Raw genomic sequence first — 144179 nt, forward strand, 5'->3', positions numbered from 1 at the left:
ACTCCATAATTCCTTCAGTTTCTGTATCACTAAGACTCCAAACCTTCTCAGGTGACAGTAGAGGTATTTTCAATTTCAGGTGCAAAGATTCCCCGTAAGCTCCTATAATTTAGAACCTAATTCGCTTCTGACCCTGAAACAGTTTGCTTCTGGGCATTAAAATGAAAGATTAAAATGACAGATTTAATATTGCTATTGTTGACATCCTCTCTAGTGCCATCAGAAAGGCTCCTTAAATCCCTGTTTATTTCCAAGTGACCACCCTCCACAGCATCTTGTGCCCCTTTCTGAAAGCGCTTTGCCAAGTATAATTTATGTCCATATATGTAATATTTATGCTGTGTTACGTCTTTAAAGAATTTTCCAAATGTGAACCTTCTTTACTACACAGCATTCCTTTAAGATCAGGTATTTCAGAACCAACTTTTAATCTCTCCCTAGCAGCACAAGCAGCTGTGTTCTTTATAGGGGGGAATTTATGCCCCTTGGAATACAAGTTCTCCAAGTTACCAGCCACCAGTATTCATGGAGTACTTGCTATGTGTCTACATATCTGCTTGTTGCTGCTGGGAACACCAAAATAAGTATTCCCCTTAAAAATCCCTAAAACATAGTTGAGGATACAAGTAAAGAGCACAGGACGGTATGTGGCAGAATGCTGAGTTAGCGTAAGTCCAAAGGAGTTCCGGGGGTGTACCCAAAAGGTTGTCAGAGCTTTAAGTTGTCAGAAAAAGCTTTCTGGAAGGTGTGGACCTTGATCTGAACTCTAAGCGGCAGTATATGGAGAGAGGAGGTAGGCAGAGCATCCCTCTGGAAAGGCAGTGCCATGGGAGAGACGTCTAGAACACAGAAGGAATATAGTAGGTAAGATGGAGAAAGGCGGAGGAGAGGTAACTACGCTGTAATACACAGGCACAGCTGAGAGGCAGGTCCCTCCCAGCCAACCCAGAGAATGGAGACCCCGGAGGGGGGCCGCCAGGACCGGCCCAGTGGCTGCTGGGGAAGGGGGTGGTATAGATAAGGAAGCCACAACACGGGCCAAGCGGCCCCAGGACAGAACACCCTGGGCAGAGTCTCTTCTTGCCCGCAGCTCTGTCCATTCTCCAGAATTGCTTCTTGCTGCTTTCATCTCCCTCCTCAGCCACTAACTTTTCTGTCCCCCATTAACCACTCACCGCTGTTCCAGTGAATGTGCTCACAGAATGACAACAGTTGTCCACGCCGTTTTCCTCACATCCTGCCAGATCCTGATCGGTTTTCTGACCACGCCCTTCCAAAGCAGTGGACAGTCTGCACCTGTTACAGAGCACAGTGGGGTCGTGCCACTGAGATGGTTGCACCTTTCCACGTGCCCCTGCGTGCTTGGACACAATCTGATACAGATTTATTAGCTATTTTGTAGGTCAGGACAACTTTGGGACCAGTTCCCGTAATCTGTTCCACTCAGTAAGAAGTGACTTCACAAAGCGTGGCTTGAAGAGGCTAGTAGTCCTTGACTTACCTCATCCCTTCCAGAGGACAAACACCCAACTACATGACTTAGCTGCCCTGCTTTCCACTTGGTCTTTTAGTTTAACCTCTGCACCCTCTGCTTCTGCCTGAAACTAGCCACGTCTACTTCTTCTGAGCTCCCTAGCTGCACCCAGGAGTGCGCTGAGTAGAGAAGGGCCAAGAGGAGAGCCAGCATCCGTGTAACTATGCTTGCCCAAGTCCTCAAGAGGACCTGGGAGACATTTGTCCCTGAAGTGGGATAGAGGAAGCAAGCCCTCTACCCTTGCCATAGATCGTGCTCAGACGTGCCTGGGCAGAAGAGGAGGATGTGATAACCCCCTATCTCTCCTCTACTCCAGCACCTGCCACATCTTCCCTCTAGCCTTGGCAGACACCACTCACCAGCCGTAGCCCCTTGCCATGAGCTGAGGGAGTAATTTCAGAATCAGTTGGCAGTTGTCAAAGTTGGCCACAAGATGAAGCCCGTATGTCCTCTCTGAGCTAGGACCTCATGCATGCAAGAACCTCCGTGGACCCGGGGCTGCAAGACCAGCCACAGCCCAGCCCAGGAATGCTGAGCACTCCATGACAGCGTGAGAGCGAGTTCTTGCTTCGCTCAGCTGGACTTGGCATTAAGTTGGTATTATATAACACTGCATTTGCAGACATTCCGCTGCAGGATGTGTTGGAATGGACAGATAATTGTTTAGAACAAATAAAATAAACCGTCTCCTGTGCGGACTACTTGAAGTAGCCTACCTACTTGCCCGGAGTCCTTCATTCCTGCTCTGCTCTCAGAGTCAAACCCTACTGACTGAGACAGCATCCCACAAACCACAGAGACTGTGGGAAAAAGGGCATGAAGGTTAGTGACTGAGGACGAGAGTAGGAAAACAATCCAATGTGATCTGAGAACACACCACATTAACAAAGATTCCCTCCTGGGAGATTTACTCCCAGCTGGAGCCCCCGAACCCTGCACAACTGGCCCCTGCACCTTGCCTCCAGGATCCTCCACCCCTAAACCACCCCTCAGCCTCTCCTGAGCTATTCTTCTAGCTGACATCTGCCCCCAGCAACAGGGCCAGGTCCCTCTGGGATTGCAACTGAGTGTCCCTGCTCAGACAGGCCAGCCACTGTAGCAAAGGGCATCTCCTGGGAGGAGATGGTCTCAGCAACAAAGCTGGGACTTCAGACGCATTTTCCTACCAAAATGTTATGATGTGTGGTGATACTACATAGTACTGTCAGCAGGGCTTTTGGTTTCCATGAAAGTCTTCTTTGGTACAGTTTGCTTCATCAACCTTTTTGCACAACAATATCATCATATGTCCTCTCAAATTTTCATCCTAACTGATACATGATAGGAAGAGCCTGTTTACTGTCCTTCATGTCCTTATCACGTATTTTATACACACTTCTTAGGAGACTTATAGAATTTAAGGACAAAACTGGAGATGGATGGATGGATGGATGGTTGGATGGATGGATGGATGGACTTATTGATGAATAGAATATGCCTGCCAATCAAAACAAGGAATTAGAGAAGGAATCCAGGAGGGGAAGGCCTAGAAGAGTTTTCCTAGACATTCATTTAAAGAGGGAGAGAAATATGCTATTTTCTAAATCACTTTTGAGTAGGTTAGATGACTTTTGTGTGCTAGCCAACCCCCCCCCCACCAAATAACTACCCTGTATTTCATTGTGTGAGAAAATATCAGTGTAAACCATGAGTTTAACTATGAGTTTTTTTAAAAAAATGAAAAATGTTGGTGTAGAGATGATGAGGGGTAAGGATAGTGAGAGAGACTAGTGGGTGGGTGGGGGGACTGGACACAACACTCTGAGTAAGAAATGGCCGTGGTTTCAATGTGTTAGTGGCAGAAGAGATGGAGAGAAATGGAAATCTTTGAGAAATATTTAGGAAATATAAAGAAAGTTCTTAATTACAGAGACTTGGATGTGAACAAGAGCAATGAGTATAAGATGAAAACAAGATTCTGAAATAGGAAACATGCAATGAGAAACAAGTTTGTAGGAAGGAGAGAAATAGTAAGTTGCACTTTTGTTCGTTGAGATTTCCCCATCTAAGGGACATCCAGATGGAGATATTCCCTAAATTATTGGACGTTTGGTTCTGCAACTCCATTAAAAAAATGTCTGGTAAGAAATAATAAATTTAAAAGTCATCTGATTGTAGAGGATCATTAATGGAGGAGATGGTCCGTGGAATGTGATGCAGAGCAAGGGACAAGTGAAGTCTAGACGGAAGTCCTGAGAAACACCTACATTTAAGGGACAGACAGCTGCCAAAGGAGACCAGGAAGATGCAGCCAAGGATGTAGAAGAGAAACCAGGAGAGTCTACTTCCATGGAAGCCAAAAGAAGAATGTGTTTAAAGAAAAGGGGCAGAGTGAAAGATTCCTTCTAGAGGCAAAATAAGACAGTCTTAAGACTGGAAAATGTCCATGGAACTGAGCAAGAATTCTTGCTCCTGGGGAGAGCAGTTTTCATAGAGAAGGAGAACAGAAGCAAGATTACGACGAGCAAAACAATACATGAGATGTGATGAAGGGAGCAAATGTAGATAACTCCTTCAAGAAACTCGATTGTGAAGGAGATAAAGGCCAAATTTTGGTAGTGTTTTGGGTATAGGAAGAGATGTGTTGTTTGTCTTAAAATGAAAAGACATAGCCATGTTAAAATGAAGATATAAGCTCCATGAAACTGAAGATACAAAAGAGAAAGGAAATAATCTATTGGATGAGGCTCCTGAAGAGGTGGGAAGACATGACTGGAAGGACACAATTGGAAGAATTTGCCTGAGATTAGAAGGAGCTCATCTCTTCCATCTTGGTAGGAGAGAAGAGGGCAGAATGGATGGTTCCAGCATGGTCTGAACATTTTAGAAGTATCACATTTCCTGCTGCTCTATAATATACCCAAGATGTGTAATATTTTTCCTTCCACAAATTATATATTCTACTGATAATCCTGAAGTATATGACTATATTCCACCTCCATTAATTAAACATGGTATAACCTTCTGGAGACAGAGGCTTAATTAAAATAATTTCCCAATTTCTCTGTTGTACATAGCTGCCCTCCATGAGGATAGTTTATAGTCATAAAACATCATTTGAGTAAATGGAGGTGGTTTTTGTGACTAGAAAATTTATGTCTCAAGAGTATGGTTCTCATTTCCATAGCATAAAATATCTGCTTCCAAATTCCTCAGATTGTCCTCCTTTGAGAATGGGTTTTCCTTGTTGCCATCCCGCATTGTTCATCCTCTATGTTAGTATACATAAGCCTGCAATGAAATAGCATTCTTAAAATACAATAACTTACTGGAGCCAAAGAGAAATTATTAGAATTACCACTTTCTCTTGTATATTTCTCTCTGGAAAATGTTCCCAGTTCCATGAAGTTTTAATGTCTATATTATAGAGACTTGTTCTTAATTTTTCAAAATTTCTTTATTTTCCAAAGGGATCTTTAAAGTGTTGAGTTTCCTTTTTAAAATTCTGCCCTTGGGAAGCCAATTTACAGTTTGGTATGGTGTTTTAATATTGTCAAGTATTGCTTAAAAGGGAGACTTTAGGAAAACCTACAAACTTTCTGCTTTCCCAAAGGTTACTTGCTATAGAACTGATCTCCACATGTATATCTACAAACATCTTTCTATAGTTTCTATAATTCTTCCTACATGAAGGCAATAATCACTGCAAGATACTTTAGAACCATGATGGGCTAAACCACACAGGGTACTCTACAAATGTTGGTTATTAATAATGTTAAAGTGAAACCACTGTCACCCTCCATTTGCCAAAGTACATCCATTTTTCTTCAAACCTAGTGAAGTTTTACCTCCTAGTGGGTTTCCTAAACAACACTGCCCTGCTCCATTCCTTCTAGCGCCATCTTGAACTCACCTTCTCCTTCCATGTACTCTTTCAGTTATCTGTAATTATGACTTATTTATGTATATTTATGCTTTTCTAGCTTTTTCCCCCTTTTAGAAATTAAACTTTGTGACAGAAGAAACTGAGTTGAATCTTTTTGATGTATTCCTAAGCATAAGTATACTTTGAGCACTCCATAAATATTTGCCTACTGACTAGTTGAAGATTTAGTCTTATATAGATGCAAATGAAAGTCATCTCATTTTCTAACTCAGATTGGTTGGTAGTATGGCTGGGCTACACAAGATTTTGAGCCTCTGTTTACTTCCAGGAGAATAAATGGACATGATTAATTAAAATTGTCTACTGTAGAGACTTTGGGAACAGTGAGAGGAGGTAGGCAATATGCAAACCCATGCCAAGTATTTGCCATCTCTCTTTTGGGGGTATTGAATGGTTGGTAGATTATAGTAAAAGGGTTTTAAGATAAAATAATATAGACATTTCCTTTAAATAGTTAGCATGATGAATTTAATCAGCCTTAAATATGTGATATGTGTTTGGTTAGTTGTTTGGTGGATTTGGGGGGTGGTGATTAGCTTCCATCTCTTTAGTCTGACTGTAATTTTTGGTCACATAACTGTTTCATAAAATTATATTGGGATTGTGTACATCCTGGTTTACAGTAGTTTTATTTTCTTGATGGATATAATCTTACATAAGTGGATTTGTGACTTGATGAATATTTTCTATATAAACATTTTCTCCCAATGTAGATAATTTGATGTTATTAAATAGGGAGAAATCTAGCTTTATTTTCTTTTTTCTTTTGCTTGAGCTAAACAAAAATGCTCAACTTTTGCTGAGAATGTATATAAGGCCAACAATAACATTATTTTTAAAATAATAATTTTTTTAAGACAAAGTAAGTTGGAGTGGTCTCTTTGTCATTGCAGTTACAATCTCTAAAGCCACATTTCTGTTCTCACAAGATAGTTCCTATGAAAAGAAATTGAAACGCCATAAATTACATTAGTGTAAGGTCACAAATGAATCACTTTATAGCCTATTATCTCTTGAAAACTCTTTCTTTGTAGAAATTCTGCCACAAAATGCCTCATACCATTCAATTTCATCAGTGATTACTGCATGTTTTGCTCAGTATTCTAAACCAAGTCATTAGGAAATGCTGTAGTTGCCAGCTATCATTGTCCTGTCTGACATCAATAGGAAGATGCTTTATTTATATTTTCTGGTGTAATTTATTCCTTCCACAAGATCTATGCATTTTGTATGCTGCTGAAATCCCTGGGGCCTTTCACTGATCACTTAAATGAAGGATATGCCTTAAGGAACAGCTGTGGAAGATAGTTTTACCAAACCTTTTATATAAGATTGCAGTTATATTTCCATTTGGGTTAATTGAAAAAGAAATGTTCGATGATGGTATGGACTAACATCAGAATTAATTTTACTCTACAATTAGATTAATGACCAAAATGTCCATATTCCTATTGTTTCAGAATGTATTATATTTTAAATGAAACAAAGACTGTCCATTGCTCCCTCTTTTGTTCCCTTATACTACACACAAACACATGTATTGATTTAGGAAACTATTTCAACAGGTGAGTCCTCTAAAACAGTAAACAATTATATGCAATCAATTCCAGAGCTCAAAGCTCACCTCTTCTGTACAAATATTGGTGCTAGTTGGGTTGAATCTGTCACTTACAACAGTATCACATTTGGGGAAAAGGATTTAAATACCAGGAAAGCACAGAATTTGGATCAAGTTTATATGAGAAGGAGTTTTCTGTAAAGTGCTGATATAATGAAAAAAAGAAGTGATGTGACATAGATTCTTTCTGCTTTCAGTCCGATCTGAAGGAACCCTTTCTTCCTAGTGTGCCACATGGGGCATTTGAGCCCGGTGACCGCTGGTGGTCTCAGAACAAAGAAGAAACACTTTTAACACCCATCATCAAGGACCTCCACAGTCTAAACTCCTTCACTTTGAATAACTCTTCTTTGAGTTCTATTGACTTTAATCTCAAATTTTCTCAGCATTATAGAATGGAATATTTAGACTGCCCAGAAAATTCCTCTTGTGTGAAAAAAGCTCTCCCCAAATGTTGTCTCTTCTGTATTTCTATGGATCCCTCTTTCTTCTTTGCCTTTCATGCTTCAATTAACTCATCTCATAATACTTCAACATCACTTTTGATCTGTAATCATTGAGATGATTTTTTGCTCTCTACAAATAGAAGTGAATTTCATGAATAAAAAGATAGTATTTGTCTGTGTCTGTATCTCCAACAACTGCCCTAATGGTCAGCACATAGTGTGTGGTAAATATGTTTATGAAATCAACTGAAAGAAAGCTTTTCAAATTTCACATCCAAATCTCATCCCCTAGATGATGACTTGAAACAAAGCAATTATTCTTTTGAGTATTTTCCTCATTTATAAAGTGAAGCTAATGAGATTCTCTCGGTTGTGATGACCAAATAAAATAATGGTTGAGATGCAAAATACTTTTCTAGCTTCATGTACAAGAAATTCTGTCAAGACGTTCTAAGTGTCTGACTAGAATACTCTTGTGCACTGTTGGCACTCAGCAGATACTTACTACCTGCTGGAATAAGTCTTCTTTTATTATAATTGTCTTAAGGCACTTGCCTGCTCTCTTGATTTCAAGGACTACCTTTATAAAAGGAAGACCCTTCAAGATCTACACTTTATAGTATTTGATCACTAACCTCTCCCCAAATTCATGTCTGTAAGAATTAGCTAAGTCAGAATTACAACCAGGAATCCCTAGTTGGACACCTTACTCCTTCTAGGCACTAAAATTAAATGTCTGTCACATCAACTCGTTATCCTTCTTGCTATTACAAGATGAAGCACACACAGCCCACGGGTCATCACCCTCTTCCCTTTTACACCCACACCCACACACACTTCCGCACTCTCCCACACTAGAAATGTGCTTGTGAATCATAGGTGGTTCCAACTGGGCTAAATCAAGGGCTTCTGCTAGGCTTTAGTTTGGGGAGTGGGACGCTGGTGGGGAGACTGGAGAGAGCTATCTAATGGGAGGAAGTGTTTGGGGAAGATTGAGGTGCGGGTGGAAGTGTGTTAAGGAAGAAACCTATGGGAAAAGGAAGGGGGGATGGGGAGAGGAAATTTAAGATGGGGCAGAAATATTTTTTTTAATGTTTAGGAAAAGTTTGGCTGTCCAAGTTATAAGCAGTCTACTACCCACCTTGTGAAGGCTTCCATAAATTCCATAATTAAATATTTAATGCTTGCTGTTGGTGTTGAATTCTGGACCTATAGTGAAGAAGGGTGAGGTTAGGGGTTATGGAGGAGGCCAGGTCAAACGTGTCCGGCTGCCTCTCAACATCTGTTGCTTCTCTGACCTGAGGTACTTACTAGAATCATCTGTGATTTCTCTCCCTCCTCTGACACCACCCTTATGGCCACCAGGGGCTGACTCTCTGCCACTGTAATATTGCTCATAACTTGCCTTCTTTGGGCTGTATCCTCAATTCAATTCAGATTAATAATTTTAAATACCTCTTTTTCTAATTTTTGCTCCTGCTTTGCTTGTAGGTGCTTACAAGGTCAGTCTTCTCTGGATACACAAACCATACAGCCTAGAACTCTTTGTTCATTTATCCAACAATTTATGTACACTCCTGATGGGTGGTGCCATATGGAAGGTACACAGTGCAGAGGAAAGGGCCAACCGACATTCCTGCAACCAAATCCCACCTCTGCCCCTAGTAGTTGGGTAACCTGAGCAAGTTATTTCCCCTAAATAAACTGCTAGAACAGGTTTTCTTCACAGCCAATAAGTCTGAGTCGTCTTCTTTCATTCCTTTCCCAGGTAAGTATTCATGTTCCAGAAAGATCTCTTGTGACATCTCCTTGAAATTTTACAAAAGAAAACATTGGATTACTTTTTTAATGTTTTCTAATTTCCTAGGAAAAGCAACCTAAGAATGTCTTTGATATATTTATATGCCAATCTTTCTTCAATTCTTAATGGAAATTACATAACAGATTGATGTTTGATATTTTTAAGCATGTTTTCTAGTCAAAAGATTTTATATACCATGTAAATTTCATTAATTTAGAAATTTAGAAAAAAGTGACAGCTAGCATTGAACTAACACGTTGCAAAAGTTTCATATAAATTTATATATTCTCATTTGGGGAAAATCAATAAAATATCCAACTGGACAGTTACATTTTGACATAATCTCACTTTATCTTCTGAAGCCTGTATTGGATTTTCACATGAAGGAAACCAGAAAAGATTATAGGTTAGAATATAAAACAAAACAAAGTCTTTATGATTATTCCAACTTTTAGCCAAAAAAAGTGTGTTTGTGTGTGTACAGTGTCGTACCCATCTGTGATTTGGCTGCTTCCTTATGGGGATGATGTAGCCAAGGCTACATCGGTGGCTCTCAGCCTGCCGTGACATGGGAGGGGGGACTGGTGGGCTGTCCAGTAAGGCACAAGGAGGGACGAGCCAGCAGCTAGAGAGCCCGGGCAGCCAGGAGCCCCGGCCCAGAAGTGGCCAGATGGGGGAAATAGCTAAGGGCCACCATAAAGTTGAGTCTAGGTGGCTGTGTGGTGAGTAACGTGAGTTAAGGTGCATGTTTATATCCTTTGAATGAGAGTAAGGTGAGGGGTTGCCTTCCACAGCCAGTCAGGAACCGGAAAGCAGGCTAAGTGGGTGGGTCCAAGCTTAGACACTGCACACAAGCCTAGAGATGGGGACAATGAGGATAGCATTGCAGAACTTGATTCTAAGGCAGAGCTCAGCCCCCATCAGGATTCTGACATTCATGTCCATCTATGAATAAATCCGGTGGGAGAAGGAGTAAAGGGCAGAGGTAAGCATGGATTCTGACTCAGAAACAACGTTATTGCTTAATTGGCTTATCCAAGGTTAAAAGATGGTTGTAAAAAACAATTATGTTACCCAAAGCTCTAAAAAAGATGCTAACTTATCTTTGAGCTGTAATTTGTGACTGTTTTTACCCATGCAACAAAAGATGTGGGATCAGAAGTCAGAAAATTAAATTAGGTTCATTCACAACCAAAGATCTCTCCTCCTGCCCTATGGGACCCGCAGAGTCGAAATTTCATCTTCCTTCTCCTTGCGGCATTTTTAGGTAAATGATAATCATCTGATGAATTGCACTAAAAGCTAATCACTAACAGATATATCAGCACCGCCACTTTCTATTAATTAATGCCATTGTGTGTTGTGCCTGTAACAAATGCAAATTACCTAATGGGGCAACACTGATTTTTTTTTTCCCATGCATTCCTCAGTGCAATTCAGATCCCATTTGGAAAGCGCCACTTGGTGACGAGTAGATTGTAATCATTGTAGCATTTTCCTCTTGATTTATAAGGCTCAATTACTTTTTTCAGTTATATGAAATGTCTTCTCTAATAAAAGACCAAAGAGACAGTATTTTTAGCATCAGACACAGAAGGGTGATAGGATAACATTAAATTTCCCTACAGTCCAGCAAACATTTTCAAATATAAATAAGGAAAATGAGGATTGCTCATCCAAAGTGTTTTGGCCTTGGTGGATTCAGTTAATAAGGCAACTAGAAAAATTAAATATGGATAAGCCACAGAACCTTTAGAATGCTTAACAGATTACTGAGTTGTGTCAGTTACAGCAACAAATGTTTCAGGCTGAAAGCAAAAAAAAAAAAAAGAAAAAAATTTCATTTTACTTGAGAAGATGATGTCTCCAAATGTTACAGGGAATTACTTCTTTTGTGTTCAAATTAATTCAAACCTAAACCAACATTTAAATGGGCTTCAATCATGAATTTCAAATTGCAGTTGAAATGAGCATTGTTTTGCTGATAGTGTAGTCTGAAAACAATTCTCTTTTTCCCTACCAGCATAGTGCATACTTGATTAAGTGGTTTTTGTTTTTGTTTTTGTTTTTAATTTGGGGGTTACTTTCTTTGTAACAGACCAACATTTGAATAAATGAATTAACCCAGGGAGCCAGCTGTGGTCCTGACCCAAGCCTGACTTTTCTCTGTACAGAGGTGTCATGCAGGAGCCTTCCTTCCTATGGTGGGAGAGTTTGGTGCCCTTGACTGCACTCCAAGTTTGGACACCATGGCCCTGTTACTAAACAAATGTCCCTAACACCAGAGTCTCACTCAGCCTCTGCAGCTGGCTGGAGCTGACACGGCCACACACAGTCACTGGGAAGACTTACGTTCCACAGGCACAAAGATACGCCTTTGGCAAAATTCTGTTAAGGACACTCTGCATTTGTCTTACACACACACACCCAAGGGTGTGCTTGCCCCCACAATGAGCTTCTTAGGTATATATATTTTTTTAATTTATTTATTTTTAATTTAATTTTATTATTTTATGTTAATCACCATACATTACATCATTAGCTTTTGATGTAGTGATCCACGATTCATTGTTTGTGTATAACACCCAGTGCTCCATGCAGTACGTGCCCTCCTTAATACCCATCACCGGGCTGACCAATCCCCCCTCCCCCCTCCCCTCTAGAACCCTCAATTTGTTTCTCAGAGTCCATAGTCTCTCATGGTTCGTCTCCCCCTCCGATTCCCCCCCTTCATTTTTCCCTTCCTACTCTCTCTTTTTTCTTTTTAACATATAATGTATTAGTTTCAGAGGTACAGGTCTGTGATTCAACATTCTTACACAATTCACAGCGCTCACCATAGCACATACCCTCCCCCATGTCTATCACCCAGGCCCCATCCCTCCCACCCCCTCCACCACTCCAGCACCCCTGTTTGTTTCCTGAGATTAAGAATGCCTCATATCAGTGAGATCATATGATACATGTCTTTCTCTGATTGACTTATTTCGCTCAGCATAATACCCTCTAATTCCATGTCATTGCAAATGGCAATATTTTGTGGTTTTTTGATGGCTGCGTAATATTCCATTGTATATATATATACCACATCTTCTTTATCCATTCACCTGTTGATGGACATTTTGGCTCTTTCCATAGTTTGGCTATTGTGGACATTGCTGCTATAAACACTGGGGTGCATGTACCCCTTCAGATCACTACATTTGTATCTTTGGGGTAAATACCCAGTAGTGCAATTTCTGGATCGTATGGTCACTCTATTTTCAACTTTTTGAGAAACCTCCATACTGTTTTCCAGAGTGGCTGCACCAGCTTGCATTCCCACCAACAGTGTAGGAGGGTTCCCCTTTCTCTGCATCCTCGCCAACATCTGTCGTTTCCTGACTTGTTAACTTCAGCCATTCTGACTGGTGTGAGGTGGTATCTCATTGAGGTTTTGATTTGCATTTCCCTGATGCCGAGCGATGTTGAGCACTTTTCCATGTGTCTGTTGGCCATTTGGATGTCTTCTTTGGAAAAATGTCTGTTCAAGTCTTCTGCCCATTTCTTGATTGGATTCTTTGTTCTTTGGGTGTTGGGTTTGATAAGTTCTTTATAGATTTTGGATACTAGCCCTTTATCTGATATGTTATTTGCAAATATCTTCTCCCATTCTGTCGGTTGTCTTTTGGTTTTGTTGACTGTTTCCTTTGCTGTGCAAAAGCTTTTTATCTTGATGAGGTTGCAATACTTCATTTTTGCCCTTACTTCCCTTGCCTTTGGCGATGTTTCTAGGAAGAAGTTGCTGCGGCTGAGGTCGAAGAGGTTGCTGCCTGTGTTCTTCTCTAGGATTTTGATGGACTCCTGTCTCACATTGAGGTCTTTCAACCATTTGGAGTCTATTTTTGTGTGTGGTGTAAGGAAATGGTCCAGTTTCATTCTTCTGCATGTGGCTGTCCAATTTTGCCAACACCATTCGTTGAAGAGACTGTCTTTCCTTCTTTGTCGACGATTAGTTGACCATAGAGTTGAGGGTCCATATCTGGGCTCTCTATTCTGTTCCATTGATCTATGTGTCTTGTTTTTGTGCCAGTACCATACTGTCTTGATGATGACAGCTTTGTAATAGAGTTTGAAGTCTGGAATTGTGATGCCACCAGCTTTGCTTTTCTTTTTCAACATTCCTCTGGCTATTCAAGGTCTCTTCTGGTTCTATACAAATTTTAGGATTATTTGTTCCATTTTTTTAAAAAAGTTGATGGTATTTTGATACTTAGGTATATTTTTAAATTAGACTTAAGGCTCTTGAGTCTCTTTTTGTGTTTGTCAGGAGAAATCGGTCTTTCCATCTGTAAGATGGTATAAATAGTTGAAATCCATGTGCACACACACACACACAAGGGCATGAGCATATGCCTTGGGTCCGGGTCCCAAGCACTGTCCAATCTACTCCCATGGCTTCCTGTGAGTCCTGGACATGGTCCTGTCTGCTCATCCTCTGAAATGGATCAAGATGCTTAGAGACCAAGAAGACTTGCGTCGAACCCTGAAATGCTGGCTTGATTGAAATCTTATTCTATCTAATTTAGAAGATAAATAATTGCCTTAATTGTCGGTGACTTAAAAAGAGAGAGAGATTTATTATGGGAGTCCAAGGCCCAGCTGCTGAGACTTTAGTGAGGGAAGCCAGGGGACCCATCTCATCCTGGTTCAATAAACAGGGCCTGTGATTAATGTTGAAAACTAAATATGGTCAAACAGAGTAAGCAGAGATGAAGCAAACATTTACTAATCTAAAAGTATCTAACAAAGCATTCTTACATTTGTAGTCTTTAGTTTGACTACAGGTTGTTTTCAGCGCTACTTTTGTGCGTTCATTCAGTGATTTACAAAGATGAATGCTTTTAGTACCATGTATGATTGTATTTCAGACAAGGCTGAAGTGTCCCAATCTATAATCTATTCTGTATTTCATTTTATAGACCAAGATAGGGCAGTTCATTTAATATCATTCATTCAAATTATTCTCAGTAGGTCTTTGGTTTTGGGTTTTGGTTTTTGGTTTTGTTTTTTTTTTTTTTTTCCTAAAAGACTCCTTTCTTAGTTCTCTTCCTTAATTTTTTCAGTTACATTTAGTTTTGGTGGGGCTGATTTATGGCACTTTTCTATATGAGCTTCACCAAGGATCTATCCTTGAATCATCCAGTGTTTTCTGTAATATTCTGTAATATTGGACCAAGGGGACTTAAAATGTGCACTTTATGTGCACATGTTAGACACTGAAAACATAGTGCAGCGCCTTACTCTTGAACAAATAATTTAAGAGCCCCTCTGTCATAAGAATGACCGGCCTTCCTTTGTCATGTGCTTCCATTTACGAAAGGAATTTCTTGTTGTTTGTGCTATGTATTTTAGAAAAGAATGCTCGGTACTATCTATACTCCATCCCACAAGGCCCCATCTGATCAGTTCAAGAGCTGTGAGGCTGAATCCAGCCCCGGAAATTACAGGTCCAACCGACGACTGTGACTTTAAGTATCTAATTTAGGGCTATGGGAAATATTGCTTTGTTTCTCCAAACAGCTATCCTCTAAAGTGCCAACTCCTTCAGTTGCCAAACTAATTCTTCATTTTGATGTAATCTTTTGGGAGAGTAAAAGTGAACAGTGCAAAAATGAAAGTTTTTCAAACAGTAATGGAGCCAGAACTTGAGATTTTAACGTTGGCAAACATGATAGCCACTAAGAAATCACAGAGTGTAAAAAATTGCAGAGGTTTTAATGGCAGAAAATACATTCTGTTACATTTCTGTTTTTAGTAACCCAGTGACAAAAAAGCTAACTGCCCTCTGCGTGAGTGAGGGAGGCGGGCAAGATGCCCTCCCTTTCTTTCTGCCACTTGCTACCATCGCCATTTTGGAAAGTCTGATCTTTCGGTCAGTTTCTATTTCCCAGACTAAACTCTCCAACAAATAATATTAATTTCAAGCATTTCATATTTTTAAAATGATTTCAAAATGAAGTAAAACGAAATTACAGTAATTTGTTTTTATCTGAAGATGCCCCACATACATTCAGTACGAGATTATTATGGCCTTATCTTTTTTTTAAAGAGTTTATTTATTTATTTGTGAGAGAGTGAGAGAGAGAGAGAGAGAGATCATAGGGGGCAAGGGTAGAGGGAGAAGCAGACTCCCCACCAAGCAGGGAGCCCAACACGAAGCTCGATCCCAGGACTCCATGATCATGACCTGAGCTGAAGGCAGACGCTTAATGACTGAGCCACCCAGGCACCCCTGGCCTTATGTTTTAAAGTCCACTTTGAGAACACTTTTTCACTTAATTCTATACTGTGAACTATCACTTTTTTTTTTTTTTAAAGATTTTATTTATTTATTTGACAGAGAGAGACACAGCGAGAGAGGGAACACAAGCAGGGGGGAGTGGGAGAGGGGGGAGTGGGAGAGGGAGAAGCAGGCTCCCCTCTGAGCAGGGAGCACGATGCGGGACTCGATCCAGGGACTCCAGGATCATGACCTGAGCCGAAGGCAGTCGCTTAACCAACTGAGCCACCCAGGCGCCCCTGAACTATCACTTTTTTAGAAACATACAATTCTATCAGAATTCTAATGATAGCCTAAAGCTAAATTTAATTTAGCAGATGATCAGACTGGGTGGTTTTAATATTCATCAAGGAGGACTATAGTTAAGTACAACTGTGTTCATTCAGAAACAATTGGCTCAGTCCAGGCTTCTTGAGACAGGTTTGGACAGCCACATGTTAGCATAGGTGTAGAGGCCATTATCAAGGAGAGCCATGAATCAGGGGGTTAGTAGAGTTCTGCCCTCTGTCTGCTTCTATTCTTTCTTTGTATCCGTTCCCTGGGGACCTCATTCCATCTCCCACCTTTCCAAACTGGGGTCCATGCACTGATGCCCTGTACTTGACCCTGCTCCATGCTTCTAACACCTGAGTCTGGCTTCCTGATAAGCAGCTGCTCTTGGGTGACCAGTGGGACCTCACTGAATGTATTCAAGGCAACTCTTGACTTGCCCCTGGACACTTTCCGCCCCACCCACCCACCTACCAAGAATTCTAGAGTTACCTTGAAGCCTTCGCTGCCTACATCCAATTTGACAGTAACAACTCAGTGTTATACTCTATCATCTGGGTGAATCCGGATACTCCTGAGACCTTCCACCAAAGCCTCTCACCTGGATTGCTGCCACAGCTCTGAGAAGTCCCTCTGTTTCCACTACTGTCCACTCTCACTTCAGTAGCCAGAATGGTCTTTCTCAAAATTAAATGAAATTTTGTTACTCCTTTGCTTAAAACCCTCCAATGACATCCATTACATTTAGAATAAATTCTAATGTCCTTATATAAGGACTGTATATAAGAAAATATATAACATCATCTGGCCCTTACCTAATTCTTTGGCTCCATCTCCTCTCTTTCTTACTCAATATTCACTATTCAACATTCTCCCATCCCACCAGACATTGTATTGTTCCTCCAGCACTCCAAGCTTGCTCCTTCCTCTGCATGGAACACTCTTACCTTGATTCTACACATGGCTCCTTTCTCCTCTCTATTCAGATTGCTGTTCAAATGCCACCTTCTAATAGAGGCGTTCTTTGACCACTCTGTCTCTCTCTCTCTCTTTTTTTTTTAAGATTTATTTATTTACTTATGTTAGAGAGGAGGGTAGGGGCAGAGGCAGAGGAGAATTTTAAGCGGACTCCACGCTGAGCTCCACGCTGAGCTCCACACTGAGCGCGGAGACCGATGTGGGGCTCACCTGAGATCATGACCTGAGCCAAAACCAAGAGTCGAAAGCTCAACTGACTGCGCCACCTGGGTGCCCCTGACCATTCTGTCATAAGTAGGGATCCAGACCTAGAGGCCTTGACACACTTCATCAAGGAGGACTGTAGTTAAGTACAACTTTACTTAGTACAGCTAAGTATAGGAGATCCCCATACCCTGCTATTTTCTTCATCATATTCACAACCATCTGAAATTTATAATATTTATAATACATACATCCAGGATATTTATACAGCTATTTATTAGTAGTTGTAACATTCAGCCAACTAGGATGGTGGCAGCTAGAGAACAGGGAGTCCATCTTGTTCAGAGTTGAAGCTCTCATTCCCAGAAGGTGCTCAAAAAATATTTTTGAATGACAAAAAGTTAGAAGACCTCTTTTACATAAAAATACTTCCCTCAGCATTTACACATATTTCTTCTCCACTCCTTTTCACAAAGGATATGAAACAGCGTTAAGCAAAAACATACACAGGAAAGGTCAAAAATAAAAATCTAGCACCAAAGAAAAAAAAATAGGCAAAAAAAAAAAAAAGATGCTCAATTACAACATTATCATGAGAAAGTAGCAAAGTAGAAAGTGTACTGTGCTTTAAGGGAACAAAACTTTTCCTAAGATTAACTTCTTACTGAAAGCTCTCTAGGGAACTTTCACACAGTAAAGGACAATGTCCACAGCAATATTTGTAAAGCAAATGCAACGGTCCTTTTCAAATGGCTGTTTCTTTGATGATGGCCAAGGGCCCAAATTAAAATGCAATACAATGAAGGGGAATCGTTAAGGGGCTGAGCTAATATGCTCCAAGAATATAGTATTCTGGTGTCCTTACTTGAACCAAGAAATGACTTTCATCTAGAAAACCTACCTAATAACATAGTCAGCATTGTTTATTGCTAAGAATTAAGGTGATTTCAGTAATTCGATGAAAACCTTGCATTAAAGAAATGCCAGTGTAAACATGCTTTTATTTATACTGCTCCAGCTAGAAAGCCCTCCATCTGGTGGGTGGGGTGTTAGCCTACATTTGCCATGTCCCTGGAAGGATGCTTATTATTTTCTCTTATAAATATCCTTCCATATATTTTCTATTCCTTATTAAAGCTTAACTCCTAGGATACTTTGTTCTGTTAACTCCTTTTATCCCATTTGTGCTCTTTGTTTATGGTCTATCTCTACTCTGAGTTTACTTACCTATAAATATTTTTTAAAAAACAACTATTATTACTAAAAATGTTAAGAAATATCAAGAGTTGCAACATACGTTATCCTCTAAAAACCAAAATACGAAATTATTATCACTATGGTTACTCTGTCACCTACTGTGAAATTCAGGACTTGACTTAGAGCAGAACCAGAATTTAATCCGAGCAACATTGAGTGTTCCTTGGACAATATTTTAATCGGCTCTAACTTTAAAGGCATATTTTTACTTGTGGAAAGTCTGCTATGAGCCTCAGGTTAAAGCTGTTGTCATTTCGACCGGGATCCCCTCCATAATGGACGACGTGTAAAAGAGAGACATCAACAGCCGCTGTACCTCCCTGGAGACTTGCCATAGCCCCAGCTCATCCATAAAAACAAGATTTTGTCACCTTTCTCACAGAGGCCCCTGCCCCCAACTCCAATGAGATTCAAGACCAAGTCTTTCTCACTTTTCCCCCGTGGAATGGTGTATCATTTTACGTGTCAAAACCAGAATCCTTTGAAAGATAGGCTTCTGTCATATTGGCACAGGGAGAAACACACTTCTGTGTTTACAGAGCACATCATCTCTCCTTCCAGCAACAGACTTCCTGGTAAAACCAAGACCCTGTTAACTTTGCCTCCGAATCATCCCCAAGATACGTGACATGTCCACCCCCAAACAGAATGGTGGCCAGTGTCTTCGACACTCCTCCCGACTTTGCAAAGGGCAGCGAGACAATGACAAGAAGGACATACTTGGTACCAGGCAGAGAGATTTTTGAACGTTGCAGGGATAGGGCGAGGAGGCTGTCACAGTCATGTGCCCCCAAGAAAAATATCCCCTTTTATTTTTCATTCAGCTGTCACTGAGAATCAAAGAATGCATTGGTAATTGCTATTGTCTGTAGGATTTTTTGTGGTTCACAGCCAGATGACCACCCTTTACTGAAAAGCTGATTGTATCGGGTTTACTCAGCCCCCTTCCAGGGTATCTAGTGTTTTGTGTTGTTATTGCAGACAATTTGTGGGAAAAAAAATTTTTTTTGCTGGTACCATATTGCTTGATTATTCCAAAATATGCCATCAACAGAAATATTTACTCATAATGTAAACACACTATTCCAAGAAGCAAAGTACCTTCCTTAATGTAAGTTGTCTAATGGCTTATCTGAAGGATGCATTGCTGCAGTAACCACTGATTCCCCTGTCCTATTAAGCCACAGAATTCCCAATTTCCGACCAAAGTCCAAATCTAATCCAAAAATCTATTTGACATCTTACAGCTATTAGATTTTCTAATAATCCTGAATAAGTAATGACCACACTCACTTCTAGAGAAAGCACATGCCCATCCGCCCGTTTAAAACAAAACCAAGTACCTGGCTTGGTCTGAAAGAGACCGGAACCTCGGAAGTCAAGTGAATTTCTCACTTACAGTGTTTTCTTAAACTAGAAAGAGAAGCAGGGATACAACAGAGCACAGTTTTCCCCGGACATGTCCTTTCTGAGCACTGAGCCTGGCTTGTGGCCTGGACACCGAATCAAGGCTTCACCCCAAGTCTCTGCAAACTCAAGTTTCTCTTGACACTCCAACGTTATGTAAATGACATGACTGATCGTTTCAAAACATCTGAAGACACTTTCAAATACAGATTGTCCGCTTGGAAAAACTACGTGTCCACCTTCCACTAAGTAGTGCCATATTCACTTGCCATACTCATTCAGGTTTGGGGCCAGAGAAGTAGCTGACTAGCTCAGATTACCAGTGGTGATCTTAAATTGTGGTTATGATTGAAAAGGTCGCAGATTCATTTTGGTTAACGAGCGTAAGCCTTGGAGAGGCAGGATCCTGAGCCGCGGGAAAGGGGAGCGGCCCTGCCGACCCTCGGCAGGCAATGGCACGCTCACATTCCAGGCTGTGCGCGAATCATTACATTCCGGGGGGCAGGGTGGTCTCCGTGCGCTGCGGGGAGGGCGCTGAATGCCAGGCCTCGCAGACTCAGCGACCCAGCAGGAGTCCCTGGGGTTCCTGCGGCGGGGTGCCCTGCACGGCGAGCTGGCACGGACCAGCGGGGCGCGGGCGCCAGGGCGCTCGCCTCTGGGGTGGCTCCTCGTGCAAACTGAAGTTCAAGGCAGAGAAGGCTGTTTAAAGTGCAGAGTCCTTTGGTGCCAAACCACCATCCATCATCCTCTCTTGTCCCTCCCACAAGGGAAGCGACGCTCGCCGGCCGGTCTGAGGCGAGGCGTCGGCACTGGGCTGGTCGGATGACACTTTTCCTTCCCCCTGCGCACTTTCGGCCGCAAGGGGTGGCCGCGGCAAACCTCCTACAAGGAAACATGGGCGACCACCCCTTCTCTGAATAACCGGGGGCGTCCTTGCAAGTGGCCACAAGGTGACAAACACATTTTTTAATCATTGTATTGTCCGCCGCAGGAAACTACAGTTACCCTGTTTTTGTCCACTTATGATAAATCCATCCATCACGGACGATTAAAGGACAGCTCACGAAGCAACACCAGATTCTGACAAATACGGACAGAGAGACAGCAAGACAGACTGCCCACTCAGCAGCTTCACCAAAATGTGCCCTAAGACTGAATTTGCATCGTAACCATTGAAAAACAAGAAGTAAAAGACAGGAGTTTGGGGGTTTTTTTGGTCCACTGGTTGCCTGGTAAAGAGACTGCTTGCTCGCTCCGTGGCTGTAAGTTACTTCCCAGTGGAAATGCTCGGGGGCCTGGTGCCAGCCCCAGTGGTTCCTCTACGTCCTGCTTTCTGGGGCCTCTCCATTTAGTGGGAGGAAAGCACTGCATTTTGCTACTTTTAGAAAGTCACACATATTAGAAAAGAACTAGAATAATAAATTTTTTACTGAAACTTCTGAAACTTCAGCTCTTCACTCTTTGGGTTCTTGCATATTCCATATTCTACTGAGAAACTGTCCATGACCTTGTGAATCACTGTGATTGGGTATTTTAGTGGATCCTAAACTGGTTTACCAATATTCAATCAAAATCTTTAGTAGCTTAAGTAGAAGAAACATCTGTTTCCCACAGGTCCTCAGATATGTTCCATAAATATCTTGGATACGTTCTTGGATACATTCTTAGATTATATTCATTTCCCTCCTTGGCCTTCTCCTTCTTTGGCTAAATACTACATGAGGTCATCAGTAGAAGGCTTAAATGTGAATAATCCCCATTATCAGTCCATTCTATATTGTCATCCTGGGGACCTCCATAGAAAAAGTACAGGGACCAAATACAAGTGACAGTTCATTGTCGGCATGTCATATAAAAGCAGAAATATAAATACCACAGTACTCTGACGTCCAGGGCATCTGAGACATAATCATTAATAAATAGGTTTGTAATCATAGATATGGGAGATAGTGAGACCTGAGTTGCAGTTTTCATCATTCACTACCTGAGTGACTTTGTAAATTATTTAACTTCTGGGTTCTTCTTAAAATGGAAGCATAATAATCCTGGCTTCTAGGTATTTATCTGAACGAAATGAAAACACCAATTCAAAGAAGTATATTCACCACCATGTTCCTTCAGCCAAGACATGGAGGCAACTATGTCCATGGATTGATGAGTGGATATAGAAGCTGTGGTGTGTGTGTGTGTGTGTGTGTGTGTGTGTGTGTGTAGGTATATATACAATGGAATATTATCAGCCATAAAAAAGAATGAAATCTTGCCATTTGTGACCACATGGATGTATGTAGAGGGCATTACGCTAAGTGAAATGAGTCAGACAAAGACAAATAATGTATGATCCCACTTATATGTGGAATCAAAAAACACACAAATAAAACAAAGCAGAAACAGACTCACAGGTACAGGAAACAAAATGTTGGTTACCAGAGGAGGGAGGGGTTGGGGTAGGTGAAATAGGTAAAGGGGATTAAGAGGTACAGACATCCAGTCATAAAATAAGTCATGTGGATGTAAGGAACAACATAGGGAATATAATTTTGTGTCGTTACAGATGGTAACTGGGCTTAGCATGGGGATCATTTTATAATGTATAGAAATATCAAATCACTCTAATGTGCACCTGAAACTAATAGGATAATGCATGTCAATTATACTTAAATAAAAACAGTTTTTTAAGCCTGCGTCACATAGGAAATAGTAGAGAAGTTTTGAAACTTTGCATGAGTAGATTGTGATAGAATTAGGTCCAGTGATGTTGTGTGTGTGGGTAGGTGTGTGTGCTTCTCCTTCATTAATTGTCTGACCTATTCAGATTTAAACAGCTACAAAGAAAATTCTAGAGAAATCAGAAAATGTGAAAACTTGATGAACTTTTGTGATATTTCTAAGAAATGGAACTCTATTAATAAAATCAAATTGGTTGGACTCCAAAAGCATTTTAAATTTCCAGAACAAGTGTCTAAATATCTATCTAAAAATGAGAGGATTTCAGGAATAGTGGGGAAATCAAATGTAGTCTATCCATACCCTCTTCCTTTACAGGAGAGGAAACTGAGGCCCAAAGAGTTGATATAGTTTGTCTAGGCGCACAGAAGCAGTCGTGAAATCAGACCCAGAACTCATTTTCTCTATCTCCTGGCCCATTACCCTGAACTGCGTTCTCTATTTATAAATATAATGTGTGTTATCGGGGCCAGAGTAATATTAGAAGAGATAAAGTAGCATAAAACTATCTTCCCTCGCCAGGTGCCTTCCTAAGCCTGAAATTCCACTGTTAGATAAGCATTCTCTGGGAAAACATACTTCCCAGTTGGTCTGCTGCAGGGTCGGCAGTGGACTTGGAAATGCCATGGCAGCCCAGCGCCAGGCCACTTTGCAGCGGGGGCGGAGGAGAGGACCCAAGGAGTTCCTGGAGCTGAGCCCCCACAACAGTAGCCCAGGGTGGGTGCAGTGGGTCAAGGAGGGATGCGAGAAAGGGAAGGGGGGGATGACACCAGATTTCTCCTGCCGCCCGGTGGGCTTGGTTCTGCCTCTGCCTGAGGCCTGCCCTAATAGGCAGCAATTTCAATGTCGCCATTAGCAAACTGAAAATGCAAATTAAAAAAAAAGATCTCATCCATCATGTAATATTTCTAATCTGAAAACTGACATCTGATTTTTGAGGAGGCTGCTTTGGGAAGAATTTCCTGTTGGTCTCAAAAGACCCTGAACTCTCATTAATGACCAGAAGTAGGTGCCTGAAAGAAAGCCCAGGAAGGGGGCAGGGGTAGGAAAAGATTCCCCCCACCCCAAAGTGCTGTAGGAAAAGGCGCAGCAGTAAAAACAAGTAGCCCCATTGAAATAGAACTTCACAATCCACCCTAAAAAATCCCAACAAACTGCCCCATTGTTATTTGTTGTTTTGCTACAATTAATAGACAAAGAAATTGTTAGGCAAGACCAGAGCTGCCCTGTGGGCACATAGTCCAGGTTCTTTGTTTTAGGAGTGGGCTCAGAGGGGCTGAAGAAGTGTGGGTGGCTCACCCCAAGGTCATTCTCCAGGAACAGGTAAATAAGGGTTCCCAGTAAGTCTCAGGTTAATTAAGCGGCGACTATAATTGAATTGATCCAAGGAGGACAATGAGAGCAAGGCTGTTCTAGAATCCTCCACGGGGCAGTGGTACAACACTGCTCCCACCTCTGCTGGGGTGACAGCCCCCACCCTGCCCTCCTGTGCCCACCCCTGCAGGCCAGCCGTGTGTTTCGGAAGGAAGACGATCACACTGGGCTAGGTGGGCCTGCAGTCCGCTGAGGACACAGAACAGCGGAGATCCTCAGCCTCATTCTGTTCCCAACGTCTATTGTTATCTTAAAGCCTTCTTTTTCTAATCGACTCTAATTATGCAAACCACAGGCTTTCTAAGGCAGGTTCTCCATTACAAGTCAGAACAGAACTTACGCAACACAAAAGAAAGAGCCTATCACACTGAGAAGTTAATGGTTAACCTGGACTTAAACCCATCATCAACCAGGGAATGTGAAGGACCTCACGCCCATGGCAACATCCCACTGAAATAGCGTCTCTCCCGGAGACGGGATTATGCCCCACTGCACTTTCCAATGCGATACATGTGGAATTGTTACCACAGCTTGGGATCTCTCAGGAAAAGACAGCCTCGAGGAGGCAGAGGGGGCTGGGATCTAGGTTCAAGGAGGACACGTCCGGCCTGGGGGAAACCAGCCTGGCCCTGGGCTTAGTGTCGAGGGATACTGCAGGGGTCTCCCAGCAGGGCAGCCAGGCACCTGACATGGCTTTCCAGGCCAAGAGGAGGTGTGGGTCCTGGGCAGGGAGAAGGGAGACAGCTTCCAACCCATGAGCAAACACAAAGCAGAAGGTCAGGCCAGAGGTCATGCAGAGATTTGGGAGCAAGCTGACCACCAATCATCTCTAGTACCAGCAGGTCCTGGCTCTTACTGGAACTGAGAAGGCACTGATGGTACAAAAGTTTTAATTCTTAAATAGTTGAATCTATCACTATTAGCTTTGTAGCTTCCTCAATTGCTTCAATTCTTTAAAAGTGATTATCCTTCCAGAGACTCCTGTACTATTCTACTTTCTGCTAATTTTTCTATGAATTTTTAAACACATTTGACTTTAATTTTCTTTTAGTACACAGGATAAGATGTGTATCTAAATTAATTTTTCTCTAATGTACTATATCTCAAAATCATATATCAATTAATTCTCCCCCCACCGTTTTGTAATGGCTGCTTCACTATACATTAAATTCCTACTCATAACTTGGTCTATTTGCATTGATTCCACAAACACACACTGAGGCCTCACCACGTGGCAGGCACTGTTCTGGGTGCTGGAGATACAACAGTGAGCAGCCACGCTGAAATATCTGAGCCATTTTGGTTGGGGGAGACAACAAACTATGTAGTCTATCTGATAGTTGTACATTCAATGAGGAAAAATAACACAGAGAGGGGGCATGAAGACGTCCAGCCAACATGGGCCAGGTGCAATTTAAAATCAGGTCAGGGAAGACTTCACCAAGATGGAGACATGTGACAAAGACCAACGGGTAATGGGCCCATGAGGGAACCATGTTCCCAGCTGACAGAAAGCAAGTGCAAAGTCCCTGAAGGCATGGCACGTTCAGATTACTCACAGAGGCCATGGTGGCTGGACCAGATGAAGAAGAGAAGTGGTAGGAGATGAGATCAGCAGTGAGGTGGACCACCTATATGGACATTGACAGTTACCCTGAGCGAGTTGGTGGATTTGTTTCCTAGGGAAGTTGTATCAAATTACCACAGCTTGCTGGCTTGAAACAACAGAAATTTGTCCTCTCACAGTGGTGGAGGTCCAAAGTCTGAAATCAAAGCATTGGTCACATTGGTTTCTTCTGGAGGCTCTGGAGGGAGGGAGGCTCTGGAGGGAGAATCTGTCCCATGCCTCTCTCTCAGCTCCTGGTGGTTAAAGGTAATCCTTGGCATTCCTTGGCTTGTAGATTCATCACCCCATTTTCATGTGGCTTCCTCCCCTGTGTGTCTCTCAGTGTCTTTTCCTTGTCTGTATCTTCTAAGGACGCTGGTCATTGGATTTAAATCCACTCCAAATTTAAATCCGGGATGGATTTAAATTCTCAATTTGATCACATCTGCAAAGATCTTATTTCCACATGCATAGGTTCTGGGGGGTTAGGACTTAGACATCTATTTTGGGAAGACACAGTTCAACCCAGGACAGATGGGCAGCCATTGGCGTTTTTTGAACATAAGAGTGAAAAGATCTGATACGATTTACAAGGATCCCTCTGGCTGCCGTGTGGGTATGCATAAGAGGGTCAGGGCTGAAACAGAGACCAGTTAGGAGACTACACTGGTCATCCAGGTGACAGATGATTAGAAGTAGTAGACATAACAGTTACATAAGAGGTAGAAGTCCTCATTATAGAAGAGGTAGATTCTGATCCCTTAGTCAGTCCCACTGATTTAAATTGCTTTTTTTTTTTTACCACTACGAAACCATTTTGATTGCTCTTTCACTGTGTTTTTAAATCTCTGATAGAGCTAATCCTCCCTTCTTCCTTTTCCTAGTAAGAACCTATTAATTTGCATGAGAATATTTTGTCTTCTCATTCAGGAAGATAGATAGATAGATAGATAGATAGATAGATAGATAGATAGATAGATAGATAGATAGTCTGTTAAAGTATTCATCTTTTGTTATCGTTTTTTAAGATTTCTTAAAAATGTTCTTTACAGCAACTACATAACACCTCAATAGGTTCATCCCCGAGGGTATCTTAACAGAGAAGGCGTTGATATTGTGATCAGGATCTATATTTTCATTACATTTGCTGGTGGCTGCTGGTAATTAGCAAAGCTATTAATTTGGGTATGTTTATTTCAGATCAAGCATTTTATTGAATCATTTTATTAAACCTAATTATTTTTGCGGACTTCTCTGCATATTCTGGCTTTCCATTATGTTAAGTGCAAATAATGATCTTCTCTCTCTTCCCATTATCATACCTCTTTATTTTTTCATGTCTCATTGCATTAACCAGAGTTTTCAGAACACTATTAAGGAGCCATCCTTGTTCCAATTTTTAAACAGAATTTAATTTGTCTATCCATTAAGCACAATATGGGCTCCTATTTTCCACAACTTTATCATGGTAAAGAAGTAGCCTCTATTCCTAATATTTTAATATTGTGAGGAACATTATTAAATGTTATGAGTTGTCTCTTAGATGTTGATTCAGTTAAATTCAACCTATTGATGTTGTTTATTGTACTAGTAAATGCTCTCATGTTCAGTCTTTCTCGCCTTATGTCACATATCTTCCAGAAGACTCCTTTAGATTGGCTTAGAGAAAGATTTCAGGGTGTTCGTTTCTGTGTTTCTTTGTATCTTTTTAAAATTAGGTGTCTGCTTTATTTTGGTGAGATCATCATTAAAATCAATATTCTCACATCATACTGCAATATTTATGATGACTGTGACACCCCAGGAGGGGGTCTGGGAGAACTGCCTACCGATAATTTTTACTAACACTTCTGGAGAAAGCATTAGGTTTCTATATCAACATTATTATAAAAACGTATCTATGAAATGCCTCTAATAAATCCTGATGCTCTAGTATAATACAGAATAGTCCTTGTCTCCTAGGAACTAATGACAACTTGAAGATTGCATAGCTTCTTACAGTTTATAAGCCTTCTCCACACAGATTATCACAGGGCGGATTTACTTGCCCATTTTTACAAATGAGGAGTCTGACAGTGGCATTAGGAACTTGCATAAGGTCACCTAATCAAGCGAGACAGGTGAAGACACGAGGCAAGCCGACGAGTCCTGATGGAAACCCGGGGCTCTTTCAATGCACCGCACCGAGTCACCACCTGGCCACTAACTGAGCATTTATAGCTTTGCATGGAAGCACAACAGGACATCATATTCTACAGGAAGGTGGAGCAATCACTTCTCTGGGGAGAGCCTGGAAAAGGTTCTTCTGAAAGTTCCATGCTCCCCAGGGCCACTTCCCAGGCACCATCTGCACACCCCCTCCCCCAACCTTGTGTAAGCCCATTGCTCCTTCGACGTTCAGGCCTGAGCCCTCCTGATCTCTGTCGTCTGCAGACCCTCACCCACGGTGCTATGCTGATCTCAGCATCTGGCTTACAAGCTTCCTCTCTACCCCAGGTCCTCATCCATCCTGGTGATCCCCATATCCTTACGGAGGCCCACCTAAGAGGACTCCTTTTACTTCCTGGATCCATTCAGTTCTATTGATGGTTTGACATCACTTCAGCCACCTGCACCCATGGCCTCACTTGGAGCCTTGTGAGGACCTCTCCTCTGCAACACTCCCTCTCACCTGTTGTCCCTTGTCCAAACTTTCCCCCATTGTCCCATCTGTCCTGGCCATTCCTCCCCAGGCCGGGCCACATGGTTGGTCATACACACCATATGAGACCTTTCACTGGGCTCCCATTCATTTTGACAGCAGTTCTTAGGGGTTGAGGGATGGAGTGGGGGACAGTGAAACTGGGGGAGGAAGGAGAAGCAGAAGTCTCCGAGGAGCTGTTTCATGCTGAGGTCCCATCGCCTGGAGGATACAGCAGAGTTTCAGATTGGAAGAAGGGGCTGCATGTGTTTCGGATGAATGTATCCCCTCCACCCACAGAACATCTGACAGCTCCAGTCCCCAGCCCTGCGGTTGTCCTTTGTGCCCCAAGTCTCTACTCTGGCTCTCCCTTCCGTGTAGATCTTCTCTTTCATTCCTTCCCCCCGTGTCCCCAGGCACTGTCATGGTGCTCTGGTATGGCCCCCGCCGGCCATCATCCAGAACCTCAGCGGACCCCTTGGCCAGCACTGCCTGGGTCTGGACTCTGTCCTGCTCCCAGCCTGGTCCTTTGCCATCCGGCTGTGCCTCATTTCCTGCCACAGGGAGCCCTCTTCAAGCTCCCACATTGGTCCAAATTGGTCTGGTCCCTAGTAGGCTTCAGAGCCAGCTTACAAAGAACAAAGGCCAGTTAGTCTCTAACTCTGCAATCATTCAAAGTTGAGTCTTTAAAACGCAGAGATTTTTCTGCTTCATCTACCCACAGCTCAGCAACTGTATTTCTACAGCTATTGTTATTCTATTTCTGTTCCTAATTGCTATTATAGAAAACCGTGCCTAGCTGAAGCTTTGGGAGTCGCCAATCTGTGGGCTCCCTTCAAATGTAAATGTGTTATGCAAATGTTTTCTGGGGCTGGGAGTGGGGATACTGTGGTCTTCCCCGGATTGAGACAGGAAAAGAATACTTTCTGGGATGGCTGAGAAATAGAAGACAATTCTCTCCCCTCCTGATTTAAATACACACTGTTCTGAGATTGTTCCTGTCTCCAACTTCCTCTCCCACTCTAGCAGCTGAATTTAAAATACTTGCTACAAAATGCTGCTGCTTAACTCTTTCATGGTCACTCCCTGTGGGGACACAGGCATGTTGGCCCGCTGAACTCCCTCCCTTCGGGGGCTCAGTATGTTGGGGGTAAGGTAGATGCTCTTAGAATCTGGGAACCTCATTTTTGTTTAAATATGGAAACTCACCTCTCTAAATACTGCACTGAAATGGATCAGTCACTGTGTTGTTAGCAAATCCTTAAAACAACGGTACTCATGGAGATAGCACCATTCCAAGCAGTTACAAGTCATTGAAAAGCAGCTACTGAGAGTCAGTGAAGGTGTCCTCTTCCCAGGAGGCCTCTGACGTTGGAGCATTGGATCCTTCGTTCAGGCTCTCCCAGCTCCTGTCCCCACAGCTGCCCTTCCCCCTCCCCTCCCCTCCTTTGTGCTGGGCTCATCTCCCTGCTTCCCACCATCACTAGTAGCAATGTGGCCCGAAAGAAAAGTTCTCAGCTTCTGAGTTAACAGGTCCTGAAACCCATTGGGACGCTGACTTAGGACTCACTATGCAGCACCAGACACTCTTGGAATGCACTTGGCAGTATTTCTCTACCTGCTTTGAAGTCATCAGTAGCTTCTGTGGTCAATATTGTACATTGCTGACATTTCCTAAGTGGGGAGTGGGGGGGAGAAGTTACCACAAATGCGTAGAAATGTATCCTGTACATTCTAAGTCAATTAAATGCTAAGCTATATGAGAGTAGAGGGGCAAATCAGAAAATGCTGGGAACATGGCCCTAGCCCATAATGTTTATTTAGCTGTTCGTTTTGCACACCGTCCTATTACTGAATATTGCCCCCAGCTCCGCTGTACCATTCTGAACTCCAGAGGAAGAAAGGAATATTCCCTGGAATATCATTTATGTTCTAAAGTGCTAAAAATACTTTAAAGTGCAATTAGCTTATTTAACAGGCAGAGATTATAGAGTTCTCTGCCTGCCTTGTAGGGTCATTGGGAGGATAACAGGGGTGGGTAATACATATTGGTGCTCTGAGCACAGTAGGAAGAAAATATTCGTATAAATTTGAGGTGGCTTTGTAATTGTCCAGCAAGATCAGAATCTGATCTATTCAGTTACAACATGCTCTGCCTTTTGTTTTTTTTTTTAAGTTTAATAATATATTACAAATTGACACGTGTTTGCGAACATGATTTATGGTCCAATTAGATCCCTCGGTGGGTGCCATATGAACGTCAGTTACGTTCTACCCTTTCCTGATTCTCAGGGCAGATTTGCCTAATAGTTCCTGTTCCTATAACAGCCTTTATCGTGCTTTTTTCAGGGAAGAAAGGGGTCACTGACTTGCCCAAAGTATACATTTACGCGAAACTGTGAAAAACAAATAAATTTACATGCCAGACTCAAGGCCCTGCTTTTTAACTTTGCTCCTGGAGCCAGGTCCTTTGCCCCCGCTGTGGCCTCTCTCACTTCTTGCAGACACATGACTTGCATTGGCACGAAGAGGTGCCAAGGCCCCAAGGAGCCCAGGAAGAATTTTGCAACACTCTGTGAGCCAACAAGACTCTAAGAGGATGGCTGACCTCGCTTCCCAAGAGAGAAACGTTAGCTTACAAGAGCTACCCTTCTAGACGTGCTACCAATGTGGAAATATCAGGTCCCAACTGCAGCCTACTGCGCCCCAGGGATGGGATCCTCCACTCCAGAGAAAGCTCCATGACACTCAGAAATACATTCGGATTGCAAACCCTTCTCATTTTGATCACAAAAGCTCTTTGATAATTTCTCCTACCCAGTCAGAAAATGGTGGGAAACTTTTCTCACATTAGGCACACAATTTTTTCTGGCAATATCTGGAACTAAAGACCCGGAGTCAGGTTAAAAATGACATTTCCAGTGAAACAATTTATGAAAAGCCTATTACCTAGCAATTGCATATTTGAATGTAATTATGTTAATGTTATTAGTACATTATGAATGGGACTAATATGATTATTGTTTTGTGTGGTATTACGGGAAATTAATTTAAGTGGATTTACATATTTTCAGATAAGGGCCCGGCTAACGTGGATAAATAAGGGAGCTGACGTTACTTTGAAACAAAAATAAACAGTAAGAGAACGCTGGGTGGTGACTTCATTTGTAATCCAAACGCAGCCATTATTGTGGGGTTTTTTGTTAATGGGAACATTTTGCAATTTCCAAAGTGTTTTTCTTGTTTAAAGGAGCAATCTGAATTAACGTCTCAGCTGCTCTGGGGCATTCTTTGGCCCACCCTTCTACAGTTGAGGGACTTGACAATCAAAGGATGAACCAACCTGCCCCACATGACACCCAGAGTCTCAGGCAGTGCAATATTCAAACCCAAATTGCCTAGAGCTCCACTCTTACACCTAGGTTGCAGGGGAATGCAGCTTTTTACGTCAAAACATGTAGAGTTCTAATTAAATAAGGTAGGTCCTCTGAAAACCCTCCTTCCCCGGATTTTAGTGAAAAGAAATGCCTATCAAAGAATCCGTGTTTGTGTCTGCATTCGGGGAGGCTTCCCTGCCATCACAGCGCTGGCTTTCTACGCGTTTCCGTCTCCTCCCGAGGACAGTCTCCTAGACTCACTGAGCACCCGCACGGTGCCAGCCCTGGGCTGTCAGAGCTCTGCTTTGGGGACCAAGTGCATACAGGAAACCTACGGGCTGCATAGGACCAACTGTGCACTTGAGCCCTGCAAACAGTCAGTGCTAGCTGAGGGCATTTAAGCGTGAGAGAGAGGTCCCTGGGGGTGGTCAGGAAAAGCTGCCCAGGAGCCAGATTGTGGCTGGGCCTGGACACATGAGCTCCACTGGCCAAAAGGAGACTCAGGGCATCTGAGGTCAGAGCTGTGGGTGCAACAGGCAGAAGCAGGAATTTGCAAGACATATTCCAGGCAAACCATGGAAAATCGAGGGTAAGAGTAGGCTGGCGACACACTGTAGATGACCTGTAGGCAAATGGTGGTGGGGGGTGGTGGGTGTTGCTGCAGGCTTCTAAAAGCATGAATTTGACATGGGGAGAAGCTACACGCAGTGCGGAAGGAGTTGGAGAAGGAAGAAGCGGGTTAGGAAACAAGAGTCTTTTGCAAGTATCTAGGCCTGGGGTGATAAGGGCTGGAATGTCTGGGAGTGGTGGCCACTGTCGTGCCTAAGGACAGTATCTCATCTGACACAGTAAAGATTCCAGTCTCCAAGTTTATAGTGACATGTGCTAATGGTTGGTGATTTACTTTTAACCATAAGTTCTTTGAGGACCAGAATTTATGTCTGTTATCTTCAGCACAAAGTCAATAGCAAGCTCCTCTTATATACTCGCTGTATGAATGAATGCATGCGGGTGTGAATGAATGAATGGACTATAATGACAGTCTGTTGGAGATCATTTCCTAAGGACAGGGACTCGAGGCATCGTGATAAGCCTATGAGGAAGCCGCTAGGGGTTTTGTCCTGGCCTCCCGCAGGCTACGTCACCAAGGCACAGGACTCAGCTTGTCCACATCCTTTTCCCTGGATAAGGCTGAAGGCTCCAGGTGTTTCCTGTGGGTCCTTGAGGGACTTGCAGGCTTCCTTTCACACTGCAGGAGGACTGGAGTGGTTTCTCTCCCCAGCGCGCTAGAGGTGGACATTCTTTTGGCCCATGGGTATTTTGTATTAGTCTTAAGAAATGTGAGTAACTAACTACGGTTTCTGAGTAGAGAATGAAATGAAATGGATAATATTAATTCCTACACTATACGGTTGTTGTGAGGATTGAATGAGTTAATAATTATAAATAGTTTAGACTAGTCACGGATGTCTGTTAGCTGTCGTGTTATGATCACAATTTCTGACCTAGTGAGTTGCTCCGCCTATTAAATACAAAATATTTTCATTCTAGGTATAGGCTGAATAAAAATTGTTCCTTCATTTTATTTTCAGCCGTGCAGACTTTCCTACTTTCCTTTGAAACAACAGCTGGTTTTCTAAGTACCCAGTTGGTATGTTGGTGATTGAGGTTAACTATTCCACCAGTGTTTTATTTTCGTGATTAAAAAAGAGAAATACACCTAAATTTTTATATTAGCATTTACCATAATAGAATGTTTCTCAATTCTGAATCAAAGATTAATATCATAATATTTTGACTGTTAAACAATTCACTTCTGCAAATAATAATTTGATCCATAAATTTAAATGGTATTTGTGTATCTCTCATTATTTAGCATTAAAATCATTCTGTCATTACTTTCTAATTATCTTTACATAAAAAAAAGAATAGATCTATTCTTATAAAGTAATTTGTGTTTAATTGAATTAGTAGTTGTCTTTGATTAAAGTATTCTGAAGCCATTATAAAATGAACCTCTTACATATCTCATATTGGTGAATCGTTTTTACCTATGTTATCAAGATGGCTAGAAATACCCATTATAAGGTTTATGAATGAGAAGTGGAAATGGGTGCATTCTTCTCTTTCAGAAAAATGGGTGAAAATACTATAAAATTATAAATCAGATTTAGATTTTAAAAAGTACAGGTAAATATAATACTGGTGAATATGATATTTTATAAAGAGAAAATACACCAGAGTTGAGGAATTCAATGCAATATGAAGGGAGTAATTTGGGGCCAGTTTAGTATCTTGCCATCTTGCTATTCAGCAAGAGGGTAGAGCATACCTACTTATTTTGTGTGGGTCTGAATTTCCTGGTAAATGCCACAGGGATGGAACAGGACTCTAGGGGAGTGAGTCACACAATTCCCTGGGAGCCTCCAGAGGGGCTAGGCGAGGTCAGGCAGGGGCCGGAGCTCGATGAGCGTCTTGGATCTAAGAGAACATTCTACCACCTCTCCACTCTCTCATGCTCACCTTACCTTCCTTTTCCCTAACAGTCATTGATCATTTACAAGCAATTTGCTGAGGGCTTTGTGTGCAGTACCTCTTAATTCTCAAAACGGTCCCATGAACTAAATACTCTTGTGCCCTCATTTTGCAGAGGCTCTAAGACTTGTCCTGCCAGCCGGCTAAGGCTGAAGCTGGCCTCCCACGTCAGCTTCCAGGGCTCGTGCTCTGGACCGTTGCCTCTCCTGAGGCCCACAAGACGGAGGAAATCTCCCTCTCCCCACGTTACTCTCTTTTCCAGGCGGTACAGCTCCTTCCTGCCCTAATTTACGGTTAGCACCTCACTATATGGCTTAGCTTCAAAACAGAAAATGCCTAACTAAGGCTAAGGCTGAGGCTAAGGCTAAGGCTGTGTGCCCAGGATCTGGCCAGAGACCTGGAAGGTCAGAAAGACAGAGGGTGCTGAGGAGCATGTGCACCTTGTGACCAACTCAGCATCTTGAAGAGGCAGTAGAGTATTCTGGATGAGTCCCTGCAAGGGATAGTGCTCCATGAACGAGGCTCTTCCTGAGATTTCTACCCGCAGAGGCTGGGCCTATCTCTTGGCAGTGCTGTTGGCAGAAGCCTTCAGCCCTGAGAACGTCACGCTTCATCCCTGTGCCCACAAATGACCGCCACATCCTTCCGTAAGCCATAGGCTTCACTCTCAGAACCGTCCAGTCAATTTCTGACTCAGAAAGGGGCATTTCTGCCCCCAGAACATCATGCAAACCCATCAGTGTATGCGTCTCAGTCTTTTTGTAAATAAATGATTTATCTTGACTTATTTATTTACTAAACAACTATTGAATGCCTACGATGTGCCAACTACTCAGCAGTTCTTTGGTCAAGAAATGAGTCAACATATGAGAATAGAAGGTGTCCTGCTTCAAAGTCCTAATTTTTTAAGGTATTTCCACAAACTTACACAGCCAACACAACCGTAATATTTCACACCAATTCTACAAAAATCTTTCAGTTAATAGAAAGCTTAGATCATCACACATTTGAAAGGTATAGTTTGTTCTTTTGAAGTATCTACCAAAACTCAAATTTTATTAGTAAGCTATTCCAGAGGACATGCTTTAAAAAATAATAATAATTTATTTATTTGAGAGAGAGAGAGACTGAGTGAGAGAGAGCGAGCGAGAGAGCACAAACAGGGAGAGGGAGAAGCAGACTCCCCACTGAGCAGGGAGCCCGACCCAGAGCTCAATCCCAGGACCCAGGGATCGTGACCCGAGCTGACGGCAGACGCTTAACTGACTGAGCCACCCAGGTGCCCCACAGAGGACCTGCTTTTAAAGGCTAGATTAAAAACCAATTTTGGGGGGGCACCTGGGTGACGCAGTTGGTTAAACATCTGACTCTTGGTTTTGGCTCAGGTCTTGATATCGAGCCCCTCATAGGGCTCCACATGCAGCGCAGAGTCTGCTTAAGACTCTCCCTCTGCCCCTCCCCACTGCGTGCCCGTGCTCTCTCTCTCTCAAATAAATAAATCTGTTTTAATAAATAATTTTTTGTATATCAATGCCCCTTATATATGCAGACCTTTTAAACTATTATTAAGTATTTAAAAATAGTTTATTCTTGGACAATATCATATAAATCCCCTGTCATGTTTAAATTACTTACTCTGTGAGTAAAGGCTTGCTAAGCAAGCAAATCTCAACACAGTCCCTAATAAATTATTGTTAATTCCAAATTAATGTATTCTGTCTTTTTTTATCTTCTGGTTGTTAACTTTCTGGCATATTCAGATCATTTACTTCTACTCTTAAGAAGTGTTTATAACTAAGAGATAAGATGTTGGTATTTTCAGAATGCTACTTAGGAAAGTATTAAAGTAATTTAAAAAGAAAAGAAATTTAGTTGAATCATAATGAAATTCAGCATATTAATTTTAAATGAATAACATTTAATGGAAAAGCAAACTACATGATGCTTTGAAAATATGGAAATATTATAGATGATAATCTTCCACTCAAACAATGTGCATTTAAAATCTCAACTGTTAAAATCTTTTACTTACCTGGTAGAATTTATGACTTCACGTTTCTGATATAGTAGGAATATTTGCTTTGATTTTTTTCGTAAGAAAGTACTAATTTAGTCTGCTATTCATATTTTTTTTTCCTGACAACTAAGGCCTTATTTTGTTTAAATTGTTTTATGATTCTATCAGCTATAACACCCGATTTGCCAACTTTCATTCCAAAAATCAGCAGGTCTTACCTGCTTTTATGTAATATTCATTTGTGTTTTATTTTTATCCATGCTACCTTAAAAAGCAGGAAATTGGATTTAGATCACTATCCTATTTCTCTTTACACTTTCAACCCCCTGGGCTAGCGGCTGCTTTCTCCTCACACTTGTTCCTTCTCTCCTGTATGTGGAACCTCATGTGTGTTTCCAGCCTGGGTGGATAGACCAAAATCATGTGCTTCTCAATATTTCCTAGCTGCTATTTAAAATTTTCAGACTACATTCAGCTTTCTATCACAGCTTTCTCGTCTGTCAAATAAATTAAAATATTTACTGGTCTTTCCTAGATCCTAGCAACAGCCAGTTTTCAAAAGATCTCATTCACAATTATAAGGAGCTATCACCAAAACTGGGTAACTCCTTGAAGTAACTGTAATAAGAAATCTGCAGGACCTCTATGAAAGAAACTGTTTGGGAATTTTGAAGACTGGAATAAATGGAGAGACATACCTTCCAGGTTGGAGCTGCTCTTGGTTTTGCCCTCTAGCATTTGGTAATGGACCGTTAGTTTTCTTTGGGGCTCTGTCCTGGCCATTACAAGCACCCTGGGTAGGGTGGGACACTGGAGAGGCCCTTCCCACCTGCCTGGCCCAGAGGTGAGCATGTGAATCAGGCTGGATCAGCTGGGACAGACTGAGATACTTGGAGATGGTTAGGTTATTCCAGATGGTGGATCCTGAAGAGGCCCAATTTAGTTCATACCACTCATATTCCCAGACCGTCCCCAGTTCCTGCCTCGTTTCTGAGACCTGGCTCTTAACTGTTTTCTTTGATTCTATAAGTTACCTCATACCTTTCTAGTAGTTGCTTTTTATGCCTAAGTTATTTAAAGTTAGCTGTTGCTTTGAGCCAAGAACTCAACTATTATAATTTAATACTGTAAAGATGCTCCACTTCAAGTTAATGAACCAGTGGGAGATTTTTATGGATCTTAAAAAAAGTGATTCAGATATTCATATGGGAGAATAAATGGGTTAGAAAACCAAGTAGGTATTGAGGAGAAAAAGAGAAAAGAATGGGACATGTGCTCTACAGATTTTAAAACAATGGTAATTAAAATCTGTAGCCCTAACAATAGTATAGGTAGACCAATGTAATAGAAATGAATCTAAAAGTGTATTCAAATTATTTCATATTTTATAAAGATGGCATTCGAAATCAGTGAGAAAGTAACAGCTCATCTAATAAGAGGTGCTAGGTTAGCAGACTAACTCCCTGGGGGGGAGAAAGTAAATTGTAATGATTGAACCTGTCTTGTACCATTACTAAAATCTAAAAATACAGATGACTTAAAACAATTAAATGTAAAGCATAAAGTGAGAAATTTTTTTTTTTAAGATTTTATTTATTTATTTGAGAGAGAATGAGACAGAGAGAGAGAGCATGAGATGGGGGAGGATCAGAGGGAGAAGCAGACTCCCCGCCGAGCAGGGAGCCCCATGCGGGACTCGATCCCGGGACTCCAGGATCATGACCTGAGCCGAAGGCAGTCGCTTAACCAACTGAGCCACCCAGGCGCCCGAGAAAATTTTTTTAAAAAATCAAAATATAATAAAGGCAAATATAATATCAAAGAAAGAAATAATAAAGGAAAAGGTAGATTTGATTATATAAAAATGAACGAAATTGTGTGTGTCAGAATTCTGTCCATATATATGCCTGTGTATTTTATTATCTGGTGTTTCTTATCTGCCCCACATGCCAGGAGCTGGTCTTTTAAAGTGTTTCTAGCAATTATTGCATGTGTATTTTTACATATGAAATTTGGGATCAATGTGTCTAGTTCAAACGAAAAACCTATTGGCATTTCTATTGCGATTTCTTTAAATTTAAAAATTAACTGAAGTAAAATTGATATTGTTATGATATTCAGTTTCCAAATCCCGTATATGGTATGTCTTTCCATTTGTTCCTGTCTTATGGGTCCTTCCATAGTGTTTTAAAGTTCTCTTTCTATAGGTTGTATAAAAGCTATTGAAGGGGCGCCTGGGTGGCTCAGTCAGTTAAGTGTCTGACTGACTCTTTGTTTCGACTCAGGTCATGATCTCAGGGTCCTGTGATCGAGCCCTTGTGGAGCCCTGCTGTGGGATCCCCACTCAGAGTGGAATCTGCTTGAGGTCCCCCCACCTGCTCCTTCCCCCGTTTGCGCATGCTTGCTCTTTCTTAAATAAATAAGTAAATAAACAAACAATAAATAAATAAAATCTTTTTTTAAAAAAGTCTGTATATTAATAATCAATCCTACTACTGCATTGAATTCTTTTGCCTATTCAGTTGATTCTGTTAGGTTTTCCAGGTATAAAATATGTATCCTCCAAAAAGTGGTTATTTTGTTTTCTCCTTTCCAATTGGTTACCTCTAATTTCTTTCTCTTGCATAGTAGCATTGGCTATTATCTATAATATAATATAATTAATAATTATAATATTATATAATTATAATATAATATAATTGGCTATTATCTATAATATATAATATAGTATAATAAAAATATATTATTTATATAATATAAATAATAGTGGGGAATACTTGTGGTATGTCTCCATTTAGCATGATGCTGGCTTTCAGATTGAGATATATATATATTAACTTATAAAGGAAATTATCGCACTCTTTGTTTTTCTCAATAATGGTTGTTAAGTATCATCCAGTTTCTAATCATCATCTGTGGAAATGGTCATAAATATTAATTCCTTAATATAATTAGTTTCATTAATAGAAATACATAAGTGATATTGGTCTATTGTTTACTTTCTCTACAACTTTTGTGCTTTGTATATTATAGTTTCTAGGGAGAAAAAATTTGGTAGTTGCCCATTTTTTCACCATAAACTCTGGAAAAATACACTGGATTTGTGTAATTCTCATGTCTGGCCCTAGTGATTTTTTGTTGTTTTGTTGACTGCAGGGAGAGTAGCTCTTTGATAGCCTTCTATATTTCTCCCATAGTCTTTTTAGATTTTCTCTCTCCTCTGGAGTCAGTTTTGACCAATTGCAAATTTCTTAGGACTTTTTTCTATTTCTCCAAAGTTTAAATTTGTTTGCATAGAATTGAACAAAATAATGTCCTATGTTTCTTTAAATTCCCTCCATTTTCTGTTACTCACCCCCTCCCCCCCACTCCACCCTGCTTATTGTTTCCCCTTTGCACATTCTCTATTCTTTTTTAATTAGCTTAGCTATTGGGTTATATCTTTTACTGTTTTTTTTTTTCTTCCAAAAACATCTTTTAGATTCATTTTGTTATTGTGCCATTTTTTGTCTTCTAATTTAACTTTTCCTCTTAAAAATTTCTTCTGATTTTATTCAGTTTCTTTTCGTGCTCCTTTTCTAACCTTTTGAGTCAACTTCTTTTTTAATTTTTAATTAATATAAAGATTTGAGGTGATACATTTTTTTCCTGAGCATTTTAGTGGCCTCTTGTAACTTCTGATATGCAATATATTTATTATGCTGTTTTCTATTTATCCTGTACTTTGGGATTGTGTTTCCTCTTTGAACTAAACTTGCTTAAATAAAACCAAGTTACTTGGTATTTACCTTTGCTTTTGTTAGATATACTTATTTGTCTGTCACTTGAGGCATCAGCTTCAAATGATGCTCTTTAATCCCCAACGATTGCAAATGAGGCAATCAGCAAATAAGCTCTACTTCCCATCTTCTTTCCCACATCTTTTTCTTTGCTAGTTGTATCATTTCTACATTGTCAGAGCATATTTAATATTCATATTCTGTTTTTCCACCCTAATTCCCACATCATTTTAGTCTCAGTACCCAGCACTGATCATGTTTGTTATCTCTGGGAAAACTGAGGATTGACTTCTAGTATTTTTCTCAAAAAGAAGAGAAATAGCATTCTCTAATGTCACATTTTCAAAACTGTTTGTCTTTAGCCTTTGTACTTGAAGACTAGTTTGAGTCTAAAATCGCTGATGCATTTTATTTTCTTGAGTTTGGATAGGTATGTCTCTATTATCCACTGACTTTGAGGATAGCCGTGGAGAATTCTGAGACCAACATGAGTTTTCCGCTTATAAGTGGCTCAGTCCTTTTGTCTGGCTACCCAATTATTTTTCTCTATATTTAAGATATAGAGATATTTAAAATTCAGTAACATAGGATATATCTTGGTGAGATAATACAGAGGATCAGATCTTCAAATTAGGCTCACAAGAATCAGAGATCTTGCCTCTTTATTAATAATTCAAATGATACAATTAACTTCAAGATACAGGGAAAACATGAAGTCAGACTATGTAGCTCCCAAGGTCCTTCCTGGACGCATTAGCATGCACTCTCTGACAGATAACGTTTGAGGTCCCCCAAGAAATGTGCAGAGAGTATTACTTTCAATCATGAAACATCTCCATTTTATAGTCCGATAATTGTCATTTTCCCCCTATGTTTCCCCTAATAACACTGTGAGAAGGTTCAGAGTATGTTCACATGAATACGTGGTCATTTCTTTCTTTCTGTCTCCACCTCCATCCCCACTCTCATCCCCAGGATAGAGAGGTTGAGTTACAGACCCACCGGTGCTGAGCATTCTGGGTCAGCTCTCCATAACACATGGTGTGTTCTTCCAAAATATGGGCTCAAGTCTTCCTTTATTTTAGTAATGATTTCTTGAATTAAGTTTTTTAATATGTGTTCTGTCCCAATTACTTCTCCTCTCAAGAGCTCCAATTATGCATATTTTAAAAATCTCTGTGCTTGTCCTCTCTCTCACTTCATCTCTCCTCATTTTAAATTCCCTATTTCACTTTGATTTTGATCAAGTTCTCTAATTTCTATTATTTGTCTTTATCATGTTCTCTGTAGAACTGTTCTTCCTGTGCTGCTTTCAATTTGATCTTCATTTCTATGATTTTTTTCTCTTCTTTCCTGAGTTCTGTCCCCTTACCATTTCCTCTGGTGGTCTTTCTGTCTGTTCCCTGAGATTTTGTGGGCTTGCATGGTTGTGATTGCTTCTTTGTTTATTTATCAGTTGTTATTAATAAGTTTTATTTATTTTGTTTTTTGCTTTTTATTATTAATAAGTTTTAATGTTCAAAGTTTCAGAGACTTCTGTGTCTGACCCCAGGCCAGTGGTCAAAATTTCATGACCCCAGCAAATTTCACAACCCCTTCCCACACTTTTCCTTCGAGTATCAGTGCTGTGCCAACGTTTGTTTCAAATTCCTCTATGACGTGACTTGGCCTTTCCAATAACTTGGAGGACCTTCTTGTGAGAGAAGAGGGTCCACTCCACAAAGATAGAGTGTTGTTACCTTATTGTATTATCTGGGGAGAATTATTTTCCCTGCTTCCTCAAACCAAATCGACCTAAGAAACCATCTGCCCACGGCCTACCCTGCTCCCCCTGTGTCAGATTCTACTGCGACATCAAGCCGTATGTCCGACAGTCGGCACAGGTGTCTGGATGGGATGGGGAAAGGGCGTGGGAGGGGTCCACATGTCTGAAGGTCTATCTTAGAAAGTGTAAACTTGCAACATATGCAAAACAGATGGAAAGTCAGGGGAAATCAAAACACTCTAGCACAAAGACTATAGCAATAGTTAAAACTCAAGTTAAATCTTTTTTCCCCTCCATATGAAATCTATATAGTGTATGTTTAATTTCATTTAATTTCAGAAATAGAAATCTATAGCAGACTCTCTAGAAAATGAATCTTCAAATTAATCATTTTGAAACTAAAATTTAAACAGCTTATATTCAATAATTGCCGATTCTAAGCCAAATGCGGCTTTCATAGAATAATGATATGTAATTGACATCTACTGTGTATGAGTCAGGCTACACTGAGCTAACCTTTTGATCTAGTAATTTAACAGCACAGGAAAAGAAATGAGGCCTACTCGATTTGAACAGGCTTTCCAAATTCAATTAACTTTAACCAGTATATTGACAGCATTCTCTCTTTTCTTATTAAAATAAAATATCTTCAACATTCAAGATAAAATCAGGTGAGTATCCTGTCCACAAAAAGCAGATCAAGTTTTTCAAGAACATTTTTAAATTATTATAGATTAAATCATTAGCAATAAAAGCATTAATTTAAATATTCTGGCAGGTGATCTTTACTTTAAAAATTGTCTTGTTTGGATCACTTGAAGAAAAACTACATTTTTCTTTTCCTCACTGGATAAAGCATTCAGATGATGTTAAGACATTTAAACTGAAGGCACCATAGAAGAAAAATTCCACCTTAGCATCATAGATTTTAAATCAAAGCCTATGAGGTGATACACATACTAATGTTAATACACACACAGGCTTACACCATGTAAGAAAAAGAAACATTACCGCCCCCTCTAAGTAATCATCAGGTCAAACTTGTCCTCTTAATGCCAAGAAGTTAGAATCTAAGCAAAGTTTTAGGTCAAGAAGTCTCAACTCAAATGCTGCCTCCTGCATCTCTAATTTACTCTCTACGAAAATATTTATTCCTCTCGCCTTTTTATAAAAGAAAATTCATTTACATAGCTTTGGAATTTGCTATGAGAAGACTCAGACCATCAGTTTTCTGCACTTCCTTTAGTCATCAGATGTGACTGGAAGCAGCAGTTTCTTTCTGCAAACACACGGTGCCCCATGGCCGCCTGTCCAGCCCTCCTCGGTGTGGGTTTTCAATCCATTGCTACAGTGGCCTGCTATGTGTACAAGTCTTGTGTAATCACGTAAACTGTGGTGATTATTATCAAACAAAAGAAGTTCTTACCATGCTGAGATAAAATGTATTATGGAATGTTTTTCACTACTAGTTCTTGGCATTTGGTACTTTTGTGTGTGTATAATTAAAAAGTCATTTTGAGACTATTATATGCATAGCTATCTGGCATTATAATGTCACTATTATATGACATTATATTTTTTATGAAAGAAAATCAGTAAAATTTTAAATTGATTTGAAGGGTATTTTTAATTTATATATCATTCATAATTGTGTGTGATATTAATGTAATGAACAGTGATAACCTTAAAGAACAGTGTTTGATGATTCTGTTTGGTGATGGATGCATATTGTGGTGTCTGAATTCTTAAGTCCTTTTACACAAGTCTCCTGATGATTTCCCCAAAGAGCTTGACTTTAAGATGTGGAAACTGATGAAAGAATTGGCTCTTCCAATTTATAACCAGCAATTACACATCAAAAAAGATTAGAAACTAATGGTCAGGTCAAATGAACAAAGAAATGGGCATACATTTTTAAGATTATATTTTTCATAGTAGGATGTGACAAACACAGTGTTATGGATACATAGACAAATGTTGGATTTTTCCAGTAAAAACAAATTTAAATAGAGTTTAATAAACAGATTCATTTTGCATTTTTTTAAATGGTTGCTATCCAAAAGAATTATAGACTTGGAAAACTCCAAGTGACCTTAGGGATTCTCCTGTCCCTCTTCCGTCCTATACACAAGCAAACCATCCTTCAAGGAGATTATAGCTGGCCCATGGCCACCGCAGGAGCTGCCTTCTAGACTGAACTGGTTCCCACCTCGTTAATCTGTCCTCACTGCCCTGCATCCCCACACAGCTCCTACGCAGGCAATCATATGATGAACGGTGGTCTGGCAGAGGGAGCCCTGAACTAGCAACTGGGAGATGTGAGTGGTTGTTGGAAAACGGCACATGAAGGTCCTAAGTATATTTAACAGATAAATCTCATTTTAGATATTTTAAAACTTGGAACAGAGTGGTACTGTAACCCAGATGACATCCTATAATTGGTCTTCCTGTCTCCTGATGGCGTTTCAGTTCCAGATGTGGAGGGCCACCGGTCTCCCTGAGGACGCCTCCCTGAAGAGGTTGTCATGTGTCCACCAGCAAATCTGTACCCTTCCCTCTAGCTCGAAACTTCGTCCTCTCTCAGTGTTCCCTATTGAAGCTAATGCTGTTGCCACCTATCCACCTGTATAAGCCAGAAACACAGACATCCCCCTCACACCCTCTATCAAATGTAACACCAAGTGCTATTTTTTGTATTTTCCAAAGTATGTCATCATTTCTCTATGACCCTAGAACAAACTAACTTTGATTGCATTGCACCTGGACAGTGCAATAACCATTTAGTTTATCTTCCCTCCAACGTTGTCAAAACAGTAGCCAAAATATAAAATTAATTGTCACTTGTCTATTTACAACCATCCTTAACATCTAATTTTACCCTTAGAATAAAGGTGGATGATTACCCTTTATGTGGCCCATATCCCCTTATGTCACCTGACTCTAGCATCACCTGAATCCTGCTTACTTCTCCAGCTTCACCTCAAATACCCCCTCCCCTCCTCCAGGTCCACTAGACTCATCTCCATTTCTGAACAGTTCAACACTCTTCCACCTCAGGGCCTTTGCTCAAACTGTTCTCCTTGTGTATAATCCTTTACACCCCCTTTCCCTCCCTATTCCTCCATCAGGCTTGCCCTGAAGCATCCAACTCAGGGAGCTCCCCTGACCCTCTCTCTATGCCTGATCAGGCTTCTAGGTCTTAGGTTCCCATAGCATGATAGAAGTACATGTTAATTCAATGTCCCTCTTCCCTGCTAAACTGAAGCTCCATGAGGTCGGGGACTGAGTCTTCTCTCAGCCTCTCAGTTCCTAGCACAACCGGACATCAAACTGAAAAGAGAGTCTAGCTTTGATTTAATCTTGCTGCCTGTCATGGCAGGAAAAGCCGAAGTCGCCATGGAGATAGCTGCCCATGATGCCATTAGGAGGATGCTCATTCCAGGGAGCTAAAGCGGAAGCAAAGTCCAAGGGAAGGAATGCAGTAACTATGATGGGGAAGCAGGAAGGACACCCACTTCTGCGCAGGCAGAGAGCGGACCATGCCTGTCAGAAGAAGGAGCTGAGCTGTCACAGCAGGTGCTGTGATCAGTTTTCGAGGCGCATGGGCCACGGCGCAATTATGAAGCATGTACTCTGCTGTTATAAATCTGTCATGGGTAGATGACAGCACCCAGCAGAGAGCATTGCCCGCAGTAGGAGCTCATAAGCATTTTTGGTTTGAATTCAATACCAATGACGAAATGAGCCCAGCTATTTGCCCAGGCTTCGGGAAGGAGCGAATGGCTCAGCACTCTGTCACACCATGACACACATGGTTGGTTGTATTGATCTCACTCCTGAATTGGAGGGAAGGGCTGTATTACATGGTTCTGTCATGTAAATCACTTTAAAAAATTATTCTTCCATCTATAAAATTATGCATATTTTGGAACATGATCTATCACTATGGAAGTGGAGGGGTGAATGGAGTATTTCATCAGAATAACTATTTACTGACAATTCATACTATTTTATAGTCCATGTCTCTTGGAATGGATGGGAGTTCATTATTCACTGGTTTATAAAATCTTCCAGACTGAATGATGAACTCACATCTGTTACAATTGGTATGGATGATAAAACTGGTGTGAATTGTCCATAAATATTTATTGTCAGGAAATATCAACACGAATTGCTCTTTTTGGGAAAATAATGCATATTTTATTATTGATACATAAAGCAGGACATTTATGTTTACTACATATAATAACATAGCAATAAAATAATATTTTGTAGAATATCAGAGAGTTAGAAACAAAGACGAAATTTTGTGTTCTAAAGTGAGTTTTATGAAAACACTTTTGAAAGACCACGCTACTAACGTTAGCTTATTTTATAGTATTAAAAACTTTCACTTAGTCAAGAATTGGCCATTGAGTTTCAGGATCAAAATCAATTATAATTTCTGCTGTCAAAAATAGATGGTTTGCAAAGACCATCCTGTGGATAAGTGGTATATTCAGGATAAATTCAACAACCCTAGGTTCTTAATATGAGCCTTGGTCATGAGCCATAAAACATATTCCTCACTGAATTCCATATTGTCTCTTCTCCCCCCACAAAAAAAAAGCTCTTTTGGGGAAAAATTTTTCCACAACAAGGAACTCTAACAATATGTAAATACGTACATGTGTCTGTGTGTCTTCATATGTGTGTGTGTGTATGTACATGCGTTGCCTGAAAGACCATCTGATCCTACGTTTTTCCTGAAGAGCAGATAAAACATAATAGTTCACATCTAACTTTTAAAAGTCTCTATATTTATTGGTCGGTGGCACCGTCAGATAAAAGCGATGTTTCGGGGTGATAGAATGCTACAAAATCCAGAGCCTTAAGGAAAGGAACTGTGGGCAAACATGGAGTTCATATTCATTTTTGGTGTTCCTTGTAGGTTAAAAAAGACCGCATGGTCTCACTTCTCATTTCACCAAGCTGAGTCAACATTTTTAAAACCTGATCGATCCTTCTCAGGCTTACACAGGGGAAAAGGACCGCTCCCCCAGCAAACAGAGCCAAAGGCCAGTTTCCTACCCCAGCAGCTAGGAGAGCTTCAGTCCACCCCACCTTCCCACAGCAGGGTGGTGCCGGGAATTCCATCCTCCACCCCTCCTTGCTCCACACTGGCCCCAGGGACCTTGGGCAAGGGCTGCACTCGGTCTTTCCCCGCAAAGCAGTGCCAGGGGTTAGCCCCCAAACTCTGACAGAGCCCCCCAGGGTTTGGCGTTCCAACTGAGCCAGCTCTGACACCTCCTTCAAAGTTCTACATTTCTTACGTTTTTCTCTTAAATTCTGACTTTCTCTTATATAGTCACCCACAGTGAGCACCCCAAGCTTCAACAATGTACACAGATGCTCTTTGGACATTTGAAATTTGCCCCAATTGAAGTGTTGGGGCAAAGAACCACCAGCTTTTTTTGCTGGATGTATGAAATTGTTTTTCACATGTTGACGTGGATTAGCCCAAGTACCGCTTCGCTTTAGTGCTGTGTTCAGGGTAGAAGCCTTACACAGTGGGCATGGCTTGGAGGTTTTTGAAGATTTTTCAAAACACACCACAGTGGAACTCTATGTCTTTTGCTTGATTGTTTTCTTAGAAATTAAGGAAATGATTTTTGAGAGACTAGGCCTCCAGTTTCTTTCTTTCTTTTCTCTTTGCTCCACAGAATTTAGACACTATCCAAATCACATTTATTCTGTATCATCTTTTTAGAATTTGTTTTCCAGAAGAAGATACTCAGCATTCAGCTTGTGACAACGGCTAGTTGTTGAACCTCCCTGAGATTCTTGTGGTTTTTTTCTTAATTGCAATTTCAACTCATGCACTTGAAATTCCAGGTGCTAATAGTGTGGGAAATGAGCTGGCATCCGATTTACCGTCAGAATGACGCTGAGGCTTCAGTCATGGGAGTTATACACTTGGCCGTGGTAAAGAAACACCTTTCTGCCCTCGTGCTCTGTGTCCATGGTATTGTGTAGCAGGGGCCCCGAAACTAGGGTGTTGGAGTGGCAAGGGCCCACGGACCTGAGCTCAGGTGTGGCTCCGAGCCCGGACTGCTCTGTGATGCTGTACTCATCACCTCCAGGGTCACAGCCTCGGTTTCTCTACTTGTCAGGTGACGATAAGACCCATCATGTGGGACTGTTGAGAGAATCAGACTCAATGTCTATAAAGTGCACACCACAGAGGAAACACTGCATAACTAATGGCTATTATTAACATTATCCAACATTTGAAATTTAAAATGAGTGTAAAAGAATTTGGCCATTATCATCATATCTCTGAGTAGGAACTAAAAAAAAAAAAAAAACACCTAAAAATTGCTTGTTGCCGGGTTTATAATGTCGAATCATTTTATGCAATACTTTACCTGGAATTTGAGCAGAAAATTGGTTCCTGATTATCTGAGAGACATAATGCATAGAGAACTTTTTAATCACAAAATAACTACTCATCTATACCACCAAACACTTGTGAATGACTTTTCTCAATTATCTCCCCAAAATGCAGAGAACATAAAGTCGTTTTATATAATATCTAAAAATATCTACAGTGATGACAGCGCAGTGATGTGTATGTAGTAAAAACCATCAGGTGCATTCTAAAGAGAAATACAAGCAAATTTAGGACTGTATGTTCTTTCGGGTGACTTACTTGGCGGCTTCTCGTCATTAGTGCAATTGACTGTGAATTGCCATAGTGACGATCAGAAGACCGTGACCAGTGAAGTTGGGACCAAGTGATAAAAGTAGTCCTCCTTCGGGGAGGACAGGCGCCAAGGTCAGCCGTAGGCTATTGCAGTGTTAGACGGGGGCATACAGACAGAAGGCTGGAACCCATGCTCATGCAGATAAATGTGGAATTTCCCGCACTAAATACTTAGCCCACGCAGCCAATGCTGGGTTCCGCCACAGCCCAACCTCTGTGTTGAGGGCTTGCTGATGTCCAGAGTCCTTGCCTGTCCTTCAATCTTGTTTGTTTTGATTGGCGGACTTTCCTGATTTGGCATTAGACACATGAGGGCCAAGTCCATTAAATGATGTCTTTCTTTATGGGATTCCTTTTCCTAAGTATTTCCAAAGCACTCTGCTTAATGATGTCACAGATTGTAAGAGTTATTTTATTTCTTGTATTAGTCTTGTGTCAATGTCTCTGTTATAAATATCTCTTCGTTTTTCCATGGACTTCCTCAATAGTTCTTCTTACATGTTTTTAGGTTTTTAAATATGGAAGATTATATTTGAGATAGAATTCAAGGAAAGCTGGGGCGCCTGGGTGGCTCAGTCGTTAAGCGTCTGCCTTCGGCTCAGGTCATGATCCCAGCGTCCTGGGATCGAGTCCCACATCGGGCTCCCTGCTTGGCGGGAAGCCTGCTTCTCCCTCTCCCACTCCCCCTGCTTGTGTTCCTGCTCTCGCTATCTCTCTCTCTGTCAAATAAATAAATAAATAAAATCTAAAAAAAAAAAAAATTCAAGGAAAGCTAAGAAAGCCTTCTAACTAATCTAGTTCTACCACGTGGTTCTATGAAGTAACTCCAAGATGACCCCAGTCTAGGTGCCAACAACCGCCACAATGGTATGTCACGCGAATAACGCTCACATGCGCCCCATGCCGTGCTGACCCTGTCCCACCTAACCCTGTGCTAGTCCCAGGAGGGAGTTCCTGTGATCCCATTCTGCGCGGAGGAAACGAAGACCGGCGGAGTTTAGTGACTTGCTTGTCCAGGCCCTGCAGCTGGTGGGTGGGGCCGACACTGGACGGTGCCGGCAGGCAAGGCTCTCAGCCTTTGCCAGGCTACCTCTCAGCTTTCTTTGGGCCACCCATTTCCCACAAATCATTGCTAATCCTCCCTCTGTGCCAAAGCTGAATTCACTTAATTCACACGCACACAAAACAATCCCCGGGGACGGGCTTAGTGGGGTTGGGTTATATCCATAATCTATTTTATAGGAGAGAATCTTCCAAGGGAACCAGAATGTATAGCAGCACCCAAATCTCAAAGCTACTGCTGCCCCTTTCTTTGGCTCATGGAAATGCGCAGGCAAGCCCAGACTGAGCCAGCAGGAGGAAGCAGGCCAGGAGCTCCTGGGCAGAGGGGTGGAGCCCTGACTGCATCTGGCTGCCTCCCTTACTGCCCAGTACCAGCTGCAGGCCTCACTCCATGTCTCTAACGCTTCCTTGTCCAAACTCTAAATGAGGACACCAGTAACAGCACCTGCCCCACGGCCTGTTGCAAAGGTGAGATGAATTAATGCATTTTAGCACAGTACAGCACCTGGCAATAGAAAACACACAACAAACATCAGCATTGCTATTATTATTATGTCATGGTTCAAGGGGGAGCATTCAGCAGGGGCCCATTCACACAGCGGCCACTGACAAAGAATGCTGCATTAAATGAAGTCAGATCTGCATGAACTTAGCGTGAAGTCCAAAGTCAGGGCGAGGATGAGACAAAAGTTTCTTCAACACCTACCATATTAAGAGAGACAGCATAGGAGGGGCGCCTGGGGGGCTCAGTTGGTGAAGCCCCTATGTTACTATGGTAACATAGTCCAATCTGCCTTCGGTTCAGGTCATGATCCCAGGGTCCTGGGAGCGAGTCCTGCATCAGGCTCCCTGCTCAGTGGGGAGCCTGGTTCTCCCTCTCCCTCTGCCTGCCGCTCTGCCTACTTGTGACCTCTCTTTCAAAAATAAATAAAATATTTTTTAAAAAAGAGAGACAGCATGGGAGATTCAAATATAGCTCCCGTCTTCAAGGAGCTTAACTCTTGTAATTGAGATATTTTCACATTTCCTGTAAAATGGGGTACTTGGTAGTAAGTGTTCTAAGAAAAGCATACATTCTGTGTAAATGATTAAAAGAAAAATATCTTGTGATTTTTGTGATCAGGCAAGTCTGATACGATGAACTTTATAGATTTTAATAAGCAGAGGTAGGGAAGGGATTCAGAATGAAGGAATGGCACAAAGGAAAAATGAGCAGGTGGAGAGCCTCTTACTCTTGGTTGGGGATAACAACTGTCATTCCACTGGGGCCCAATGTTCCTGTGGGAGATGATTGGAAGTAAGCACTGGCTTCAGACCCATTAAAAAGGGCTTAATCCCAGGCCAAGAAAGCTGAAATTTATTCCACAGATAATGATAAATTTCCAAAGGTTTTCACCAGTGAAGAAATGCAAAACAAACTGAGTTAATGAAGGTTTAACTAGGTGGTTGAAAAGGATGAATTTGAGGGGATAGAGAGACAGAGGCAGGAGAGAATGGTGGAGAAGTTGTTGCAATAGTAAAACAAATTTGGAGTCAGATTATAAGGGACTAAGTGTGGTGGCCAGCTCTGACCACTGAAGGGATGTGGAGTGTAGGATGGACCTGAGTCACTCTTCTTACAGTTTCACAAGCGACAAGTCCAAATTCTTTTGGTAACATAGTCCAATGTCTAACATTTTTCATGGAACAAAATTTTCACTAAATAAAGCATAATATATTCAGAATGAAGGAGGAAATGTTATAGGAAACTGTCATTCGGCCAATGTTTGTTTTAAATAGAAATTCAAAGATGCTTCTACTCCCTAACTGGCTGTATTAATATTCTTCAATAATATTGAGTAATCTAAACTGATTAATTCAAAATTCTGTTTCTTCCAGCTCTCTAAAAAGATCTTTCTCCGTGCCTTTTGAGTGCACTATTATAGAAGATGGGTATTACTTTCCATCCAGGGCTCAGTGAAATAAGCATGCAATCTCACACTTTTGCAAGGATTTTTTTTCAAACATAGAAACAGATATGGATTGATCCTGAATGTAAAAATCAAACACAGTGCTAATATTTATTAGACACCTTCCCAGTGTATCAATGAATTATTCAAGTTACTAGAAAAGATTTTCCATTACTGCTCTTTATTGTTAATATGAAAGTTTTAACAGCAAGTAAAGTTTCTAGAAAAATCTTATGAGCCATGTTGTTCTTTGGAGATTCTAACAACACTCGGGTCATGAACATCAGTCAGTAATGAACTATGGATTTCAGCTCTAACGATCGAATGCAATGGTCTTGATTTCTTGTCTGTGGCATCACACACACACTTGTAAGCACGCAGCAGGGCACGCGAGTGTGTGGGCCCCGAAGTTATCTCTGAGGTTTGGAATATCTACAGCCCAAAGGCGGGTCTTGTCTCCATGCTGGGAACCAAACAGGCTTCACAAAGGGCAACAGTCAAAGTACAACAATGGAATGAAGCCTTTCATGCTCATTTCTGGGGTGATCCAAGGCAATGGTCTGACTAAGACAACGCACCCTTCTCCGCAGAGAGCTGTGGAGTTGAGAGTTGAGAGTTACATCAGGAATTATGGGAATCTAATTTTGGGGGAATTTCAGTTATTACCAGTATACATGGTCCAGGAGATCAGATGGATTTGCAACTAAAATGTTTATCTTCCATGTAAAGAATTGGGGGAGCTAAGATGATATGGACAATAAGACAAAATTACATAATGAAGTCTAATGAATATTAGAGAAAGTTAGCACAAATACTCAAAGAATTACGGGTACATGTATTAATGTACGTCAGGTCTGGATATATAAAGAATAGAGGCTCGCCATGTTGTGAGACTTTTAATGAAAGTTTTCATTTTTGAAAATTAAATGAGGACATAGAAAATCATGTTTTATCAACATCAATGAGGAATATAAAAGAGATAATGGAAAAGAAAATAACAGTACTAACCACACTTTGAGACATTCTCATAGGCTAGTAATATCCTCTAACACTTTTCTGTTTTAATTCCAGCCAGATTTTATTTTTGCCAAAATACCATCTAGCCTGATACCTCCAATAGCAATTACAGAATATGACCCAATTATTTCTTTAAGAAAAAAAAGAAAAAAAGAACTTTTTTTTTGGTTAGGAAACTAGATATTTTAATGAAAATGATCTAAAAAATGCAATTGTAGTAAAATAGATAAGGAAATTGTACTTCCTTGTATTAAAATATTTTTCATAGAACATTAAAAATATATTAATGAGAATCTAATCTCATATAAACAAGTTAATTTGCTATAATATTGCTTTATGTATGTTTATATGAAATTGCATGGGAGTAAAACAAATTATGTCATCATAATATTGTTTTGTATCCCCTACGGAAACACTTGTATAGAACAGTTTAAAAAGCATATTATAAGAGAAAAAAAAACTTAGACTTAGTGAGGATGGTATCTTTAAACAAGTTATTTTCTTGGAGGAGCAAGGAAAATTACTAAAAACAAAATTCACATTTAAAATTAGCCAGTAAAGGTCAATTGTCAATGTTGGTCTCAGTTTTCCTCAAATGTTAAATGGAAGCTCAAGGAAGAGAGAACCATTGGGCAAAATTTGGGAAGGAAAGAAATATTTTGAAGGATCAGATATAAATTTATTTTTTATTTTACAGTAAATTTTCTGACAACCATATCTGTAGCTGCATTTAATTTTTACTAATCATGGCGGCTCAAAATTACAATTTGTACAGTATTAATTTCATAGAGTAATTCCAAAACAATTGTAAGGACTTAAAGAAATTTAGAATTTTGTGTAGTTTTATTTACCTTCCGGCTTTTTAGAACCCTAATGTTTGGGGTCCTAGTTATGTAGTTTTATATAGGATTAATCGGTGGTTTCCTGGCGGACTCAGGACCAGAGCAATGGCTGGAGCAGCGGGCTAAGATGTGCAGCCCTCCGATGTATCTCATGCATTTTATTTTACCTGGTCTTTCAGATGGGGCAATAATTAGACCTACCCACAGCTTTTCCAAATGAGAAAACAACTGTAAACGCTTCACACTGATTTCTGCAAACAGCTTGCTTTTTCTTAATTTATAACATTGCATCTTATAACAGGCTGTCACTACATAAGAGGAGGTGATAAGAGTCCTGTGTCCTGAAATGTGTATCCAAATAATTCTATTTTACCTCATTGAATGGCATATCAATTATCAATCTGACCTTGCAATAGTTCAGTGCCAATCAGAAATTCAAAATCCCTTATAATGTTTGTTCTTACCTTGGTATCTGCTCTCAATGCAATATGCGACTTTTTTTGTGCTACAAAGCTTTGTTTCATTAATTAACTTGAAATGAGAATATGTAAAGACTTTTTGTTCCCTCGTTATTCACTAAAGAGGGTGGGCAGGTTCATCATCAGATCTCAAAACAAAATTGACACAACTGTGCTTATTTACACCTAAAAGAGATATTAGTACACTCACTGAAATGCATCTCCAGCCAGAGGTCAGGGTTAAGGTTACGGGCATGGTTTTATAAGGACGCTCATGTTGCACCTGTCGGCACTGTCCCTCGCCTGAAGATAAATAGCAGACTTCAGTTTCCAAAATAACAGTGTTGTTCTGTATGGCCTCATTTGTAAATAATCCAGTTTGAAGGTAACCCCGAAGTCTTGATTTAAGGCACATTGTAAATGAAGGCCAGACCAAATCGCTGCAGGTGGTGCCTGTGACCAGCCTCATTAGTAAGTGAGCTTGGTCCTTCAGAGGATGACCTAGGAAGCAAACTGGCAAGTAGGTGGCTGGATGGGTGGATGGAAAATCATAAGGGAAGGTTGTAAAGAAAGCTTTTTAGAAACTGAATCATTGTAAATGCTCCTCTTTCTGAAGGTGATAATCAGTTACTCTAAGTAATTTATTGATTATACAACTTCCTCCAAAATCCACAGATTTCCTCCACAATCCCTCGGATTCTTTCAATTCCCAGGGTAGTGCTGCCTCCGGGCACTTCAGAAGTAACAGGAATTTCTTCAGGCCGCCCTGCTGCCCTCTGAAACAGTGTCTATTGAATCAGTCAAAAAGAAATGAATGCCAGAATGTCTTGTGCCCTAGAAAATCTAACTGGAGAGATCTTGCCACTCCCTAGCTTCCCAGGATATTATGAGACTTTGTTTCTCTTATAAAAACTACCCAGTAGATAAACAGGCTAAAGAACAAATCACTCTCATGAGAAAAAAAAAAAAAAAATGAAACCCACATAGCAAAAAAAAAAAAAAATGTTAGCCCTCCTAAGTAGTGGGAAGAACACTAACTAAAGTAACACTGAATAACATTTCATGTACATTGAATCAACAAACAGAATTTTCATGATAGCATCCAGGGCTGTGGTGAACAAGTAAACTCAGATGTTGCCCGTAACATTCTAAATTGGCATAACCTTCCTGAAAATCAGTATATGTATACCAATGACTGCAAAAAACTGTGAACTATGTTCACAGTCTTTGAAGCAGAAAGCTGGCTTCTGAGAATTGGTTCCAGGAAACAACAGAACTAAAGAAAGAGAGGGTGCACACCAAGATGTGTATTTATTGCATCATTCTTGAAAATTGTGAAAATCGGAAAGTAGACAATGTCCCTAACTAGAGGAGGATGGCTACATAATTTACACTCCCTCAACTCCGTAGCTGTTAAATAGTCATTAAAAAGTACAATTGTGTGTAATGTGTATCAATGTTGAAAAGAACGAATGCGATAAGTTGGTGGAAACCTGCACTCCGGTGACAATTTCTTCCAACCTCAAGGCCTTTCTCTGCGTTTGTGCTTTGCCACAGGGCGTCCTTCCCAGGCTGCTTGTTACAAGCCTATTTCTTCTCAGCATTCAGGTCTCAACTTAAATGTAACTTTCTCAGGAAACCTTCCTGGTCACCTGCCCGGACAGTCTCATCCCTCTCTGCCCATTGCCTATTTGCCTTCCTCGCTCGAACTTCTCACTCTGGGAAATGCTCTTGGTCGGTCATGGGTTTCTTGGCATACCTTCTGCCTCTTCCACCGGAATGTGAGCTCGTATGTTGACCAATCTTGTTCTCCACTCACTACACAGTGCATCTTCTTGAAATCACAGAAGTTGGAAGACTGCCTCTAATTTTAAATTAGAACCTGTTTCCTGGTGTCCTCTGTGAACTTACGGCCTCATTCCTCTTAGGTTCCAACTGGGAAGCCAGTTTGCAAACGGTGCTCAGAGCACGTGACAATAGTGTGTGACCACTGGGCAGGCTGTGCTGGGAAACAAAGAGCCTCTGCTCTGTCCCTGTGACAAGCAGCTTCTCTCTCCCACTGCGCCCACAGGCACCCCTCCCACAGCCCAAGCCCATAGACTTGGCAGGGGTAGCCAGCCTTACCAGTGCCCCTCCCCTCAGCAGAGGCCAGCCTACTCGGAAGGAGGGTAGGTGACGAATTTGCTGTCTTCCCAGAGGCCAGGAAGGTTGCCTGGCCTATGCTAGACCCCCTTGCCTCCTGAAATCCCCACCACTAAAGCTGCTTCTTTGAACCAAATATCTCTATAAAAATATAAGGAGCCTAGATACAAGGACCCACCATCCCATGGCAGATCTTTTAAGACCAAGAATGTAGGTCTTGTCCATAGAAGCCTATAGAGGGGCAGTGTTCCTTAATAGACAGTATTTCCAAAAGACTGAAATTAAATGGTAAGAGGACCCTGGAGTAAATGAGGGCAAGAAATCCGTTGAGCCCTGAGTCCAGGTCTCTCCCTCCACCTCCTGGAGGTTTTTCCCTGTGCAGATCTAATATAGCCAGAACCATCTGGAATAGAAGTTACACATGTGTGCTTGTTTGCCAGGACATTTACCCCAGTTTGTTCAGAAGCTCCGAGTCTACTTCGCTAAGGTCAAATTTGGGAGCCTGGCCAGGGACAGGGGCCATGAAGTCCACCACCATCCCAAGGGACCCAGGGCCACACTTTGAAGAGTCTAGAAGAGGAGAGAGAGCTTTTTTGGCCAAAATAGCAACCCATGCAGTGATGGTGGTAGATGGGGTGATTTTAGCTAGAATAAGAAACAGGAGAGCAAGTGTCCTAAAGCCCCATGTCAGTCAGTACTCTTCCTATGGGGACGAGCTATGAGCCCACACACTGCTCCATTTCTTCCTTTGGTGTCACCATGTCTTCGCCAGCATAGCTTTCTCCTTGTGGTCGGCAATAGGCAAGGATCCCTTCTCACTCCACCCCCCTCCCCCAGCTATGTGCTTGATATAAAATGGCAATTATAACACAGTGTTGTTAGTACGTATTAAGTGCCAATTAGTACCTCAAAACACAAAATAAGGAAATCCAAATATACATTATTTTGCAAATATTAAGCGAATATAATGCTATGTAATTATGACCTAACTGTGGCTTGAGGCACAAGCATCAGGTTTGCGTTCCAAAACAAAACCCGCTTTGTCCTGTTGGCTTACTAGGACTGCATCTCACAGGGTCAGCCAGCAATCAAGGGAACTGGCTAATCATGAACTGTGCCCCTGACATTAGACAAATCAGGACTTCGTTGAAGCGAGAGAGAAAGAAACAGGGCCGCCAGCGCTCAGAAAGTCAAGCCTGAGCACCATTGGCAATAACCCATCTTTCCCCCACTCACTGAGGCACCAGCATATTGAACCGTCCCTGGAGGAGAAGAGAGCTTAGGAAACTCTGGAGAATAAGCTTAAGCCATAAATGGTTTGCTTAAAAAATCCCACAACCAAGTATCTTGATCGAGACACAAGCAGGGTCCAAGGAACCAGTCTAGACTAGAAGGACAAACAACACCTGAGCAGGACCTGGGTTCCGGTGAATCTGGGTGACAGTGAACTTGTGCTTCTGCATGACTTGAAGATAGCAGGACTCGGGTCTGCTCCTTCTCTGAGGCCTTAGAGTGAACCCATTTTATAAATGATAAAGCAAAAAGCTTCCTCCATGCTGTTCTGTGGGCTGTCCCTCCTGTCTTGCCCCAGTGGAAAGTTAAATTATGGACAGTCCACTGTTATCCAGGTGCAGGGAGACTGACATCCTAGTGGCTACATTAATAACCATTGTGGAAATTTCTCAACAGCTTTTTAAAGTCATAAGGACATAACACAGGTCCTCTCATTTTATCTGGGCACCTGTCCTCGCAGGTAGGTATTACAGCTGCTTGGATCAGAGATTCAGTACCAGGCTGAAGGTCCCACTGAGCCAGGATGCAAAGCTGTTTGTGTTCAACAAGCCAGGGTGCATTTCATTGTCCACCGGCCTCAACCCCTTGGGGATACTATTGTTTTACTTCACCATGCCTTTGTCTAGACTCACCTCCTCTTAAAATCCTGATTCAGAGGAAAGCAATTGTGTGCACTAAGCTGAGGAATCTTCCATGATAAAAATGTAACTCAGGCAAATACACATTCTTCATTCGAAAGTATTAGAAGTCAGCATATTTCGCCTACCAGCATTTCCAGCAAGCTTTAGTCTCACTTCTCACACAAACCTAATTTTCATTCCCCACCCCCTGCCCCACAATTTAGATACCTTTTTTTCTTTTTAACTATGTGTCCAAAACTTTGATTGGGCTTTAGCAAAACCTTGAACATTTGTAAAAATTTTGTTGGGCAAGCTCAAGTATTTTCAGATGGCATTCTGTGTCAACACGCTTGGTGGCAAAGTGGATGTCTCTTGCCACATTTAACTCACCAGTGTAGAGGCTGATAAAAGTTGATAGTCATAGCTTTGGAAGATATTGCAAGGTTATTTTAAACTGGGACAGCCGTAAAAGGCTTGGAGTTTTTCACTGTGTCACTTATACGGCAGTTAAGTCAGCTCAGCCCAACAGATTGCTCTGATTTGTTCGTTTAATACATTGTTTTTGCATTATTCGGGCTCATTTGATGAGAAAAGTTCCCACTCCGTAAAATTTCCAGCTAATGGCTCGGAAATCTATTTGAATTTTGCACCCAATAATTCATTTTAGAATTTCCAAGGAGTAGGTAGTTAAGGCAAGCTGAGGTAAATCCTAGATAAGCAGAAAAGCATCTGATCAACATGTGTTTTCACTGTAAGCACCATTAGTGAGTTTATCTCCTTAATTATTTTCTGCAATAGGACAAAGAGTGCATCAGGGCCATGGAGGCCTTTTACTTTGTGACTCCGTGCGCGCTGTGCAGGTTATCCATCTAGAACAATCTAACCAAACTTTGTCATGTTGGCGATCACCAGCATAGACCTACGTAGGCTTGAGTTCGGAATTCATTACATAGGTGAAAGTTCCAACAAAGGTAATTTGGGAAATATATCTCCCCATAGTTTACTGCATTTGCTGATAACATTTGGTAGAGATTTGAAATTTCTTTTTTTTCATTTTTGTGCCTCAATTACAAAAAAAAAAATTAGAGCTGAAAGTGGGTTGTATCATTAATGTTTCCTGCTAATGGAAAACTGTAATAACAGCTGTCGTTTTGGCTCATTTTAAAAAATTTTCAGTATCAGTCTAAAAGTAGTAAAATTATTTCCAATAGGTTTGCCTCACTCCTGAAAGCAGCAATCAATATTTCTCTTCCAATTAAAATCATGTATTTGGTTATCTCTGGAGCTGGTTGGAAATTACCGTGTGGACAAACAAGAAATTATATTAAACCAAATTTAGATATTAAATGAAAACACTATAAAAAGTGGGCATTTTCTCCATCTTGGAATAAACGCTGCTAATAAAGTGAATGGAATAATCTGATTTTTCATTTTGGGAAAAAATTTTCTCAAATTTGAGGGTGATCCAGATAAACCCCACTTTAAGTCTAGGAAGACTTTGGGAAAGAGATGAGGCTGTCTAACTATAGAGACCCTCCGTGCACTTAAACACATTTGATCAAACTTGTCTAAATTCACATAGACGCTATTTCCATGGATAGGAACTCACAAGCACGTAAATAGTGAATAAAGAATAAGCGTTAGGCAAATTTTGGGCACTACATTTAACATATAGTTTATTTAGAACTGAATTTGCTTATATTGAATCTGGCTTGGGTAAACCCACAAAGGAGTAATTTATTCATTCCTTCCTTCCTTTTACAAATGTTCAGTTTGCATTTTATGCCAATGAACAAGGTTTATGCTATAAGTAGTATGACCTGTCCTTCAAGAGGTGGTAAAATGTAGGAAAACTAAGTAAACATCAAACACTTCCTAAGGGTTCCAAAGTGACATGGAAATAAGGAAGCTGGATGGATTGCCGGCTATGGCCCTAGGAATTCAGAAGAAGGAAAGATGACTGTGGAGTCAATTTCACAGAGGAAGGAAGTCAGAGCTAGCCTTGGAAAGGGTAAGGTCAGACATACCAGGAGGGAGAGGGGAGCATACTGCTATGGGGAATTTCGAAGAGAGAAATGAAAATTGCATGCATTGGGGTTAGGAAGAAATCTGGTCTGTGTGGAGCAGGAGGTCTTGATGAAAAGGAGCAAAGTAGGAGATGACCTCATGAGGAAGAGCAGAGTATAGAGGGCCCAGATGATGGGGAACTTGAATTTGACACATCATACGATGTGGACACAGATGTTGGTTGTGGTCAGGAGAGAACGGGTTAGGAAAGTTAATTTGCAGGCTAAGTAAGCAAGCAAGAGGAGGCCGTGGAAGATGGGAAGACAGAATAGACTACTAGCTACAACCCGGGATGGCCCGGGTTTATGGAACAGACCCACCATGCACTACACATTGCAAACTGAATACAGCAAAGGGAGGAGTCAAAGGTGGTGCTAATCTTCTGAGCCCAGACTCAGGGCCTGCGAGACTAATGAAGTCAGCACTCACCTCGTGGGTCGATTTGAGAACCTCCACACAGCATTAGATTCCATCAAGGACTATTCAAGGATCATATGAAACAGTGTCCTGAAGGAACACTTAAAGCACGATGGGGACCTTGGACTTTGTTCCATAACTTCCCCAACTTCTGTGTCTTTGAATTGGCTTTTTTTTTTTTTTTAAGATATAGAAAGGTAGCTACGAGATTCCTACTATTTACCTCTTCACCCTCTTTTTTTAAAAAAAAAAGATTTTATTTATTTGACTGAGATTGAGAGTGTGTGTGTGAGAGAGAGCACAAGCAGGGGGAGCAGCAGGCAGAGGGAGAGGGAGAAGCAGAGCTGAGCAAAGAGCCCGATGCGGGACTTGATCCCAGGACCCTGGGATCATGACCTGAGCCAAAGGCAGATGCTTAACTGACTGAGCCACCCAGGCACCCTAAGAGAGGTTACTTTTGGGGTTTAGGAACACTCAATAATTCTTCCATATAAATTAAAGGTAATTGCTTCTTTGATTTATGTTACTTTGGCTTACAAAAGATTTCATAGAAATACCTTACTTTCAAAGAACAGGGGAAACCAGTAAATCATAAATGCTCATAAAGATGGGGGTATGGAATGTGAAATTAATCCTAGAATTTTCCCCTATTCCTCACGTATTGTATGGCACTGAAAAAAAAAAGTCCTTGAAATCGGCCAGCCCTGATTTTTGTCTTTCTGCACATCTCTGTGAAGGATGTCATTATTTCAATCACTTACAATAAAGTAAAGATAGCATAATAGTCCATATCATAAAAAGGAGGCTAAGATGCAGTTTGCTGCCCCGTGAAACACGAATGCATTGGTTGCACAAGTCCAATATCTGCCCCCCCACCCCACATTTATTCCCCTAGACCCTCTCCCCCGATGGCGTTCCTCCTCTACGGGCTTGAAATTCTTCTACAGCTAGAAAGGCAGAGCTTCTCCTACCTTACGCCCTCCCTGTGTTGATGTAGGATGCTGACACCTCTCTTTCTGGGTCTTCCTATCATCCTTCTTGTTGCAATCCAGCAGACACCTGCCATGACTTCTCTGTTTCTGTCTGCAGGATCACCCGCTGTTTCTGTTGCTCTGTTGACCTATTTCACTTCCCTAAGCTGAGTTTGCTTGTCTATGGAGGGGAGTCAATAATAGTAACTAGCTCATTGGGCTAGTCTTTGTTTTAAGTGACATTATGTTATCATTACTGTTATTATTATTACTCCACCATGAGATAGGCCAGCGAGAAATAGATTTAGGACAGAGCTGGACATAGAACTCTCTGCTCCTTTTTAGAAGCAGTCTGCTCATTGAATCCTGTTGGCCAACGAGAAAAGAGCTACACTTTCACTTCAAAAGCTTGAATCCAGTTTAATTCAATGACCACTGCACCTATTGTTATAATCATCCTGTAGAGGGATAAATTGGTCAACCCACCTATTTTTTTCAGTATAACTTCCAGGTTAAAATAGCCATTAATCAGAGATGAACCTAACTTGCTTTTTTGTAATCTTGATCAAATCACTATCAATTGAATATATATATTAAAAAAAATCAACCCATACATTTGGTCTTTAGTCTAAGAAGTCAAAATCTATATAGACTTATTGAAATAGCAGAATGGAATCGCTTTTCACAGTGTGTCAACAAATAATTTGACTTTTTGACAGTGTTTTCTTTCTTAACTAGAGTGATATAACCATTAGGCCTTTCAGGTTTTCTTAGAATTTGATTTGAAAGATGAATTTGATGCTTTAAGATTTGTGATTTACTTTGAAGAATTATACATTTGCTTTATGATCATCTTTTCATTTGAAATACAATGCATCTCTTGAAGAACCATCATTTCCAAAAAGCATGTTCCAAGTTATATTGTGATCTTACAAAACGTAATGTTAGGATGGTAGGAACCAGAGATCACCCAAAGTTCAATCCCTTCTTTGTATGGGGGAGGTAACTGAGGTTCAGAGAAATTAAGCAACCTGTCCAGAGTGAAGCATCTAGTGAGTTATTGAACATTGAAGCTGCTAAGTTGTTGAAAAACTATATTACAAGTCATTTGCCTTGATATCCAATGTTATTTTTACTGAGCCAGTACATTCTAATGTCATAATTATTATTATTTATATAGAAATACATCTAATTTGCAGTTGGGGAATGGCAATTGTTTAGAAATTTTCATTGTCTCTCTGAAGGAGAATTTTAATATTTAATTGACATTTGGGCCAAGATCCATGATATCTTCAATTTCACAAGTGATCAGTGGCCCCATTCAGAAGATGAAAACCCTTCCTTGAGCTTTTGAAACTGTGTTGGCTTAGTAGCCTCTTGCTTTAGTCACCCAGCCCCTGTGTCAAAAGAGAGGAAGAGAGAGAGACATCCAGCTGGGAATCGAGGTCTTGCTTCAAAGCTTTTATCTTCAGAGGAAAGAAATCTTGTGAATTTCATTAATGTCAACAAGATCTGAGAAGATTTGAAGTATTTAAGCCCTTGGGCATCTCCAGCATGCCAAATGCTATGGTTATTATAAGTTATTGGTTGCAAAAGCATTGCAACTTTGATTCACACCCCCATGAACACTTTGGAAATATCCATTGTACAGTCATACTTGAGGGTATGTTGCAAACCGTCACTTTCTAAAAAGATAAGAAGTCAACAAGGAAGTGGTGACTAAGCTTAAGCCAAACATGGAAACACCTGGAATTCCGAATGGGGTGACATACGTTATGGTGAAGAAAAAAAAAGATCAGTTCCCTCAAAGTACCATAGCAAAGCTAAGAAAGAAAACAAAAGAAGCATTGGTTTAGGATTCTAAAAGCAGATGACCCTCAAAACATCTCCCCAAAAGTGTCCTCTCAGTGTAGAAAAATGAATTGAGTTATAGGATTTTCTTTCTGCTTCACTTTCTCCTCTATTCCCTCATCTCCAAAAAGGATCAGACTGGAATTCACAATTGTTTCCACAGTACTTTTCCAAACTCTACGAGAGAAAGCCCTTTTATTCCAAAACAGGGAACTGTTTCTCTACAGTAAATTGGGTCCAAGCTAACCAAATAGAGAGATATTTCGAGTAAAACAAATATTGACGATTTAAGCTAGGTCTTGAAAGTGAAAATTTCTTAAGAAGTAAGATATATCTTTTGTTTCTCTTTTCTTCCTTTCTTAGATTAAAAAGAAAAAATTCAAAAGCAACCCTTTCTAAACCATTTCATCAGTATTATGAGATATCATTTCAATGACATCTTTGATGAGTTATCTTTTTAATAAATCTCGTTTGGAAAATGTTAGTTTTATTCTACTGAAGCTGACATCTGTTTAAATACCAGTTAAGTGTGCCCAGGGAATTCCTGTTTGGGTCATCTCAATCTTGTAATTGCTAAATCCTTTACACCCAAAGGAAAAATTTGTTCGGAATCATCCAACAGAAAATCTGTGATGGTTCAATGTGATCAAGAAACATCCTGTAATAGTAATAATAATATTGGCCGTAGGTTCCACCTGCACATACCTGCTGCAAGCTGAACCCAGGCCTCAAGGGTTCACTTCCGAGCTCCGCAGCGATGACGTCCCTGACACCCAGCCCGAAGGAATGCAGCTTTGCTGTGAGGGTGGCCGCGCAGGTTACAGGTCCTGACAGGGCAAACGCCTCACGCCAGGTCTTTAGAGCTCCTGAAATAGCTCAGTGCAGCATTTGAGAAACCAAAAAGTGCCTTTTCTGATCCAGAAAGAAACGATTTGGTTTCTTCTGTTAGCACTTTTTTTTTTTTTTAATTTCACTCAGTGTTGCCTCAGGGACCTGGTCCAGCCCCGGTGGGCCATACACTGTAGGACCAGAGTCCTCGCTGCCCACTCAGCTCACCAGCCATTTCGCCTGGGGAACAGGTGCGACAAATGTGCCCTCTGCAAGTCGCTTTATATCAACGGATGCTCTCGTACTGAGAACCACTTCGGGCTGGACGTGGCCTGGATTCACGTTCAAATACGGTGACTGCAAAGTAGCCACGCTCGACAACGCATTAGACCCCACACTTGCTTGGCCAGAGGAGGGTGTAGCCAGACCATGATGCGTCAGTAGCAGTTTCTTTCAAAGCCCCGGTTTTAGGGCTGTAACTTAGCCCGAGGTGCGCGCTGCGAGCTCGGCTCGCCCGGCTCACTGTCCGGAGCGGTCAGCGGCGGCAGTGAATGCGGCTCTGTCAGGTTAATCGTCCTTTTGTCTGAGAAATGTGCTGATTTCTCCAGTTGTTCAAGGTGCTGTCGTCCCTGGGCGAGGTGACAGGAACCACTGTGGTTGTTGAGCGTGGGGAGTTAACATCACAAAGTCGCAGCTTCCAAAAGTCAGTACTGAGCATAAAGTGACAACAGTCTGGACGGCATTTGACCTCTCTCATCATCTCCCCATCCGCTCATGTGCTCTTTAACGGAGTTTCCCAAGCCAGCGTTTTCTCTCCGAGTGTATGGTTCATTGGCTTCTGAAAGCACTCAGGTGTCTCCCGTGGGGGTCCTGTTCTGCCCTCGGGGGCCAAGGTGCCAGTCCAGCCAGGACGTCCCCCAAGCCCACAGAAGCGTTTCCCTTCTGGAAATTGTGCCTGGCCATCTTCTTAGTCATACCCAGGAAGTACAGGTCGAGTTTATAAATTATTTCATCTGTTGGTATCACATAAATACTTGAGGCGTGTGGAATAAGCCACCCCAGATAAGCAGTTATGGGTTTTATATTTCCGATGCCTTAAATAGTGCTTTCGCTTCCAAATAACACCTTTGCGTAGTACTGTTCACATGAGAGTATCTCCACATTTAACATTAAAGAGTTTTTAGCCAAAACTGTTAAGAGTCAGAAAAAGCCAAATTGGAATGTAACTGCTTGAGCCTCGCTGTGGCCGTCCACGTCTCTAAGGTAGGAAGTCTGGGGCATCTGACGGAAACACACAGATAAGAGTGCTCTCAGGACACAGGTCCCTGAGACAAGACAAGCAGCAAGGGGCATGCCTGTGACACTGAGGGTCTCTGAGGCCAGGGTGCATGAGTCCGTACTGTCTTCCAGGGTGCCTGTTTGTGATCAAGGCATTCTACAAGAGGGTGCTCAGAGATCCCCAGGCAGGTGATCAGCTTTCCCAAAGACAAGAGCCAGTTCTTCCTGGATCGCATTACCCTGCAGTGCCTAGTAGAGTGCTTGGTCTACAGAGGGCATCACATCGTAATGACTGCTGGTGGTGCCGGGACCAACCTCAGCTGACGTGGGAAGGCCTTGCTCCGGCCACCAAAAGTGTCCCCTTTTTTTCTGGCTTTGTTTCCCTTGCCTCCTTTCCCCCCCTTCCTGTAATCACGCTAACTAGAGGGAAAGAATGCAGCTTCTATATGGTTTAGAAATCACAAAAGTGCTAAGAGAATATGTCATCAGAATCCTACGTGATGCATATCTGCTGCGGTCCATGTCCGCTACACGGCAGATATCTGGGTGAAATGCAGATATGTCTCACGTAGCTCCCCTTTGAGGTGGCCCTTGGTGACAAGGTGTGACCATAGTCACGTCTCAGACAAGCTGAGTTCGTCACCGGGAGCATGCTGGTGCAAGATGCAAGACGGGGATCCATATATCCCAGTTCTGACCAATATGGCTCCTGGAAAGAGAAAGCATCCAGATCAGGGCAGTTTAAAGAGGGGTATATAGAAAAAAAAAAGTATGCATGTGAGGAAACATATTGCCTACATCATCAACCACTTCAGCATGCAGATTAATAAATGCACTTACGAGGGTACCTAACCAGGCGCAACTTTCAATCACTACCTGTATGCCTCCTGCATGAAAGAATCTCCAAGAAGAGAAGCTGCACCCTGCTCTGCTTGCCTATTATCCTTTAGAAAAGCAATCTGGCTTACACCTTTGTTACAGTCCTATTTGTTTGGTTATAAATAAAACATATCTTTTCCATCATCGATGTATCTTTCCAGCTGCTGGACATAAAACAGATTCCTAGCTTCCTAAATAGAAATGTCATCTTCTTAATCAGAATTGACGATCGTAAATAACATCTGGGTTTTGTTTTTTTTTTTAAGCGCCCTATTCTTACAAGTCTCCTTTCCAACAGCTTCACATGTATTGAAAATGGTGAGCTCCAGTTTAGATTTTCAAAGAAACTGGCAATATAGCTGTTTGGAAATGGAGACCATATTGCTCACCTGCCTCTCAGCATGGTTTGACACTAAACTGTGCCCTGTCATCGTAAAAGCATGCCAAATAAGGGATGTGTTCCTTTTTGGTCTTTTTTCTGCCCCAGTGATATACATTCTGCAACCACAAAATATGCCAACTCCAACTCACTTTTTGAATAAGCAACTTCTGTTCTGTTCTCTTTTATCATTTGGGTTTATACATTGTTGAGAAACAAAAAAGCTACATAGTTTACTTACTCCTACAGTTAAATATTTTTTAAAAAGTAAGAATAGGTTATTATTGAAATAAAGTGTTGCTTGTCATTGTAGCCTTCTAGAAGGCAGTGGGAAAAACAGGGTGTGTTAAGCTTTCCATTGTGTGCAGACTTTCCAACCCCCTCTGCCTCCATCAGGAAAATATGTCTGTCCCGTGATCTATTCAGTTCTTGACCTTTTGACCAATATGCCAACAAAAGATGCCATTTATTAGTGATTAATTTACATATTGTTGCCATAAGGAACTAGACCAAGGCTGTCACCACTCAGCACCATCACCAATTGTATTTGCCATGTGTCCTCCAGGGGTTTGTGCAATGGGCTTATAGCTCATGCCACCTTCTCCCTAAGTCCACCTCTTTCATGGCCAGGAGGAGTGTATCAGGAATGTCATCTTGGAAAAAGAGGCACAGAAAGATCAGTCAAAGACCCCTACTGGACATTCGTCCCCATTCTGATTGGAATTCTGGGAAGCAGAAGCTGTTCCTAACAGATGCGTTCTCTGATATTGATCACCCTCATCACACATGATCTGTCTCTGACCCTCCTGCCCCTTTTTCTGACTGTCTTTCCTGCCTTCTTTGGACTTTCTTCCTTAAGATCTTTTCTTTACACCTGTAACAAATATCAATGACCCCCTCCAACACACACACACACGCACACACACGCACATGCGCGTGAGCTTCCTTCTCTCTTAATTCAACTCAAAGACCTTCTTTTCTTGGAAAGTTCCCCCAAGTGGATTAATACCACATTGTCTTCCCTAGTGGGCAATTCTGACTGCAGGGATTCTCTCCTCCCATCACCATGTAAATCTAAAGGGGAAAAAATAGGCCTGTTACTTTAAGTGTGCATTTGTCTACATTTTTGTTTTTAAAAAGTTTATCTTTTGCTCAAAAGCAATAGGGTAAAAATATTTTTTCAAACATCTTATCTCTTATTTATTCTATAGTAACTTATATTTGGTTCTTTAGGATGATCAACTACCCTGTACATCAAACTTTAACTTAAATCGAGCTTTCTTTTTTTTTTTCTGGTTTGTAAGTAATTATTTTTTTATTAACATACACTGTATTATTTGTTTCAGGGGTACAGGTCTGTGATTCATCAGTCTTACACAATTCACAGCACTCACCATAGTACATACCTTCCCCAATGTCCGTCACCCAGTTACCCCATCCCTCCCACCCCCCTCCACTCCCGCAACCCTCAATTTGTTTCCTGAGATTAAGAGTCTCTTATGGTTTGTCTCCCTCTCTGGTTTCATCCTGTTTCATTTTTCTCTCCCTTCCCCTATGATCCTCTGTCTTGTTTCTCAAATTCTTCATATCAGTGAGATCATATGATACTTGTCTTTCTCTGATTGACTTATTTCGCTTAGCATAATACCCTCTAGTTCCATTCATGTCATTGCAAATGGCAAGATTTCATTTTTTGATGGCTGCATAATATTCCATTGTATATATATATATATATATATATATATATATATATATATATATACCACAACTTCTTTATCCATTCATCTGTTGATGGACATCTTGGCTCTTTCCATAGTTTGGCTATCGTGGACATTGCTGCTATAAACATTGGGGTGCATGTGCCCCTTCATATCCCTACATTAAATCGAGCTTTCTATGCTATCACAGAAATGCTTCCATCATGAGTAAGAAAAGCCCACCTAATTGGGGTGCCTGGGTGGCTCAGTTGGTTAAGCGTCAACTCTTGGTTTCAGCTCAGGTCACGATCTCAGGGCTGTGAGATTGAGCCCTGCATCAGGCTCTGCGCTGGGCATGGAACCTACTTAAGATTCTCTTTCTCCCTCTCCCTCTGCCCCTCCCCCCACCTCACGCTCTCTCGCGCAAGCGCACGCACTCTCTCTCTAGGAAAATAAAAAGAAAACCCCACCTAATGACAATGGCTTTGCATTATAAGATCATTTGTTACAAAAAATTAATATACACCATAGCTTTTTGACTCATAATTTCACTTTCTGAAAATTAGTGACATTTCTGCCTGCCTTCAGACCAGCTAGAAGAAACTAACCAGGAGAGCAATTCCCATTTTCCTTATGTTACAGAAGACAGTGATATTTCTCTAATAAGTTTCTGGAAAAATCGAGCAAAAGAACTGCTTATCTCTGCCATGTGGGGCTGCAGTTGTTACTTTTAATACTGGTCTGAACCATTACTCAGTCTTTTCTTAAGTGTCCCAAATAACTGAGGAAAAAGGTTTAAAATACCATTTTTCCCTCTATAATTTTCATATTCAAGCAAAATCAACATTTTGTAGCCATACTTGAAATATGGATAGAATAAGGACTTTTATCTGCAGCTCCCAGCCCTGTGTGGCCACGGCCCAAGCCCATCCGCTGCACCTCACTTCAGCAGAGATAAGATGGGGTGAGGGCAGCAACTCGGCAGAGGCCTAATAATGCCCCGCTTACTGGGAGCACAGGTGTGGCCGAAGCCCTTGGAAATCTGGGAGTGAAGTGCAGCATGAGTGTGTGTCAAAGACAGCTATTGGGGGAAACCTCTCAGGACCTCCATCCTCTGGCTGGAAGCCAAGGGTCTCTGTTTTAGTCAGACTCCCCCCCGACCTGGGTAGGGTAATTCTTGCAGACATCGTACAGGTTGGGCGCAATCAGATACTTCTCATCCAAATGGTCTGAGTTGGAGGGCCGATCCTGGGAGTCCCTTCCCTCATAGAACCTGAGGGGAAGCTGCAGAGGCCCCTTCAAGGCTCTTCGAGGCCTGGCCTTGGCTGGGTCCCTGTGAAACCATAACTCATAGCTCTTGTCCTGCTCAGTGATGAGCAAGAACAGCCACAGCAGGAAAGGCGGTTTCCTCCTAGCCCACCCACACCCGGGGTGATGGAAATCATTGCAGATGAGTGGCACTTGGAGAAGGAGCAGATAAAACATCACCAAAGGCACAGGGACGGGCCTAGCCTCTCCTCCCCAAGTATATCCGTTCAAACCGTGTGGGGCCAACACCCTGATGAGAGACCGTTGTTTTGTCGGGACTTTGAAGAACTCAGGGTCCAAGAGAACACTCTTTATCGCTGTCAGACTTGAGATTTGTGATCTGTCGTGTAACTGTGATCACCCCACTTAGGTTTAGTCTGCTGTTTCTTTAGTTCAGAGAAGTTTTCATCAGCTCAAGTGTGGGGCTTTGTATTTTTATAGAGTTGTTAGCGCTCCTAAAACTCTGCAAGATCACCTAGAACGTGTTGCATGCTTGCATCTCTTAACAAGCATTCGGAGAAAATGCCTAGACGGATGTGTAGGGCTTTTTGGAGAAAACGGCACAATAACGGGGCTCTTTGTGTGTTTGAACCAGTGAACTCGGGAGACGGCATCGACTACAGCCAGCAGAAGAGGGAGAACATCGGCGACCTGATCCAGGAGACGCTGGAAGCGTTCGAGCGCTACGGCGGGGAGGACGCCTTCATCAACATCAAGTACATGGTCCCCACCTACGAGTCGTGCGTGCTCAACTAGCGGCCGGGCGGCTGGGGCGGCGCGGGCTCCCCTCCCGGTCCCGCGCTCCCGTCATCCATCTCTGCTGCTTTCGGCATCTCATTCCTGGTGACTTCTACAGCTTTCTTTTCTACAGCTGCTAAAATAGTGGCTTATGGGCCATTGGACCGTTAGCCCTATTGAGAGCAAGGCTTTCCAATACATAAATAGTGCCTGTTTCTTAGATTACAATAGCGTACTGTGCTTATTTGTTCTCAAAGAAGAATTGCTTCTTTATACAGCTCGGACAGAAGCAGGAGTCCGAGTTAAACCTTCAGTTGTATAGACAATAAAACTATAATTTTCATGTGCAATTCAGCAATTGCTGTTCTGTGTCTGCCTGCCCCGAGGGTGATGTCAGAGGTTGTAAGGGAAGAGTTTATGCTGACTGCGTAATAGGTGTTTGTCATGGAAGAGAAACCCTCGTTCTGCAGCACTTCTCCAGCAGCTGGCCAGAACTCTGTGCTTTGGCATTCAATAAAACTGTTGAATCTCTATTCCAGTTGCAGAAGGACAGTTTTGTGGCCTCTTATGAACCTCAGCTACCAACGTAATGAATGCTTCCAGCCCACTAGTTATCTGGGCTTGCGGGGCTTTCCAGTGCGTGTTTGGGGGGGGCTGGGGGTCGGGGGTGTGAAATGCAGCACGCAAACACGATAAAAAATGCTAGCGTGAATGCTTGTCCCTTCGCGTTGTTACCCACCGCGTCTGAGGACCTGGTGTGTTCTTGACAAGATGTCATCCAGCAGTTTGCTCAGGGCTTTCGATCATTTTCGAGAATAACTTATATGCATCTTAACGATTCTTTGGCAATTCTCCTTTCCTTTGCCTCCTCTCAACGAGGTGGATGGGTTCTCCTCTCTGTAGGTCTGAGGCAGTATTTTGGAATTTTATTCTAACCAAAAAAAAAAAGACTAAGAACATGTACTTTTTCATCCGACTGAGAAAGAAAAAAAAGGTGCCCAAAGAGAAGCCCAACCATAAGGCAGCCCCGACAATGGCTTCTTAGGCATGCCGGGTGCTGAGCTCGGGGCATTTGAAACTCAGCCCAGAAAACTTCATAAAGACGGAACACCGACTTCGCACACCTGAGAAATGCTGTAACTGCCCAGAAATGCATAGCCTAAAGTATCTCATTGTGTAGCAAAGTGCGGTTTCTGCACAAAAGTGAAGACGCAGAATGTATTCCACATGCACCGAGCGTTGGCCTCGAGGTTACCGTCACTAATTATTTAAGACTCAAGTTTCCAAAGGCAAACACCAAATTTGAAAACTGGTTCATAATTTGTCTTCCTTGATGACTGGCTCAGCATACGAAATCTAGTATCTAAGTAGCTACCACCACCTAGTTTCTGTAAGCATATTTTAGGATAAACAGAGATGCATGACTATGTAAAACAAAGTGGCTTTCGTGTATATTTTGAAAAGGCATAGTTAGAAGCAGACACTGACAGGTTAAGGCACGTTTGTCTCCAAACTGCAATGTTCACTTACACCCATTAGCTCTTGTCTTGGCATCACTGATGAATTTGAAGGGACACCCAAATCCATGAGACTGTCAGAAAGATGGTGACTTGTTGGGGCCTTGGAAAGTTCTGCTCGAGTCTCCTGCCTTGTCTTGTTAGGAGATGGAAGCAAGGCTGGCCTCAGACAGAAACTGGCTTGGCTTCTTGCTCTGGGTCATGTTCTTGAAAGCTACCTGTTACAGGGAGCAGGAAGATCCGCCCCCCGGCCCAAGAGCCCCAGCTTTGGCTTGGAACTAAAACCTCAGGGTTAATCTTCCAGCTCTGTCACTTACTAGTTCTGCTGCCTCTGGCAAGTTATTCACTCTCTCTGAGTGTCAGGTTTCCTCAGCTGTAAAGTAGAGATTATTCCTACCTGTAGGAATGTTGTTAAGGACTAGAGGTGATCCATGAGAAGGGCCTAGTATAGTTTCTTATACCTTTGGCGTTTTATTTCCAAGAGAAACATTATGAATAATGATGAGTTTTTCTTCAGACAACATGGTACTTCCTCCAAGGCAATGATGAGTTCTTTGTTGTAAGGAGATAATTTTGCAGAAAACCAAAATAACTCCATAACAGCACCACATTCTCTGGAGAGTTCTTCTTCATACGTTGTTTTACCAGGACGGAAATAAGAATGGCTGCTTTTTAGATCCTACCCTAAGTTTGTCTTCTACTTCTCCCAAATAATTTTTTTTTTTAGGATTTTTAATTTATTTTTTGACAGAGAGAGACACAGCGAGAGAGGGAACACAAGCAAGGGGAGAGGGAGAGGGAGAAGCAGGCTTCCCGCCGAGCAGGGAGCCCGATGTGGGGCTCGATCCCAGGACCCCGGGATCATGACCTGAGCTGAAGGCAGACGCTTAACAACTGAGCCACCCGGCACCCCTCCCAAATAATTTCTGATTAACTCAAAAGAGACAGGGGTTTCTTTCACCTGCTACCTCCTACATTTTTACACTGAAACTTCGTTTTAAAGATGCCTAAGGGAATGCCGCGATGAAAAGTGGGAGCTGTCGATCACTGGTGTCGACAACAGTGTTTGTCTGCCTGTGCATCATGTGTGATTGTATTATTTTTACTGGAAGGCGCCATCCCAGTGTCACGGTTCGTCAGGGGAAGCAATCGGTAAGGCCCTGAATGTGAGAGTCAAGATCTGGGCGGGAACTCCGTGAGCTTGGTGCTCAGGAGCTTCGGAGCCCAGAGCCAGTCACTTGAACCTGATTTCATCACCTCTAATAGCCTCTGCTTCCCAGGGTCGCTGCAAGGGCCAAATGATCAATGCAGGGCACAGTGGCTAGAACACAGGAGTGGGAACCTGGCAGATCTGGGTGTGAATCTCTTTCCACCGAGTGACTGCCTTGTGACTTTGGGCAAATTATCGAAATGCTCTAAAACTCAAATCCCTCATCCCAGAACAGACTTTGCAATGTTTTCTTTGCAGATGTGTTACAAGCATCACATGACAAATGCATGTGGTCAGCCCATCAGGGTGCCCAGTGGGCTAACGGGATCCTAGGAGGATTTTCCTGGGAAAGCAGCTAGCCCAGTGCCTGCCACAGGTAGGTAGGTGCTCAATCCATGAGGATGCACAGGGTGGGGCAGTTCTCAGTCTGTCTAACGAGGTCCCCATCGGCCAAGGGGTGGTCTCCGCCCCCTCATGGTCACAGGTCTGGGGTAGAACACGGGACCTGGTCAGAAAGACATCAGAGCTTCCACAAGCCCGCCTGCCCTTCCAGAAGCCATCTCAGGAGGTACGCCCTCACCTGCAAGAGTGGCTTCCCTCTTCCACCACATTGGAACCCCAGCACATAATTGCTATGGCCCAACCATAGCTGCAAAATGTCAGGCAGAAATACAAAGTTCAAAGGTTCTGCGAAATAGGTGCATACTTGGGGAACAGGATTTCAAAACTGAAGTTTTCTTAAACAAAGAAAGCTTTAAGTCCTCCTGGGTTTACTTACATGAGCTCTCTAGAGAAGTTTCTGTGTAGGCTGCGGGACACCTCAGAGCACTGTAATTTAGAGAAGTAAAAATGAAGTCATGTTAAGTCTATTTCAATACCTACGGCATCTCTTACTTCTTTTGGCTATTTTGAGATGTTTATCACTAGCCTTTTGCAAGCTGAGGCTGGGAAACTCAAGACTGATTTTATTTTAAAGAAGTAATATACCTTGGGAAATATTCCCTGAACATTTTTCAAAATAGAAATTTCTACTCTCTGATAGGATTTTAAGTGAAGGCAGAAAAATCTCAAATGTTTTTTTAAACCATTGTCTCCACGCAAGCATCCCTTTTCTAAGAAAGCACCCATTAACCAAAGTTCGTCCAACGTGGGACACTTCCAGATCTAAACTGAAAATGACCAAGTTCCCGTTCACACCAAGACAATTCACATCCACTGTTTAAATATTCGGGGTCCCGGAGGACCTCTGCACTCACACAGCCTGCAGATGAGCAGGGCTCCAACCCAGACCAGAGCCACTCAGGCAGTAAAGTCCTCCTCATGGTCCACCTTCCCCACCCACGTGTCCCTCTGGGGGCCCTCCCAGAACACCATAGCCTTCTAGAGACCCAGAAGGAAAGGCTTTCCCAAGTTCAACCAACCTCACGTCTTCTAAAATAAGATATTTGAAGTACATTAAATTTCTGGCTACTCCTTGTGCGCGAGACTCAGCACCGCTTTGCTCTAATGAGAGAGCCCACCTGCGCTCTCAGATGGAAAGGCCTTTCCGAAATGGGACCGTGATCTCATGCCACATGACCATTTGTAATCGTGCTGTTATAATACAAAAGAACCACAAGCATCCTCTCTGCCCCAAAGTGGAAAATAATAATAATAATATTAATAATAATAATAATAATAATAATAATAATAATAATAATCCAAGTGTGCTGGGCTTAATCAAGAGCACTTTCCACAGGAAAATACGTATTGGTGTTGAATCTGGTGCTGATAATATCTCGCGTCGCCTTTGTCTCTCTTGCGGTCTTAAATGCGTGAGTGCGAATTCCAAAACCCCCATCAGGCTTTGTTTCTGAGAAATCCTAACTAACGGTCATTTGCCCCTTCAGCTCAAGCGCTGAGGATGTTATTAAAGCAAAAGGCAGTAGCTACGTAGTCCGGTCCAGAAGGTGGCTCAGCGCAATCTCCTGAGGAAGAAATGGTTTATTACCGATGCTCACACAATGTTACCCGACCTTAGGTCCTACTGCTGATGTGGTTTGCGTCTTCCTACAAGTTGCTTGGATTCTGATTAGCTGATTCTCCTCGCACTAGTTAATGAGGATACTTGGCGGAAAGTGCTCTTTGCACATTGGCTCATTTGCATTTCTCTGTTTCAGTAGTTGGATGTTTGCTTTCCCCAGTGGGAATATTTTTTAAGGTATTTGGATCCTTTATTCATTTTTACTTTGCCAAATTTCTGTAAGTTCCAATCTGGGTAGAAGGGTCTGTTCTCTTCCCGTGTTCCATAAGTCTAAACACGTATCACGTCAGCTTTGCGGTTCTTTAGAAAGTACTGAGAAATATCCCCTCCTTTTGCCTTAATCTGTTGGAAGCTATACACTGTCTACGCAGGGGAGAGCACGTAGCCCACGGTACTTTGACGATCATTTCAGGGCATTTCCAGACGTGCCTGTCCCCAGCTATGCACCGTGGGATGCCACATTAGGAACGCTTTCATGAGGAGGTGAAGCCGGGCTCTTGCACTGAGAAATGGCATGCTTCCATTAAGAGAGAACAGAATGTGCTGTGGGCCCACTTAGTGACGGGGCCCCTGGGAGACCAGGACAAATGCCATTAAAGGATAAGCCTCCTGTTGGGGAGATTCACTGATGCTCAGATGCTCCACTCTTTCTTATCTCCTGTGCTGGCTCCTTCTTCTCTTCCTGACCTCAAATACGTCAGGGCCCCATGGCTAGGCCTCCGCCTCCCTCCCCTTCTCTACCCATGCCCTAGGTCACCTCACCCAGGCCCAGGGTTTCAGATGCCATCTATACACCCCTGATTCTCAAATTTAATGTCCACTTCCCGAATCCCCACTGAACATTTGGATGTCTAAAGGATGATGAAACCAGACATATGAAACCAAACTTTTGTCCGGTCTCCTCCCATGCCCAGCATGGTCCAGCTAAGTCAACAGGAATCCACTTCACCACTTACTCAGATCCCAAACCTAGAATCCTGCCTGGCTCTCTCTTCCTCTCTGATCCCACATCCCATCCCTTGCGAGTGCTGTCTACAGAATCATCAGGATGGCCCCATATCTGCCTGTATCCTGAGTCCTTCCTCATTCCAGCCCAACCACTGCCTTGACTACTCATTTCTGTTCCAGGGGGATGCTATGCACAGATGTCAATGACCCTTCAGACATAGGTCCCCTCAGATCAGCAAGCTACTCCCAGCCCTCCAGCTATGACCCCCTCGTCCCTGAGAGTGACTCCAAACCTTACGATGGCCGCATGCTCCCCATGCTCTGTGGCTCCCGGCTATGCCTGACCTCCCTGACCTCAACCCCCCCACCCCCCACTGCCTCCTGGTCTCCCACTTCTCCATGTTCCAGCTCTGCTGGCCTCACCCCTGCCCCGCAAACAGGCTGAACATTCTGGCCTCAGAGCTCTGTAATGCCTGCAGCCCAACACACACCCCCCCTCATGTTCGCTGCGCTCCCTCACTCCTGGCTTCCTCCTGGTCTCTGCTAAATGTCACTTCCTCAGAAAAGCCTTTCTTGGCCCCCCTTTCCTCCTACTCTCTGTCCTTTATTTTGCTTCACTTGCCCCAAAACACTGATGAGTATCTGACATACTAGTGCGTATTCGTTTGCTTGTTCATCGAACGCAGGCTGCGTGAGCACAGGGAGTTTGTTCTGTGCATGATGATGTCCCCTTGCCGTGATGCATGTCCGGTGTGGAGTCAGAACTCAGTAAACATTTGCTCAATCAGTGAATGAGTGGCCCTTACAAAATGGCACAGATGGTCCACTGTCAGAGAGAGCTTGGCCCCTCCTCGCGTGTTCCGGCGGACAGACAGGGAATACTGAACTTCCCTGGGGTGTCCTGAGAAAAACAATTATCAGTCCAACATAAGAGTCACTGAAAACGCTCAGACTTCGAAAAATTTAAAAAGGCTCTTCTATCGTGGGGACAGGCATTCATTATTCTGCTTAAACCAGGTCAGATGAAAGTGTTTTAAATATCCTCCCCATCTCCCAGAAACACAGGGCCCATCTGGCTGTCTAAAGACGGACCAACAGCCTCCATGTGAGCTCTAACATCAACATGGCTTTGGCACGCGGTGCTGGGTTTCGGGCTCACCGTCTCCTTTTCCCGTACCTCCCGCCGGGTTCCTCCAGGAACACCGTACCGGGCTAGAATCAGGAGGACTGTCAGGGTCAGTTCCAAACACCCGCAATCGTACGCATGTTTCCGTTGGAGACTCGGCACAAATGGACTCAGATGTCCATTTAAGTCTATGTTCTCAGGGAGGCTAACCAGAAGTAGCCATCGACACCCGGAGTTACCCCCCAGCACATCCTAGCCCAGTGGTTCTCAAAGTGGGGTCCGTGGCCTCACAACAGCATCACCTGGGAGGGATTCACGTTCTGGGACCCCTGCTCAGATCTGCTGAATCAGAACTGCAGGGTGGGGCCCAGCCTGTGCGTCTAAGCAAGACCTCCAGGGGATTCTGATGCCCTGCAAAGTCTGGGAATGACAGGTCCAAACCAAGGTCTCTGTCCTGGACATTGATTCCAGCCCTTGTGAAGTCCTGTCTACACTGAAAGTCGTTGATTTTGTGCCACAGGTCTCCATGGACCCTGCTTTCAAGCCGGCCACTCTTGCAATTTTCCATTTGGCATAGGACCCTTTGGGGAAATTAATTTAACGTAGCCTGTATGAATGATAGGAAAACCTCAACTTCCCTCATCAGGAAGATAACTAAATGTCCTCAGTCTAGAGAACAAATAGGTGTACCTTAGAAAAATATGGTTTAAACCAACCAATAAAAAGCCAATGGTAAAAACCCATCATCTTTACTTCAAGTGTTACCAGAAAAAAAAAAAGGGGGGGGCTTAAAGTCTCACTGTTCAATATCACATTTCCAAATATTCAGTGTGGTTGTCATCTTTATACTTGAAACGTAAAAAGTTGAATTACTTATATTAATACAGAAGGGGAACTTTCTAGCTAACTGGTGAGAATTCAGAGAATTCGGAGCAGCTGTTCTCAAACAGCTTGCTTACCACGTCGGCCGCCTCGCCCCCTTCCCGAAGTCCGCTGCCCGCGTGGGCATCTCCCACTGCCTAAGGTTGTCTCCCAGGTTGGTGAGAGCATCCTGCAGCTACCCCTGTCCGTGTGTGTCACTTCACTCCACTAAATGCCATTAGGAACCTTCTAGAACCAGAGCTTTAAAGGGCCTTTTGTCTCGTCCCTCATGCATCTGGGGCAGTGAACATTACATTAAAATGCAGCAAGGAAAATGTCCTCTAAAGAACTTTATTGACAAAAAGGTAAATTTTTAATAACCCGTCAGTAGGCTCCATTCGAGAGGGGGAAGTATGTCATAGGAGTGGGCTTTTTACATTTCCCCTAGGAATTCTCCGTATGAAAAGAATATTTTCAAGTTAGAGGGAACCCAATGGCAAAACATTCCTGAAGTGTGACGATCTCTGCCCCAAATCCCATCTATTTGGAGGATCTTTGTGTGCTGAGGGGAATAAACTCTCCTCTTCTGAGGTGGCTTTTCCCTTCATTCAGAGCACAACAAAAATGACCCAAACAAGGAAATTGATTAAAACGCTTTACTGGGAGGGAACAGACGGAGTTTTTCTGGACTTGCTTGAATATCTAATAACGTCACTAACAGTAAAGGCCACGTATCTAACAAATACCACAGCGCCTCACAAGAGGTCAGAGTCCTGACTGAATAAAGCCTTTCTCTGGAAAATACCCGTCAGAATCCACCAAGTGGTTAAGTGCATAGAGGGCTCTGCTTCTCTGGCAGCGAGAGGGGCCACCAGAAGGCCCTCCCAACCCCCGGGGGTTTCGTGGGCCTTCTGGACTGGCTAGAAAAGGGAGCGATCTAATTCCAATGTAAGAAGTAAAATTAAGTCCAGCGAGGGGGTGTGGGGCAGGAGGGGGTGAGAAACGGTGGCTTGGGATTTGGTTGGGATTCAGGTCAAGTTTTAAACTGCAGCTCCACCACCTACTTGCTGGACAATGTTGATCTTCCCACAGAATCCTCCAAGCCTCAGTTTCCCCATTTGGAAGACGGGAGGAAAGAGTATTTTGGAAGGATTAAATGAGGTATCTTGTGAAAACCACTTAAAACTGTGCCTGAGGCTTAACCTCTCAATAGAAGACATCTGGGCCATATAGCCACCCGTGTACCATAAATGTACAACAAATAATACAATGTAGATCTACACCCTCCCCTCGGAAGGCCCAGACAGGCCCATCTCAGAACACGTGGCCATTGCGATCACGAAGAGACAGCACGTGGTGGGCGCTGGGTCGTGCCCCGCGGTGTGATTTCCAGCGTTATGGGAGCCTTGAGGCACCGACCCGAGGGGACACCCCACGCACAGCCGCCCATTTGCTTACCGCTGAAGAGACCAAGGCACACGACTACGTTTTTTCTTCCGTGTTTCTCACTGTGAGGTGATTTGGGGTGTTGCTGCAGAATACCAGAAAGCATTTATTTTGAGCCACGGTGAACATTGACTCCATTGCATTAAAATGTTTCCTCAGCATTTTCTTAGTGGAAATGTCAGCTCGGCTCAGCTCACCCTACCGAGAGCTGCGGCCTGCGTTTATTCGCGAGCGCCGCCCAGCTCCTCGGGCCCTCCAGGCACGCTGGCTCTCTTCTCGGCCTCCCCAGCCTCAAAGCACCCTCTTCTTTCAGATGGGGTTCCGGGCCTCCTGGGCCTTAAAACAGGATCGATCGTCGGTCATTGGACAAATATTTTTTTAATTTCCCAGGAACCGCAGGCAGAGAGCAGGGTGAGAGGGAGCCGGCATTTAATGACAGACGGGATTTAATTTGTGTATTTTAAGCTCCGTATGAAAGTTGTAATTTTCCCTTCAGAGCTCCACAATTAATCCTCCTCGCTTCAGTCCCAAGCCCTGCGAACGGGGCTCGTCCTTGGCCCGGAGGAGGAGGGTGCTGACGGCTTTGTTCACGTTTCCTCGCGCCAGACTCAGGGTGAGATGCTCCGTGCAGCCCGGCCCGACATCTCTGCTTGCGGGGCATGGGCACCTGCGGGTGTGGCCGGGGTCCCCTCAGGTGGCGAGGAAGCGAGGGGACGCGCGGAGTCCCTGTGGGCCTTGGCTTCTGATCGGCGGCCGCGACCACTGCGCCATCATCCGAGGCTCCTTCGGGGTCAGGGTCGGGGCCGTGCGTGCTCTCTTCCCGTTTGCTGACTCTGCCTGCGCCCCTGTCCTAAGTGACACGAGGAACACGAAAGGAGCAGGATGCGTGGCCTGCAGTGTGAGGCGGAGGCTCACTGGGCGCTACACACTTCGTAGAGACCACTGCTAACACAGCATCCCTGCTTCCGTCTCAGAGATGAGAAATGGGCATTCAGAGCAGCAAAAGAGCTGGCCCAAGGCCACACGGCTGGCAGATGGTGATGCCAGAGACAAGGCCCCGGTCCTTCTACCACGTGCCAGCTGGAGCATCTCTGAGGGGGGCCCTGTGGAAGCAAGATCAGGCTTCCCACCCGTGAGCTGGAGGTCCGTGTGAGCTCTCAAGGTCCATGCGCTGTTTAAGCCTGACTCGCAGCTGCCCGGCTGCCCAAGGAGCTAGAGACTTCCCTTCTCTTTGGGAACTTCCAGAAGGGCCGGGGACCACCAGAGACCATCCCAAAGGTCCCCACAGTGGGCAGAAATCTGGCCCACGGAAACTTAGAAGTCTCTTATAACCCTGACATTCTGTGAATCCGTACAACAGCATCAACCCCTTCAAGAGGTTAGGAAATGAGAAAGAGCAGGTCAGCCAAAGGCCAAAGCACAAAGGTGGGAAGGATGCCTTCCACAAACGCCCGCTTCCTGCTCATGGCATTTGCATCCCTTCCTGGAGCCTTCACCCCCGCCCCCAGATGCTGATCTGCCCAGGACTTCCCTTGTGGGGTTTCGACCAGGACAGCACCCCTCATTGGCTCAGAGACCTCTCTCAGTTTCCCATCCCCATGTCCTTTCCCCTTCCAAGGGGCACAAAGGGCCTGCCCTCAGCTGGGGTTCAGGAGGCCACCAAGCAGCTGAGAGCTCCTGCTCACCAAATACTTAAATCCTCTGGGCCTCAGTTTCCCCTTCTGTAACAGGAGGTGACGGGGCTAGGTCTTGATCTCAAAGTTCCTCCCAAACATTAGACTCTGGGATTCCAATCCATGCTCACAGAGGCCAATGAGTAACGTACTACGTCTCCCACACAGCTCACCGCGGCCCCTCCACCGGCCTTTGGAAGGGAGTAAATAACATCCAAGTGACTCCAATCTGGGCCACCCTGCAGGGGAGGGCGCTGGGCCCCCCCCAAGATGCGGCAGCCCCTGCCGCCCTCACGGGGCTAAAGCTTTTCTCCGGGAGGAAATGGGACGCGGCCAAGGTTGTCTGCGGGCCTGGGAACGCGCCATCCTGGGAGTGTCGATGCTGCTGCGTCCCATACCAGCCTGCAGCCCTCCCAGGCCCCGGGGCACCGAGGCCGGGGGCCCTGTTCCCTGCGGCGGAAAGGGACCGGCCTCAAACCCTTTCTCACAGTCCCTCTGCTGGGAGGAGAGCTCGCCATGGCGGTCACACAACGAGGCTGCTTTGTGCTGGCTCGGGCTGCACTTTCTTCTCCTCTTCCCCTGAATCCTTTCTGGCCTGGCGTGGGCAGACCCAAGGCGCCGGGCCGTCCTGCGGGGGGTCCCAGGCAGGGCCCCACGCTGGGCCCATCACACCGCGTGGCCACACCGTCCTCACTATTGTCCCTGAGCGTCCCAGCTTATTTTCTCTTGTAAATCTTGAAGAGCTAGAACTGCTGCTCGGGGCGGGGGCTTGACGGCACCTTGTTCTAAAGGAATAAGGAGAACAGTTGGATCCCGTCACAAATGAGAACCCTCGGGAAGGGGGAGCATATTTTTATCACAAGGATCCCCACCATGGGAGACAAAGGGTAGAGATCTCTCTGGATTATAAGCTCTTATGCTCATAATCTGCTCATTTGTTGATCACTATTTTTCGCCAGACTCGTTTTAAACCTGTCCTTAGGGCACTGTGGGACCTCCGGTGGATGGCGGGTCCTCGGTCTCACTCTGCCACGACCCCCCCAGGGCCATGTAACTTTGAGGCAGGGGCAGACAGCTGAGGGCTGTGTGACCCTTCCCGCCCCTCCCTGCTCATCCCACTTCCCCCTGTCTCCTTCCCCCTCCAGCGGTTTCTCCCTTCTTTCTCTCTTCCGCCATGTCTGTGGCCCATTCGAAGATCTCCCAGTGAAAGTCCTGGACAGCTTCTAAGGCCACAGAAACAGAGCAGTGAAGTCCTCCCACGATGAAACGAGTCCCTCTAAATGAAGGGGATACACCCACAGAAGGACAGATGAGGGGTGATCACGGGAGCATGAGACTGAGTTTGAGTCGCCACGTCCAAGTGGGCGGGGAGCGGAGACCGGGCAGGGGCACAAGTTCCGGGTGGCTCCCTGGAGGCTCTGATTATTCTCTTGCAAACCATCTGAGCTGGCTCAAAGGGTAGGCCAGGAAGGGTAACGAATGTCACTCTCCATTTGAAGAATTGGATGCATTCTACCTGACACCTGAAGAAAGCTCTTTGGCGTCATGATTTTCCAACACCAAGGGTCCAGTCCCGGAAGCGGTGCATCCTCCCCTCTTTGTCCTCAGCTGCAAGCTCTGTACTTCTCTCCCACCCCCTCCAAGCCCCAGAAGGTGAACTCCTTAGGGTAGAGGGGTCTTTCTGCTCCTTTTGCCCCGTCCAAATGTGCCCCTCCCGATGCACCAGAATGCTCTTCGAGAACACCATCCATAGAGTCCTGGGTCAGCAGCACCAGTCTGCCGGCTCCAGTACCTGCTGATGACGAACTCAGCAGAAATCCAGACAGTGGGAATCAGGAATAAAAGGATGAACACATATGACCTCGCTTCTTCTCAAAGACCGCTTCCTAGCCACATGTCTTGGATTCTCTTCACTAAAGGATGAGCAAGAAATTTGATTCATGTGTCCAATGCCTATTTGAATAAGCTCAACAATAGCTATAGTGTTTATTAAGGAAAGGGGGAAAATTAATTTTAAGAAGTTACAGTCACAGAAGAATTTATACAAATGGCCAATAAGCATGTAAGAAAAAGCTCTCACCATAAATCACTGGGGAAATAGCAAAATTGAACCGCACTGAAATACCACCACATACCCACCAGAATGACAAAAACTAAAAGGCTGATAAATACCAGAACCACCATACATTGTTGATGAGAGAATAAGGGTTGCAACTACTTCAACTATGACCCACTAATTTCACTCCTGGATACTTACCCAAGAGAAATGAAAACATTTGTACACAAAGTTACTTGTACAAGAATATTCGTAGAGCTTTATTTATAATAGCAAAGAACTGGAAAGAGCCCAAGTGTCCACCAGTAGGAGAACAGATAAATAAGCTGGAGTATGTTCCTATAATGCCATACTGCTCGGGAAATAAAGACAATGACCTGCTCACACCTGCCTCACCATGGATGAAACCCAAACTAGACTCAGTGGGAGAAAACATCCTGTCGATTCCCTTTACATGAAGTTCCAGAACAGGCAAAATTATCTCTGGTGGAAAAGGCGGTTACCTCCGGGTGGGCCAGGACTGACCCGGAAAGGGTACGTGGAAACCACCAGTGATGGGATTGTTCTTTATCTTGATGGAGGTTTTGGTTATACAAGTGTATACATTTGTCAAAAAAAAATCAGCAAATATATGCATAAAGTTTGTGTGTTGCATTGTAAATTGATCCTCTAGAGAAAAAAAAAACAAAACACTGTAAATGCTGGAGAAAAAGAGCTATGGTCTTTCTTGGAAATGGTCTAGGAGGGAAATGGGAGAACACTAAGGCCTCGCCTCACAGCGGTGTGGGGCTGGGCCACTATGGAGGCACAGGTCTGGTGAGAAAACACGGCCCCCATCGCCCCACGTTAGTGGACGTGGTGTTGGGAATCCAAGGACAGGACTTCTCAGAACTGGAAATCTCGGCATCAGTGTGGGCCCCAAAGGGTAGCAATCAGGGTGGCTCAGCCTCCCGGGGCCAGCTGCCACCAGATAGGGTGGCTTCCTGTCTCAACTACCAGAAACCTTCAAGTTGTCAAAACTCCAGTGTCGCACGGAGCCCTGGAGGTCAGGTGCTACTTCCCCGCCAAGGCAGGATCCCCCAGGCACCATCCCCAGACCTGGAAAGACCCGGCCTGAGCCACCCAGACATTTCCTGCCGGTTGACACAAGGGACTTAGAAGTGGTTGTGACGCCATCTACGCAGACAGACCTCACTTGAAAGCAGCCAATGGCCACAGTGAGCCCCAGTGTCCAGGAGACACGGGGGACGGAGGAACAGGCCAAACGACATCTCAAAGAAACAGTCAGACAAATCCAGCAGGGGAGACATTATGTAGCATCACTGCCCAACTAAGCCAATGTCACAAAGGGACAGTGACACTTAAAGAGACTAATGGACACAACAATGGGTTAGAGTGAACAGCCGCGGGTGGGTTATTGGTTTGAGCAAAACAATACACAGTTTGAATATAGGTTATGTACTGAGTGAAGCAGAAAGGTAAAGATGGTTGAATGAAGCAAGTACAGAACAGTGTATACATTTTGTCCCATTTTAAGATCTCTTTTTCAGAAAGATATGCTCTATGATATTCAAGGTGGTCATCTCTGAGCAATAGAAACGTGGAAGTTTTGACTTCTTTTCTCTGTTTTCTGAATCTCTACAATATGTATGTACCACATCTCATGAACTGAATTGTGCCTCCCTGCTCCAAAACTCATATATTGAAGTCCTAGCCCTCCGTAACTGATAATGTGACCTCATTGGGAAAGAGGGTCATTGCAGACGTAATCAGTTAAGTTAGGATGAGGTCATACTCCTGCTGGAGTCGGGTGGGCCTAGCCCAATATCACCGGTGGCCTCATGAAGGGAAATTTGGACACAGGGAGAAGGCCGTGTGAGGATGAAGGCAGAGACTGGGGTCCTGCTTCCACGAGCCCAGGACCGCCAAAGACTGCCTGCAGACCCCTAGAAGCGAGGGGAGAGGAGCGGAACAGACTCTCCCTCCCAGCCTCAGCAGGAACCCACCCTGCCGACACCCGGATCTTGAACTTCTAGCTTCCAGAACTGGGAGGCAGTGAATGGCAGTTGCTGAAGCTGCCTGGCATGTGGCACTTTGTGGCTACAGCCTAGCAAAGTAAAACGTCCATAAAACAAATAAATACTTACATTTAAAAGTCAAATTGGAAAATGTGGGGCTGGGGTGGGAGATGCCTGATCGATGTGAGCTCTCACCACGCCAGGGACATCTATTTCACTGGTCACTTGGCTCCGTTTTTTTGTTGTTTTTTTTTTTAAGATTTTATTTATTTATTTGAGACAGAGAGAATGAGAGACAGAGAGCACGAGAGGGAAGAGGGCAGAGGGAGAGGCAGACCCCCTGCTGAGCAGGGAGCCCGATGTGGGACTCGATCCCGGCACTCCAGGATCATGACCTGAGCCGAAGGCAGTCCCTTAACCAACTGAGCCACCCAGGCGTCCCATTGGCTCCGTTTTTTAAACAGCTTTAACGGCGAGAACATTCTTCCTTATGTCAAGCTGAAAGCTGCCTCCCCAGCCCTCCCGCCCATTGCTCTTATGAGTCAGGCTCCCCATGAGTCACTTCTGCTCCCTGGAGCAGTGCAGAGGAAAGTTTCATTCCTGGGGAGCCCCCAGAAGCTGTGCCACTCTGCTCCCCACCGTCTCTTCTCCCCTACGTCCCTGCAATTAGTTCTCCCTTGGATGGCACCAGTGGAGCTCGGGAGGGAGGAGGGACCCCGAGGCAGCGAGCCAGCGTGGTCCCAATGCCCTCGGAGAGCCACCCGCCTCCAGTGAGCTCGGAGTCTATTATTATAATGAAACGCCTCATCCTCCCATTACGTGGCCCTGAGGCTGGGCACAGAACCATGAGCTGACGGGGGCCAGCAGATCAAAATAACTCCCAAGAATAACCCAGCCTGCGCTGCTTGTCCTGCACTGCCCAGTGTGGGCCCGGCCGGGCCCCTGCACTTCCTCCCCACACTCCCCAGGAATAAGGCTATCATGTCTCACATACTGAAATTCAATAAACTGAAACAATCAGAGGAAGTGTGGAGTTTCTCCACATGGGGAGTGAAATAGGACCCTGCTTATCAAAGTGATGAGATTTATTCAGTTGCTACAAACTTCCAAAGACTTCCTTTCCCAAAAGAAAGGCCGGGAGGAAGGTCATGTCCTTCGGTCACCTCCATGGAGCCAAGAGTACCATCTGCTTCACTTCAAGCAAGCCTTCAGGCACACCCCCAACCCCCCCGCCCCAGCCCCCGACTTTGCGATCCAGGGCCATGGAGGGAGCGATCCATCTTTCAAGGGGGTCCAGGTGGAAGAGGCCCAACCACCCCTCGGACCATAGGCAGTCCCCAACATGGGGAAGCCAGTGGGGCCTGTCACTTACCTGGGAGTGGGGAAGGGGGCAGGGAAGGGGAGGAGAAAGGAAGAGAGAGGGGAGTGAAAGGTAGATAAGGAGGAAGGGGTGGGGCAGGCACCCGCAGGGATGAACTCCAAGAAGGGGGGGGGGAGCGGAAGAGAGAGGAAGGGGCAAGGTCCCTCCCCTGCACCTGTCCTTGGTGCCTTCTGTACTAACCCAGGCCCTCCAGCCCAAGCCCCACATCCTCCAGATGGTTCTTGCCTCTCCTTGCTCCACGGCCTGCTGGCCTACTGCAGCCAGAGAGACCTTCCTACAATCTCCTTTCCGTCATGCCGTCTTCCTACATGTCACGCCCTCTGGGTAGAACACAGCTTCTGGGCCAAGTGATTGGGGCTTTCAGTTCCCTGGCCCTAAGCAGGCCCCAAATCCTGTCGTGGACCCTTGCCCATGCTGCCTCTTCGCGGGCCCTCCGCTCTCCTCAGTGGCCAGGCGGAGGCTCCCGCCAAACCTGCTGAGCCCTGGGCCTCTCCCCCTGACCCTGCGCCTGATGCCCTTCCTCTGGGATGGGCTTGACGGCCTTCACCATACCCCTCTGCCAGTACCCGGCTTGGGATGGGCTCCGAAAACGGAGGCCCCTGGGAGTTTGCCGGCCGCCATCAGATGAAGAGGTGCTCCAGGGGTAGATGGAAGCAGATTTACCGGGGCTGACTGATAAACCCGATGCCAGTTTATTGGTTTCCCACAGAAGTGGCTTAAGAAGAGCAACTTCATCTGCTTCCTGGAGGAGGTATGGCCTCCATCTCAGATTGTCTTTCAACAGAGAAGTAGATCGAAGAGAGCGGACCTTTTACGAGATATGTGGGCCCCCTTTTGATGGTCTCTACTCTGGAGGGGTTCCCTGACTTTCCTGCTCTAGAAGCCAAGAACCAGTCCTTGGGAGGATGAACATCTCATCTGTGTCCTTGGGAGACTTAACAATAATTAAGGCTAAATTTAGACAGGGCTTCGGGTGCCTGGGTGGCTCAGATGGTTGCGTGTCTGCCTTCGGCTCAGGTCATGATCTCAGGGTCCTGGGATCGAGTCCCCCATCGGGCTCCCTGCTCCTTGGGAGCCTGCTTCTCCCTCTGCCTTTCTCTCTCGCTCTGTCTCTCATGAATTAAAAAAAAAAAAAAAATTTAGACAGGGCTTCAGAATCCTTCTCAACACTACAAATCAAATCCGTCAGAGTTGGCCTGTAAGAGTTGAAACCTATTTTCCCTACCTGCTCTTCATGAGGAGGACTCTCCGCATCCACCCACGGGTGACCCGACCCCCAAGCCGGCAGCCCGTGGGCTCCTCCCTCGGGCATGGCCCTCGGTGTGGCACCCCAACACCCCGGCTTGCTCTAACCTCGAGGTCTCCCTCATTCTCTCCTCCATGGCCTGGCAGCACTGGGCAGTGGCCTGGAGCATGAGAACAACACCCTCCAGCTAGTAACCTCCTCCATGCGGCCCGGCACATGCCCATGCGCTTGGCATTTCCAGGCCTTCTCCGGGCTTCCATCTATCCATCAGGCAGTAGAGACTGAACACCTCCACAAGATCCTTAACCATGGTCGGCAGCTGATCATCTAATGAAAGCTCTAAATGGCTGCATTCATGTTAAGTGCATCAGCCACAAAAATAGAGAAAATTCTGTTAAAAGTGCCTTAAGAAATAGGACATTTATTGTGTCACCTAACAAGCACAGTCGACTCATCAGGGCTCGCGAAGGCGCAGCGGGAGCCCCAGGAGCTCCCGACGTCCCACTTTGTCACACAGCAGCCTCTGTTCCAGGCGCTGGGTGCGTTCCAGGAGGAGCTCTCCCTCTCAGCTCTCCTGGTCCTTAGAACCGTCTCTCCCAGAAGCTCCCTGCCAACCGCCCTTCAGGTCCCCTGGGTCCAGAAGGCTACCCGCCTAATCCTAACCTGAGCGCCAGTAAGCAGAAGGAGCCCTCCGGGATCAGCTCAAACCCCTGGGGGTTTTACTGGGACAAAGGAATCCAGGGGACCCCTGTTTGGAGGCCTCAGCAGTGTGGGCATACAAGCCTGGCCTGGGATTTGGGGAACTTCCTAGGCCCCCTAAAGTGTCTACCTAGACCACACATGAAGATCCCCCCGGGGCCTGGAGGCCGGACACTGTGAACTGGACACATGCCTCCCCTGAAGAAGCATGCGTTTGGCTAGGAAGGGACCCGCAGGTGCCTGTCGCTGTCACGGAGGCTGGCCATCAAAAGATCGCCGTCCGGGGCGCCTGGGTGGCTCAGTTGGTTAAGCGACTGCCTTCGGCTCAGGTCATGACCCTGGAGTCCCGGGATCGAGTCCCGCATCGGGCTCCCTGCTCGGCAGGGAGTCTGCTTCTCCCTCTGACCCTCCCGACCCTCCCCCCTCTCATGTGCTCTCTCTCTCATTCTCTCTGTCTCAAATAAATAAATAAAATCTTTAAAAAAAAAAAAAAAGATCGCCGTCCGAAGTGTAACAACAAGAAGGGCCAGCTCACAACTGCTCGGTGGTTCACATGGAGGAAAGTGGTGCTGGGACGAGGTGGGGAAACTGAGCCGACACCTAAGCATGGACCAGATTCCAGGGGAAGGAGAGGCAGGCGGGGGGCGTGGCCCACAGACATTCCAGACCCAGAAAAAGCCCCGAGTTTTTCACGTGACAGGGGAGATTGCAGCTGTGGCTACAGCTAAGCCACTGGCGGGCCCACGGCTGTGTTTGTATTGAGTCCTTTTGATGACAGCATGAATTCTGAGAACAAAGCTTCCAGGCTGGGGCTGTGTAACCAGAACCCAGAGACAGAAATAGCTTCTCTTGCCATGCATGTGTAGGGTGTGATCTGTCGCTTTGAGAAAGTGTTTCTGTCATTTATAAAACTTAGCGGGTTTCTCAAAAACCACAAAACAGGTGAATGACGGAACATTTCTGTTTGGCTACTTTCATCATGTATAATATTCTTTGAGTTCTTTGGTACTTTCCTAATTAACTTTTCCTTCTCTGATTGAAAAATCCAGTGACTTTTCAAGGTGTTTCAAGGTATAATAGAGAATGATCTAGCAGATTAAAACGTTGGAGTTTTTATAGAAACGTGAAAGAGAGGATCAGGGAACCAAGAGCAAATCTTGAGGAATAAAGTTCTCCTTAGAAAGACACATCCACGGGCTCTGGTGGTATTTCTAAATCGAGTCAGGAAATGCCCCAAAGAGGACATAGCTCCCTTGTGTCCTAACTGAATTCCTGAATCGGGATCTTTATACCCAAATACTGGTCAATACAAAGTGAATCATGAAGAACTATGGATTCATAACAGGTGCTATGGAGAAATTAAGATTATATAAATACGTTTTTTAATAAAACAATATATAGCTAATTATATCCAAATCTCTTTACCAATATAAAATGAATTGCATTTCTTTATAGCTTCCTTTCATATGTATCTGTATATATTTATGTTACTTTTAAAATATTTGCAGTTACTTCAATAAATTGTATCCTACCTGATGTTATTTTGTAGACACTGTATTTTATATACACTCTGTCATTTTAAATCACCATGTAATGTTATAGAGTTAGTATTCTATGACAAAGTAACCATTACTATATTATTGGATTTTTAAAATTCTTTTAATTCTACCTTCATGCCTCATTGTAAATATAACTTTCTCTTAATTTGGATTATTTCACTCTCCGGAACAGAATTATGGGGTCAATGTGTAGAACGTTATCGCTCTTCATGATAAGACTTCCAAATTCTTTTCCAAAATAATCAAACAAATTGGTTACTTCCATCAGGAACTCCTGGATATTCCTACTTACCTGTTCCTTCCTTTAACAACAGCATCTCTGTTGTTATAATGATATTAGATATTTACATTACTTTGTGCTTCACTACTAGTGAGTTTAGTGAGTAAAGAATTGTCACTGAATTCATTCATTAACTTTCATTTCAACTTCTGTGAACTGTGAACTCTTTTGGCCATTTTTTAGAGAGTCTTATATGCTTGGACATTTGTGAGAATCTTTTATATATTTTTCACATCTCTGTCATTTATTACAAACATACTTACTGTTACCACATTATTACTGTTCACCATTTATTATTGTTCCTATGTGCCAAGCTCGGTGCTGAGTAACCTCATTATAACCACGTATGAGGAAGCACCATCCCCATTTTATAGATGGGAAAATAGAGGCTCCAACACGTAGACATTTTGGTCAATAACACAAAGCTAGAAAATGTCAGCCCCGACTCTAGATGGTCCCTTACTGCCCTGCAGTGGTCCCAGTATTTGTACAGCGTCTTTCTGTCTTAGTGTATCCTGGTTACTTGGGTTTTATAACATTGTGGCTTTTAATTCCATGTAATCATATATGTCCACATTGCTTTAAATTTTTTATTTCTCTGTAACCATAACTGCCACTAAGCACACGTTCATTGGCTTTGCTTGATATGGGTGTTATATAAGCCCCAGTGAACTGTTCCCAATCTTATGTTATAGAGGGATTTTGACATCCCAGGCATCACTTGAAGTAGATTGTCACCGAGATTCAGAGAGAGATCTTTGTCACAGAGAATTTTAATTTAGAGGGACTTTTTTTCCCATAACTCAAATCTACCCATTTTAAAATTAGCATGAGTAATAACATTTTCCAAGTGGGAGAAGAAAAATGAGGCCCTAACGAGCTGTGCTTTGGGGGGAGAGCAGAAGTGAAACAGGCGCGAAGACTCTGAGCTGACCCTGGACACCGTGCTGGCTTGTCGCTCCCAGGGGCCACCTTAGACCACCATGCTTTTAAGACTGGGGCTGAATCTGCCCCTGGGGGCAGGCCCTCCTATCCCTGACATCCGAGGACGAGTCGGATACCCTTCCGTGGCACCCATATGGGCTTTGTCTGCTGCTTACCTTCCACCAAGTCTGGACACAAACCCTGAGACTTTGGGCCCGGCTCATCTATCCCCAGCCGGCCCCCCGCTCCGGCCTCTGCCCCGGGAGCCGTCCTGGTGCAGTGCCCGCGCCAGCCGCCGGCCAGGCTCTCATCGGAGCTTTCCTGGGCGGCTCAGAGCCGGCAGCCTCAGGGTGTGAGAACCGGGCCTCCAGCTGCGGTGTCGCCGAGGTGCCGGGGGATTCCTAAGCCTCTCATCCTGTCACTTGGGGATACAGACCCTTTGATCTCCAAAGAGCTGCTGCTGCCGCCCTTCTAGGCAATTCTAATAAAGGAGGTGATTCTTATCCAAGAATCAGTTCCTGCGGTTCTCCCAACGCCAGACACCACGCTCCTGACAGGTGGTTCCATCCGTCTCTCCCCGCTGCTCCAGGGTCGACGGGGGACCCCGACGGCTCCCTCAGGTGCTCCTCGGCCACGACGCTGCCCTCGCCATCTTGGGGAGCCTGGCTGGCCCAGCGGGCAAGCGTCTACTGCCTGCTTCACCTCTGGGAACATGAGCCGGAGCCCGCCTTTTCTTTCCGACTTCCCTCCTTTTCCAGAACTCTTGCATCTGCTGATCTACAGGCTTCGCGCACTCTTCTCTTCTCTCTCATCGCTGCTTGCGTTTCCCTGGCCGCCCACAGCGGTCATTTCCACTGCGAGCCCATTTACTTCCTGGTGGTGCGTGTGTGTGTTTGAGCTCCAGGCAACTCAGCCCTGTCTACCTACCTGGTCCTGCAGGACCCGCGCGCACCACCAGCCCCCACTGCGTTCTTTTTTTGGCCCAGAGTTTGTTCTGTGGCTAAGATACCCGAACCTCCAATATATGATCACAGTAATCGATGGTATTTATCGTAATGATGACTCTGTTTTTAGGAATGAGAGAAACAGGCCAGAGCAGCTTTCCGAGGCCACTGCAACAGAATGCCCCAGACTGGGGGCTGAAAACAGCTCTATCCTCTCACCCTCTGGAGGTTCCAAGTCTGAAATCAAGGTGTTGACAGATAGGGCCATGCTCTCTCCGAAGCCTCTAGGGGTAGCTCCTTCTCTGCCTCTTCCAGTCCCAGAGGCCCTGGGTGGTCCTGGCGGCTCTGCCTCCCCCACCCTTGTCTCCCCCCACCCGCCCCCCGTCTCCACAGGGCCTTCTGCTCCCTCCTCTTCCTGTAAGTGCCCCAGTCAAACTGGAGTAGGACCCAGCTTGATGACCTCATCTGAACTTGATCACATCTGCAAAATCCCTATTCCCAAATGAGGTTACACTCATAGGCACTGGTGGGTAGGACCTCAACGTATCTTTGGGAGGGACACAGCTGAACCCTTAACATAGGCAAAGTCTATCTTTGGCCTCCTTTCCCATCACCCCATTCTGCGTTTCCATCCCCAGCCTCCCAGGAACCCCTTCCTTTCCCTATCTGCTCCCCAGCCCCATTGCAAATTAACACCAGCATGAGGTAGGAGGGAAGATCGGCTCACGATGAGGTGGGATTAAAAATCTTACACTCGCAGAAGACACACTGATGATGGGGTTGTACGCATATGTGAAGGACTGAGGAAGGCAGGTGTTTGGGGCCCCAAGATCCTTTCTGGAGGCATCTGCTGGGTTTGCTGATGCTAAGGCTCAGGCTAGAAGCCTGGTGTGCCTGGGTCTGAGTGAGTCTGCTTGTCCCTGCACTCCCCAGCATCCAGCTGCTGGCTGCTCACTCCTTCGGGGGGCAGGGAATTGTCAAGGAGAGCAGATCTGTGAACATGAAATGCTCAGGTGCTTGAAGACCCAAAGGGTTACTGTGAAGAAACAGGGGGTGGGGAGCCATACGTCCCACTTTAATGGAGGAACCATGTTGGGGGACACCGTGCAGACAGGAAGCTAATGATCCCAGACCAGTATGACCAATAAATGACACACATGTTGTCAGGCTCCTTTCTAGCACCTGCAGCTGACTCAATCAATCTGTTAGAGGTCGCTGATTCCTCTAAGCTGGGAGGTGACCTTGACATCCCCCCATACAGTGGCCCAGGCAGATCAGCACTCAGAAAGACCTGACATGGAGATGAAATCTGTCTGCCATCCTTTGTCTGGACCTGGAAGGACAGACATCCCTGGAGTTCTGACCTGAGTGCTTTGGGCCACCATGACCTGTGTGATGGACAGATCGGCCCCCTCCCTGGTGTCTGTGTTGTGGGGCCAGGGACGAGGAGAGCAACAAGCCTGGCAGGAAGGGCTGGAGGCCATACTCTTTCACTCCTTCGGGCAGCAGGGACCACTTCCCTGTGCCTACCTAGAGATGGTGACGCTGTGGCCAGGGCCAGGGCCAGCCCCAGCCCCAAACAACTTGTCTCTTTACCCTTGTCCCTGCTCAGGGCTATAATGAGGGCTGAGAATTCTGGCTAGTGGCTCAAAGGGCTGATGGCTAGAGGAAAGTTGGGACCACTCACGGAGGCACTATTGGGAAAGTATCCACGGTGGGAGGACGCAGGATCTGGGGCATTTTAGAATCAGCCATCTCTTCTAAAAGTACATGTATGTCATCCTGGTTTTAAAAAAAAATATGCTGCATCGAAGTTCAAATTCAAACAATAAAGTAGTTATTCATTTAACAAACAGGTTTTGGTGCCTCCTTCAGAAATTTATTTTCAGGGCATCTGGGTGGCTCAGTTGGTTAAGTGTCTGCCTTTGGCTCAGGTCATGATCTCAGGCTGCTCCCCCTGCTCAGTGGGGAGTCTGCTTCTCCCACTCCCTCTGCCCCTCCCCCACTCATGCTCTCTCTCTCTCTCTCTCTCTCTTTCTCTCTCTCTCTCTCAAATAAATAAATAAAAATCTTTTAAAAAATTTACTTTCTGAAAAGACCATCCTATGTCCTTTAGGTACCTACTCTTCTGCCTCATCTTTAAAGCTCTTTCATTCATAATAACTCATTATGCTATAAGCTGTACAAGGCGAGTGATACCTGGACACGAGGCTGTCAGGTATGGGCTGAAATACGCTGGTTTGCCATATCGAAGAAATCCTCCACTTCCCTTTAGTAGGCGCCCACCATTCACCAGACATAGAAGGAAAGATCAGATAACTGAAAATAAGTCTGCGCCTTGGCATAAAACTCTGTGCAGTGTCCTGGACCTGCCACCAACCCAGCCTCCAGGGACCCACCTCGGGGTGGCACACTCTCCCTTCTGGGCTCCTCCCCCAGGGCAGAGCTTCAAGCAACCCCAGCAGCTGCAAATGTGGACTTACTTCCCCAAAGTCAGATTGGGAAATAGGACCCCCCCTGCATGCTCGGACCCCGACTCAAGCAGGATATGTGTGAAAATGGGAAGGAAGGGGCTCCTCTACAGTTGAGTTTTTAGCTCACATTCAGCAGTTTGTCTGGGGCTCGCTCACCCTTGCCCGATCTCCTCCTCAAGGACATCAGCTGCACCTCTGCAGGGCTTCCTCTTCTGCCTTCCCCCCAGCTTTTAGTCCTGCAGCCCACCTTCCACCCCTAGGATCTGCCTGGAGTCCCATGAAGAAGTCAAATAGCTTACCAACCTGCAGTATAGTCGGGGCTGGAAAAGGATTTTGGTCCGCTGCAATTTCCAAACGCATTCCCATTTGTGCTCCTGCACTGTGCAGGCCCTCCGGGAAGCAGTCACAAATGCAGAGAAAGGGCAAGAGATTTAAAAGGTGAAAGGGAAGGAAGCAGGGTTGAGCAAGGGGAGTCTCAGCCTGTGGGGCAAATCTGGCAGAGTCTCAGCCGGCTCCAGAGCAATGACTCCCTATTAGAGGACGGGGGACACATAGAAATGCCCAGGCCCTCAGAACGTATGCCCTCCCCATCCCCCCCAAGTTCAGTCACTGATGGGGCAGCTCAGGAAGAGCATGGCTTGGGCTGGAAAGCTGAGTGCAGCTATGGAGAAGCTGGTTGCTCCTTGAAAGAAGATACGACGATCTTAGTGGTACACCTCCCCATGGGTGCCCCAGCTCATATGAGTTTTGGGGTGTGTGTGTGTGTGTGATTTTGCTGCTTCACTGGGGGTTCTTTCTAAAAAGAGACCATCTCTTCTCTTCCCTGCCCTTGACCATTAACGGGGGTCGCGTGAAGCCAAGACCCCGTCCTTGGTGTCTGTTTCTAAGGCATATGCAGTACAGCTGTTCCCAGCATGAAGCCAGGGCCCCCTCTGCCTCAAAAGTACAGAGAGGCTCAAATCTCGAGAACTAAGCTCAAGGTGCCTCACGGTGCTTTCTGTACCTCCTCTGGGACTTTTCCTGACGTATAAATGTGGCCGGCAACATCCTGGTGCCTCCACAGTAAGGCAGGTGTGCAGGGATCTTGGCGGGTCACAAAGTCTTAGCTGGATGAGCAAAGCGGACTGGTCTTGCAGGCTGGCGGGGTGGGGGCTGAGTGCCTCCCAGACCCCCCTGCCCCCCCTTATTCCTCCACACCCTCAGGAGTCCTGGGATCCTGCCCAGGCTCCCGTTGTCCGGGCCCCAAGGTGAAGGACGGCCGACCGTGAATCAGCTCAAGTGCCTTTGGCCACCCCGTCCGAATGCTTGGGTCGCAGCCGTGTGTTAAACATATCACATCACAACATCCCTAAAAATAAGGGCTGATGTCATGAGGCTGGACACTGAAAGCTTGAGGTGAAAGGGCAGAAAGAAAGAGCAAAACCCTAGCAGTGTTTGTCACTCCTTAGTCTTTTCTTCTGGGGACACCGAAGAACCAATTACAAGCAAAGGGTGCCCTTCACCTTCAGAAAGACCCTGAAATGCTTACTTTCCAGATAAGGTTATACAACAGGAAACTTTTTCAACATTTGTTTCTTCCAACTGGAACTCCAGCACAAAGAGCCTCTCCTCCTGGCCCCATCCCTCCCCTCCTCCTCTCGGGCCTCCCCCCCCCCCCCCCCTCTCCCCCCCCCCCCCCCCTCCCTCCCCTCCCTTCCCTCCCTCCCCTCCCTCTTCCCGGGGCTCCCCCTCTCTCCTGCCTCCTACTCCTGCAGCAGCCCCTTCCAGAGCTGCCCTGCAGGTTTGGATGGAGCCAGAGCTGCTGATTCTGCAGGCAAGCCAGCTCCTTTATTGCCTTCCACACTGTTCTCACAGACACCCCAGGAACACAAAGAGCACCTGGAGCCCAACTGCGAGGAAAGGGCCCCAAGGGACAGTGATGGAGCCCCAGTGGGCTCAGCGCTGGTGCAGGGGTCAGCACCTGGGGAGAAGCTTCTAGTGGCCAGAGGGCTGGGAATGCCAGAGTGCCAGCACTTGGAACAATTTTATTTTATGAATGTTAACACACTAGAAGCTCATAACACGGCCAAGTGGTTATGAGCTCAAAAGCTTTGTGAGAGATTTTCTCTGAGGACTCGTTAATGTGGTCTTTTAATGGAATACTCCCAAACCTGAATCCTTGACTGGAGCTATAAATAGGCTGATAAGTGCTTGACAGGGAAGCAGCCCCAGCCTAAGAGCCCTTCTTGTCCAGGGGTTCTGTTTGCAAAGAACATGGAGGGGATGGGGCAAGGGAGGAAGGCCACATCAGAACGGATGCGGGAAATGCGTTTCTTGGCATTAGCGACACACGGTAGCCGGGCAGGGCAGGCGTTGCGTCCAGAGGGGAGTTTAATGGAGTGGGTCGAGGCACATTCCGATTGCGAAGAGCCGTGGAGTTGCCTCCCAGCACTACCATTAACCTGGATAAATCCCGAAAGTCAGCCCAAGCGTGCACATCAGCGCTGCCCACCCCCAGGGCCTGAAATCCTGGGGCAGGGCTCCCTGCCTGGTGACTCACGGTCAACGTCCCAGCCCCGCCCGCCTGTTAGAGCCCTGCTCGGTGCCACCTTCCCAAAATCTTACAGTTGAGGGAAATTTCTGGGGATACTTTTGGGAGACCACTGTTTGTGACTCTAGCCTGGAGTGCTGGGTGGCACTGGCAGAAAGGGCGGGTCCCGGGGACCCGGCTGGGGAGTGTGGGCAGGGAAGTGTGGACGAGGAGTGCCCGGGAGAATGGCATCTTGCAAACCCTCACCAGGCGGATGGGTGGATGGATGGATGGAGGGATGGGTGCACGCGGGGTGAACAAGTGAGGGACCAATTCTCCATCTGCCCTGGAGGGTGGAGTGCAGGTCCAGTAAATCCTCGCCAGATAGTTTTAAAATGAAATTTCAGATCCTCCACGTAGAATTCCTATTCCCTCACCAGCATGTGGTGGCCTGCAGAGAATGCGCCAAACAGGAGACTCCTGGCTCTGCCTGTAATCTGTTGAGGCAACGCCCCAAACCTGCGTCAGACGTGGACCTACTCTTGCAGGGCCGCGCCTTCCCAAGGGGCTGAGGTGTGATTCCTGAGACTGGGTTCCCACTTTATGCCGAAAACTGAATCAGTGTTACATGAGGGCAAAAGAAAAAGGACAAGGAGAGATCTTTGGTCAAACAAGATTGGACAATACTACATAGTAAATTTCTCCTTCAGATTCTATTAATATACATTAGCATATTAAAAATTGGAAAAGTTCACTGGGTGCCTGGGTGGCTCAGTCATTAAGCGTCTGCCTTCAGCTCAGATCATGATCCCAGAGTCCTGGGATCGAGCCCTGCATCGGGCCCTCCGCTCAGCGTCAAGTCTGCTTCTCCCTCTCCCTCTGTGATCACTTTCGCTCTCTCTCAAATAAATAAATAAAATCTTTAAACAAAAATCAGAAAATTTCTGCAATAAAGAAATCTATTTAACTTTATATAACCCAACATTTCTAAAATTTGTTAAAAAAGAACAACTTTTGTGGCACATGGTTACAGAACAATGCCACCCCCAAAGATGTCCACGTCCTAATCCTCAGGACTTGTGCGTATGTTACCTCACAGGGCAAAAGAGAGTGTGCTGAGGTGGGACGATTACCTTGGGTTACCCCGGGAGGCCAAATCTAATCACAAGAGCCTTTATGAGAGAGAAAAGGAGAAGATCAGAGTCAAAAAGGTGAGACAGAAACAGAAGTTGAAATGATGGATTTGAAGATGGAGAAAGGGCCCAGGAGTCAAGGAATGGGGCATCTCTGGAAGCTGGAAGAGGAAAGGAAATTGATTCTCCCCAGAACTTCTGAAAGGAATGTAGCCTGCCCACACCTTGATTTTAAGACCCATTTTAGAGTTCTGACCTCCTCTAAATTTGTATTGATTTAAGTTGCTAAGTTGGTGACAACTCGTTATAGCAGCAAGAGAAAACTTGCACATGGAGTATCAATACCTCAGGGTCAATTCATAGAATTCAGGAAGTGAGGACATCCCTGCTTAATTGTCAGGCAGGATGCCACCCCAGGCACCCCCCACCCACGACTGGGCTGCAGGTCTTCTTGGAGTCCCATTTTGGGGATACGGGAGCAGCTGTTGAAGGAGCACGTCCTCTAAGAAATCAGTATATGGTCTCATCCATTTTTTTCTAATGCTGTGACCATATAACAGGGACAAAGGAGCTGAGCTCTTGTTTCAGTGGTTGGCCCAATGTAAAGCCGTGGAATCTGTCCTCTAGGGCAGACCCGGCTGAGAAGGGGTGGAGGAGCTAAGTACAGGCGAATGTTCTGCGCATCTTCATCAGAACACCTATCATTCATATCCTGGCACTTCTCCCCCATAGAATATTCTGGAGAAGGGCAAAGAGCCCCTCGAGGTTTCCTTCCACCACCAGTCCTAAGTCGGTCTTTGGGGCCATGAGTTGAAGTGCTATTTAACAAGCTATTTAACAAGACCCCATGGATGTTTTGATGTAAAGAAAGATCAGAGGGGTTGAAAACAAATGGGGAAAAAAAAGCACACCATCACCTTGCCAAAAGTTTTGCAAAGACGAACCAGATCAAAAATGAAATTGCTGAAATAGAAGAATACCTCCAGTTCTTTATAGTTTGCATGCTGGGTCTTTGAGGCCAGAATTCAACAGTGTGGTTGAAACTCATATTCACTTGCTTCAATCCAATCGCAATGCATTGTTCTTCTCAGGGCCATCCCACTCCGAGGCCAAATGAAACAGCCTGCAGTTTTGCACACAGGCCCATTGTGTGCCGGGCCTGGGCCTTGTGCTCATTGTGTCCTGTGGAATGCACTCCCCCGGCTCCCGTGCGCAGCCAAGTCCTGTGTCTTCAAGGCCTGGCTCCTCCGGCTGACCTTCACTGACTGCAGCCAGAAACTTGCTCTCTCCGGCCCTGAACAATGGTCGCCTCAGCCCCACCCCCACCGTCACCTTGCTGCCGGCCCTTTACCCGGGAAGTGTTGGGATCAAGGGCACCTGTTGTTTGCTTCCTTAGACCACATGTTCCCACAGGGTCTGTCCTCATCAGGGCTCTTTGCATCCCCCACCCCAAAAACCCTCTCTGTCCAGCTTCATCAGAAAAGGAAATGATCATAAGAATGCTGGTTTAGGTCACGAAGCCCAGAGCTGATCTTGCCAGTTATCACCCCAATATCCCTCATCCTTGTCTTCCTGCGTGAATTGGTCTAGTTTCCTGGGGGCTGCCACAGCGAAGAGTTGTCTGACAGAGGTCTCCCCCCAAGGAGGCCTGAAGGCCAAGGTCAAGATGCCTGTCCGTTCCTACCACGGCTGTGAGGGAGCGTCTATTCCAGGCCTCTTTCCCAGCTTCTGGGGGTCTGCCGGCGTCTCTGGGGTTCCTGGGCTGTAAACTGTCACCTGGGTCTCTGCCTCTATCTTCACACGTGTTCTCCTTGTGTGCGGGCCTGGGTCCACATTTCCTCGTTTTATAAGGACCCCAGCTATACTGCATGGAAGACCCACACTGACGGCCTCCTTTTAACTACTTACATCTGCAAAGGCTCTATTTTCAGCTTTTAGGTCACGTTCTGGGCTACCAGGGGTTCGGACGTACCCTATGAATTTGGGGTGGGTGGGACACAATTCCACGCAGAACACTTTGTAACAGGACCTCCATTTTGCTGGAGGTGCCAGTGCGGCCAGTTAAAAATACTCCTCTGCCGGGGTGCCTGGGGGGCTCGGTGGGTTAAGCGTCTGCCTTCGGCTCAGGTCATGAACCCAGGGTCCTGGGATCGAGCCCCACGTCGGGCTCCCTGCTCAGCGGGGAGTCTGCTTCTCCCTCTCCCGCTCCCCCTGCTCGCGCTCTCTCTCTGAGAAATAAATAAAAACAAAAATCTTAAAAAAAAAAAAAAAGTACTCCTCTGCCCACACTTCCCTCTACAGGAGGCGGCCATGAGACCGGCTCTGGCAAACGAGACGTAAATAAAATCTGCTGGGCTCTGGCAGCCCTGCACCTGCCCCCTTCTTCCTTCCTGAGCAAGGAGGAGACCCGGAAGGTAGAGTGGTCTTGCCACAGCGAGGATGGGAGAACAAGAAGGCAGAGGGACCCTAGGCCCACAAGGGCTTCTTGGGGCACCATCTCTGGACGGACCCCTTTTCACACGGGAAGAATAAATGTCTCCTTCTTGAAGTCAGTGGTTGTCAACGAGAAACAGTCCCCCCTGACCCCGACCCCTTCCTCTGGGAGATTTTGGACCCATAGGGAGGAGCCATTTCTGGTTGTCACAACTAGGGAGGGTTCTGCCAGTATTGGTGGGCCACGGCCGGGGTGCTGCAACCCGTCCTCCACTGCACAGAGCAGCCCCCCCCCAATTATCATCCCACCCCAAGTGTCCACATGCACCAAGCTCTGGGAAACCGTGGTTAAAGTGACTGCTGACAGCTTTTTGTGACACGGAACCCAGACTGATGGACAGGGAGTACAGCAGGGCGGGGGAGCGCTCCGAAGCAGGAACTGGAAGCCATCGGGTCCCCAGGACCCCCAGACTACCCCCTCTGCTTCACTCTGCAAACCTGTTCTATTCCTGTCTCTCTCTGTCGACTGAGGCTCTTTGCGTCTCCGTAAGTACACAGCTAAATGTACCATTCCTTCATTTCCTGAATTTACGGGTCCTGAATTCAAGCTAGTAGTAGAAACGGACTCATATCTCTCAATCCACCCCAATTTTGGGAATAAAGACTCTGATCGGCCCACCTTAAGTAGGCTTCCGAATCAGCTCTGCTCTGGGGAAGCAAGTCATGTGGCTAAAAGACGGCCTCTGGCCCCTCACTGAGGGAGTGGAAGCAGGGACAAGAGAAGGGGGTTTCATAAAGATGGGGTCACTGACTGGGAAGTGGGACACATTTTCTCCGTTCTGTGTCCTTCCTAGCACCCAGCTCAGTGCCTTGCATACAGAAAATGCTCACTGAACAAGTCACGAGTGGTTAAGATGACACAGGAATAGCAAGATGCTCCATGACAATGACAGTTGTTGCATTACTATTTATTTGGGAGTCCCAGGGCACCAGGGGGAGGTTAGGAAAGATCTCTTTCCCCGTTGACACACACAAGATTAAAAGTAAGTACCTTCCACACTCGCCTACCCCGGGTATATTCACTAAACGTCTTTCTGACTTTCCAGAATTCTTTGCCACCTGTGGTATACTTCTTGTGCTTTTGTTCGCATTAACATGAGGGCCCATTGCTCTCCATTGGAAGGTTCTTTACCTGGAAGGTATCAGAGTTTGAATAAAAATATATTGAGCATATTATCTGAAAACAACTGTGTCTGAAAAGAAATGTGTTCTTAGCCTCGCAGCCTTTTGGACACTTGGTAACTTGTTCTTTAAGCGCCCCTCCACCTGCCTGCCCCACCTGCCCCCGCCCCGGCCCCACTGCCATATTCTTAGTGGTGAACCCCAAAGCCCTTCCTCACCCCACAGCTGCTAAGCCACCAGCCCAGTCACCGGCCCTTCCGGGTCGGGACTCTTCCCTCTCATTCCCTAAGGCCATTCTCACACCACTCCTCCACACTGGTCTGCATCTTGTCCACTTGTCAGGACCCTGCAATCAGCTGTTCAAAACAAAGGTGTTTTCAGCTGGGGTGATGCAGTTCCTTTCCCAGGCACCTCCACCCACCCCTGTAGTACGGTTTGTGCTCACACGGGAGCCTTCAAACGGCATGATACAATGACCAAGTGGTGCCAGGAGCTGATTCATTGACAGAGGTCAGTGGATTAGATCATTTGGATGGAGGGGTTTTCCCAGGACCCACTGAGCCTTACAGACACCCCTGTGCATTGAGCACCTCAAAGTGCTGGACCCCATACATGTACTTACTCACAGTATTAAACCCAAGAAGAGGGTCTCAGGGATTAACCAATTTTATTTCCCACGACTGCACAACAGATCAGGGCTAGACCTGAGATCCGAACCCAGGTCTGTTTGTCTGCCTTTTGCCCCACGCAACTCCTGCCCCCTTCCTAGCATGCTGCCGTCTTCTCAGTGAATCCTACAAGATGACAACTGCTTTAGAAATAAACATACGTGTCCCCTTCCAGAGCAAAAGGGTATCTATTTCCAGTTTGCCACCAACCACCCCAGGGGACCTGACCACCTCCATGGTCACATCCCAACTGAGCATCTGTTGAGCGAAGACTTGCAGAGATGTTTCGGGAAGGAAGGACGTCACTCAGGGAGCACTGGAATAGACTGATCAGCACCACACCTCTTCTCATATATCCATATCCCCACCTCCAGACGTGAACTTGCTCCTGAGTTCTGCACCCCAGGGAGAGATTTGATGAAGCTGGGTGCCACTGTGACTGTGGGCTCCTCTTCTGTCATGACCCCTCAGCCCTCCCCAGGAAATTCACAAAGGGCATCATTTGTGTCAGTGGGCCCTGGACCCCAAGGGGAACATTGGAATCAAAACCCATGGTCAGGCTGGAATCCTGTACTTCACTTTCCCTAGAAGTATCAACGTCGAAAGAATTTTTACAAATCAAATCATAAGCGCATTAGAGTTAATTATATACTACCAAATTCATTGTTGTGGCAAAGCCTTGGAAAATGAAGAATCTGTTTCTAATTAAAGTAAACAAACTTCAGGTCACCTCTTTGCTTTACTTTTCTATCATACCCTCTGCATAAAGCACAGTCACACACCAAAAAATGGTGCCAAAACCCAGGCAAAAAGATCTAAGGAGATCAGAATTTCTGAGCCTTTCTAAACATCTTTGATAATGACTCTCAGCCTGTACCTTCCTTCCGGGTTTGTGCGCAACAGTGTGCGGGTTTGTGGGTGGAGACGGTGGGAGATGCACATCCTGCTGTTGGAAACATGACAATGGGCTGAATATCAGAAGCAAGAAATGGAGCAAGGTCTTGACTGAGTCCAGTAGCAACGAGCTTCACAATAAAGCCTGCATCTTTGATTCTGTCTCTGCACCCGCCCCGTGTGACTGTAAGAATGTGCAGGGCCCATCTTACGTAATTTGCATAGGAATTTTGGGAATGTGAGGGTGTGAAATATTAACAACTCTCTATATAATTATTAGGGGATTTTTTTTTCCGGGTGAAAAATTGTCATGGAGCTTAAATACAGGCTGAGAACATTTCATTAGTTTTTCTTTTAGTTTCTTTCAGACCAGTGGGAATCAAAATTTATAATAATGGAGCTCTCTTTGGTAAAGAGTGATAAGGCTGAGGTTTCTCATTATAACTACAAATGCTTTAAATAGCTATCATAATTAATTATTAAGAGAAGTAGCCTTCTTTTACACGCAGAAGACTAAAATTGTGAGCAGGGAAAAAATATAAGCTGTCAGTACAGGATCTTTTAGGGCATCAGGAGCTTTAACTGGGATTCCTGTTGGTCAGTATTTCAGGAGTGGAGATGTCGCTTTTGAGGAAGTGTCTCCAGGAGATGTTTTTGCCCTCAAAAAGTCATGATAAAGGAAACGCTGTTCTTTCTTTCGACTGGTGCAATTCAATGCTGGGAGACAAAGAGGAAAATCAGACACTCGCTCTTGTTTCCTCCCTGTGGTTCTCAGACATAGATCTGACTTGCAGAAAACAGGAGCCGACACAGGAGAAATTGTCTTGCAGCAACACAGAAGGGTCTAGACGGTGCCCAAAGGGGGGAGCACACCCATGGATGAAGGGGTCAAGAAGGGAACACAGCCAGCTAGATTCATTTCCTTTTTTGATTCTGGGAGGCTGACTTTCAGTTCCCCAAAGTACATGCAGAGTTGGCATGGAAGCTCCCAGACTGACCAGCCCCTGGCAGGAGCTGTGGACAGCCCTGTGACTCCTGAAAGTTCTGACAGACCTGACGCATTCCGCCTCATGGCCACGCACTCCCGGAAACGTGGGCGAACAGCGGGGTCCGTGCTGGGTAGAGGGGTAGAGGGCGGAGGTGGGAAAGCCCTTGTCATAGGGCTGGCGTGCACGCAGCACGAGCTCGCATCTGCGTGTGGTGTGTGTGGTCTAGACTTTGTTAGAAAGGATAAAAATCATGAAGGCCTTTGGAGGTACTTGGGCTGGACATTCAGCCTTTTTTTTTTTTTCCTTTATTTATTTTTTTCTTTTCTTTTCCTGCTTGGCTACAAACATCCAGAGGAAGTGAATCTCCACGAGCTGATGACCTCATTTCCACTGTTTCTCAACAGTGCGCCGAGCCATCAGCAGGAGGCCTGCCCAGCTAGGCATTCGGGGCTGAGGGCACGGAAGGAGCTTCAGGCATGGACTGCAGCCCAAGCCTTCCCCACCGCTCCACTCGGCACCGACACCGCCTGTTGACACCCAGCCCCGCACACCTCTCCTTCCGTGAGTGCAGCTGGAGAAATCATGCCAAAGATAAGATGTGGAGGTGCTAGCCATTCCCAAATAATAAAGAGCCCAGGTGGACAGGATCCAGCCAATGGGGTCATTAATTACGAGCAGAGAGACCAGGACGGTGACAGTGATCCAGTTCTCTTGTGATTATGCCATGGAAATTAGTCACCCAACAGAATCAGCAAAACACCTATTATTGATGAAGTTTGCCAAACTGGAGATAAATTGAGCGCTTTAACCTGACCCAGTGACAATGAGAAATGACTTTTATTAGATCAATAGATCAATTCAGAGCCGATAAGTCAAGACATCCAGAGGGCGATCAAAGCAATATACTAGCACAGGGAGCCCAAAGGTCAGCTCCCCGCAAGACCGAAACTTACAAGCACACCAAGAGAGCCTATGAAGGAGCAGAAAGTGCAAAATGACATTGTTTGCCTTTCTCTGCTTATTTGCTCAATTTCAAAGGAAAATAGAAACAGGCCATATTTTGCCATCATATATGTTGCATCAGAGCTTCTGTCCACCTCAGCACCCTGTGGACAGACACGGGCTGTTACAGTACTTTTTACCAGCAACGGCCTGGGCATTTTCTGTCTCGTCCTCTCCTCCTGGAGGTCCTCCTCCGTTGGTGGTTGGTATTGTCAGCATCTCACAGATGAGGAGGTCAAATGAGAAAGTGAGGGGCGCCTGGGCGGCTCAGTCGTTAAGCCTCTGCCTTCGGCTCAGGTCATGGCCCCGGGGTCCTGGGATCGAGTCCCGCATCGGGCTCCCTGCTCTGCGGGAAGCCTGCTTCTCCCTCTCCTACTCCCCCTGCTTGTGTTCCCTCTCTCTCTGTGTCTCTCTCTGTCAAATAAATAAATAAAATCTCAAAAAAAAAGAAAGAAAGAAAGAAAGAAAGAAAGAAAGTCGAGAAGCGGGGTGAGGAGGCCAGGCGGGAGGTGGGACGGAGAGTGGCCCAGCGCGGGATGCCGGTGGGGAGCACAGATTCCTAACCACTGCAAGGGCCAGAGCTGGTGCAGGCTCGAGCTCCTGCCGGGACCCAGTGGGGGACAGGTCTGCGGCAGGGCAGTGGCCCTGCTCAGCCGCCTCCTCTGCTCCCCGCAGGCTGGCAGCAGCACCTCCCCGGGGCTGGTGGCTGATGCTCTACACACGCCGTCTCGCAAGCAAACACACCTACTTACACTCTCACCCCCAGACGCCCGCTCATGCACACAAATCCCGACACACCACTCACACGCACACCGTCTCTCTCGCACACACGGGACACCAGGGCCACCCCGACAGCATCTCGGCAAAGGCTGGGGGTGGCTTTAACCCTGTCTTCCCCTGCCCCGATCATGGTCTGCGTCGGAGGCTCAGGTCGCAGGCGGAAGATTGAGAAATATGTCATTTTTTCACACGAGCGCTCCGAAGGAAAGAGAACGTCGGGAGCAGGTGTCCGGGGGCAACACCGAAGTAAGGGAAGCAGCAGCTGCTGGGAGCGGCCCCTCCGGGCCCCGCAGAGAGACCGACGTGTGCAGAGCGCGGGCCTTGCTCGGTGAGCGGCGCCCAGGCGACCGGGCGAGGATGGTCACGAAGAAGAGCAGATAGAGTGAGAGTTTTCTGTAGAGCCTGCACGTGCAGAAGAGGAGGTTTTGAAGTGGGAGCTGGGCGTACCGAGTCCCAACTGCGCTCGGGACAAGTAAAAGCCGTCTGATCGCATTACAGAGGGCGGATCAGGGCGCAGGGTGGCTACACCGCGTTTTATGCTTCTTCAGCAAGAGGGGCCTCACGGATCTGTGTTTGCACAGTTAGTTCAACCGACGTGGGTGAGTCTCGGGCTGGGGGATTAGGCCTCGGGCCCGCGGGGGAGGACAGGCCCCGTCACGGTGGGAGCAGAGGGGTCCCGCCAGAGGAGGGCCCGCGCTGCAGACGGTTCCCCGCGTGAAGAGAAACAAGCGAAGCAAACCGGCCCTGTGTTTTCTTGGACACTCGTCGTGTTCAGACAACACTTTACTAAGCTACACATACGGGGAAAGAGTTGTTCAAATAACACTTTACCAAACTCCATGTCCATAAAAAAATAAATTCTTAAAGGACACAGAGTCTGAACCCAAAAAAGCTTACATTCAAATAAAGTCCAGAAAACAAGAATTACAGAAACAGGAGGATATATATATTCTTTATAGCTGCTCATAAATGTCAAGGAGTCAACCGAAATAGCTGGAGCGACTTGGAGTCCTGAAGGAATTCGATTCAAAAGCTCCTTGAAGGGGTGTGGGAGGTGTGGGAGGAATGTGGGTTGGTGTCCAGGAGGGAGGCAGGCTCGCCAAGGACATACTGCAGGGGACAAGCCGGGAGGACAGAGTGGCGGAGCCCCAGGGAAGGGACAGATCTGGGGTGTGACGCACAAGAGCTAGGTCACACTTTTGTTTGTATTTTAGGGAGGAGGGAACACTTGGTGGGGGGCTGTGAAGATCATAATTAAGAGTCATAGGTTTCACTTGAAAGGACACGGGAAACACTGAGCTTCCAAGAAAAATGGCCCCTTAGCTGAGAAAGTTCTGTGGATGCAGAATAGGGAGGCTGGAGCGGCCTGTTGACAGAGGTTCTGGGGATTGTGCATGGAAGACGGGGAGAGGTAGTGGAAAGCAGCTTCACTCGCAGGGCAGAGATGGGCTGAATCTGGGAGACAGAGGAGAGAAAACTCACAGACAACCCAGAAGTTACTCACGACCAGGATGATAGGAATGTGATTGCTGAGAAACAAGGAAAGATTATAGCATGAGGGAAAATTAATGAGGATCTGGCATCTAGATATGTTTAGCTTTAAATACTAGTAGATTCCTGAGTACAGATTTCCTACCAAAAGAAGGAGGAGGAGGAGGAAGAAGTAAAGGAGACGGAGGAGAAGAAAAAGTAGGAGAAGAAGGAGAACAGCTGGATTTGATCTGATGAGCACAGTGGAAAACAACAGCCTTAGAAGTGCAAGTTTCTGGGACTAGGTAGACCCACATACTCTTGTAGAAAAGACATTGGGGCTAAAGACCCAGCATCAACGACTAGGAGAAGTACCCCTGGAGGCCACCAGCCCCTGCAGAGGGAGACTTGTGGTCGGTCTCAGTAGAATGATTTATTGGACTGATACTGGCTGGCAGGGGTCACTGTAGAATATCACAGATTTCTTGCTTTTGTCAATTGAACATTATTTTTAAACCTATGGATTTTCCCTTCTTTTATGTTTTAGTAATTTGGGGGGGGGAATAATTTTAGATATGCAGAAAAGTTGCAAAGATAGAATCTTTTGTTGTCATGATTCCTTAGTCTCTTCTGCTTTGGGACCGTTCCCAGTCTAGTTTTGGGTGGCATGACAGTTTTGAGGACTACTGATCAGCTCTGTTATTGAATGTCCCTCAATTTTGTTTCGTTCTGATTTCTTTCTCGTGAATAGACTGCAGTTGCTGGGTTCTGAGGGGAGGGAGGACCACAGAGATACAAGATCATCTCATCCTATCTTATCAGATGCACACTGTCTATGTGACATCAATGACGTCATCAACCGTGGTCACCTGACCAAGGCCGTGGTTAACAGATTTGTCCAGTAGACAGTTACTTTCCCCCTCTCCCAGGCTCTATTCATATTCTACTCGGAAGCAGGTCACTAAGTCCAGCCATACTTGAGGACAGAGGGTTCAGGTGGAGGAGTATCTATGTAAGTTATTTGGAATTCTTCTATAAGGAATATTTGTCCCTTGGCTCCCATTTAGGTACTTATTCAGGCATTTGTTTATGTCAACATGGACCCATATAGATTTATTTTAGACTTTGAGGCATAACAGTGCTACGTTATTTACTTTTTTGCTCCAATCATTACAGCTTCAGCCGCTGAGAGCTTCTTCGGGTTGGCTCTTGAGTCCCTTCGATATCCCCCCATCCTTATGTTATCTGAACACTTCCTCACTTTCTGCTATGATGAGGTGCTCCAGGCTCATCATGTGTTTTTCCTGATCCAGTCCCAGAATGAGCCATTTCTCCAAGAGGCCCTGGTTCCCTTTATTGGAGAATTGCCTTTAGAAACCAAGATCTGGGCCCTGGGCGTGTTTGATGCTATTGGAATGTCTCCTTTTCTGGGCCCTTTCAGCAGACAGAGCTGGGAAATATGTGTTTGCATGCGAATTCTTGTACACATGTATCTAGAGTTATATTTATCTGCCTCTATCTTAAGCTAACTGATGTCCTGGACTCTAATCTAGTGGCTTTCTCCCCTTGCGTATCAACTTCCTTCTTTCTGCCGCCATCCACCATCCATTTACTCATTTGCTTGACCCCAATGCACATGTAAAGCTGTTTCAGAACTGAATATTTTTATCTATGCTTTTGAATCACAAAATACTCATGTATTAATACTCGCAGTAAAATCTTGGGGGAAATGTAAAGGCACATGAAAGAATTAGGACTCATTAAAATATCAACCAGCTAGAATAAGGAATCCTACTAAAAATATGAATTTCCAGTACACACGAGAGTTTGAAAATAAATAAGTGACATAAGTAGAGACTAACGGAGAACAGGCTCACCAGCAATTCACATGAGAGGGGAAAGGAGTGGACATATTTGGCTGACCACAAGCTTGGGATGTGGCCGTGCTGGGAAACAAAACCGATGGAGAGAGTCTGCACTGGTGAAAATAGAATATGGTAGTCAAGGCAGGAAAATGTGCCCCAGTCTATGTACAGGTCAGACCCCATGTCTGCAGATGCATTTATATCCATCCTTTAAAACAGGGCATGGGAGGGGGAGCAGAATCATGCAGGAGGGATAAGATCACACTCTTAAAATACCAGCAGGGATTAGATGTACCGTGTGCCACTCCAGATAGAAGAACTAAGACCTAGGAGTCTGAAGATCATCCCCTAACCAATGGGGCTGCACAAGCGTAGGGCAAGCGATCTGCCCCAAACACTCCTGACTTGGGGGCTACAAACAGCACAGACCAGATCCAGGACACTGCAGGGAATTGCTCGAGGTCACACCCTAGAGAAAGCTTCAAGGAAAAGCTGGAAGGACGGTCCCACTGGGTTGTTAATGACGAAGCTTCAGTGAAAAGTGCAAATAGGATGAGGAACCAAAACGAGGGAGGTCAGGGGACCAGGAGAGCTGAGATCAAGGAGCAGGAGGAGGATGGGCCGGGGAGACTCCCAAAGACCAGCTCTCACCTTTCCTTTGGCCCCAGTGCACTGCGGGCTTACCAGCCAATTCCCTCTGAAGGGCGTGGAGCAAAATGGACCTGGTGAAGACAGCAAAAGGAAGGCAGAATCTGTTTGAGTAGAAGGAAAACTTTCGAACAATAAGAGTTGTCCAAAAATAAAACATAATCCCTAATCAAGAGAAGGTTTCAAACAGGCGGGCCCGCCACCTTAGCGGGGTAACCACCGATGACAAAGTAACACTGATATGCCGTGATTGTAGGGGACAGGCAAATGCTGGGAAGAGAGACCTGGGGTTCAGGGGCCCCCAAAGAATTAGATAGTGCTAATCAGAGATTCACGATCCCTGGGAAGAAGGAGCCCACGTGCGGGCCACAGAGCCCTGGAAATTGACATGACACTGGAAGTTGCTTTTATTCTTTCTTTTATACATACATTTTTAATTAAAAAAAAAAAAAAGATAATCTGAAAATTGAGCCAGGAGGCCAGGAGGCCAGGATGCCAATCCTGACTCAGGTACACACTGTTTAGAGGACCCCGGGCGAGTCACTTGGCTGCTCTGAACCTCGATTTTTCCATCCACAAAAGGAAAGGAGTGGACCAGGAGATTTCTCAGGCCTCATCCAGCTCGACATTTTCTAAGAAGAGATCCCGTTATTTAAAATGAGACCACCTAAACTGTTTCCTCCCTAGGATGTAATAGAGCCCCCTTTCCAAGCCTGGGTATAGTTTCTTTAACATCTTTGTTAGCAGAAGGAAAATGGATTGCAAAACACGAGCATCTGCCTTCCCACCAGGGACGCAGTTCAAATAGTGGTGAGGAGGAAAACTATGAGTGGATTCAAAGCTTACAAATAAAGGAGCCAAAAAAGTCAACTCAGATCTATATCAGCACTTTACAATGCGTGCCACAAAGCGACCACAACGCGTGAGAGGTGAGGCGAGACACTGTGTCTGTGCGAGTCTAGAAAGGAATACAGCCCCACGGAGGCGAGTGCTATTTTGGTTTGCACATGGAAAGACATCCTGTCATGGGATATTATATTCTGTGTGGGCACCTCAGGGCGCAGGAACAAGGAGGACTCCTGAGGGATGAAAAGGAAGACGGGAAGCTGAGAATTAGTGAACGAGCTGAGAGGTGAGCGGGTTTAGCCCAGAGCCTGGCGCCTCAGAGGAACTCAGCAGATGTCGGCTGAATGAATAACTCAAAACTAACGGGAGAATGTGAGGGTGGGCAGATGAGAAAACGTTCAGTCTGTAAAATATGGGAATAAATAAATGTACGTCCAGGGTGAGACTCACCCAATCTGACACTGATATAAACCTTCCTGCATGTTTGCAAGCCGTTTGTGAAAGGTGTGAGGTCAACACCTGGATCAAGATTCTGAGCCAAAACATTCCGATAAAAGTACATATATGCAGAACCACCAACAGGAAGTATGCACTTTCTGAAAGTTTCTGGAAGTTACCAGGGAACTGTGAAATTATATCCCAAAAGGATTAGGGGCAGCCCAGAGTACAGTGAAAATCCACATGGTAGGAGTCTGGCCAGAGTTGTTTCCTTGGTCGTTCCTGTGTCTCCGGGGTCTCTAGCATTGGTTATTCTCGTGGCCCACCCAGGTGTAGATGGGAGAGATCTCACCTGACCCCCTGTCATTCTGGGGCTTGGGGAAGACTGTGTGAGTAATTTAAAATGAAAGAAAAAGCCTGGCTTTGGGACATTTTTGATCATTCTGTTTGTTAGCAAACTTCCTGAGTTTCTAAGGTGGATAAAATAATGAATTGAGGGACGCCTGGGGGGCTCAGTTGGTTAAGCGTCTGCCTTTGGCTCAGGTCATGATCTCAGGGTCCTGGGATCAAGCCCTGTGTCAGGCTCCTTGCTCAGCAGGGAGTCTGCTTCTTCTTCTCCCTCTGCCCCAGCCCCCGCTGGTGATCTCTCTCTAATGAATCAATAATTAAATCTTAAAAAAACGAATTGATAAGGAAGTTGAAAAAGAAAAAGCATGCCCTTTTGAAACTCAAATCACAGTGTAAGAGGAGGAAAACGGTACAAACAGAAATTTTATTATAAAAACTGGCAGCTTTAATAAATCTTAAAATAACAAAACAATAAAACATTAGAAGAAAACAACAAAACAATAAAGGGATGTACAGAAATGCTTTGCAAATAAGAGAAATGGTTCTTGGGTGTTTGGGATGACCAAGTTCAAACACACAGAAGACTTCTTCCCTTCGGTGGATCTTTAGAAGGCTGAGTGTAGAGGTGGGCCTTGCCTGGGCACCTTCCAGGAGCCAACATACCGCGTCACCTCCTCTAGCCTCAATCATCCTGGGAACCGAGGTGAGGAGGAGGCCACCAGGTCTGGATTTGAGGGAACCGAGCCCCCAACAAGTTAGCTTACTTGTCCTGGTTCCCACAGCCCCTGCACAGAGCTCTGCACAGAGGAGCGGAGATTCAGTCCCAAATGGGCCTCAGGGTGCACACTCCTTGCACTGATCCCCACGGCTATGTGACTGGCTGGTGATGGGTAGGACAGACATCAATATTGGAATGTGCAGGCTTTGGGTAACTACAGGCGAGAGCGCGGGGAATCCAACTTTGGAAAGCTTTCTGGAGTTAGGTGGCAGAGGCAAGGCTCCTCCCCGGTGGCGGGGGGAGCTCTGTGGCTGGGGTGTCACTCACTGTCACCTCACCCTGAAGTTGAAAGGGCTTGCCTCCAGCTTTCACACAACTATCTTTTACTGCAACTTCAACCTTAGGATTCAGGGAAAGCCTAGGGTGACATCATGTAGGTGCTTCTGTCACGTCGTGAATCCATACGGAAGCGAGCTCACCTCTATCACCCTGGATTGCACCTGCTTCCCTATCCAAAGATTTGGCCTGTAAATCAGACGTGGGGGAAGAGCCCGGGAGCAAAGTTTTAAGAAAGCATCGCTTCTGTAAACCGTTTGTAAATGGCGTTTTCTTTGTTAATTTGGGACTAAAAGTAGTCATCAGATCCCCATGGACTACTTGAGCGGTATTTCCACCCACAGAGAAGGAAAAACCAAGGCTGCTGGTAGGAGCGAAAGGTTTCCTGTCTCCAGCTCCATTTTGTGTCTTTTGCCTTTTCACCTTTCCCCATGGAGAATGGGACTGCATGGGGAATTAATCCTGGAGATGAACATTTTATCCTCTCCAAGTGGGAATCTGCTACAAGCACACGGTTGAACTGAAGTTAATTCTGAACAGGAATGTCATGTTTAAGAGCTTTTAAGGTTATGATAACACTATATAATATTTCTTCACTGAAATACCAAGTTCTAGAAGTAAGGAATGTGTCAAAATGCAATTCTTCGTTGTCATGGTTCCCAGGATGATTCTCTACTTTGGGCTCTGGAGCCTAGGGGTCAGATCTGATTTCCAGTCTCTTGATTGTATGATGCAACATGATATGACCCAAGGCACTGAGCCTCTCGAGGCTTTAGTTCCAGCTCCAAAATCTAGAAATTCTGTGCCTCAACCTTCAGAGACCCAGCCACCATGCTTTAAATATGGAGTTCCGCATAAAACATGGACACAGGTCACTAACTATCTTATGAAATATCTGTCAAATGAATGAATGAATGAACAAATGAGTGCCAGTCAGGGCTCTGAAACCATTTTCTTGAAAACTTTGAAAGAACAATCAAAGGCAAAGTTCAGCAACCAAAGACTGGAGACTTTGATTTCTGTCACTGAGCAAGTTGAAAAATCTTAGTAAGAGACACTTGAGCCTTTTAAGTATCATCCGTGGTAATAATGACCTCTCATGCATATTTATGCACTTAGCTTTATAATAACCACTTGAAAGACTAGGGTTTTCTTTTCCCCCCGGGGAATGAAGCTATGTGAAGTGTGACAAAATATTCCAAGTTCAAAGGTCCAAATATGTAAAATACAAAAACGCTGGAATTTCTTCTGCAAGCACAAAGCACCTTAGTGTTTATTGACTCAGGGAACGTTTGGATACTCAAGTCCTCCTTGAAAGTCACCAAATGCCTGCCTGGCCGCAGCATTCCTTCTGAGGAACCCCGGCCTGCCTCGCTCAAGTGTGTGCGGCTCAGCCTGGGTCCAGACAGGTAACATTTGGAGGCGGAGGAAACTGTTGGCTGTTGGGTGTTTCACAAAGAATTCCAAGCAGGCTCCAACAGCCAGAACTGCTCTGCAAAAAACCTTTCTGCTAACGTTACTCAGTGTCATTCATTACCCTCCCAAAGTAAAATCATATGACCCCATTTCCTCAGTAAGTTAATTATTTCATTTCTTTGTATGAGGCAAAACACTACTTTTATTGTTAATTAATATGCTAAAATTAGGTTATGCCATTCTGGACATGTGAAATTGAATTTAGTACTTTCAAATATATTTTTTAAAAAGCCGGTTAAAAATAAATGCCTTCAACGTCTTTTTCTTTTTCCAACAGCATAAATTTCCTTCCTATGAAATTTCATTTCTTCCTGCTGTTATAAATGACAGAAAGCCACTTATTTTCCAAAGGGAAGGAGGAATAATAATAATGAGACATTCAGTGAGCATTTCAAAATTCAGATATTTAATAATTGAGCAAACTGAAAAGAAAAGACAAAAAAATACCCCCACAAAAGAAAGAGAACCATCCATGGGTTTCAGGAACAAAATAGAAAAATGAGAGGAATTCTTTATTTGTGGACTGATTTCGGACACTTAACAGGTTTCTTTTTCTTTCTTTTCCCATTGATCAACGTGAAGAGATCATAGGAGATTTAGAAATTTCCGTTTTTTGAGGAGAAGCAGAAATCACACGTCCATCCTAGAGACGGCAGGGAAGCTTCCTCGGATGGTGGGATACAAAATGGCTCAGTTCTTCTGCTCTAATGAAATTCCCCCTGATACATCTGCCATAGTGCACTGTTAATTACTTTTCTATTTATTTAGTAGACCTACAAGTGGAAAGCAATCTATTGCCAGGGAATTGTTTGACTCCTTTGCTAAGTAGACGGCATTCCGATCTGCTGAGGTTGATATAGCAGCCTGAGCCCAACTTTCATCTCATTGCCATGTCAAATTAGCAGCCAGCAGGCCCTAGATACAAGGAGGGGTTTTTCCCTTTTCTGCAAAAGGTTAATAGTTCTTAGACGTCAGTAAACTGATGCTGGTCATTCTCTGCTGGGCCCTGCTTCTCTACCCCTGAAAGTGACAGGAGAGATTCAATGTAGGGTTTCCAAGGTGGGGAGGGGTTTTTATGCTAAGGATCTAACTGTAAACGTACCCAGGTACCTCTCAACCGATGCGGTAAACTGCCCTTTGAAAGTATGCTGTGTCTCCTAGAGGCAAACGGAAGAGTGAGGTCACGTCTACCAAGAGTGAAGCCTACAAGTCCATGATACGGCTTTAACCCTTTGCACCAGGTTCCCCCCAAGCACACGTGTGAATGATGGCCACGTTACTGTGAGCTTGCTCTTCCTTCCTCATCCCGGGGTCATCTGGTGGTCAGTTAAGAGGAAAACTGAGTCAGAGATAAGCCTTATCTTTGCAATCCGCTTTGGGTCTCCCAGGGGCTGGGGAAGAAGCCGATGCTGTGGGTGTCCAGCTACCGGGCAGTTATTTAAGGCAAAGAGAGAGGAGCCCAAACCTGACGAGGGAAGAGCAGTCCAGGCTTTTCTCAAACGACGGTGCGAGGTCCCTCACATTCAAGAGGAGAAAAATGGCCCTCTCTCTGATTCAATCTCCCCTCATTATATGCTCTGGCTGGGTTTGGTGGTGGTGTTTGTTTTGTTTTGTTTTGTTGGCTTTGGTTTTGGTTTTTTGTCTCCGTCCCTTCCTTCCTCCCTCCCTCCCTCCGTCCCTCCCTCCCTTCCCTCCCTTCCTCCCTCCTTTCCTTCCTTTTTCTTCGGTAAGACTGCCAGTCACATGGTCTCTTTCTGGAACCTGAAAATAAGGCAAGAGAAGAGGCACTGACAAGAAGAGCAGTAGTGAGATAAGCTAGCAATTCAAATTTGGCTTCCCATTTCCATCTTTTAGTGCGACTTCCTTCCTTTATTCAAGTCATCACTGAGTGGCTGGCCCTGCTCGCTGCAAGTTCTGTCTGGAATCAGAAGGAAGTTGCAACTCTTAGCACGTACCCAGAGACCCTGACCAGGGTCTGGCTGCTCCCATCTTGGTCCAGCCCGGGGCCCCCTTGGTCCCACCCCTGGCGAGTCAGCTGTCCTGCCTCCGAGCCCCTCCCCGATCCGATCCCCTCATCCAAGGTCTTTGTTTCCTTTGACCTTCAGCTCTGTCCAGAAGCATTTCCTGACTCTCCGGGGTCCACACTAGCGGCACCCTAGCTCTGAATTCGTTGGCACTTAGCAAGACGGGCCCTACCGTCCTTTGCAGCTCATATTTGCTCTGAAAGTAGGATTCCCATGTCCTGCCCAAGGGCGTCCTTCTGCAGGTCCTGCTACAACATTCTGTGACCCCAGAAAGGGAACAAGTAGCCCCAGGTGTCCTTCTGACTTGGACACAAACTGGAAGCCTCCTCTGTGAACCCGCTTCCCTTTTCTGCTCCTTCCTTCCTTGTTGGGACTCCCAGTTCTTCTTGCTGCTGCTTGCAGCCCAGGCTTTGCTGCCCGCTGCCGAGCTGGATTTCATCCCATGGGCTCTGCAGCCGTCTATTTGTCACAGTGTCCAGTCAAGCCTCTAGGAAAAAGAGCACTGTGGACCCTCCCAGAGCACCTTCTCCCGGGCAGACCCCTCTCCCTGCCTCTTCCTCTCCTCCCCACCTTGACCTGTCCATGAATGCATTCACCATCTCGCTATAGGGGTGGTACTTTTGTGAAAGCTGGGATCAGATGCTCTCTCTTTTCTTCTCGAGGTGGGAGAGTCAATTATGCATCAGGGTCTATTAATCTTATAAACAGTTATGGAGCTGAAGAGGCTGAATCAAACAGCTGAGGTTTTAAAGAAGTTGGAGTACTGGAGCTGTTATTATAATGAAGTTCCGTGATGTATAATCATGTCTCTGGGTGACCAGGCACAATTCTTTAAGTCCGAGAAATCGTAAATGAAGTGCAGGGTTTCTTTTTTTTATTGTATACGAAGCAGCCTCCCAAAAGGTTGTGCTCATGACCAACAGCCCCCTGGGCCCCCTGTCTGGGGAAGGCACCTACCCCCAGCCCGACTGGCCTGTCGTCTTAGGCACCGTCGTCCCCAAGCTGGTAGACCCTGCTGGCTACCGAGGCACCTCTGCTCCTTCCGGGGGACTGGGCGGGGGTAGCCAGGATGAGGAAGAGGAATACGCTGTGGTCCTTTTCTATTAAGACCTGTTTGGTTGTCCGTTTCTTAAATTTGGTTCAGTGGCATAAAAAAGGGAATTTATCTTCCTCCACAGATGCAACAAACAGATGCTGGGACCAGAGATTTTGCACAGTCAATAAAAGATAAGTCATACAATCTATAAAACTGCTGAAAGAAATGAGAATTTCAGCAAATTCTAGTTTCTTTTTTTTCCAAGCTGCTCCTTTTGATCAACTATGGGGAGAGGGGGAAAAGCCAGTCATGCATCAATTCCATCTGTGATTATAGCATGGTATGGACGTGGCTGGGAGAGGAATAGGGGGTGGAGTGATCATTGAGCTGCGATATTGACACAGTAGACTGGAGAATGATGTCAGTGATAAAGACAAAGCTGTCATAATCAATTAGCATTTAACTTTTTGTAAAGATCTTGGAGGCAATGGGTTTTTTAGATTTTAACGTGCATCTTCAAAGTAATTTTGTAAGCTATTTAAATGATGCTCCCTGTTTACAACTCTAGATAATTTGATTATACAAACCATCCTCCAATCCTTGGATATGCAAATGCAGCATCAAAATGATTTTTTCCATATTTTGATAGAATTTGATGTTCATTGCAGTGTTAAGATGTGACACAGATCACAGCAGGGCTTCAGTAACCCATTCATCGGGGACACTGAGGCTGGTCAGATTTTAAATGATGGCATTTTGAGAATCACCCTTCATAGTAAAAATCTGGAAACCAAAGACAGGGCAGTGATTGATTGGTGTTTGGAATCAAAATGCCTTGGACCTAATCCCAGGGCCACCAGGATGCTGAATCTGCAAATTAAACTCTCAGATCCTCAGTCTTCCCACCTGTGGAATGGGACTAATAAGACATAGCTGACAGAAATGCTATAAAGGTCTGCAGTTAGAGTGAAAATACCTGGCAGAACATGGAGAGGACCCTCAGGTGGTGGCCATCCCTGCTCTACTACTAAAACTATGACCACTACTAACATCTGGGCTATTCCTTTGGCAAAGTTACTCTTCAAGCAGGTATCAAGTGCTGTAGTGATGCTGGGATTATGCCAATGGCTGAGCTTCATAGTGATCTTAGAGGAGAGGGTAATTGGGATGTGTCTTTGAGGGGTCACCACCAGAACGTACCAGCCTGGAATGACAGATTGTGCATTCACTCAACATTTCCTCAACTCCTTCCGTGGATGAGATACTGTGCTGAGGGCGGAGGATTTAAGAATCCAGATTTGGAGGGATCATCATTGACCTCTAGGAATTCACAGTCTAATAAACTCCTAGAGGTCAAGAAACTCCAAGAGGTCAAGGGGTAGGGGAGAGAGACAATTGCATGGCCATGGAATAAGCACCAAACGGGGGTGCACATTTATAAGGCCCAGTAATGAGCAAGAGAGAGAGGACTCGCTTAGGGCAGGTCCAGGTGGACCTGAGGTCTGGGTTGAGGCATGAGAGAGGAGTAGGTTTGCCGACAGACAAGTGTCATGAAGCCTATTCTCATAGAGCAGTGGTTATGACTGGGTGTGATTTTGCTCCCCAGGGGCCATTTGGCAAGATCTCGAGACATTTCTCATGGTCGTGACGTGGGGGTGTTAGTGTCCTATAGCAGGTGGAGGCCAGCTAGGGATGCTGCCATGGAGTACGAGGCAGCCCCCCTCAACAGAGAATCATCCAGCCCCAAATGTCAATAGTGCCCAGGCTGAGACTCGCTGGGCTGAGGGCGCCAGGAGGGAGAGCACATGGGGGCAGAATATCACAGTGTGTCTGGGAAATTCCAGCTGATTCGGTATGGCCTTGCGCCCTTACAGGAGAAGGAAAGGAGCCTGGAGGTAGTCAACCTTGTCAGCCGTCATGAGCTAAGGTTTGGTCCTGTTTTTGTGCTCCTTATACTTCCCCTAAAGTAGCCCTAATGTTAGAGGAAAACTAACTCAGTCCACCGTATCGGGAAGTAATAGCCTGAAAGAGCCAAAGTTCCTGTATTATCTTCAATTTTGCTTCTCTTCATAATTAAAATAAAAAAAAATAACGATAAGGTGTTTTTCCCCTACAAGTTTAAAATCAGTACTTTGGGTAGACCAGCACGTGTGTGTCTGGATGGGATGCTTGAATGAGCCGGGCTGGCCCTGAAGAATTTTGAACAGGGGATGACAGGAGCTGATGTGTGGGTTTGAGTCCTCTGTCACGGGGCTGCGTAAGAGTGGGTCAATTCAGCAGCACTGACAAAACCTACCTCCCCAGAGGACTGATTCCGGATCTGGTGCCATTGAGATCCAAGGTCACGGCTGATTTTGAAACGTCTGCCAGGAGCAGTGAGATGAGAGGAGCAGCCTCCATTCGTAGAAAGAAGACCAGGGGCTTCTGAAGGCTCTGGATCGGCCACTCATAAGCTGTGTGACCTGAAGAAAATCATGTCACCTCTCTGGTCTTGGTGACAAGAGTTAGCTGGTCGAGAAGAGCTTGTAGGCTCCCAGCCTCACACTCCACACCGCCGGGAGTAGGGGCAGCCTTTCTGCATGGTACTCACACAGTGGTGTGTTCTGGGAAGTCAGCTGTGTTTGGCCGGGCCCTGCACACCAAACACGGCACAGTTTTGGGTTTGGGGGAGGCCTGGTGGAAATTTAGCAGCAGTGAGTTTCATTTTCCACTTTCATAACTACATTCCTTCGAGTCTTGAGAATTCTTTGGCCTTCAAGAGTCCCTTATTGTTATATAAATCTCCCGAATCCCTATCAGCTGACCTCTTAGGCATCAGAGAACCCTTCAGTGCAGATTAGGGAGAATGAACTTGGGAGGACAGGAGAGAGAGGCCCGCGTGTGGTACAAGAGCGTAAATACTGTTAACCTTCTCTCAGACATATTTACTCACCTGTTCATTTAGGTAAAGCTCTTTCTCTCTGGGTCACAAAGCCCTTACAAAAATAGAAATGGATTATTTCTACCTGTCCGAAGGGCCGAAGATGAACAAAAGGCACATATAGTGAAAGAGGAGGGGGATGGGGCCGAGTTTACCTTTGTCCTTGGTGGCCACAGGGTTCTGAAACGTCTTCCGGGACATCCACATGGTAGACCTGAGTCAGTCCTTAATGCCTCCCACCCCTGTCCTCATCTGTGAACTGAGAAGTTGAAGTAGATGGCCCTGCACCTCCTTCGGCTCTAAACTTGTATGATTATGAGGGTCGAGCCCGTGGCTCCGTGCCGGCTCCACGGTAAAAACTAGGGAATGTAACTCTGGTTATAAGCAAACTTCCGATGAGGCGGCTGACAGGAAACTAAGGGCTGTTCTGTGGACATCTCTGGGTTGACAGTGTGGCTACTGCTCAATAAGTAATTGATAAGGAAAAAGAATGGTTCCAAATTGAAAGTTGCCCCATTGAAGGGAGGTAACCGGAAAGCCATGGGTAGAAGTGGGCAGTGGGATCCCAGGAGGAGGAGGAGAGAGCCCAGGCAGGGGAATGTGAGCCCTGCAGGTGTCCCTTGGACCTCAGGCAGTAAATCCCGGCGCGGTTTGGAAAAACAGACTTAGAATTCGGGGAATGCCCCCCTTGACTCACAGGAACTTGTAAAATACAGTCTTCCTTTTTCATCCTCGTTTTACCGGAGTTATTCAAGTAGGAACGGCATAGTCATATCACGGGGTGATTTTCAAAGGCGGTCCACGTGACCTGAGTATGTGGCTTTGGGGACGCTTGTATGTGGACAAGCTCCTCCAGCATCACCCCCTGCCCCCCGGCCCCTTCTTCCATGGATCTGTCCTGCATCCCCCCACCACCAGAGTCACCCCTGATGGACGATCCAGGATGACCCCTCTCGTGCCCAGGAAGCTAGAGTCCTCTGCCGGTGGGTGAGCTGGATCGGGAGGGAGACAGAGGTGGGGGTGAGGCAGGCCCAGGCCGATGGCAGAACCTGCCTCCAAGGCTGGGTTCCAACGGAACTGATGCCTTGGAAGCATTCCGGAGGTCAGAGGCGTGTTGACAGACTTGTTGTCATTTTTGAGCATTAAAAACATGAATTTGTTGTATATGAAATATTCATAAATTGGCCCAATTGCACATTTTTATTGATTGATGCAGAGAAATAGGTGTCTCAGCAATACAAGTCATGGATACCATACAGAAGATATTCTTTTTGAGAACTGTCTTTGCTGAGATGCCAGACTGCATCTCATCTCCAAGGCTGCACCTCCACCCGCTCCTGAGAACAGAGCCCATGGAGGCCCCATGGCAGACCCCAGCTCACTCAGGCTCTGGGCCACAGCTGGGCTTGCTCCCTGGGGTGGAGGTACCCAGTATTAGATCCCCCCTCAGAGCCAGGAGGCCGAGTGCTGAGTCGGGGTCCCACAGCCAGTCCTCAGGCCTCTGGCCAGCACATCCGACTGGAGCCTGGAGTCCTTGCATTCGGCATCCCAGGCAGCAGGGCTGGCGGGGTGTGTCACCAGAGCCATGACCCCATGTTGTGCCAGGCAGTGTCCCAATGCCCCCAACAGCCCTCTAAAGATGCACCAGCATTGCCCCATTTTCAGATGAGGACATGGAGGTGCTGGGTGGGTGAGAAGCTTGCTGAGCCAGCAGTGGCTAGTGCCAAGTTCCAAACCCAGGCAGTCTTGCCCTGGAGTCCACATCCTGAACCACTGTGCCGGCCATTCCCCATGTGGTCTGGGACCGAGCGGGACTCCGGGGACCTTTCAGAGGATCTGCAAGATCAGAACTGATTTCATAACAACACTAAGATGCTATTGACCTTCACCCCTCTTTCTCTCAGAAGAATGCAGTGGGGGCTTCCGGTGGCCGCCCCCGGTGTGGCGGCATCATCATCCCGACAACTAAGGGCACGTATACTTGTGTTCTTGTGTCTTACGAAGTCTTGGCTTTAATTTCTAATAGGTCAATGTGGATAGATACAGGCCATTTAGCTCTTTGTCTCTCATCTTTATGTCTCTTTGGATTTCTCTCTCTGTTTTGAGTGTAAAGAGGTCCTTAGACAAAACGGTTTGGGATGTGCTGCTCTGGACCGGCACCCCCAGCTGGCTTCTTTGCTCCTGTTCTCTGGTCCCACCCTACCCCTGTCCAGCCCCGAGGCCACCCCCGCCCACCCAGACCCCAGCTGGCGTGACTTCTCCAACTCAGCCGCCATGCCTATACACATGGCTGATCATCCTCACATGTGATTGGAGCCAAGTTCTCCTTTGGGTATCTGCAACATGAAAGTGGAGAGAGCCGGGCATTATCAGAGCCGTATGTGTCCGTGATGGGGTTCTGCAAAGTGGCAGCATTCAGGGACGGCATCTGCTCTGGATGCTGTGTTGGGTCCAGAAGTGGATCATTGGTTCTTATGTTAATTCTCTGAGCCATCCCACTAACTGTCGAGTATCTTTTTTATCACTTAAGGTTGTTTGAATAAACAGAAGCTGAACTAACAGGAAAAATGTAACATACCCTTCTTGGATTCTCCACTCCATCTGTTTATCATGGTCTACTACTTTACCTTCGGGCCCCGTCACCTAGCAAATTGCTCGTCTCCTCCTGAAGCTGCCTGGGTCTTGCTCCCTGAGGATCGCCCCCCGGCCAGTGTCACGTGGCTTTGTCTCCGTGTCTCTGCGCCTGTCCCATACCTCCTCAAGGGAGACACTGTCCCTCAAGCTTCGGTGTTAGGATGGGACAAACAAAACCTGTAGTTGGATTGGTCCAGACACCCTTCGGAATATCTAATTGTTTGGGCTCAGACCCCACAGAAAAACCTGGGTGCCTCTCTCCCCTGAGCAGCCAGGCTGGTGGGCACAAAATCCTCCTTTAGTAATAAGATGGCCATTATGTAGCATGAGAAAGTTTAATTAAAAGAAAAACAACAAACATTCACCATGAAGTAACAGGAAAAATGTAGGAATTCCATGTTGCACAATGAACATTCCCTCTGCCATTTACCATCGGCAGTGTGTTGACTAGCAGCCCACCCCCCCAAACACTTGTCTGCCCCCCAAAAGATAGGTCCGCATCCCAACCCCAGGAAAATGTGAATGTGACCTTATTTGGGAAAGGGGTCTTTGCAGATGTGATTAAATTAGGGATCTTGAGATGAGATCATCCTGGCTTCCCAGGGTGGGCCCTAAATCCAGTGACAGGTATCCTTACAAGAGACACTCAGAGGAGGGACAGAGAGAAGAGGAGAAGGTCACATGAGGAGGGGGCAGAGGCTGGAGTGGTGCAGCCTCAAGTCAAGGAGCACCTGCAGTCCCCAGAGCTGGAAGAGGCAGAGAAGAGAAGCTGGTTAGAGGCCCTGAGGGGGCACAGCCCTGCTGACACCATGACTTTGGACTTCTGTCTTCCAGAACCGCGAGATACTAGACTTCTGTGGTCCTTTGTTATGGCAGCCCCAGGAGCCCGGCACCTTAGACGGAAAGCCTATGATCGCGGGACTGCTGCTTGCTGGCCGCCCTGTGATCCCGGGAGGGGTTTCTGGCAGGGTGGTTACTCCGCTGTCTCATCTGACGCGCGACGGCCGTGTCCCCGACCTTCCCTACAGCTTGCGGCTGGAGAAGCCTCCTGCGTGCTGGGGGTCCACTGTGTCCGGGTCCCCTGCCTCCACCCACGTTCCGGAGGTGCCAATGACGTCCACAGGTCTCCTTGGTCACTATGACTATTTCCGTGTTTAGCTGGTACATAGATCATGACCCACACGAGTTCCAGCAAAAAGCAAGAGGAATTTATTCTGTGGATGAATGGACCCCAAGGGCCAGAAGCGCAGTCAGGTCCTAGGGCGGGCCAAGAGCAGATACTGAGAAGCGTTCAGAACGCAGGCAGTCACTTGATAGCTTATCAAAGGGTTTTTTTTTTTGCCGGTTCTTTTCATTTCTCTCTCTGTACCAGGTTTCCTTGCTTCTTTGTGACAGCTCATGAAGACCACCCACCTGCCTAACATCAATTCTGGCTTCCCGATTTGCCTCAGCTCAGTCAAGGGAGCTGTGGAGAGTGGGCACCTCTAACTCCAATTCCAAATTCTTGGGAGAGAGAAGCTCATTGGGAGAGACCCTTGGCTAAGGCCAAATGGGCAGAATCAGGCAGTGCAAGCAGGGTGAATGTGGCCCACCGTGCAGTGTGGAGGGGTTCTCAGAGAAGGGGTCCGTGGTTTGTCGGACATAACAAAGTCATGTCTCTGGTGGGAGGTGCAGCCCTGGCAATAAGGGCCACACCAAGGGTCTCTTTGTCTTCAGCCCCTGCACACACCGAAGGCTGAGCTCGTGCACGCACTCTTCGTCTGCTCTCTGAGTGGCCCTTCCCCACCCTTCTTTCCAGTTCTCCCACCACGGGGCCCGTACGTGACATATTTTTGTTGAAAACACGGCTCTCAACAGCCCCGTGTGCTTCCAACACCCCCACGCTGGACTGAGCCTCTTTTACGAAGGGTCTCCACTGCACGTTTGCTAACGTGCCCTCCTTCCTACCGCACCTGCCGATCTCCTCCACCTTTGTCCCGGCAGACACAGGTACCAATGGGGAAAACGCCAAATCGCTGGGCCCCCCACACCCGCCCTCAACCCGGGGGTGGGGATTCCACTAAGTACACATGCTGGAAACTCACCTTCGGACCGCCTCCAGGTGCGCACGAAGGAGGTCAGAGCTCAGGCGCTGCCTCAGCTGAGCAGAGGTCATGGCCATGGACGTTCTCTGACGGGGACCCTTCAGAAAACAGTGTTCTGTTTCTGTGTGTGGGTGTACGTGTGTAGCTAAACTCACAGCACCAAAATTAATATCCAGTTTCCGAAGAAGTGAGAGAAGCAAAAACAGTAAATGGGGGAAATGGGAACCACTGTGCCCCCGGCAACTCAGGTGGGACTTCTGAATTTCCACCCACCCTCTGCCATCGCCTGCTCCATGGTCCGCTGCCCCTGCATAATGGAATTTGAAAGTGCCTCCCAAGCAAAGGGCAGAGCACCCTGTTAGGTCTGAAAATGAATAATGATGAACCCCAGGCTCAATCCTGGTTGGGTAAGGATAAATAAAATTAAAATTCGGAAATTTGTTTTAAATGGGTTGTTAATTGCTGTTGAGCTTTAAATATTTGAGTTTATTAATTTCTCCCTTACCCCTGAATTATATTTCAGCAACATTCCCCTGTTATTAGGCTATTAAATCAGACATATCAAAAAGGAAGCATTTATTTATATCATCAGAGACATGTACATCTAATTAAGACCGTGTTACTGTGCATATTTTATATCAGGCAAATGCTGTCTGTGATCTCAGTCTCATCAGCTCTGAAGGGCCTTCATGAGTGTTTGGAAGATATGACTGGAGCTGGATGAGGAAGACATCCTGTAAGATTTCTTAAGAAACTTCACCATGACAGAAGTGGCTCCTCCCAGACAGGATGACAACCTCCAGAAAACAAGAGATTTGAAAATGGGCCGCACTGCCAGAAAGTTCCTGTGTTAATAAAAATAGTGAAACTGACTAATATTTAGAGAGCACCTTGAATGCCACAGACTCTTTTTAAAAAATTTTTTATTGTTATGTTAATCACCATACATTACATCATTAGTTTTTGATGTAGTGTCCCATGATTCATTGTTTGTGCATAACACCCAGTGCTCCATGCAGAACGTGCCCTCTTTAATACCCATCACCAGCCTAACCCATCCTCCCACCCCCTCCCCTCTAGAACCCTCAGTTTGTTTTTCAGAGTCCATCGTTTCTCATGATTCGTCTCCCCCTCCAATTCCCCCCCTTCATTCTTCCCCTCCTGCTATCTTCTTCTTCTTCTTTTTTTTTTTCTTAACATATATTGCATTATTTGTTTCAGAGGTACAGATCTGAGATTCAACAGTCTTGCACAATTCACAGCATTCACCATAGTGCATACCCTCCCCAGTGTCTATCACCCAGCCACCCCATCCCTACCACCCCACCCCCCACTCCAACAACCCTCAGTTTGTTTCCTGAGATTAAGAATTCCTCATATCAGTGAGGTCATATGATACATGTCTTTCTCTGACTGACTTATTTCGCTCAGCATAACACCTTCCAGTTCCATCCATGCCGTTGCAAATGGCAAGATTTCATTCCTTTTGATGGCTGCATAATATTCCATTGTATATATATACCACATCTTCTTTATCCATTCATCTGTCGATGGATATCTTGGCTCTTTCCACAGTTCGGCTATTGTGGACATTGCTGCTATAAACATTGGGGTACATGTACCCCTTTGGATCCCTACATTTGTATCTTTGGGGTAAATACCCAGTAATGCAATTGCTGGATCGTATGGTAGCTCTATTGTCAACTTTTTGAGGAACTTCCATACTATTTTCCAGAGTGGTTGCACCAGCTTGCGTTCCCACCAACAGTGTAGGAGGGTTCCCCTTTCTCCGCATCCCCGCCAACATCTGTCATTTCCTGACTTGTTAATTTTAGCCATTCTGACTAGTGTGAGGTGGTATCTCATTGAGGTTTTGATTTGGATTTCCCTGATGCCGAGCAATGTTGAGCACTTTTCCATGTGTCTGTTGGCCATTTGGATGTCTTCTTTGGGAAAACGTCTGTTCATGTCTTCTCCCCATTTCTTGATTGGATTCTTTGTTCTTTGGGTGTTGAGTTTGATAAGTTCTTTATAGATTTTGGGTACTAGCCCTTTATCTGATATGTCCTTTGCAAATATCTTCTCCCATTCTGTCGGTTGTCTTTTGGTTTTATTGACTGTTTCTTTTGCTGTGCAAAAGCTTTTTATCTTGATGAAGTCCCAATAGTTCATTTTTGCCCTTGCTTCCCTTGCCTTTGGCGATGTTTCTAGGAAGAAGTTGCTGCAGCTGAGGTTGAAGAGGTTGCTGCCTGTGTTCTCCTTTAGGATTTTGATGGACTCCTGTCTCACATTGAGGTCTTTCAACCATTTGGAGTCTATTTTTGTGTGTGGTGTAAGGAAATGGTCCAGTTTCATCTTCTGCATGTGGCTGTCCAATTTTGCCAACACCATTTGTTGAAGAGACTGTCTTTTTTCCATTGGACATTCTTCCCTGCTTTGTCAAAGATTAGTTGACCATAGAGTTGAGGGTCCATTTCTGGGCTCTCTATTCTGTTCCATTGATCTATGTGTCTGTTTTTGTGCCAGTACCATGCTGTCTTGATGATGACAGCTTTGTAATAGAGCTGGAAGTCCAGAATTGTGATGCCGCCAGCTTTGCTTTTCTTTTTCAACATTCCTCTGGCTATGCGGGGTCTTTTCTGGTGCCATACAAATTTTAGGATTATTTGTTCCATTTCTTTGAAAAAAGTGGATGGTATATTAATGGGGATTGCATTGAATGTGTAGATTGCTCTAGGTAGCATTGACATCTTCACAATATTTATTCTTCCAATCCATGAGCATGGAACGTTTTTCCATTTCTTTGTGACTTCCTCAATTTCTTTCATGAGTATTTTATAGTTTTCTGAGTACAGATCCTTTGCCTCTTTGGTTAGATTTATTCCTAGGTATCTTATGATTTTGGGTCCAATTGTAAATGGGATCGACTCCTTAATTTCTCTTTCTTCTGTCCTGTTGTTGGTGCATAGGAATGCCACTGATTTCTGTGCATTGATTTTATATCCTGCCACTTTACTGAATCCCTGTATGAGTTCTAGCAGTTTTGGGGTGGAGTCTTTTGGGTTTTCCACGTAAAGTATCATATCATCTGCAAAGAGTGAGAGTATGACTTCTTCTTTGCCGATTTGGATGCCTTTGATTTCTTTTTGTTGTCTGATTGCTGTGACTAGGCCTTCTAATACTATGTTGAATAGCAGTGGTGATAGTGGACATCCCTGCCAAGCTCCTGACCTTAGGCAGAAAGCTCTCAGTTTTTCCCCATTGAGAATGATATTCGCTGTGGGTTTTTCATAGATGGCTTTTATGATATTGAGGTATGTACCCTCTATCCCTAAACTCTGAAGAGTTTTGATCAAGAAAGGATGCTGTACTTTGTCAAATGCTTTTCCTGCATCTATTGAGAGGATCATATGATTCTTGTTCTTTCTTTTGTTAATGTATTGTATCACATTGATTGATTTGCGGATGTTGAACCAACCTTGCAGCCCGGGGATAAATCCCACTTGGTCGTGGTGAATAATCCTTTTAATGTACTATTGTATCCTATTGGCTAGTATTTTGGTGAGAATTTTTAATGCCACAGACTCTTAATGAATATTCATTACCTCATGTAATGCTACCAACAACTCCAGGAGGGAGAGAATATTTTTATCTCCCATTTTACAGATGAGCAAAACAGAGGCTTAAGAAGATTAACTGATTTGCCTAAGAGGCAGAGGCTGGACTAAAACGAAGGCCTGCCTGACTGGAGCCCAGGCTTTTTCTACTTGTTCTCTTTTCAGAGTCGAGAAGAGTTCATTCATTCTAGAACTTTCTCAGCCAAGGTGATATCATCCCTTCCCCCGCAACAAGGTGGTGAGAATTGCTACTTGGGAGCAAAATCACATTATTTTTATGTTTCAAGCACAGATAAACATATAGTACATAAATTGATAAACAGTATTTCTGTGATACTAAAACTTCTCGGGTGAGGACATTTAGGAAGAAATGTCTGAAAGGGCATCTTAGGGAGAAGTCAACGAAGAAGGTTGACAAATACTGTTTTATAGCAACTGCAGGAATGCCCCCCACCAATTACTCACCTGTCCTTGTGCATGACGATAATATCACTTCATGCCTGTTCCTACTGCTGCTTTATTTTTACAACTCAGATAAGCTGGACGCGAACTAACTCTGGGGGCCCCTTCGAATGTAGAGCCCAAGCGCCAGTGTCCGACGGCAAATTCCATTTGGCTGTATGAGTCTCTTATCGGATGAACTTTCATCAAAAAACAATGGATCCCCGTTTCCAAAAGACAGTCAAGTTCTCCATGTGAAGCCATTCCACATCCTGGGATGGTTATTTCACGCTTTGGGGGCTTTAGCCCAAGATTCCTGATTCTTTTTTTTTTTTTTTGGTTATATCATACAGGAAGCTGCTGGACAAGGTATGAGTTTGGGTCATATCAGAAAATCTCAGGATTGAATCCTGAGTCTATCCCTTCAAAGCACCTCTGTTTTCTAGCTGGTAAACCCAGATTCTTACTGTATGGTAAGCATTTTACCCTAGACTCATACTATCTAATATGGAAACCACTAGTCACATGTGGCTATTTAAAATTAAATTGATTAAAGTGAAATAAAATATAGTATAGTTCCTTAGCCACACTAGCCACATTTCAAGTGCTCAGTAGCCACCCACGGTTACCAATTGGACAATATAGATAAGGAAAATTTCTTTTCTTTTCTTTTTTTTTTTTCAAAGATTTTATTTATTTATTTGACAGACACAGAGAGAGAGAGCACAAGCAGGGGGAGTGGCAGGCAGAGGTAGAAGCAGGCTCCTGCTGAGCAAGGAGCCCGATGCGCGGTTCGATCCCAGGACCCTGGGATCATGACCTGGGCTGAAGGCAGGCGCTTAACCAACTGAGCCACCCAGGTGCCTGATAAGGAACATTTCTATCACCACAGAAAATTCTACTGGACAGTGCTGTTCTAGAGACAGTAATACCAAGAAGACAGGAAACTTGCCAAAAGGGGTGGTTACTTTTCATTTAACAAATTTTTAGTGATAACTCCCTTTGTGCAGGCCCCATTCTGAGCACAAGAAAAGATCTATAATCAAACCAAAGTTCCTATACTCGAGGAAGCGATTATTGCTATTATTTTTACTGGAGGTTTTTGTGATTTCCTAGTGAGTTGGCAAGAGTGTGGTGTTTAAAAATATTAGTTAGGGGGCAGAGCACCATGACTTTGAGTCTGAGCAGAGTGATGTGAGTAAATTTACTTATTCTCTCTGAGACTTACTTTCCTCATCTGTAAAATGGGTATGGTAATAATTTCACAGGCTTGTTTTGAAGATTAAATAAGGAAATGGATGAGGAGAGTTTAGCACAGTGTCTAGCACGGTAGGTGCTCAACAAATGATTGTTTTCCTTGTTAAGACAAAAACCTGGCCTGGTTTGGTTGATTCTAGTTTGTTCATGTAACACAGTATTTCCTCTGCTGTACGGGGTTTATTGGTTTGTTATTAAGGATCTATTTCAGGATATTCCTAGAGGCTACCTGACAAAATAAAATTGAAGTCATGCTTACGGTGCCATTGGAATCCATTCTTCAGTGCACCTTTGACAATCCATTGGTCACATAATAATCTTAAGAGCATTCGTGTTGGGCTTGGTTGCTGTAATGACAGAATGTAACCCTGAAGAGGTTCGAGAAAATATAATTGAATCCGCCTGCCATGAAGGTAAGGAAAGTAAAACGCTGGGAAGTGACATGCCCAAGGTCACGGCTCTGCAGAGGCAAACAGACTAGAACGTGGGTCTCTAATCATCGAGTACAATGTGCTTAGCATTTCAGCAAATGGCCTTGGATTTCTGTCTCTCCAGCAGCTGTTCCATCTCCCCAAAGAAAGTTACTACCAACACCTGCCCATCCCTCAGGCGAGTAGTCTCCTCATCCTGGGACAACCAAGTGGGCGTTCACTCGAACTAACACAGCATTTGAAGCCTGGAGAGCACTCGAGGCGCCCAGTCATGTTCACCGCAACCCCCGCAGCAGCCCTGGTGCTGGTGGCCGAGCTCTTTTTAGGTGCTGCTCTGTGTATTTCGTTATCTCCCCATCAGACCTAAAGAGTCTGTCTCTGAAACTACAAGCCTGGGAGGGAAGACACTTTCCGCTCTTTGAGGTCTAGGTATTGAGTGCTAGAGATCATCTACAAGATGTGCCCGAGTTACTCCTTTTTTCTGGTCCCTTCACGGAAAAGAATCTTGGGCTTTTCCCCATTTTAGGGTCACACATTCAGATTTTGATAGAGAGGATTAACGTTGAAGAGAAATTGCACATATAGATCCTGGATACAAAGCAGGGAAGATAATAATCCTCAGCCAGGTTTGAACTTGCCAACCAGAAAGGGTTGGCACTTTTACCCAAGTGATCAATTTCACTTGATGGGAGTGAAGTTGTGAATAAAGAAGGCTTTTCTTTCTTTCTTCTTCTTCTTTTTTTTTTTTGTAGAAAGGACTTTTTCTTACTTTCTTGCCCTCCAGCATCCAAAACATTTTTATATTCCCATTAGCCAGCCCAGAGAATGAAAATTACAGTGGACTCTGGTTATTCATGGGCCACCTGGATGCTTCCGCTTCCTGCCCCCAAGGTGGGTCTCCATCCAATTACATAGTTCAGACAGTGAGGGAGGTGTGTGTTCCCTTTTCCTGACTTCCCCTCTGGCAGTGGGAGGGAGTGAGGGTGGGGAAAAGGAGCTGAGCAGAGAGAGGGCACTTTTCTGTGGAACTTGTGCAGAAGGGGGATGCATCAGCATTTCAAAGCCAAATAACACAGGAAGAATAACTCAATCACCAAACAGCTGGATTACTAATGTGTGTGAAGTTTGGGTAGCCATATGTGTTTCATTTTTCTGTTAAAAATGTTTCTAAAGAATGAAACAATTTAGTGTCTGAGTAAGAGGCACCAATATAGTTTTGCCATTATATGAGACAAGTGTGCAGTTACAGATCAATGGCATTGTAGAAGTGATCAGATTATGCTTGGGTTTTTTTAAGGAGTCTAGTGTGTCTTTATGGTATGACTGAATTTGTAACAGAAAGCCTGGCCTTGCAATTGGATGCTGATTGAGATCATCATAAAGTGCTCACATTTCCTTTGGAATCTTACGGCATTGGGCGCGTACAAAAATGTCCCAACAGGAAGAGGAGGGAAGAGCAGGAAGTGTATGGATGCTTAGATAAGTATGGAAACTGTCACCAAACAGCCTACTGTCCTGTCCCCTCCACGCCCACGGAGCAAGCAAGCAATCACAAACTCGTTTGCACATACGGGGTGTTGATCGCCCCACTGCCTCAGCACCTTTGGCTGCTAGGGCTTTTCTCTGCGGACAGGCAGGGCGCTCTGGATGTTCTGTAGGGCTACACAAAAATGGGGATTGATTTCCATTTGGATAAAGGTAACATGACTAAGGCTGAAATTGCTCTGTGTGTATCATGGCTCATTTGGGGATTAGAGTAACAAAAGAAAAGAACTTCTTGACCATCTGTGAAGAGCTTTAAGTTAGACTTAAATTGGAGGATCCCTGGGAGTGGATGGAACGATCCAGTAGATGAGCAAGCATGCTTTTGCCTACCATGTCTCTGGGGGCCTGGCACCCTCCTGGGCCTGGCCAGCCTGAGAGCAGGGGCAGTTCACTGACCTCTGACAGTGTGCTCTGCTGCATGTCTTCCCTCTCTTTATTCTTGGCTTGTTCTGTGGCTCAGCACCACTCATTTTGGCTCCACAACTCAGCTCCCAGTTTTCCAAGAGTTACTTTAATTTATGACATGGTTTGGACACACTCATTGGCCATGACCTTGGCCCTCGGCCCAGAATATTATTTTCAGCATTTATGCTCTAGCTCTCCCATTGCAACCATGGGCAGGAGATGCTCCAACCTATCACGGCCCCACGGCCCAGGCCCAGAGGCACAAAGGCCAGGGCAAACGTAGTGCAGTTTCCAGCCCCCAGCTCCCAGTCAGGTGGGAGGTCCACGTGGGAGGGCGGCAGAGTGATGGAGTTGGCTGAGTTTACTGCTGGGTGTCCTACTTTTACAACGCCATTCCAGATACTTTTCTTCTGGCAGCACCGAAGGTCGCCGCACTCATCCTATAGAGAAGCTTGGCACCCACTCAGGTTTTACCTTTGGGGAGATAGAACATACACATGTAGCACCTAGAGAAGATGCACAAAGCTCTGTCGCTGAGACGTGCCAACAGGTACGCTCAGATCACATGTTTACCCAAATACAGAGGCTCTCCCAAAGAGGGAGGGACAATAGAATAAGCACTGAGTTCAAACTGGGCCTGAGGGGTCTGATGGACATATCCCATGGATGGGCAATAGAAAATGAGTGGAGTACGTTCCAGGCAGACAGTCCCCACATGAGCCACACAGAGAAGCTGGGTCCTGGGGACACACTGATGTAACGGAAGTCCCCACCACAGGGCCATAGATAGCTATATAGGATGGGCACAGCCATCGCCCAACAGAACAGGCCCCAGAGCTGACGCGAATCACCACAGAGAAGTGTTCAGGAATGGAAAAGCTCTAGGAACAGACCTAAAAGGAACAGGGAGGACATTTCAACTAGTGTAGTACCAAAGAGTTCATATTTGTGTTGTTACTCCACTGTTGTTTATTCAGGTGATACTCTAAAACACAGTCAACTATGTGTACATGATGAATAATGTATTTCGTAATTTACATTTTTCTAATTGAAAAAATTTCAGGAATAGCCCCAAGAAGATCACATGCATGATTTAACAGGAGATGAATAAACTTTTAACTATGAAAAAAACTCTGAAATGGGGCTGTTTCCCAACAAAATAGAATTAGAGAATGGTTCTAATCCTCGGTTCTGTACTTTCATGAGATTAGCGACTGGAATGGGTTAGCTTACAGACCAAATGCAGAGCAAGGACTAGAATCAGTTAGTCCACTTCTTATTGGGTTAGCACTTTAAACTTCTGAAGGGACCTCTGAACCGATTCTGTAATTTGCTCCTCACACCAACTACAGGAGACAGGAGATGGTTTTCTTTGTCACCTGACAGAAAGCTTCACCCATGAGCCTAACGTAACCTTCTCCAGAGAGTGGGGGAAAGGCCAGTGCTTGGGCCAACCTTCCGTGCTTTGTGAGCACTTACTTACTGCTTTGATTCCTTCAGACCTTTCCTTCTTTCTGGGAGCGCCACCTCTTTTCTTGGGGAAAACTGCTTTTCTCTCAGTCCAACCACCTGGTTCAAATGGGGGTTCCTAGTCACACGCTCCCAGCCAGGGCCCCTGACCTGAACTGAGGTAACCAGAGTCTTTTCCAGGGACTTTTCAGCTGCGATCAGGCTTGGGATGAGGAAGGTGGCCATTTAGTCAAATTTTAATTTTTCTTCCTGGGGCACAATTGTGAGATGTGTCCGGCGGGCTGGGGGGCAGGAGTTGTTGGTAGCTGTCCCAGGCATGTGTAGGAAGTTGAAGAAAAAAAAAAAAAATGCAGTGAGAGAAGAGAGTCTTCCTAGCATTCAAATTTCTGGTCCCAGTAGTTTTTGAGACTCTGTTGCTTCTTTTCCATGGTTACTTGAGACTTTCAATAGACTTCTTCTTCTTCTTTTTTTTTTTGCTTCAACCATTTCAAGTTGAGTTCATGTCCCTTAAAAAAACAAAGGAGTCCTAAGGCATCTGTCCTCAATGTTACACTTCTATCCCCGGTGAACCTTTTATAATCTACTTTTGCATAAGAAGAAATAAGGCTCAATAAAGTTAAGTAAGTTGATATAATTATGTCACTCACCAGTACATGTTATTAGGACCTTATACATGTAATCAATAAAGTTTCACATATACTATCTGCTTTGATTTCTATGACAAGCCCTTGAAACAGACTGGAGAAGCACTGTGAACCCCAATTTTAGAGGAGAAAGCGGACATTAATAATGGTAGGTGATGTCCCTGCTCTCAAACAATCAGCAAGTGATGGGACAGGGCTTGAACTGATGTTTTCCAACATAATGCCCAATGCTCCTTCTAACCACACCTCACTGTACGTCTGATGCCCAACCATCTGTTGGGCTAAACACACATAGACATGCTGGCAGGAAAAGGTCCATTTCAATTAAAAATGAAAATCAAATACAGCGAAATAACTGTCCTTCTTAGGATTATTTTTACAAAATGTTTTAAGATATTGCTGCCCATAATTATTTGTACTTTAATTTTGTGCCAAAACATTGGTGTAGGATCCACCTAGCTCTTATATAGGTCTAACTGGGATAAAATATTTTCCATTATCTTGAGACTTGATAAAATATAAATAGCTTGTACTTTGTCTCTCTTGGTTTTGATACCTAATGAAATGTGAAAAAGCAAGACGACACATAAAAGCAAAAGATAACTAATTTAGCGATTAACTTTGGAAAAGCTCCAAAATTAGATCATGTAATTAGTTCACAGTTTAGAAGCCTTTGGTGGAATTAGATTTATGCAAACAAATTCCATTCACATAGTTTAGGAAGACTGAACGATTTTATAGATGAATCACACTTAAAATCGAGGATTACATAAGCCCTATTCCTCCTTTTCTCTTTTACATCAACAGGTTTTAACAATCAAGAAAATCCAAGAATGGGCACTGAATTGTTCACTGGAAAAATCGATGGTGGGCACTAACATGGTGGAAAGAAGGCTACAACAAAGCTAAATTACAGCAAGTCTTTAAAAGGCATAAACATTCCCTGAAGGCAAGTAGCCAAGGTTGGTAGCCTCCAAACGTGATCTGCTCTGGTTTCCGCGTCTTTGTGCGGTCCTATACAAGGATGAAATGAGTAAGAGGCGAGGCTGGATCACTGGTTTTGAAGTTGTATTTTCGTTGTTGGAAATCCGACATACAAAACGGTCAAAGGTGAACTGCTGTCACTATATGGGTGAGGGATGGAAACACAGAAGCCACCGGCCACCTGAAGCATTTAGGACTCGATCTAAGCTGTATTTAATCGTACGCTCAAACACTGATCAGTCATGTGGTCATAATTTAACATGTTCCTCAATGGGAATTCTTCCTCAGATTATGAGACTTCAGATTTAAGACTCATCTACGTAGATTAACAACTAACCAGTATAAACAACCCAGGCGATTGAGTAAGTAAACTCATCAAATAGTAAAAAGAAAATGTTTTTTCCTTTCACTGAACTGACTGGTTGGTTGTCAGCATGGGCAAAATAAAATGATTATTTCATTGTGCGAATACTTCTTGGACAGCTCTTTCCCGTTTACAAACCAACTTTTTTTGGACAAGTCAGTACATGTCCGTCCACATTGTCAGAGGAAAGGAAGGATAGGTCAGGGGAGTCTCGCGCTTGGCACTTGGCCAGTACACTTTTTCATTCAATTTGGATTTAGGCTCAGCTGTGAACCATGCATCTCAGCGCGGGGCAGTAACAGTTTTAGGTTGGAAAAATATGATGTGTACCTCTCAAAACAATATGCGGCAGCCTTTCCCCCGGCTTCCATGAAAACAGCTGGGGCTGGTCGGCCTGTTCCTAGCATGTTTGAGAACTCTGTGTAAACATTCTGAAATAGCAGTATTTCTAAACCTTGCAATGAGTTGGGCGAAGGTTTCAAGGATCAAATATTTGAAAATGTTTGAGAAACACAAATTATACTGTGAGATAGACCCTTGAGAAAAATGACACTGAATGTAAAATCAGCATTTTTAACATTTCAGTTTTGAGGGAAGACTTCATACAGACAATCTCATTTGCTCTTTGCTGTTTTAATACAGATTCGGGTCAGTTCCTGGTTTGAGAAAAGGCGAAGTTCTGCAACGCTTTTCTGTTTGCAGGGAATCTGATGGTAATGAAGCTCCTCTAGGAAAAGCAGAGGTTAGATGAGAGAGGAGGTCTACCAGTTGTTGAGGGTGTAAATGCCAAGCGTTGCCTACATTTGGTGTGAATTTGGCTGTATTTAAAAAAGCAAGTGGGAAGTTATAAACTGTTTTCAGATAGATATATATATATTTATTTGAAATAATTAAAAATTTCCAATTTTGTCTACATTTCTCAAAATGTGACTGTTTCATTGACATTTTGCATGTTTTATTTTAATGTCAGGACAGACACTGTCTTAAGAATATTGGCACATAGTTTCTCCATACACTCTTGGAACCCGAGCATTTCTGTGACACTGGAATAGTTTCCACGAAGTTCCTGGAGGGGATGCTCAATCAACAAGACACCAAGCAATTTGCTGACTGGGGACAAACTTTTTTTCTTAACAAATTTTATTTCTTATTATATAATTAATTCATGCTTATTACAGAAAATATAGCTATGAAAAAAATAATAAAATAAATAATAAAATGTAATTTCTTTCTTCTAAATCCTCATTAGAAATAATATTGCTATATCTTTGCCCATCTATGATTATTTATATAAAATAAATTCCCAGAAGTGATATTACAGCCCGAAGGCACACATATCCTAAATTCTATGATATATGTTAACAAATTATCTTGTAGAAAACTCCTATCAATTGATAGTATTATCATTAGTATATGAGAATATCAGTTTACTTGCTTTGTTTATGGATTATATCATTAAGACATATTTAAAAAATTTACTGGTAAAAAGATAATTTTCACTTTCCTGGACAAACTTCTGCACTGTACATAGTTTTTCTTCAGCTTCCTCTACCCTGCAAGCTATCACCTTTACGTGCTAGTCTCCCCGTACCTCGAAAAGGTATCTTGGATTCCCAGGGAACCCTGTTCTAGCATATTCTAGTACATTCTAGTACGTTCCTCTACAGGACACTGTTGCAAGGACCTGAACTTTTCCTCCCTTAGTGTATTCTGTGTTTTGTTTTGTTTTGTTTTTGAGAGGCAGGGAGGGGCAGAGGGAGAGAGAGAATCCCAAGATCCTGAGATCATGACCCGAGCTGAAATCAAGAGTTGGACACTTAACCGAATGAGCCACCCAGGTGCCCCAATTCTGTGTTTTAAAATATGCTTTTTTTTTGTTTCTTGCTAAGGTGAATCCAATATAATAATTTCAGTCAGAGCTTAACAACAGTGTATATACACAGATATACACTGATCGGAATCTTAAGAAGTACACTGATGAGGAATGTATTTTTAGTAAAGGGAAATTTTCTTGGAAACCTTCAACTCCATGCAGATCATGGCCTTCTACTGTGGCCTTTAAACGGCCAGCCCTGTTGTTTTCCACTGTGGGAGATGCCAGTTTCAGCTTAGGCCTGGTGGTGAGTGTGGGGTGGTCCCTTTACCCTACGTGTGCTCTGGGTGACAGGTGCCTTCTGCAGAGCTCCAGCAGCCTCAAGTATGGGATACAAGTTGGACTTACTCACCAAATACTCACACTGGTTTTAGTATATGTGCTGCTGAAGCGAGCACACGCACACTGATTTTCCAAGTTTTATATAAAATTCCCTTCTGAAATACCTTCCAAACAATGCTTTTTTTTCCCCCCGGTGGTGTTGGGGGATAGGGAGTTGGAACAATTCTGTGAAGGTTTCAGTAAATTTTTCCTTAAAACCTGGATATAGTTTTCTTTCAACTGAGACACAGCCAAGTGCCTATTCATCCAGACAAGTAAGTAACAGATGACTATGGAATAGTGCTGAGTTAATGCCATTTCCCGTCAGTGTCTCAGATGAAAGACCGTTAACATTTTCTGTGTGAACGTTTTGTCTTCGTTTTTTATTGATGACACTGATTTAAAGACACTCTGGTTTAAGCTAAGAATATGTAATGTTTAGATTATATAACCGTTACATAAATAGACTAGAGTCAATTATTATCTGGGCTTCAAATAACTATTAATCAAGTAACCAGCTTTTTTTGGGGGGGGGGGGAAATAGGAGACTATGTTCTGTATTTTATCCCAGTATGAAAGAAACAAACAAATACTAACACTCAACAACTAATTTTCAGTTTGTCACAAAAATGTACAGAGAAGTCTTGCGTACGTTAAAAGGGAAGTTGGAGATTTGGTTTCTGCCTTCCCCCCTTCAGCCACAGCAGCTGTGTGAGCTGTGTGGAGTCAGAGGTAGGGTTTCTTAACCTTTCTCGTACCCTATCAAGATAGGTGATGAGAGCCAGGCCAAGTATTTCTTGAATCGAGCAAGAATCCTCGAAAATAACAAACACAATCTTAGCCTTTTTGTATATTATGGCCTACAAATGAAGATAAATACCAGTTGAGGGGCAATATATATTTTTTTTAAAAGAAGAAAAAAGTACCCTTTTAAACCTCATATCCCAAAGCACAAGTATTAAGGATAATTACAGAGCCGAGGAGCCCTGGGTGAGCCGGGCCCTGACTGCTCTGGTCTTCACAGGAGAACAGGACGGAAAGGGGAGGCCAGGAAGATGATTAAAGGGCTGGAAAGATGACTTTCCGGCAGTGTGATATTAAGGCCATTAATATGTCTGCATTTCAGTTGCAGTGTGCTAATATATTATTTTACCTATTAAAATATCATAAAGATTACCTATAATTAAAGATGATTTAGAGTCTAAGTCATAACTAGATCTAACTTCATGCAAACACATTGAGAGTGAATTCACTTTGAAGTGGAATTTAGCTAGCCTCATGAAAACAGTATCTACAACACACCGAAAAGACAGAGAGAAGAAAGACACTATATATGGTCAGTACAATAAAAACCCTGACAACCCTTTTATGGATTCATACCCAAAAAGTCTGTTTTGAAGGAACACGTGTCAAGCGCTGCCTAAAATAAAATGTCGGTTAGTTCTTCGTTTTCTAATAAGCGATGTATTTCCAGTACTGAAACTCTGCCCTTCATTTTCTTCCTCACAGGGATCAGCCGGGCAGCCGGTTCTCCTTTTTTCAATCAATCAGCATGTTTTACTTCACATTTGTACCGACTTGAAACAAGTTACATTTGCAACTCCAGAGAGCAAAGATGAAACTTTGTTCTTGCTTTTGTGTTGAGCCCTACAATTTATTTCTCTCCTGGCAACAGATTTTAAGTCTCCCTTCCTCCCCCCCTCTTTTCTTCCTTTTCACGGGAACTGCTTGGGGAGTGCCGACAAAGCGCTGTGTGTGTGTGTGGGTGGGTGTGTGTGTGCGCGTCTTCCCTTTGCCTGGTTTCTGTGTCGGTGTGCATAAGCGCGCATTCATTAACGTAATTCCTCAGCATCCAACAAGAGCGCATCATAAACCCGGGAGAAGAAGCCTCATAAATATTTAGATGTTCCCTCTACCTTCCAAACTGGAGTGAAAGGCTTATTTAGTGAAGAGTTGGTCTCGCTTAATCTGCATGTGAATCGAGATGGGGGACAAAAGGATGAAAAGGTGATGGAAACTCGAATACAAACCCTATGGTCTCCAGGGGGTCATTCATCTTGTTCTTGTCAATACCATCGCGGGGCTTGGCTTTTTTCTGCGCATGAGCACACAGAGCCGGTTTCCAAAGACAGCTGGAGAGGACGTGTATGCTTTGTTCTAGCTTGTAGTTTTTTAAGGCATGGAATTGCTTCACACTTTATATTGGACTGACTTCTTCCTTCTTCTGAGTTGCTGCTAGCCATATATGAGTGATGCATCTATATTTAGTGATGTATACAAATACACAAGACAGGCAGTATTAACAAGATTTTTTTTAATTGTGACAAAATATACGTAAGACTTAGCCATTTTAATCATGTTAAAGTGTATAATTCAGGTGCATTTACTACATCAGTGTTGTGTAGCTGTCACCACTATTTATTTCTAGAACCTTTTCACCATCCCAAACATGAGTTCTGTACACATTAAACAGTAACTCCTGACCTGCCCCTCCCCCAGCGTAAACAAGCTTTTTTAAAACTCCATACCTAAAACTCTCCGTGGAGTGAGAACTCCTGGCACTTGATTTCGGAGGTGTTGAGGAGCTGGGCAACGGGGAGTGAAGGAAGATAAAGAAGGCAAAAGTAAAGCGAGAAAAGTCTTTTCTCCTAAGTGTGGTTTCACTGAGCTAATGAACTCAAAGCCTGGAAATGAATATGGGGAAAGAAACTTGGATGTCAAGTAGCCAGTCTGCTTTTTACCAGAATGAAAGAAAATGATAGTGAAAAGTTTAGCAGCTTTTGAAAATCCCCATTATTATAAAAAAATCAGTTTAGGTAAGAATTTCAAAATAAAACTCAAAGATAAAAGCCTATGATATTTGATATTATTTGAGACAAAACAAGTGGATTATGTATTTTATAGAACTATTCTGCCAAATATTGGGGGGTATATTGTACTTGACCAAAGACTGACATGAAAGCTAGGAGGATAACCTTATAACTAACTGTTAAAATTCATTTATATTGTTATTTCCCATTTTACGTATCTCTGAGGTTGTAACCATGTTGCTTTAAATGAAAAACACTAAAGAAACACTAGTGGTCAAATTCCATCACAAGGCAATGTATTAAGGAGGAAATTTGCAACCCCAACCTCCAAGTGCAGCACTTACTTTAAGAAATCTTAAAAAAAAAAAAAAAAATTCAATGCAATTAAAAAAAATAGGGGCAGTCCTATTGAGTTTGTTTTAATGGGACCCTGTTTTCCTAGCACCTAGAGCCAGGCTCCCTAAGAATGAGTATTAGCAGTTGAGACCACATGTGAGTGACTAATACTCTTCCTCTCTCGGTGGAAGTCATGCCTGTCATTGTCACCGAGTATTTAAGGAATTGTATTATTTTATATAGTGTGAAGATAGCAGCTTTCAGGGGCAGGTGCTGGGGGAGGGGAGAGTGTGTGTGTGGAGCCAGAGGCCCCGGGGGACTGGGGGAAGAGGCAAAGCTGGTAAATTGGGAACTTACAGTTCCAAATAATGGGAAAACGAGTTCTGATTAGCTTAACCAAAAAGGAGGTTCACTGACCAAGGTAATTGGGAAATACGAATCAGGCATTAATGCAGGAGCTCAAACGATGTCATAAGGAAATGTTCTTCCAGATTGGCTCTGTTTTCCTCCATAGCTGCTTCTTTGGTAAGCTCCTTCCGTGTGGCGATTACCACCATGGCTACTGTATCCTTAAAATATTTTCATCCACTGCAGCCAGCAGTCCCACCAAAAAAAGGGAGGTCCCTGTTTTCCTGAAGTGTCAGTGGGAGTGGTAGCAATGATTGGTTTGCATGGCGGGGGTCGGGTGGCTCTCCCGGAAGGGCATGGAGTCCTGCGAGCACCGTCTGCCGGTGGTGGCCTAGAGGTGTTAAGGCGCACCAAAATCACACTAGATTTCCCACGAAACAAGAAAGTTTCTTTATGGAAAGCAGGAGGAGTAAGGGCAAATTGGCTAGGCAGACAACTACAGCTCTGACAGTTCACTGCAAAACTGATCCTCCATTGAGTTCGGGGGATATGAGTTGTATCCGTGAGGGTGAGCGAGGCTATTGGCCAAATGCATATTAGTTTAAATACAGTAAAAGTGTGTTTCTTATTTGAGTAACACAACTATACAGGTGAAGAGGTCTGCAAAATAGCCTTTCTCGAGGCAGTCACTTGGGGACTCTTATCTTCTGGACCCATGCCCCCATTCCAGCTGGCCCCAGTAGGACAGACTGCTAGAGGACACTGGGAGGCTTCTAGGGGCCACGCTGGGAGGGGGCACCTATCACCTTGGCTCCTATTCTATTGACTAGAACTCAATCACATGGCCACACCTAAGTTTAAGAGAGGTGGGAAATGTGGATTAGCTGTGTGCCCAGAAAGAAGAGGAAATCATTTTGGTGAATTGCTGTCAATTTTTGCCTCATCGGTTACCATGATTCTGCAAACGGGCTGGAAACCGGAGGCATGTAGTGGGTGAGAGGAAGAGTTACTGTGTTCTCACCAAGGGCTTTGCATGTATGAACTCATAAAATCCTCTCATCAACCTGGGGGTTGGGACAAACCTCCTCCCTGGAAGTGAAGAAACAGAGGCACAGAGAGGGTATGTAACTTGCCCAAGGTAGCAAAATTAGAAATTGTTGGAGCCAGGATTTGATACAGAACAGGTTGAGCACACAGGGTTGCAGGGGAGACTAGGTGAGAGGATGTTTGTGAAGACCCAGGTCATGCCAGGCATTTGGGAACCTGTCAGTGTTAGCTGTATTTTTAATCTGGTCCTCAGGTTAAGCACAGCGTCTCAGAGGAATGCTCATCAGGAGGCCAACCTGGAGGCTGAGGGATGATGGGTGTCCATAGAGGCAGGTTCCTGAAGGCTCTTTGCTACCGAGGATGTGGGGCTACTGGAGGCCTGGATCCGTTCATTAAATGAGAGCCATTACTGAGCTGGCCAAAGCTCATGCTGGCCAGCCATCACCACTACCTTCCCCAGGTGGGAATGCGTGGACAGCCTTCTCCTGTTCTTGTCCTCAGGTGGCGTTAGTTGCTCCTTGCTCAATATTTGTGAAGGACTTCAAGCACATTAATAGACAGCTGATTGCTTGTAATTTGGGGCTTACTTGCTCCCTTTGCCACCCAGAAAATTTCTTGAAGGCAGAGACAATTTCTTTGTGTCCTCACATCATGCATGACATAGAGTAAGCCATCTCAGTGTGGTAACTGGATGTTGATAATAATGCCAATAGCCAATACATATTGAGCAGTCCCTAGATTCCAAACGTATGTCTGGCCTTGATAATTGTTGCCCCATTTCATCCTCATAGTAACACTACAGAGTGGGTTTTATTACTGCCCCATTTTTCAGCTAAGAAAATGGAGAATTGCTGAGATCAAGGTGTCTGCCCCACATCACAGCAGAGCCAGAGTGTTTCATCATTGTATCACCTCGCAGGGCCAGCTTTTTTTTTTTTAAAGATTATTTATTTGAGGGGGAAAGAGAGAGAGTGAGAGGAGAGAAATCACGAGTGGGGGCGGGGCAGAGGGACAAGCAGACTCCCCGCTGAGCAGGGAGCCCAAAGCGTGAGAGAGCTGGATCCCAGGACCTGAGATCGTGACCTAAGCCCAGGGCAGTTGCTGCTTAACCTACGGAGCCCCCCAGGCACCCCTGGGCCAGCTTTAATTCCATGACAAAGAGACCCACATCCTGTTCTATGCCAGAGGCAGGGGGACATCCAGGCAAGATCAGAGAAAGATGGCTCAGTGGGGCAGTCTGGAGAGTGGGAAGAGAGGCAGTGAGGATAGATCCCTAAGACCTCAACCAGGAGGTGCTCCATTAGG

The sequence above is a fragment of the Mirounga leonina genome, unplaced genomic scaffold (assembly GCF_011800145.1).
Source record: "Mirounga leonina isolate KUSES-001 unplaced genomic scaffold, KU_Mleo_1.0 Mir_55, whole genome shotgun sequence".
Classification (NCBI taxonomy): Eukaryota; Metazoa; Chordata; class Mammalia; order Carnivora; family Phocidae; genus Mirounga; species Mirounga leonina.